At 37.8% G+C, this 109,668-nt stretch overlaps 4 protein-coding genes across 9 annotated transcripts; 2 read left to right on the top strand and 2 right to left on the bottom strand.

Annotated features, from left to right (window-relative positions):
* The first annotated feature begins 8,834 nt into the window (after nucleotides 1–8,834).
* On the top strand, nucleotides 8,835–25,520 carry LOC132155106 (elongation of very long chain fatty acids protein 1-like). Of its 2 annotated transcripts, none has more exons than XM_059563902.1 (8): nucleotides 8,835–9,150; nucleotides 16,534–16,625; nucleotides 16,847–17,037; nucleotides 20,535–20,615; nucleotides 22,396–22,452; nucleotides 23,483–23,588; nucleotides 23,803–23,942; nucleotides 24,808–25,520. In XM_059563902.1, the coding sequence occupies exons 2-8, from the start codon at nucleotides 16,565–16,567 to the stop codon at nucleotides 25,117–25,119; spliced, it is 948 nt and encodes a 315-aa protein (XP_059419885.1). In that variant the 5' UTR covers nucleotides 8,835–9,150; nucleotides 16,534–16,564; the 3' UTR covers nucleotides 25,120–25,520. The 2 variants fall into 2 exon arrangements, with proteins under 2 accessions (XP_059419885.1, XP_059419886.1); XM_059563903.1 differs by lacking the exon at nucleotides 8,835–9,150 and adding an exon at nucleotides 14,662–14,924.
* Nucleotides 25,521–26,322: 802 nt separating this feature from the next.
* LOC132155105 (cell division cycle protein 20 homolog) lies at nucleotides 26,323–32,472 on the bottom strand. Its single transcript, XM_059563901.1, has 11 exons — nucleotides 32,313–32,472; nucleotides 31,790–32,001; nucleotides 31,566–31,711; nucleotides 31,246–31,342; nucleotides 28,213–28,338; nucleotides 27,938–28,134; nucleotides 27,607–27,701; nucleotides 27,309–27,534; nucleotides 27,067–27,192; nucleotides 26,866–26,983; nucleotides 26,323–26,732 (listed from the first exon to the last, which is right to left on the bottom strand). Exons 2-11 carry the CDS (start codon nucleotides 31,977–31,979, stop codon nucleotides 26,572–26,574), a joined length of 1,482 nt encoding a protein of 493 aa, XP_059419884.1. The 5' UTR covers nucleotides 31,980–32,001; nucleotides 32,313–32,472; the 3' UTR covers nucleotides 26,323–26,571.
* Nucleotides 32,473–32,732: 260 nt separating this feature from the next.
* On the top strand, nucleotides 32,733–53,649 carry LOC132155103 (coiled-coil and C2 domain-containing protein 1B-like). 4 transcript variants are annotated; one of them, XM_059563899.1, is made up of 27 exons: nucleotides 32,733–32,775; nucleotides 33,611–33,747; nucleotides 33,930–34,020; nucleotides 34,272–34,413; nucleotides 35,153–35,253; nucleotides 35,352–35,465; nucleotides 37,474–37,611; nucleotides 37,710–38,013; nucleotides 39,749–39,879; nucleotides 40,530–40,608; nucleotides 40,732–40,788; nucleotides 40,941–41,083; nucleotides 41,295–41,367; nucleotides 42,439–42,578; nucleotides 43,081–43,210; nucleotides 43,312–43,484; nucleotides 43,552–43,677; nucleotides 46,844–46,902; nucleotides 46,995–47,111; nucleotides 47,246–47,319; nucleotides 47,466–47,524; nucleotides 47,611–47,662; nucleotides 48,597–48,696; nucleotides 49,968–50,058; nucleotides 52,236–52,358; nucleotides 52,826–52,864; nucleotides 52,950–53,649. In XM_059563899.1, exons 3-26 carry the CDS (start codon nucleotides 33,955–33,957, stop codon nucleotides 52,835–52,837), a joined length of 2,604 nt encoding a protein of 867 aa, XP_059419882.1. In that variant the 5' UTR covers nucleotides 32,733–32,775; nucleotides 33,611–33,747; nucleotides 33,930–33,954; the 3' UTR covers nucleotides 52,838–52,864; nucleotides 52,950–53,649. The 4 variants fall into 4 exon arrangements, with proteins under 4 accessions (XP_059419882.1, XP_059419881.1, XP_059419880.1 ...); XM_059563898.1 differs by lacking the exon at nucleotides 32,733–32,775 and adding an exon at nucleotides 33,306–33,415; XM_059563897.1 differs by lacking the exon at nucleotides 32,733–32,775 and adding an exon at nucleotides 33,419–33,542.
* A 3,350-nt stretch (nucleotides 53,650–56,999) lies between these two features.
* LOC132155111 (zinc finger FYVE domain-containing protein 9-like) lies at nucleotides 57,000–98,005 on the bottom strand. 2 transcript variants are annotated; one of them, XM_059563910.1, is made up of 19 exons: nucleotides 97,640–98,005; nucleotides 83,715–83,814; nucleotides 76,882–76,989; nucleotides 74,548–75,974; nucleotides 71,763–71,862; nucleotides 71,387–71,563; nucleotides 67,074–67,237; nucleotides 66,809–66,917; nucleotides 66,420–66,542; nucleotides 65,266–65,421; nucleotides 64,177–64,401; nucleotides 62,079–62,161; nucleotides 61,874–61,978; nucleotides 61,310–61,460; nucleotides 59,885–59,965; nucleotides 59,509–59,671; nucleotides 58,645–58,750; nucleotides 58,244–58,420; nucleotides 57,000–57,708 (listed from the first exon to the last, which is right to left on the bottom strand). In XM_059563910.1, exons 3-19 carry the CDS (start codon nucleotides 76,949–76,951, stop codon nucleotides 57,547–57,549), a joined length of 3,579 nt encoding a protein of 1,192 aa, XP_059419893.1. In that variant the 5' UTR covers nucleotides 76,952–76,989; nucleotides 83,715–83,814; nucleotides 97,640–98,005; the 3' UTR covers nucleotides 57,000–57,546. The 2 variants fall into 2 exon arrangements, with proteins under 2 accessions (XP_059419893.1, XP_059419892.1); XM_059563909.1 differs by having other exon boundaries at nucleotides 66,788–66,917; nucleotides 97,640–98,004.
* Between the last annotated feature and the right edge of the window lie 11,663 nt (nucleotides 98,006–109,668).

The raw sequence follows: 109,668 nt of genomic DNA, 5'->3' as shown, positions 1-109,668 counted from the left end.
CAACGATCTTCATGAGCAAAGTCAAGTCACCAACGATCTTCATGAGCAAAGTCAAGTCACCAACGATCTTCATGAGCAAAGTCAAGTCACCAACGATCTTCATGAGCAAAGTCAAGTCACCAACGATCTTCATGAGCAAAGTCAAGTCACCAACGATCTTCATGAGCAAAGTCAAGTCACCAACGATCTTCATGAGCAAAGTCAAGTCACCAACGATCTTCATGAGCAAAGTCAAGTCACCAACGATCTTCATGAGCAAAGTCAAGTCACCAACGATCTTCATGAGCAAAGTCAAGTCACAGTTGATCCTCAGGAACCAAGTCAAGTCACCAACGATCTTCATGGGCACAGTCAAGTCACAGCTGATCTTCATGAACCCAATCAAATCACCACAGATCTACCAGAGCCTCGTCACATCTCAGCCGAACTCCCAGAGCCTCGTCACATCTCAGAGCTCTCGTCCTATCCTGTCATGGCCACGGAGGTCCTCCATGAACTAACCGCCTGCCCTGTAATGGCCAAGGAGGCCAGCTACCATCTCATCACGGCCACTGAGACCGCTATTAACCTGTCAATGTTCTCTGTTTCAGTCCCACCTGAGCAGACTTGCGGTCCGGTGCCATTGACTCCACTGTGGTGGTCCTCTGCTTCGCCCTGGTGGGCTTCTGTCCCGTCTGCTCGGCTGTGGTGGTCCTCTGCTCCGCCCTGGTGGGCTTCTGTCCTGTCTGCTCTGCTGTGGTGGTCCTCTGCTCCGCCCTGGTGGGCTTCTGTCCCGTCTGCTCGGCTGTGGTGGTCCTCTGCACCGCCCTGGTGGGCTTCTGTCCCGTCTGCTCTGCTGTGGTGGTCCTCTGCACCGCCCTGGTGGGCTTCTGTCCCGCCTTCTCAGCTCTGATGGTCCTCTACTCCTCCCTGGTGGGCTCCAGCTCCACCTGCTCCACTCTGGTGGGCTGCCACGCCACCTGCTCTGCCTTGGTGGACCCTTGTTCCAGATTTAGGCCCAAGGCGGGCTCCCGTTCCCGAGTTAAGCCCATGGCGGGCCCCTGTTTCCTATGCCAGGCCCAGGAGGGGCTCCTGTTTTCCTGAGTTAGGCCCAGGAAGGGCTCCAGTTCCACCTGCTTTGCCCCATTCCACTGCACTTCCTCATGGACCTGGCCCTCCATCCCTCCCCCTGTTCCGCCTCCGCTCCACCGCCCTCCTAGATTGTTTTGAGCGTCTGGAAGCCGCTCCTTTGGGGGTGGGCTATGTCACGATTATTAGATGGAGTGCCCATGAACTTCATTAGAGGGCACTCCACTCAGGACCATTCCACCCATCAACCACCAGATGTCACTTGGACACTAGCACCTCTCATACTGTTGCACCACACCCGAACTACATTACCCATGAGTCACTGCATCACAATCACCCTGCCACACCTGCACCTCATTCATCAGCCAATTTCCTTGCCACACCTGCACCTCATTTACACACACACATAAAAGCAGCACATTCACTCTCACTCACGGCGAAGTCTTGTTTAGCCAGTCTGACATTTCCGAGCGTTTTCCCTGTGTTTATTATTCCTGTGTTTTGACCTTTGGACTGTTTATTCCGACTCTGATTCTCCGCTGCCTGTCTCGATCCCTGCTTGTTTCTGATTACGATTCTGGTTATCCCTGACACACCTGACGCCATTCCTGATCTCTGCCTGTATGACCATTCTGTTTAATAAATGCTGCATATGGATCCGAACGCCTCTGACTCCTTGTTACAATAGCAATGCTATTTATTTATATTTCTTCTAGCTTCTATAACCTGTATGTGAACTGGATTGTTTGTATTCTGTTCAGATGTGGAGTTGTGCCCTCCTGCTCTACCACAGACATCTTTATCCTCTCCAGCAATCCCATCATATCATCATTCTTGTCAGTCAGTCCACCATCACTGACTGAACTATCAGGATTTTTTTCTTTTTTGCACAAATAGTCAGACTCCTCCACAGAAACATGTTCTGCAGCCTGACTCATGCCAAGGAAGTAATCTGCTTTAAAGAGATCCATCTTCAACTGCTTTCTTACATTTCTTGTAAGGTCACACACTCTGAATTGCTTAATTGCCTTATCAAAAAAACATCAGTTTTGTAAATGCCATACCAAGCAGACTTTGTATGATCATGTTTCTATCTATATATTTTTTCATTGTTACAAAGAAACCTTTAGAGCAGCCCAACAGCTTTCAACACTGATATTCACTGCTCAAAAAATGAAGGGAACACTTAAATCACACATTGGACCTCGATGAACAAATTCTAAGTTTCAATACAAGTTGAAAGTCTTTACTGATAAAAATTGTGTAATTTGTTGAAAATAAAATGGTAAGATGGCCAATGTAAGCCAAAATCATCAATCTGTTGATGGCTGGATTCAAATTCACACTGAAAATCTAAATATATCACAGGCTGATCCAACTTCGTAATAGCAACTAATAATGGAAGCCAGTATAGTGTGCATGTTCCCCAAGTGTCTGTATGGACTCTTGACAACATCTGTGCATGCTCTTGATGAGATGATGGACGGTGTCCTGTGGCAATGAGTCCAGCAGCTCATCACTGAGCTGCTTGACAGTCTGTGGTGGTACTTGGTGGCTTTGGACGCTCTGATACATAACCTCCCAGAGGTTCTCAATTGGGATTCATGTCAGGAGAACATGAGGGCCAGTCAATGGCATCAATGCCTTTGTCATCCAGAAGCTGCTATATACTCTTGCCACATGAGGCCAGGTATTGTCATGCACCAGGACAAACCCAGGGCCCACTGCACCAACAAAAGATGTTTTATGCCGATATCTACAGTAATAGCAGTAAGTATACTATTGGCAAGCACATGGAGGTCTGTGCGACCCTCAAAGGATATTCCTTCCCCATCACTGATCCACTGCCAAAACGGTCATGTTGGATGATGTTGCAGGTAGCTTAACGTTTCCTACTGCCTCTCTAGACATCTGTCACATGCTCAGTGTGAACCTTTTCTAATTCGTGATGAGAGCTTGGCACCAATGGTGGACCTGCCAAATCTGAAAGTGAAAGTTGTGACATTTGCCAAGTGTGGTAACCCATTTAACCCATCCAAGTGCACACACACAGCAGTGAGAAGTGAACACACCGTGAACACACACCCGGAGCAGTGGGCAGCTATTCATCCAGTGCTCGAGGGCACTTCAGCCATGGGTACTGAGGGTGGAAGAGAGCACTGTTTATTCACCCCCCACAACTCCTGCCGGCACCAAGACTCGAACCGGCGACCTTCTGGTAACTAGTCCAAGTATCTAACCATTAGGCCACAGCTGTTGTTCTCTGGCAAATTCCAGTCGAGCTGTACAGTGTGGGGCTGTGAGCGCAGGACCCACTACAGGCCGTTCAGCCCTCTTGCCTCTCTCAGGGAGACTTTTGCACACATGCACACCAATAGCCTTCTGGAGGTCATTTTGTAGGGCTCTGGCAGTGCTCCTACAGTTCCTCCTTGCAGAAAGGAGCAGATACTGGTCATGCTGCTGGGTCTTCTACGGACCTGTCTAGCTCTCCTCGTGTAACGGCCCATCTCTTGGTATCTCTTCCATGCTCCTCTGGCAGCATGTATGGATGTGCCATCTTGGAGCAGCTGGACTACTTGTGCAAGTAGTGAGAAAGACTCTACCACAACACACAACTACAGACAAATCAGTCAGGAAGGATAAAGAAAGAGCAACTCCAGTGCACCTGTTGTCACTTCCATTTGTACCAGAGCAGGTGAAACTGATTTATAACAATCACTTGCTTGATATATTGATATACCTGAAGTATAATTGACTTGGTATTATACTGTGATGATTAAGTGTTCTCTTAATTTTTTTTGTGAGCATTGTATTTATTTATTTATTTATTTTTTGCATTTCAGTCACCGATGAAACGAGCACTGAAAGCTCTCAATGAGAATGTATAGGAGATAATGCTCTGCATTAAATGAATGTCTGTGCCTCTTTAGACACTCTGCTATCTGAGGAGGATGCAGCGGGATAAATGAACAGTGTGGGCTGCCATCACTAAAGAGCTTACAGCCCCCGACATTAATTAGCCCACTGGACCTAAGGCACGTAATTGCAACATCTATTTAAGTCTGTGCTATTGATGAGCCACTCTGACCTGCTGGGGAAGAGGATGGCCTTTGTTCCCTCCTGGGTGAGAAGACTGCTGAGGCAAAGCTACCAGCTGTGAACTCAATTACCAGAGAGGTGAGCCACCTGCTCTATATCCATATCACAGGTCTGCAAGGCTGCTTCTCTGAGATTGAGACAATGAGATTGTGTGCAACAATGCTTTAGAACAGGTTTGAGTACTCAGCGTTATTAACAAAATGAGGCCCTAAGTCTGACACATTTACAACTTTGGAACTTATGTTTATTGTCATGGACCAAAAAACTAAATAAATAAAAATAAGATTCCAAAACAGTAAACAAATTAAAACAATAGATTAACACACCATAATAAGACGGTAATAATAAGGGCCAACTATATAATTAAAGCAGAATTTAACTAAAATGTTAATCTGTGTTCAAAAGACAAGGTATGTATTATTTAATAATATTAACCTTAACTATGACTACACTACTGCTAAAAAATGTAAGGTTATGAAAAATGAAGAAAGTGATAGTAAAGGCATTTATAATCTTACAAAAGATAATAAATGCTATTATTTTTGACTCAAGAAATAAAAAAAAGCTAAAAACTCAGCTTTTTCATCACAGGAATAAATTAGATTTTAACCCTTTCATGCATGAATTATGATAACCTCAGTCAGGATTTTTTTCCTATGTGTTTTTATTGCTCTTAGGGCATAAAAAAAAAGAATTGATTTTTATTTTACTTTTTTACAAATTTTTCAAAGAGATCTTCAGATGTCCACTTGAGTGGACAGCATGCGGTTATGGTTTAAACTGAAGATATACTATATTAAATATAAGACAATAATCAAACAGATAAAGTATGTGAATTTAACAAACTAATCAATACAATTATATAAAATCATGTGAAAACTATAAAATATATACAAAAAATATATATGTGAAATATTTCAAAGGCTTCATACAACTTCATACAAGATGCACTTCGCGTATCTTTGATATTAGAACACGAGGACATGATTCCATCAGAATTTTCTACAGCCTGTCAAGGTACAACTGTGGAAACCACTCAGATGCTCCCTCCAGTGCACCAGAGTATGGAGATTTACCCTTATTAGCTGATAATTCTGATTATGTTCAAGATGGACATGCACATTTCTAACATAGCCCTTCTCTGAGAAAACCTAGCGATACGTTTTTTTAATCTCATCTGAAATGATCAGTGTTGGGGGTAATGCATTACAAGTAACATGCATAACGCATTCAGATTACTTTTTTGATGTTACAAGTAATGTGTTACAAGTAACATGCATTACCTAATCAGATTACTTTTTGATCTAACAATTAATTAACTACAAGTAATGTGCATTACCTAATCAGATTACTTTTCGATCTAACAAGTAATTAACTACAAGTAATGTGCATTCCCTAATCAGATTACTTTTTGATGTAACTAGTAAAGAAACACATTACAAGTAACATGCATTACGTAATCAGATTACTTTTTGATGTTATGAGTAAAGAAACACATTACAATAATGCACATTACATAATCAGATTACTTTTTGATGTAACGAGTAAAGAAACACATTACAAGTAACATGCATTACGTAATCAGATTACTTTTTGATGTTATGAGTAAAGAAATACATTACAATAACGCACATTACATAATCAGATTACTTTTTGATGTTATGAGTAAAGAAACACATTACAATAACGCACATTACATAATCAGATTACTTTTTGATGAGTAAGGAAACACATTACAAGTAACATGCATTACGTAAACAGATTACTTTTTGATGTTATGAGTAAAGAAACGCATTACAAGTGACACGCATTACGTAATCAGATTACTTTTTGATGTTATGAGTAAAGAAACACATTACAAGTAACATGCATTACGTAATCAGATTACTTTTTGATGTTATGAGTAAAGAAACACATTACAAGTAACATGCATTACGTAATCAGATTACTTTTTGATGTTATGAGTAAAGAAACACATTACAATAACGCACATTACATAATCAGATTACTTTTGATGAGTAAGGAAACACATTTCAAGTAACATGCATTACGTAATCAGATTACTTTTTGATGTTATGAGTAAAGAAACACATTACAAGTAACATGCATTACGTAATCAGATTACTTTTTGATGTTATGAGTAAAGAAACACATTACAAGTAACATGCATTACGTAATCAGATTACTTTTTGATGTTATGAGTAAAGAAACACATTACAATAACGCACATTACATAATCAGATTACTTTTGATGAGTAAGGAAACACATTTCAAGTAACATGCATTACGTAATCAGATTACTTTTTGATGTTATGAGTAAAGAAACACATTACAAGTAACATGCATTACATAATCAGATAACTTTTTGATGTTATGAGTAAAGAAACACATTACAATAACGCACATTACATAATCAGATTACTTTTGATGAGTAAGGAAACACATTTCAAGTAACATGCATTACGTAATCAGATTACTTTTTGATGTTATGAGTAAAGAAACACATTACAAGTAACATGCATTACGTAATCAGATTACTTTTTGATGTTATGAGTAAAAAAATGCATTACAATAACGTGCATTACGAAATCAGATTACTTTTTGATCTAACAAGTAATGCATAACAAGTGTCATACATTATGTAATCACATGACTTTTTTTCGATGTCAATGAAAATTACATTTATTTATTTACAGTAAAAAAAAGTCACTGCAGATTCAGTTTTTAAGTTTTATGTTTCAAAAACAATATTCACGTTACAATTATGAATTGTAGCTGAAATATAGCAATTGATGCATGATGTCCACTACAGTGGACATGTGATAAATCAGAGTTTTCTCTCAATCTAAATTCAAAACTTGGAAAATATTACTGTGATATGACTCATTAGATATTGCTTGATGCTGCAATATTTTTTTTACCTACAAGAGTCTCCTAGGATAGAAGGAATGGGTGGATATTCCGGAGCAACTTGGCATGTCTGACTGACCCTTGGCCATCTTGGTTTGGAGGGGGAAAAAATCTAAACACAACAGCTTGCCACTTGGTTGCAATTTATAGGATGATGCACCAGGGGCCAATGAAAGTGAAAGTGACGTGACATTCAGCCAAGTATGGTGACCCATACTCAGAATTTGTGCTCTGCATTTAACCCATCCGAAATGCACACACACAGAGCAGTGAACACACACACACACACACACTGTGAGCACACACCCGGAGCAGTGGGCAGCCATTTATGCTGCGGCGCCCGGGGAGCAGTTGGGGGTTCGATGCCTTGCTCAAGGGCACCTAAGTCGTGGTATTGAAGGCTGATGTCCAACTTTGCCATAAAAACCTGTGCAAATTCAAGAAAATGCTTTTTAATTGCTGTCCACTGTAGTGACCACTATGTGTGAAATAGAAAACATGTATTTTATAATATATAATATTTCACAAATAAATTGTTGAGCATAAGAGAAAATTCAGAAAATAACATTTCTGTTCAGAAGTTTGATAATAAATACGTTACCCTAGTCAGGTTTTTAATTCTATACATTTTTGCTACTTAAGTTATGTTTATATGTACATTTTTCCTCAATATAATATTTTTTTGTTTGTTTGTTGGATTGTTTATACCTCATAGAGCTCTGATACAAAGCAGAATGACCTCATGTAGTGTAGTACAACGCCGCCTACTGGTGGTCAATTTCTACACCATGCAGGAGTAACCAATTCGGAGTAACAGGCAGCACAGCACACGGATCCCAGTAAATTCATCAGTCATATGCAGGGCCCCTGTTCTAGACATTAGGAGACCACCGGCAAAATTCATGTTGGAGCCCTCCCCACCCCCCCATCCCCCCCCCCCCAAAAAAAGCACTTGATCCCTAACCTTCTTGTTCATATAATTTTTAATTTGGCATATTTGTAATCATACAGCACAAACGTTTAGACACATGACTATTTTTAATGTTTTAATAAAGTATCTTATGCTCATCAAGCCTGGATTTATTTAATAAAAAATAAATTAATAATAATAATAATGATAATAAATAAATTAATCAGCCATTACTCCAGTATTCAGTTTCACATGATCCAACATAATACATTTTAATATGCCAATTTATTATCCATGTTAGAAACAGTGCTTAATGTTTATTTTCAGGATACACACACACACATAAATCAAGTGGAAGAGAAAGACTTCTAAGCAGGAAAAAAAAAGTTATTTTCTAGTTAGTTGAAACAGAAATTATAAGTGTTATGTTAGAGCAGAATTTAGAAGATACACACATCTGAGATCTTTTATTTGAAACATTAAATACATTTTCTTTTGTGTTTGCTTTTTTAACTTTGAATGCAAACTTAATTTTGTAGCAATTTTGATAGTCAGCTCCCGACGCGCTTTCGTAATACAGCGGTGAATGATCTTTCCAGAAATGACGTTTATACGTTTATATTTAGAATACATTGTATTCAATCTAAAATAGATGACGACACTTACACACGTGCTTAGTTCGCAGCACCGGATCCGGATGGATGCGCTAGTTAGGCAGACATTCACAAGGCGGGACCCGCTTTGAAACTGCAACATTAATTGGTGTAATTGCAGATGAGTGACAATTCAACTATATCCAATGAACAAATGAGGCTAGAATTTGCTGCCCGTCTTGACTGGTGGATTAGTCTATATGGGGATGCTAGGGTTATGGAGGCCCCAGTCAATCGCCTGACGCCCGCTCTGCATAGCTAGCGCCGGTGTGGCCCTGGTCATATGAGACGTACGTTGCTTTCAATACGTTGCTTTCAATAACGCTACTTAAAATCGTAGAAATCATGTTGTGTGGCTCTCAGTTAAAATTTCTCTATATAGATGTCGTGATGCAAACTAAGTGACATAAGAAATTAAAAGAAACGTCTCAAAACATAATAGATACACAAAAAAGGCAGACCTTCCGGATGTCCCGAGCGTTTCCTGCGTCATGACGCACGATTGATCAGGTGGGAATTTATTCTTTTCTAAACGTATTCGTGATTTATACTATACGATAATATTTGTGGCTTTACAGCACTGTATCAGCAAAGCAGTACATTATTTAATGGGTTGAATGGGTTTTGCCGTGGAAGATGGCTAACTGTGGTTAATGTAGCCTACATATCTGTAACCCACGTTGCACTTTAGACCTATTTTTTTTTCTTTGTCTGTCAATTAAAAACTTTAGTTTAATTTTTTCCATGTTCCTGTTATCCCTCTCTAAGTTCAGAATAGTATTCTTGTAACAACAACAACAAAAAGCTATTAATTATGTAGTATTTTGTAGTTTATTGTATAACTTTGGATATTGTGGCATTGCTAATGGATTTGAATTGGTTTTTAAGTCACTAAAGAGCTGACAGGTGTAAAATTGAAGACCTGCGTTTTTAAATCATTAAGTGTTCAGTCTCTAGGAGACGCACAAAATGTTAGTACAGTCTTTTGCAGTGGAGAAAAATGTATGAAGAAATTTTCTGTTGAAATTCACTGGTATGATTAAATGTTGTCCCTTCTGGAAAATCCAGCGTAGGTTGGTGTCCGTGTTCTGGAACATGGCGGCTGGTTTCTAGCTGGTCTAAGCAGCGACCCATGTTCCACAAACAGGCTTGACCACTTAAATATAGTCTACCAGCTTTCATTATAGGTGTTTGTCAGCACATGTCTGTTTACAATGGCTTGAACTTTTAAACAGCACATTGCTAAAAGTTTGGACTGTGGTAGCTAAGTGAAAATATTTCACTTAGCTACCACTGTCCAAACTTTTAGCCTTCTCTAATATTAAGTTATTTGAATTGACAACATCTGGACTGGAAAATAAACCTGTTGGTTCTAGTGACAGAACTACCCTTTAGTTTGATAATGATGAGAAATCATAATAATGCTTTAATTAGTTGTTCTTAGAAGCAGAAAGATGTTCCCTGTGTACTAATCGCATATCGGGCCTCCCTAAATAGCCTCCGTGATGGAGTAGGTGACATAATCTTTTTGGGATCCACAGAATGACGTTGTATAAATGAGTTCGGTGCGGCTCGAGATCTGTCTGCTCTCTGCGGCTGTAGTTGTCAGACATCCTTTTTGCTCTCCTGACTAAATTCACTATTCATTCATGGTGTTGTATTACTGAAATTTCAATTGGTGATATTTTTTGTTTTGGTTGTGCTTTCATTAATTGAACGCTGACACTTCAGTCTGTGTTGTGTCATTCTTATCCAACAACATCAGTGCCAAAAAAATTATAAGTTTTTAGATAAATTGAAGTGTAGGAATATTGAGGCTGTGCAGTTGGATCTATGAATTTCATAAGGGTTCTTTAGACAACACTAATTTATTAGGCATATTTGAATGGTTTCTGAAGGATCATGTATCGGAGAAGAATTACGTTTTACAATCTATTTAAAATATAAAACGGTTATTTTAAATTGTAATAATTCATTTCAGTTTTTTTTATCAAATAGATGCAGCCTTGATGAACATGAGACTACTTTAAAAAACAAGCAGAAAGGAAACATCTCAACTTTTAAATGGTATATTTGGAGTATAAAATAAATAATAAACAAATAAAAATAATAAGATAAAAAAAAATTATAAAATATCTTATTTATCAGTTTTTAACAAATTTAAAGGTGCATCTAACCTGTTTGTAAGATGCCCTGTTTTTTATTATTAGTATTTGAGAGATGTTTACTGAGCTCCTTAAATTTGAATGAACTGCAAAAGTCTATGTATGAAATTACTTCAAAATAATCAAATGATTTAACGCTGGTGTGTGACCATGAATAACCTAAAACCACCAATCGAAAGAGACAGACCAGTTTCACTACTTTTAGATTGTGGCTGTTCCCTTTCAACAGAATGTCCGCTAAAACAATTTAAAGGACTCTTCTGTCTTTTTCTTCTTTCTTTTTACCAGACTGACACTAAATGGAATCCAGCATCATTTCTTTTCAGAATCTGCTGATGTGTCTGTATTAGCATATGAATGAATGCAGACCCTCCGCAGATCAGCACTGTTTCTGAAAGCCCTACTAGCAATTCAGAACAGTTATGGGTAGTATCCATTCAGGTCTAGTCATCATTTTGAGTTCCAATAATGCATCCATTTAAGCAAAATTCGAAATTACTTTAATTCATTTTTTGGTCACAAGAGCAGGGACGAGAAGCAAAGGTTTATTGAATGGAGTAATGAGAGAAATGGGAAACAGCTGATTGTTTAAATTGAATCATGCATGACCAATTGTGCTCTCATACTCTCCCAGGTCACTAGCTGTTCAGCTTGACCTACAATTTGAAAATTGCCTTCGGCTACGTTTACACGGCAGCGGTGTAGTTAAACATGGAAAAGTTTTTCCCTTGCGTTTTTAAGTTTCACGTGTACACAATGTTTTCAAAACAAATCGCGTTAACAAATATCTGCAAAAATAGCCAGAAACGCTGTATTTCGTATGCCGGGCCAGTAGTTGGCGCTACCACCTTGTTAGTAATTTTTATGTTGTATATGATGCGTCTCCACTGTTGCTTGTAATATTGGTGAAGTAAATCCACACTTTGCTGAAGAATTGTTAGGAAACTCTTGAACAGCAACAATATTACCATATATGCCACCATTGTTGTTTATGTTTGTCCGCACTTGCTTTTAAAATCGTCACGTACCGCACATGTCTACATGCGTACTATGCATGTGCATGAAGTCACCGTTTTCAAAGATTCATGTTTTGGGTGTTTACATGGAAATGAAAATGGTGGCGTTTTCAAAAATGTGTGTTTTCAGTCCCCAAAACACCATTGTCGTGTAAACGAACAGGCAAAGTGCATAAGGTTTCCCGTTTTCTGGCTAAAAACCATTGTCATGTAAACAGCCCCTTAGTTTGATGTGTTGTTGTCCTTTGTATTAGGCGTGTTGAGGACTGTTCTTCTAACACACATGCTTGGCCAAAAGCTCCAAATTAAAAATGGACCTTCTATTGGGCGGTATTAATTTATCAACACATCTACTACAAAATTATGTAAACATTTGGTGTCTACCTGAGTCAAAGGTATAGCCATATCTGCTGTGACTGGTCTTCTGATGTGATGTGGTCCAAAGAGGTTGGGTTATTGTAGCTGAAACATAAATAGAACTGGGAATTGAAGTAAGGTATGGGAAAGGGTAGTTAAGCTCAGAGGTCACCACATGATGGCAAAACGTCATAGTCACATTTATCTCGGTCAGTCAGGTGTTAAGTTAAAGTGCAGTGAAGGTTTACATATGATCCTCAGGTGTGAGGTGTGAAGAATAGAGTGATGATAACAGTAAGGAATGTAACACGAGGGAGTGTGACTAATCAACAAAAAAAATCACACCTGGGCAGGCCTGTAACTTATACATGTATTTTAAGTAATTAATAGTTTTTTTTCAGCAAGGATGCATTAAATTGATCAAAAGTGTGAGTTAACACATTTATAATGTTACAAAAGTTTTTTTTTTATTCCAAATAAATGCTGTTCTTCAGAATATCCTGAAAAAAAAAAAAGTTCAATCACCAGATCACGTGACACTTAAGAGGAGTATGTAACTGTAACTGGAGTAATGATACCGAAAATAATGTTTGCCATCACAAGAATAAATTACATTTTATAATAATAATAACTAATAAGTTTTATTATTATTATTATTATTATTATTATTATTATAAATAGTTTGGAAAAGGTCTCCGTACATCCCCAGAGAGGTGTTAAAGTATGTCACTTGATCTTTATCTGTACGGTCTTTTCTCATCTCTTGATCTGAAAATTCCCCAACCAAAGGAAGTTCCCAAAACTCTTCATTGCCATATCAGGACATCTTGGTGGAATTCGTCATATTGGAAATTACCTGCTAACCAATAGAGAGCTTTTGCTGTAGAACAGGTATTTTAGTCATAAATGATAAATTATGAGATTAACCAGGTTAAGCTGTGAACTTTTGTAGACGTGAAATGTGATTGATTAAATTTAACTTTTTAGTGGGTTGCATCAAGGCACTCAGTGTGTCAGTTCTGACAAAATGGCTCGAGCACAGAGATTCCCCACTCATTTCAGGATTTTTGTCATATTTCACCTCCTCCCAGACTGCTATAAGAGTGCGTCAGTTTAACGGATCCCCACGCCCTGTCCACAACGTCTGAGGAACAGGTCAGACCAGTGCTACAGGAATCCAGTGAAACTGACTGCTATCGTCCCTGTGTAGAACATGTTCCACATGGTAAATCAAGGTCGGAGGGCTCACTGACTTAAACATACAGACATGTTTGATATGGCTGTCATTGTTGCAGTTGTGATATAAAACATTTCATTGTTATACAGCATATCTAAGGTGGAATGGAGGCCCAGATTATCCATAAGCGTTCTACCTTGACACATGATAGTGTATCGATTTAATATATTCTAGAGATATTTTTCTTAGAAAAGAGTGACTTTAATGTAAGTTTGTTATTCACACGTAATATGTGGCAAAAAAAAAATCCCCTTTAGTGTTATTGTTTAATAATAGAAATGTTTTTTTTAGAATAGAAATAAATAAAATTATTCAATAAAAACCCAATGAAAAAAAAATAATGTTTGACTCAGCAACCGAAAGTTTCAGAAATATAAAACTAATAATAATACAAAAGCATAAAATTACTAAAATTTTAACTAAAATTTAGGTGAAAACCTAAATATATAAAAATAAAAGCTAACTCAAAATATGAATAAATACTATAATTAAGGTTGCCAAAATGTGGAAAATATCCAGTAAATTTAGGAAATGTTCCAGAAATTTTGTAAACTTTCCAGGATTTTCTGGAATATTCCAGGGATTTTTGGAAAGTTTCCAGAATTTTCTGGAAATTTTCAAACCCTTTTCAACCCTAACTATAAATAATACTGAAACAGCCCTAATCTGCTTAACATCTACGCTACACAATGATTTATTTTATTTATTTGCTTTATATCCAACTAATGATGAACCTAGGATAATTGTTAATTGTTTATATATATATATATATATATATATATATATATATATATATATATATATATATATATATATATATATATATATATATATATATATATATATATATATATATATATATATATTATACTAATATTTATTTATTTATATTTATTTGTTTTAATATTATTATTATTATATCCCCTATTTTTACATTATTTTCAATCTTTGTGTATTGGTCTTACTCTCACTGGATAGGCCCATATTTGTAACCTAAGGGAAACAAAAGACTTTTCATTGTTGAACAGTCAGAGCTCCATTCTCGCCTACTTTCAATGCATAATAAAAACCTAACCAGCATCCGAGCCAATCACCGACCAGCCTCTCTCTCAAGAGCCAGTTATTGAGTTTAGAGGGCGTTTCCTGTTCGATGAATGCAGGTTGCAATCCTGAAACCAGGCGGGTGTTGTCTCTTTATAATGAGCTGCTGCTCAGGTTTATATTGGGCAGTGAGCGTGGCCTGTCACTGCCTTGGCAAAACTCCCACTGGAATACATTCCTCCTTATTCTATCACTCAGTTTACTGGAGAAAACTGCTGTGATTGTGAGCTGCTGAAAGAAAGGAACTGTGACACTGTGAAGAACCAAAGTTTAGAGACCATTTCCTCTGTTTCCCTGGGTTTCCCAACCATTTATTTGCCCCCGTGGGGCACTATTATTTTAGTTTTTTTTTTGTTATATTTATTTATTTTTGGCTTTTGGGTGACCATATCAACAGAAAGACAACGGGTAAGCTCAAAATATACTTTTGTATTTTAATAAGCTGCTGTGTAATGAATGGGATTCCCTCTCTGTGTCCTTATGAATTATTTGTTTGGAGTAGTTTGTCTGTTTTCTCCTTATGTAAGTGACCGATTGGCAAATGTGATGAGACACTAGGTCTGTTTAGCTTAGGATTTCATTTTTTGTGTTCCTTCTGATTATGATTTTTTTTTTCTGTTTAGGATTGACTGATTTATTTTTATGATGTTGTCATTAGCAGTACCCGTCTAGTGAGTTAATCTGATTCTGTTTCTCCACCTCACCAGTTTGACTGGCTTTGCACTGTTGCACTATTAGTCATTCATTGGAGACCAGGTTGTAGAGATGACATTGATCTTCATCTTTACCACGTGTATCAGTTTAGAGTGTTTTGTTTGATTTGTCTTTTTTCAGACACCATTTCATATATATTCAGAGCTCGTACCATATTGAAGATTTTAAGAACACTTCTAAGCAAATTTAAATAATTCTATGAGCATGACCTCTCAGAGAACAGTAACAGTTGTCTCATATTTTGGAAGATTACTATTGTGTGTCTCCCTTTTCTTGTGTCTTTATGGTGGATCTGTTATCTTCTGATGACACAGGTGGCGGTGATGTATTAGATGTGTATATAGGCAAATAAGCAGTGAAGGGTCTGTTTAGTGTGCATAGTCCATAGTTTTCCTGCCGAACAGCTGTCAAGAATGAAATTAAGACTTTATAGTCCTGTTCTGTTTGCCCCGTTGGATCCCATGTGTGTTTTGAGCAGTATACACTCATAAAACTAAAGGCACATGCAGTTCCATGATATGTCTTTAACATTCATTGAACCGTTCCATTGCAAAGAAGTTTCTTTATAGAGAAAAAGGTAATTTAGATGTTTGCAATGTTCTTCACACAATGGTTCTTTTGAGAACTTATCACTGAAATCAACCACTTTATGCAACCTTGTTTTTTTAGCGTATATAGAAGCAGTCTGTTCATTCAGTCTTCTCTCAACATTGACATACAGAGAAAGAAAGGTGGTTGTGGTGAATGTTTTGGTTTTTACCAACCAGCACACTGTCTGGTTTCATATAGTTTTCCAACATTTTTGCACAGGCAAATATCACTGCATGACCATTTAAAATGAGTTTGGAACAGTTACAGGACCATGCTCTCTTATGCATCCATATCAAGAGTTAGATTATAATTTATGATTAAAAATGAAAAATGATCATCACGTGCCATCCACACACAAACTGTAGCACACTCAGAAAAAAATGGTATGAAAAAGTGTCACTGGGTCAGCATCCTTTCAAAAGATAGAATTTTGTATCTTATTTAGATCGAAAGGGTTCCAACTCCGGCTCAGTGACAGCTTTTATACCTCTTTATTTCGTAGAGTGTAATATCAGTAATTCAGCTTTGGTAACATCATGTACCACTCAGGTTCGCTTGGCCAGCTGTTTCCTGTTTGCTTTTGCTGGGCTGTCATTGTTGACTCTGACTGTCCTCCTGATAATGACTTTATTTTACTCTGACGACTAGCCACTTTTCTAGGTGGAGTGTTATCTGCTCGACTGGTTTTAACACATTTATTCATGTCCTCCAGTTTATTGGTTGTCTGAAGAAACAAAGACAAGATGTTCCAAGAGGTGCTTTCAAACATCTTGAGGTTCAATGACTACCTTCTGCAAAGAACTGGTAAGAGTTTATTGCATCATGCTTTTTAGATGAACAAAAACCACCAATATCTATGGCGCATTTAAATGATTATGCACATAAAAAACTATTAAAGCTTTAAGATTTGTCATAACTTCACTAATTTATTGTATTAAGCCCTACAGTTTGGTGATTGGTAATGCAAACTATTGTAATACAGGCTTACTTCATGTGGTTAATGAGTTGCTGTGTAATTTGCACAGATGCCAGAGTACGGGATTATCCGCTGATGCAGAGTCCTATTCAGATGACAGTCATCTTGCTGGGATACGTGATCTTCGTTTTATACGTAGGACCACGATGCATGGCCAATCGGAATCCTTTCCGCCTCAACACATCTATGATTGTCTATAATTTCTCAATGGTGGCCTTCAATGCCTACATTGTTTATGAGGTAGGATACTCTTTCATTTATTTGAATGTGTGTTTGGGAGAGTAATTTAAGGTATTGCACCTTATAACTTTACCATAACTGATGTTTTTGAGGAAAATCACTAGAGGATTAAAGATACAGTTGATTCAAAAGTGAAAATTTACTCACCCTCGTTCATTACATAACCCTTATAGTAATTCTTCTGTAGATCACAGAAAGAGATATTTTGCAGAATCTTCACACTGCTCTCTTCCATATAATGAATGTGAATGATCATGGCTTGAGTCGTAAATGCCTTTTTTTTTTAATAATAATACTTTTATGGTGCTTTACAGGTGCTGGTCATATAATTAGAATATCATCAAAAAGTTGATTTATTTTAATAATTCCATTCAAAAAGTGAAACTCGTTACTTGTATATTATATCCATTCATTACACACAGACTGATATATTTCGAATGTATATTTCTTTTAATTTTGATGATTATAACTGACAACTAAGTAAAATCCCAAATTCGGTATCTCAGAAAATTAGAATATTGTGAAAAGGTTCAATATTGAAGACACCTGGTGCCACACTCTAATCAGCTAATTAACTCAAAACACCTGCAAAGCCTTTAAATGGTCTCTCAGTCTACAACCCGAATTCCGGAAAAGTTGGGACGTTTTTTAAATTTGAATAAAATGAAAACTAAAAGACTTTCAAATCACATGAGCCAATATTTTATTCACAATAGAACATAGATAACATAGCAAATGTTTAAACTGAGAAAGTTTACAATTTTATGCACAAAATGAGCTCATTTCAATTTTGATTTCTGCTACAGGTCTCAAAATAGTTGGGACGGGGCATGTTTACCATGGTGTAGCATCTCCTTTTCTTTTCAAAACAGTTTGAAGACGTCTGGGCATTGAGGCTATGAGTTGCTGGAGTTTTGCTGTTGGAATTTGGTCCCATTCTTGCCTTATATAGATTTCCAGCTGCTGAAGAGTTCGTGGTCGTCTTTGACGTATTTTCGTTTAATGATGCGCCAAATGTTCTCTATAGGTGAAAGATCTGGACTGCAGGCAGGCCAGGTTAGCACCCGGACTCTTCTACGACGAAGCCATGCTGTTGTTATAGCTGCAGTATGTGGTTTTGCATTGTCCTGCTGAAATAAACAAGGCCTTCCCTGAAATAGACGTTGTTTGGAGGGAAGCATATGTTGCTCTAAAACCTTTATATACCTTTCAGCATTCACAGAGCCTTCCAAAACATGCAAGCTGCCCATACCATATGCACTTATGCACCCCCATACCATCAGAGATGCTGGCTTTTGAACTGAACGCTGATAACATGCTGGAAGGTCTCCCTCCTCTTTAGCCCGGAGGACACGGCGTCCGTGATTTCCAACAAGAATGTCAAATTTGGACTCATCTGACCATAAAACACTATTCCACTTTGAAATAGTCCATTTTAAATGAGCCTTGGCCCACAGGACATGACGGTGCTTCTGGACCATGTTCACATATGGCTTCCTTTTTGCATGATAGAGCTTTAGTTGGCATCTGCTGATGGCACGGCGGATTGTGTTTACCGACAGTGGTTTCTGAAAGTATTCCTGGGCCCATTTAGTAATGTCATTGACACAATCATGCCGATGAGTGATGCAGTGTCGTCTGAGAGCCCGAAGACCACGGGCATCCAATAAAGGTCTCCGGCCTTGTCCCTTACGCACAGAGATTTCTCCAGTTTCTCTGAATCTTTTGATGATGTTATGCACTGTAGATGATGAGATTTGCAAAGCCTTTGCAATTTGACGTTGAGGAACATTGTTTTTAAAGTTTTCCACAATTTTTTTACGCAGTCTTTCACAGATTGGAGAGCCTCTGCCCATCTTTACTTCTGAGAGACTCTGCTTCTCTAAGACAAAGCTTTTATAGCTAATCATGTTACAGACCTGATATCAATTAACTTAATTAACCACTAGATGTTCTCCCAGCTGAATCTTTTAAAAACTGCTTGCTTTTTTAGCCATTTGTTGCCCCCGTGCCAACTTTTTTGAGACCTGTAGCAGGCATTAAATTTTAAATGAGCTAATTAAGTGGATAAAAGTGTAAAATTTCTCAGTTTAAACATTTGCTACGTTATCTATGTTCTATTGTGAATAAAATATTGGCTCATGTGATTTGAAATTCCTTTAGTTTTCATTTTATTAAAATGTAAAAAACGTCCCAACTTTTCCGGAATTCGCGTTGTAGTTCTGTAGGCTACACAATCATGGGGAAGACTGCTGACTTGACAGTTGTCCAAAAGACGACCATTGACACCTTGCATTAGGAGGGCAAGACACAAAAGGTCATTGCAAAAGAGACTGGCTGTTCACAGAGCTCTGTGTCTAAGCACATTAATAGAGAGGCGAACGGAAGGAAAAGATGTGGTAGAAAAAAAGTGTACAAGCAATAGGGATAACCGCACCCTGGAGAGGATTGTGAAGCAAAACTCATTCAAAAATGTGGGGGAGATTCACAAAGAGTGTACTGCAGCTGGAATCAGTGCTTCAAGAACCACTATGCACAGACGTATGCAAGACATGGGTTTCAGCTGTCGCATTCCTTCTGTCAAGCCACTCTTGAACAACAGACAGCGTCAGAAGCGTCTCGCTTCAAAAAGGACTGGACTGCTGCTGAGTGGTCCAAAGTTATGTTCTCTGATGGAAGTAAATCTTGCATTTCCTCTGGATATCAGGGTCAGGGTTAATTTTCCAACAGGACTTGGCACCTGCACACAGTACCAAAGCTACCAGTACCTGGTTTAAGGACCATGGTATCCCTGTTATTAATTGGCCAGCAAACTCGCCTGACCTTATCCCCATAGAAAATCTATGGGGTATTGTGAAGATGCGATATGCCAGACCCAACAATGCAGAAGAGCTGAAGGCGACTATCAGAGCAACCTGGGATCTCATAACACCTGAGCAGTGCCACAGACTGATTGACTCCATGCCACGCAGTAATTCAGGCAAAAGGAGCCCCAACTAAGTATTGAGTGCTGTACATGCTTACATTACATCCATCACAATACATTACTTTTCATGTTCATACTTTTTAGTTGGCCAAGATTTCTAAAAATCCTTTCTTTGTATTGGTCTTAAGTAATATTCAAATTTTCTTAGATATTGAATTTAACTTAGTTGTCAGTTATAATCATAAAAATTAAAAGAAATAAACATTTGAAATATATCAATCTGTGTGTAATGAATGAATATAATATACAAGTTTCACTTTTTGAATGGAATTAGTAAAATATATCAACTTTTTGATGATATTCTAATTATATGACCAGCATCTGTATGTCAAGCTGGACAGCCTATGGGTAAGATGATCAGTGTGAACATTGACTAATCAGAAGCATCTGAAATGTCTTTTGTGTTCCACAGAAGAAAGTCGAAGGTTTGAGAGACATATCTGAATAAATAATGGCACCTTGTTGCCATATTGATGTACTTTAGTGTTATTTTTTCATCTGCCTGATGCAGTTCCTGATGTCTGGCTGGGCAACAACATACACTTGGAGATGTGACCTCTGTGACCCCTCCAGCAGTCCTCAAGCTCTCAGAGTAAGTTTATTTTATCTTCATGTGAATCTCAGAAAATATTAGTAGCAAAATGCTCAGAAAAGTAGCAAAAGTGATTTCAACATTGCTAATAATACGAAATATTTACTGAGCACCAAATCAGCATTTTATGCAAAGTTCCCACTACATGACTTTAAACTTCGGCAGATCGCTTTGCTGTGTGCTTTAACTCTTTGTGGTGTTCACACTACATGACATTATGAACATAAATGATCTGCAACAAGGGATCACACACTACATGAGCTGACTACACGGTCCCCAAAATACATTTTGTCACGAAAACACACGTGAGACGTTGAACAGGAATGCCACAAAATAACAAGTAATGAGAGGTTGTTTATTTGAAAATGTATGCTGGGAAGAAATTAGTGCTGCAAGCTGTTTGCGTGATAACTTTCGCTCCATTTCTTATCCAAACTTTTCTTAAAGCCATGTGCTGCTGCTGTTTTTCTTCCAGTGACCTTAACCCATGCCTTGCTCTCTCATTTGCTGTAGCTCGTCACGACACCTGACAACACGTGATGTCGAGTCAGCCGATGTCCAGATATTTAGCATGCAAGATGTTTGTCAGTGAGCCTTTTTGGTGCGTTGTTGAGTAGTTCACACACAAAGATCGCAGAGCACTGATCACCTGCCGATTTTCCCCCTGATCACTGCCCTACCTGTCACCGAGGTTGTTGAAAATCCTGCAGTGTGAACTTGGCTCTAGAATGATTTCTGAAGGATCATGTGACACTGAAGACTGGAGTAATAGCTGCTGAAAATTTAATTTTAAATAAATAAAAACTACTATTATAAATGGTATGGATATTTCATAGCATTACTGGATATCATTCAGATCAACAGCTATGCTGATGATACCCAGATTCTATTGACTCCCTCTGCCGATGCATTGATGAAATTAATAGTTAGATGTGCCAGAACTTTCTTCAGTTAAACAAGGGAAAAAAATGAAGTTATTGGATTAGGAAACAAAGATGAAGTTTTCAAAGTGAATGCATACCTTGACTCTAGAGGTCAAACAACTAAAAATCAAGTCAGGAATCTTGGTGTGATTCTGGAGACAGACCTTAGTTTCAGTAGACATGTCAAAGCAGTAACTAAATCAGCATACCATCATCTAAAAAACATTGCAAGAATTAGATGTTTTGTTTCCAGCCAAGACTTGTTCATGCCTTTATCACCAGCAGGGTGGACTATTGTAATGGGCTCCTCACCGGCCTTCCCAAAAAGACCATTAGACAGCTGCAGCTCATCCAGAACGCTGCTGCCAGAATTCTGACTAGAACCAGAAAATCTGAGCATATCACACCAGTCCTCAGGTCCTAACACTGGCTTCCAGTTACATTTAGGATTGATTTTAAAGTACTTTTACTCGTGTATATAAGTCACTCAATGACCTAGGACTGAAATACATTGCAGACATTTTCACTGCACACAGTTGGAATCAATTAGTCACATTTAAATCTAGACTCAAAACTCATCTGTTTAGCTGTGCATTTATTGAATGAGCACTGTGTAATGTCCGAACTGATTGCACTGTATTTTACATATTCAGTTTTTTATGTAAAATAATTTTCTATTTCTAGCTGTTTTTAAATTCATTTTAAATAAGTCTTGGCTTTATGGTATTTTTGATCAAATAAATTCTGTCTTGGAGAGCATAAGAGACATATTTCAAAAATATAAAAAAAAAATCTTACTGACCCTTTTGAACACTAGTGTATATTGTGACTAATTGTGTTTCTCTTTGTATCTTCAGATGGTTCGGGCAGCCTGGTTGTTTTATTTTTCCAAATATATTGAACTTCTAGATACGGTAAGAATAATTTGTCATCTTGCATGATTATCGTGCTTTAAATTTGTGTGGTGCAGTGCTAAAATAGAAATAGGATAATGTGCATTTTTAAAGGGGTCATATGATCCGATTTTCAAATTTTCCTTTCTCTTTGGAGTGTTACAAGCTCTTGGTGCTTAAAGAATATCTTTAAAGTTGCAAAGACTAAAGTCTCAAATCCAAAGAGATATTCTTTATCAAAGTTAAGATTCATCCACACACCCCTAAAATGGCTCATTCAAACACGCCCCCATGTCTACTTCTCTATGTGGAAATATTTGTGTAATGCTGCCCAAATGTCCACACAAAGAAAGAAGGCATGGTTTCAGTAACCGCAGTTAGTGTTGAAGCAGCCATGTCAGGGAGATGCTGTGTGTATCTAGGCGAAAGCAAAAACACTTTATTTGGCCTTCCGAAAGGAGATGCATTCAGAAATCTTTAAGATCAGAACAGCAACGCGTTTTATGGACGACTGTTTCCTGAACCTAGGAGAGGGGGTAATTCTTAACCGTCTGTGGCTTGTGTACTGCAAACACATACGAGCTTCATCACTGTGTCTGTCACGTGACTCTGTTCCCCTTTGGGGCTTGAACTGATGGTAAAATTAAAGACATTATTAATGGTCTTTACATTTATTTTGAAAGATGAAGCTCACGATTATGGAAAGGGGCGTTACATTTCCGACGAGTGCTTGCGGTGTTCAGTCAAATCACAATGCAATGGTTGAGCTGGCCAGTCAGAGCAGACTGCGCTTGTCAGAAGAGGAGGGACTTTGTTGAAATGGCGCCTTTGAGAGAGGCGGGGCATAACGGACCTACAATAATGTACAGTATTTGAAAATAATGTGTTTTTTGATTATTAAAGCATGTCAACATATTCTGATACACAAAATAATGATCTTTTAAAAAAGCATCATATGACCCCTTTAAAGCGCATAGGCACAATATACAAAGTATAACTACATGATGATTTGTTTCTTGTTTCTAGTTAAAGAACTGTGTCTGTGATCTAGGTGTTTTTTGTGTTGAGAAAGAAGCACAGTCAGGTGACATTCCTGCATATTATTCATCATTCCATCTTGCCCTGGACCTGGTGGTGGGGCATCACTCTTACTCCTGGTGAGTCCATCAATGCTGCAGTCACTGGTTTCAGTAGTTATTAAATGGTTTTGCTTCAATACCCAGATTGTATCATAAAAAAAGCCCGAGATTTTAGGAGACTGTGAAATTAGGTGACATTCATATGTTCCTATAAAAATTTTTTTAGGTGTATGTGTTTGCCAATGTTTTAATTGCTCAATTTATCATCTTATTTTCATGTTAAAATTGACAGCGGGTGGCATGGGTTCTTTTCATGCTATGGTGAACGCGTGTGTCCATGTCATCATGTACACATACTACGGTCTGGCTGCTGCAGGGCCACGTTTCCAGAAATATCTGTGGTGGAAAAAGTACATGACTGCTATCCAACTGGTTAGTGTTAACTCCTTTAAATTGTTTGATTTAAAGGACTTCTTCCCACAAAAATGAAAATTTGCTGAAAGCTCACTCAGGCCATTCAAGATGTAGAAGAGATGTTTCTTCATCGGAACAGATTGGAGAGGCTGAGCATTACCTCACTTGCTCACCAATGAAACCTCTTAAGTGAATGGGTGCCATCAGAATGTGACTTCTAACAGCAGATAAAAACATCACAATAATCCACAACACTCCTGTCCATCACTTAACATTTTGTGAGAAGCTACATGTTTGTAATAAATTCATCCAAGATTTTTTTTAACTTCATACTCTTGCTTCAGCCTAAAATACAAGTCCTCTATCCATAATATTGCTTTCTCCAGTGGATTAGTAATTTTGTCTGATTCAGGAGAGAATTAGTGCAAAAATTAAAGCAAAAATGGTCCAAAATAATTCTAAACAAATTTGTCAGTTGGTTGTTGGGACTTTTTCACTTGAGGAATCGTTATTATGGATTATAGCAAGAATCAGTTAAATTAAAATGCCTTAATTATGGATTTGTTTCTTACAAACACGCAAATGCTCAATTTCTCTAAATCCGTTCCGATGAAGAAACCAACTCTCCTACATCTTGGATGGCCTGAGAGTGACTAAATTTTCAGCAAATTTTCTTTTTTGGGTGGACTATTGTTAAAATGTAAACCACATCAGTGCTTAATCAAAATGGCACATATAAATTGAGATTGTGAAATTATAATTTATACTTTGTCTTCCAATTCAACGCAATTGTCATTTGTCTTATTTAGTCTATTCCTTTTTTCTCTGACAATGACAATTTAAAAATAATAATAACATTTCTTTTCTGTTTTATTTTCCACAGATTCAGTTTGTGCTTGTGACTGTCCATATATCTCAGTATTACTTGATGGAAAAGTGTGAATACCAAGTTCCTATCTTCATTCATCTCATCTTGTTCTACGGAACCTTTTTCTTCATCCTCTTCTCCAACTTCTGGATCCAGGCCTACATAAAGGGAAAGCGACTACCTGTTTCCACTGAGGACAAACCCAAACAGAATGGCATTACCACTGTGATTGAGCCAGTGGTAGTGGCCAATGGCAAACACTTGGAAAATGGCACTGTGCATTACACTAATGGATTTGCTCACAATGGGAAAGTGAAGGAGGTCTAAAGAGGCCAAACAGAAACATCAGAGACATTGTTGTTAAATTATTTTTGACAAATTTACATTTTTTATGATTGCATGGGAGATGAAATGGCACATTGGATCTGGCGGTGGGTCCCCTTTCTTTGTATTTATGGATGTTGGAGGCTGGGGAGCACTATGCATGAAGAGAATTCGTCCACTGAAGTTTGCTTTGTTGACGTGGCTCTGAAACCTGACAGCATTTCTGTGGTTCAATCCGCTTGACCTTGGCATTTTCCTGGCATATGAGTCTCCCAGTTGTTTGCACACTGTAGTTTTCACAGATCTAACTCACACTTGACTGTAAATAAATATCTTGTCAGTTTATTTGAAATTTGAGGTTTTTTTTTTTAGTTTTTAACTTAATAAATGCTTTTTATAATAAATTGTATTGTGTTTTGACTTTATGCTCTCTCAGTTAAGTGGATTATTTTCCAAAATTGAAACAAAAAATTGTTTATATTATCAGCACTCCTCTATATACTTTTAAACATGCTAATATCCAGAAAGTCTTAAAATAACTTAAGTTTGCATACTTCCTTAACCTGGAGGAAATCCTAAATTTAGAGCATTTAGACTCTAAGACATGTGCAGTCTAATATGTAATGAACATGGTCCATTTAAAAAAAATTTTTTAATATACCAATGTATGTAATGCTTGGATGTTTAAAGTTTATTATAATGCATTGATCCCTAGCTATTTTTTTGCTCTCATCAGTTATTTACACTAACACTTTCTAATTCATAAAGACCTTCCTGTTGTCAATTTAGAATATACCTGAAACCACAGAAATAACTGAATTTCCATGTTCAGACAAAGCACTGATCGGTCTAAATTCATATCTTTAAAAAAAAAAAAAAAAGACACCTATAGGGCTTTCTGTGGTTTTTATTCAACCATTCTACCACCATGAAAATACACAATTCCACTTAAAAAGCTTTAAAACCATACATTAAAAATAACAAGAAGAAACGAATTGAAAACCGCATTAGAGCAGCTACAGAACAAATACTTCATTACAAAACTTTATTTGAAAATTTACATTTCTGTACATTATTTAATGAACACTTTTAGGGTTAAATATGCAATAAGTTGAATAGAGAAAAAAAAATGGTTAAAGGGTTTAGCCATCAGTGGAGGTGGTCTGGGAATCCTATACTTGATCTTTTGCATTTAAAAAAAAAAAAAAAAAACCTATTGTGCCTCTGAAAACAAGAATAAGGGAATGCCTAATAAAACAGTGTAGAGTTTGTGGCAGGTGTGACTGACAGCATATAACAGCCCTTAACAGTGTTTGTCAGTGGAATTACCCAGCCATTTGAAAGCCAAACAATAAAACCAATGTTAGTTTAAAGAACATTTGGGAAAACTGCTTTCGATCTTCAAGTCTTCCAACTCCCCATTTGCTGGATGCATTAAAAATGACCATTTCATAATTATCGGATGCGTTGTTGAATGATGCTGCTGGTAGGCTTGGGTTTCTTGACGGCATCCTTTTCAAAACTCTTCCAAAGTCGAATGGTTTCATCGGCGGCAACAGAAGCCACAGTCGAACCATCTGGACTGAGTGCCAAGTTGAGGACTCGGTCTTCATGTCCTGAGACAGATGATTGGGAAAGGGGAGTCATTTTATTTCTCTATTTATTGTGGTTGTAATATTCAACTGAAGGAAGGGTGGCCACACACACACACACACACCACTTTATGAAGTACAACAATCTTAAACTTACCTTCAAGCTCTGCAACTTTTGTGAGTGTAGGGTATTTCCAAATGATAACCTTGTCATGAGCAAAACCGTGACCAGACACCAACTCTTTGTAGTTCGGTGCAAAAACAAGAGATGATACCTGAAAGGAATTGATCATTTAGTTGTCAAATTGCTGATGTCACATGTACTCATGACACACAAGCCAACAGTGAGTAAGCCCACCTGTGAACATGTATCTAGGGAACTGATACAAGAGCCGCTGTTGGCATTCCAGATGCGAATGTGACGGTCACTGGTGCCCCCTCCTGACGCAAGAATACTAGGCTGCCAAGGGCACCACGCCAAAGCCTTAAGGGTGCAAAAAAAAAAAAAAAAAAAAAAAAAAAAAGACAAAAAGGTGAACTAAAAACACAAATGCAAGACCAATGGTGGAACTGAAGACATCTTGCCAAATTCAAAATCACCTTGACTGCTCCCTGGTGTTCACTAAGAGCATGGACAGCTTGATACTCCGAGCCAGATGTCATTGGCCAAATGTACACCATGTTGTCATTACCACCACTAGCTAAATATTTTCCATCTGGGGACCATGTAAGGCCACACACTTCCTGAGTGTGTCCACCAAAGGTGAAGATGTGGTGGTCTGCTACCCGAACATCATGCTGATGAATCAAACCAGACCTGGAACCACTAAGGAGAACAAAAAGAGTGTTAAAACACTCAAATGCATATAATCTGCAGAGCACAAAGTGGTGGTCTTACCTAGACAAAACGTGATCATTCCAACTCAAGCAACCAACCCTTGCCGAATGGCCATCCATGCTGCGGAGACGCTTTTGGTACTGAACATCCCAGAGCTGCAAGAAAAATGGCATGAAATTCAGCTAGAGGGCAATTCAATTAGCTATAAAATAAAACATTGGATAGAAATGGCTATTTGTGAGTTTGAAGAGTGGAGATCTGAAACAAGCAGCTGTTTTATTACAGCATTACATTTTGGGATGCTTTAGAATATAGGCTGTCCAAGGAAAAAAAAAAAAAAAGTAAATAAAATTGGTTTTATGAGAAAAGTTGAGAAAATGTAACCACTTACCTCAACTTTACAATCACTGGTCCCAATGGCCAAGAAATTGCCATCTTTGCTCCAAGAGACAGAGCAGATGAACTCATTATCCTCCTCCATTTTCTTTAATAAAACAATGTCCCCTGCACCAGCATCCCACAAATACACATGGTCGGCAAGGCCAACTGCCAACATGTTCTGCCTTCCCCAGTCCATCAGGTTCAGATCTGAACGCAAATTGACATTAGTCTCATATAGAAATAATTAAAATCAGACCATGTGGTTTTTATGAAAAATGAGCTCACAGAAATCATTTTTGATATCAGGGGCATCTAGAATCCGCTCTGGAACCGAAGAAATGTACCGGCTCTTTCTGATAGAGTCCGGTGTGGCAACCTGACTGTAGAGGACCTTTAAATTATTCTGATAACCTGTGGAAGATATTGTTTGGTTAACTCAATAGACTGGTTTGCTGAAGGATTTTACCAGGCAAAATTAAACTTATTCAATCAAGAATCCAAAAGCAACAAGTTATTACAGTTTTTCTGAATCGCTTAATTAAACCCCAATCTCTAAACCAAATTCTTACTTGTTTAAATTTGTTGAATAAAGCCCCGTTTCTTCTAAACCTTAAACACATTCAGGCAGTTTGGCTCTCTGTCAATCTCATGACTTTTTTTTTTTTTTAAACTCCAAACACAATTCTCATTCACTTATCACATAGTGATGCAAGTGCTAAGAGGCAAAAATTCTAAAACTAAAAAGGACCGTTGTCATCGTTTACATACCCATGACTATTCAAAATTTGTTCACATTTGTATGTAATGTGATCATACCAACTGTACAAAATATAAGCCAGTTCACAGTACGGTGCACAAGTGACTAATGAGGATACGAACAATAGATGGAAACAATGAGAAGGAAGAGTACATGTAAGAAGTGGAGGAGGAAGAGGATCAGACTAAAGGGTTTTTTTCCCTCTTTGTCCATCAAAAAAAAACATTTCTTATGATGTGTACAATGTCCTCAGGCCAGGCTCAAGCACAAAGACATGATGCCGAGACAGAATGAATCTCTCATTGACCCCGATTATTTTCAACACTCGCTCCATTGAGAGTAGCAGCAGGAGTAGGTCTCCTGCTCCAAGTCTAAGTGCTGCGCATCCTGCCCCTGACAAGCATCAAAAGTCCAGTAGTCACCGGATGACAGGTTTTGACCCAGCTTGACGGTTTATCCAGAAACTTTGTTTTTAAAGGGTTAGTTCACCGAAAAGTGATTTGGTGAACTGGTTCAAGAAGAACCGGTTAAATCGAATCATTTGTTCACGAACCGGATATCACTAAACTGCAGTGTTGTGAACGTGCTCACAACAGACCCGGAAGAGAAGACAATGCTGAATAAAGTCGTAGTTTGTTATTTTAGGACAGAAATGTATTTTCGATGCTTCATTAAATTCTAATTGACCCTTTGATGTCACATGGACTACTTTGAAGATGTTTTTCTTACCTTTCCGGACATGGACAGTATACCGTACATACATTTTCAATGGAGGGACAGAAAGCTCTCGGACTGAATCTAAAATATCTTAAACGGTGTTCCGAAGATTAAAGGAGGTCTTACAGGTTTGGAACGACATGAGGGTGAGTCATTAAATGACATAATTTTCATTTTTCTGCGAACTAACCCTTTATTTGGCATTTGCATCATCTTGCATGCATTGCTAACAAGTCTTCACTAGCGTTCATGCTCGTGGTTGCCAGATGTGAAGACCTTTAAGAAGAGGTTTGTATTACCAAATGTGCCATGATCAAACTTTCACGGGGTTTCAATAATGGATCTGTTGTGTTTGAGGAATAAATGCGCTTTTCCTCCCTCTGACAATACAATGAGGAAAAATTTACATATATTGGAATTTATATTAAGAGATTCTAAAGTTTTTAAATCGGTTTTAGTGTTGAAAGTGGCATTGCAGTGTTCGTTTCAGAGTATATTAACGATCTTTGAGCAAATTGACTGTGGGATCTGAGTGGCTTTTCCCCCCCATTTGCAAACAAATAGTCAAGCCTGGTTCACACGGCAGGATAATTAGGCCGATTTTAGCCCCGATTGACACCTTCCAACAATCTTAAGGATGCTCCGATTACCGTAAAATAATCTGATCAGATATTCCTGCCGTGTGTGGTGTGTTAAGACTGCTCTCCTCTGCTCGGAAGGACGTCGGAACCGCTCCGATCTCAAATCGGGGATATCCAACATGTTGGATTTATTTGGCCCGATTTCTTCTCGTGTGTGGTGTCCCCCAAGGACAAACGATCACTGTGGCGTGTAGCCAATCAGAAAATGAGGTGACAAGGCAGCGAGGAAGTACCGGGAAACAAAATCAAAACAGCCGGCGGCATGGCGCACCAGAAAGTCCGGTGGACGCCGGAGATGGATGACTTTGTCTCCACTTCTTTGACCATCGCCTTTTCTTATTTTTCTTATGTTTTTTTTCGGTTACAAACAAAGCACAAACTATGGCCACTGCATCCTCTTTGTCCGCCATGATCGTTTACCCTGAAGTCACGTTTGATCGAGGGATTTTGCGAGATTTCCCGTCTGACCTGGGAATGCTCAGGAGTCAAATCGGTTCTTGTGTGATGTGTTGATTTTGCCTTGTGGCTGCACACCCCACACTGTACGACCAAAACTGTTAGACCAGTGATTTTTTAAATCGCAGTGTGTGGGGTCTCTCAGGTTTGGAAAATCAGCCGACAATTTTAAAATCGTCCCGTGTGAACCAGGCTTCACTTAGAAAATGTAATGGGAATACAGATGACAACACACTAATCAAAACCAAGAGTTTTGTATCATCATAGTTGGTTAAATTAAGTCAGTGTATAGTCATTGGTGGTTGGTTAAAGGACACCATAAAACTTTGCTTAGTTTGCTGGTCAAAAGTCTGGTTTTAGAGGGGTTTTGACTACTTCCTTAGCCGGTCAGGCTCGAAGACCAGTTGGAACAACCAACTAAATTTTCCGTAATGTTCTGGATGCGGTGTTCTCCATTTTTCTCTGTGGGGTCTAATGAATGCTTGGTCGTGTTTATTTTATTGATTCATGCATGTGATCTGAGAGCATGGTTTGATTTCAAGAAATGGTTTTGCAGTGATTGATTTTGATGGAAGAGTCAGGGGTTTTGTGAATTTGAGTATTTGGATTGGAGTTACAGGTTATGGAAAATGGGTGACGGTTTCAAGAAATATTTTCGCAACTTCAGAAAAACTGTAAATTTAAAAAAAAAAAAAAAAAAAAAAAAAAAAAAAAAAAAAAAAAAAAAAAAAACACACAACAACATACCCTCAGGAGCATTCAGTGGTTTTCCTCCTAAATGCAGGATCTTTGCCTCCTCAATGTCATATCCATTTAGTGTCATAGACCAAGCTTTCTGATTTGGCTGCCAGGACAATGATTTATAAAGTCAGAAAACATCTAGAAGCTGGTACATGGATTGATCATAATAATATAACAATAATAATTAAAAAGATTCATAATTGTATCATCGTCTTAAAACTCTTAATTATATTTATAAAAATGTAAGTTACTTTTATAATTTATTATAAACAAATGTATTAAAACATTACTACTACATTTTTTTTTATCGTGTAACGTTAACTTACTGCTGTAGAGGATGTGGCTTCTTCCACTGGCTCGTTCTCTTTGGAAATGAGAAAACTTGCTACATCCAACTGTTTGTTATTCCTTGTCGGGATGAATCGATCTCCTCCTGCCTTAGACGGGGTGTTCTGGGTTTTGCCGTTCTTTCCTGTTGGGAGATATCAGACGATATGGAACACTGAAGACACCGCAGTTCTACTGTGAGCAGGACCCATGGGACACTTACCTGGTGTTTTACTGGGGGTTTTGGAAAGGCTCACTGATCTGTTGACACTCTTGTTCGGTGAGAGCGAGCTCGTGTTGGTGGAGCTGGATGTGCTGGCTTTTCTCTGCCACCTCGCCATCGGGGCATTCGTGATGGGCATGTCCAGACGGAGGACGTTGTGGATGTCATTCTCAAACCCAAAATGGGACATTATTACTGCAGACGCGATCACTCTGCAGGAAAAAAGGGACAAATAACAGCAAAGTTACGGAGTCTAGATGTAGAACACGCGAAGCACGATGAAGTGTCGTTTAAAGTTTAAAAAGTACATAATACCAATTGATATATTATATATATATATATATATATATATATATATATATGTGCTTTCCATAAGCTTTAACATAAAAACGTATAACTATACGTTATATGTGAACGGTTATTAAACGCGACCAATACAATGTTGATTAAGTTAACGTTACTGCAGTTGTGTTCATAACCAAGTTGACTCAGAGAAAAAAACATATTTTAGATTTCATCTTACCACAAATTCAACAAATTCCTTTCTTCCAAGCAAAATAAAATTGTCACCAAAGATGAACCGCTCTTACTCAAACAGGTTTCGTGAATATTTCGTCTGTCCACAAGCAGAGTCAACTCTCATCTGAGAAGCTGAAGACAGTTAACGGATAAACGCCAGTTTAAATGTCTGAAACGCGTTCCGTGATTGGTGCATTCAAAAAACAGAAGTTTTCGCTGTTACCGAGGCAGCAGGGCAGAATGCTGTGCGCTGATTGGTGAATCGCATCACAGAACACCTCCTGAAAGTATTACATATTAGAAGTCCTTTGTTAGGCTCGTTTCTGTGCACGTTGTCTCGAGTTTTTAATATCTTTCACATATTTCGGGTAAAAAACGTAAATACGATAGGATAATGTTCCTGAAAGATGCATTCCGGTTGAGTTGTCAAGTAGAATCGTGTAACGTTATACAAGGAATTTGAATTGGTAAGCGTTTATGTGCTTACAGAAATACAACAAATACACACGCTAGACACCGAATTATAGGAGCAATAACATATTTACAAACTATAAAAACGTAGTTATACAAATAGCACATTTACATAGAGTTGTTATAAGCAGGAATATACAGAGGAGTAAAAAACTATAAAAAAGGTTAGTAAGATATAAAAACAATGAACTGAATATTGCACGCATATGTTTGTAAAGGAAAAATTTAAGTATTTATGTATTGCACAAGGTCTGGCCTGAAAATATCAAAGATATCAAACGATACAACCGCTTTCACTGCATTTTATTTGATTTCATTCACTAAATGTAAATTTTCTTTCAGTACAAGTGAATGGTGGCTGATAGTTTCTTGTTGTCGTTAACATATGAATAAATCGCTTTTGAAATTGTGACAATTTTCATTTTCAGTGAGGGATCCTTTTATTTTGAAACCCGTTCTGTCGTTTAGGGATGAAAAAACTTTTATTTTGAAAATGTTAAAGACCGGTGGGGTTTGCCACTGTTGGGCGTGGCCTGTCTTTGATGTTTTCTTATCACTGGTTGCAGCAGCAAAACAAAGCCAATGTTATTTGCAGCTCTGTGTCCTGAGCCGCGTTTTCATTAGAAATTCACAGAAGTAATTCCATTCATATTTATTTTAACGTCAGACGGTTATCATTTAATATGCCAGGTCTTATCTAACGAATGGGGCACTATAATGTTAAGAGTTTTTATCTTGCCATGTTGAGTTTTTATGTTGACAGGTAACTTATATACAATTTTCATTTTTCGTGAGTGTGTGTTGTTATAATGTTGTTTTGAATCCTCGCAGGGTGTTGTATCACGTAAACTGTCAGGTTTGTGAAGCTCTTCGCACGGTAGGAAGGAGGAAGTGGAGTGGGGTTTAATTTAACTGTTGGCAAGGAAAAGAAAGTAATCTGCTCCACAGTGCTCTTCAGAATCAGCGGGGTGAGTCAGCAGAGCACAAGTGTTAACAGCACTTTTGTTTAAAAACAAAACAAAAACATCCTTCCTTTAACCCTAAACTGTCACTCTGCTATCAGAAACCTTCACGCTGCTATTTCATATCTGGTTTATTTATACGTCACGTTCTGACCTTAAGCATTCAGGTGTTTGTCTGTCCGGTAAAGGGTTGAGGAGAGGGAGCAGAACGGGATGTTTGCTCGGAAAAACAAGCGAGCAGCAGCGCCGAAAGGCCAAGGAGCAGCTGCAGCCAAACAGGTCAGTGTTGAAATGTTTTGCAAATGACTGTCAGCTGTCAGTGGTGTTGATAATGTTCCCATTAAAATGAAAATTCTGTCATTGTAAGTTACTAAAATGATGACTGTTTTCATTTATGGGTGAACTATCCCTTTAAGGATTATGTCTATTGTTTGGTTCGACTTGGACAGAGTTCGAAACCATTGATGGTCTGTCCATCTCGTGACTGAGATAAGGGTGCTATTGGACCTTTTTTTTTTTTTTTTTTGTAGATGGGATTGTTTCTTGATTTCAAGCCAGCTGATGTGATGGAAATAGAGCAAGATCTGGATGATCCAGCTTTAGAAGCTGAATTTGCTGCCATTGTTGGGAAGAAACCCAATGTGGCTCCTAGGGGGAAAAAGGCTGGCAAAGGTGGGCATCATGATTAATCGTTTCTTTTTCATATAATAAATTCAGCTGTTATCTGTTTCAGCCAAACTTTAAAAGGTAGGATATGAAATACTAACACCTAATGTATTAATGTACTCATAATGCATGTTGTGGTAGTGCCAAGGTCTGTATTACTTTCAGAGAGATGTATTTTAGCATTCCCATTCATCTCTGGGGCAGCTGCTCAGTTGATGAGGAACCTTCCAGAAATACATGAGTTAAAAACCTGACATCTGTGATCATAGGCACTTTCTTATGCATATCATAAGCCTGATATAATGATTTCTGAAGGATCGTGACACTGACAACTTAAGTATTGGCTGCTAAAAATTCAGCCTTGCCATCACAGGAATAAATCATTTTTAAATATTTTATTTTAATAAAATATATTAAAATAGAAATCCAAAATCAGATACTATAATGTATTTTATACTACACTACGATGCAATGATTTGTTAATTGGGAATAAAAACTAATTATAGTATGTGGCAACTTTTGAACAACCATCAGTAGAGAAAGATACTTTTTGCAGCTAGTTAATTGTGTAATTAAAACATCTACTAGTAGGGTGTAGCTAGATTATGCTAACCAGCCTAACATTGACCAATTGGGTAGCATTTCTATTGTCTACCTTATCGGTACTCTGTCTGATATGTGGTTATGATCTTGAAAATATTTTGTGTGCATCTAAATAAATTGTACTTGAATTTTTATGTTCAAGCTCCATTACCGATGGAGGATATTGCAAAAATGGCGGAGGCCTGCATGAAAGACATTGATGACGATGAAGATGATGGTCTGGAGGATGACGAAGACCTCTTGGTAAATTTAACCTGTGATTATTGTCTGTTTCTCTTCACTGTCAGCATCTTCTGAATGTAGTGTAGTGAGTTTATAGTATTTGCTGGGATTCTCGTTAGGCTGAGCTGCAGGAAGTGGTTGATGAGGAGAAAACGGAAGATTCAGGTGCCACAAACCCCGGCTCCCCCATTAGTACAGAAACCTCTTCAGCCGAATTGACGGCAGCCACCCAGGTATGATCTAAAATTTTATTTGGGATAATCATATTGTCTTCATACAGTTGTGTTAGTTGTAATATTAAAGTTAGATTTTAATCGTTCTTTGAAGATATGTTGGCTCTGTGTGTGAGTATCATGTTTGTAGCACCACTGAATTGCTTGTATATAGATTGAGCCAAAATGTAAGTCCTTTTGATATTATAATTAAAGGGGTAGTTCACCCAAAAATGAAAATTATGTCATTAATGACTCACCCTCATGTCGTTCCAAACGAAAAATCAAAAATACATTTTGGTTCAAAAAGTCATAGTTTTTGTTATTTTTGGACCAAAATGTATTTTCGATGCTTGTGATTTTCAATGGAGGGACAGAAAGTTCTTGGACTAAATCTTAAAATATCTTAAACTGTGTTCCGAAGATAAATGGAGGTCTTACGGGTTTGGAACGACATGAGGGTGTCATTAATGACAATTTTCCTTTTTGGGAGAACTAACCCTTTAAATATAATATCAAAAGGACTTAAATTTTGGGACCTAATTGGGACATGGCTTAATTCGATGATTAAACTTCAAAACCATTTCATTCAATAATAAATATGAGCTACAAGCTTCAAAGTAGCCATTGTGAGGCAGAGGTGCTTTGTGTACCGTTATGGGGGAAACCGATATATTACTTTCTTTCCAAAAGTGCCATCTACTGGCACAGAGTAAATTAGTTTTTCAATCAGCCTGTCTGATGTTTTTGGTAAGACCAGTGCAAAAATCATCCCGTTTTTTTTTTTTTGCTGTGATGAGCATAAGAGGCTTTTCAAAAACCTAATAGAATCATACTTACTCCAAACCTTTGTAGTGATGATATAATAATACAACATTTAACAGCAATCACTTAAAGGGTACATAACATACACAGTTTCACCTAATCTCATGTTAATCTTGAGTACCTATAGAGTAGTACTGCATCCTTCATATATCCAAAAAGTCTTTAGTTTTATCATATTTGTAAAAGAAAAATACAGCTTTCCGATTCTTTCTGGAAAAAGCCGAGCTCCTGGAGGCGTAATGCAGGCGGAGCTATATAACTGATGTTTCTTGTTGTTCCCATTAACATAAATTCACTTATGTGCTGACCTCCAACAAAATACAGAAATCTGATGCAGTTGTACTTACATGAATGGGGTCTTTTATCACAGGGACGGCTCCATGTTTTAATAGCAAACGATGTGCAAATCCAGCATTGTCTTGGGCCTTGTTTATAAAACATTCGTTACTCAAATGACCAGACCACACAAAGGCCCTTGATACACTCCGTTAGTGCCCCGGAAAAACAAACTGCATCCACTGTTCATGTAAGGCTGGGTTCTTGGGGAAGCTGAACACGGTAAACTTTCCCTCACATCCAAAAACACACTTATTTGGAGGCATTCTCGAACAACTCCTATGCAGCGCTGCCGACGATTTTGAAGCGCATTGACGTGCGCGGTCTCGCGGGAGAAATGTCATATAAGGAGTTCCGTTCTCATCTACGTCATTAGATCCACGATCGAAAAAAAAAAAAGCTGAAACTTGTACCAACCCGGAAGTAAGATTTTCGGCACAAAAATTCTCAGTCATTCTTCTAAATTATTTTTAAAAACTTTGGCCTGTTTAGCATGAGAATCCATCTCTTTAACACTGTAACCAACTCATGATACACGAAACACCATTATACCCCCCCTTTAAACTTTAGCTGTACATAACCTCTTTTCAAAGTAGGTGGGTACCTCCAAACCAGCTTTTAAAGCTACAAAGAAACCGTTGCTAAAAATATTAAAGCTAATCAAATTGTTGAACATCTTGACCCATTTCTAATTATATCTTAATTGAGGTTCAGTTTTTCTCAGAATATTAGTTAAAGCTTTTATCCTGACTCCATTTGTTATGTATAGATTATTAATTTGCACATCTCAAGGAATTTAGGCTCTATTTTAAAATGGCTTCTGTGTAAGAAGTAATGTGCCACCCCCTTTTTTTTTTTCTTCTCACAGAACATTAAGATTTTTTCAGTGCCTGGTAGCATTGAGTACACTTTAGAGGAGAGAATAAACCTGTATAGAATGGCTGTTACCAATGCCAAAGCTGCAGGGGAAACCTCTAAAGCTCGAAGATATGAGAGAGGCCTCAAGGTGAGTGGATATGGTGTCAATGGTGCTCACTCAAACAAACTTTGGGTACATATTTTTTATGATAATTTACAACAACGGACACTCATATTTTTGGTTAGACACTACAGACTATGCTGGCATCAGTACGGAAAGGAGGGAAGATTGACGAAACAGAAATTCCCCCTCCAGTTGCATGTGGAGTGTCTGGTAGTCCCAGTGGACCTCCTGCCCCTGCAGCTTCACCTGATCAGCACGGGGAGTGTGACAGCGCTGTTGAGATCTCTCCCATCTCTGCAGAGGCTGTCCTTGTTGGCATGGATCCAGCGTCAAACACTAAAGACGAGTCCTCTGGTGTAGCATCTCCAGCTTCCCTTTCATCTCCAGAAGAGGAACATGCAGCAAGTGGCGCTGAATTGCACTTAGGTCAGCCTTAGGTTAGAGTGCTTTTGTGGCAACATACCACAGTTTAAAGTCCCCATGAAATCAACGTTTTTTGGCTTTTAGTATGGATACGTTAGCCTTAATTTTTACAGAGAATGCTATATTTTATATAATTTTATAAATATAAAGATTAGGAGGAGAAACTGTTGAGTCCCTTTCACACTGCGATTCTGGAAAATACACGGTTAATGTGTCCCAGCAATTGTTCCCAGGTCGCTAGATTTTGCCCCTTTCACACCGCCAGTGATTACCCGGAATCTGTGCATGCATTCACACACAACCCGTAAAGGTCCCGTAAAGACACGTGACATCAGGATGTGATGTGTAATGTACAAGTCAAAAACGCTAGGCACGTTAACTTTCACCTAAGCTGGCGAACGTGCGAAAAGTGAGGAACTAATGGATCTCTGTTTTCATTACAGTTTGCACATATTTTTTTTTGTCGTGAACGTTGATCTGCCTTCAAGACACCCGGTAAAAGAGTCGCATGATAACGTGCATCATCACTGGGACACACAGCGCTCATTCCGGGACTGAACCCGGCAATGTTACTAGGTCCCCAACCCGGGATCAATCCCGGATGTGTTTTCTTTCACACAGAAGGTGACCCGGCAATTTTCCGGGGTCCAGCGTGCAGTGTGAAAGGGGCTTTAGAGAGATGACACTTGTCTCATTCACAAATGTTACGTAGTTTTCAAACAACACATCCTCAGCATAATTATATCACTCTTTTGCTTTAGTAATAGTTTCATATTGAATCTAAAGGAGTAATGTATTAGACTGTGGATGTCATGAGCTACCAAATGCAGCTTTACTGATCCGAGCTATGATATGATGAAATGAAACTATTGGCTATCCCAAAAAAAGGGGGTGGAACTGCTCGATATGTCCTACCCTGTCTTCCTGATTCAGTTGAAATGACGTCACCACATAGAATAACACTGCATGTTTCAAGGTACTTCAGTGGACCTTTAAGGGTTAATAGTTAATGGTTGAAAGGTAAAATGTCTAGCTTGTGTCTGAATTTATGGGAAATATTTTAAACCAAGAAATAAAAATGTTTTAGGAAAAATGTAAAAATACGGAAAAGTTATATAAATGTCAGTAATCAAATGTTAGCAAATTTGTTACATGGAACTCCTTTGTACAAATCAGATTTCTTTGCTTTGGAATCTGAAGCTCATTGCAACATTATTTTAAATCGGTATAATATTTCACAATATTACATTTAATAAATCCAGCATAGATGAACGAAAAATACTTCTTTTAAAAATCTAGAAGAAATTTTATTAGTCCTTTTGGTAAATATTTTAAACTTGATCTCTATTTTCGGATTAATATTTGACTGCAGTTGTATTGATTTATGAGTGGGGTATTTATTTACATTTACATTTTACATTTAACATTTATTTGCTAAATAACTCCATGGTGTCCATCAACCCTAACGTGTTTATTTATACTGATAATATAATTTCAAAGGAATCTTTTTTGTTGTTGTTGTCCTTTTCAATAATAGTAGTAGTCATAATTCAAAATGTACATACATTTTTTTTTTATTCAATGTATCATCAACGCCAAATGTAGAAAAGCAGACTTTGTTGAAAATGAGGGCCTTTCCCTTTAAGCTGTTTCCTGACTTGCTAATTTAACTATAAATATGGCATTCTACAAAGCTGATTTTGTAAAGGGTACATTGTGGTTTCCTCTGCTCCTAAAGCACACTCACCAGCCGGACAGCCCACTAAAGACACTCTGTTGGAGAGACAGAAAGAGTACAGGATGGCAGCTCTCAAAGCTAAACAAGCAGGAGATATTGACCAAGCCAAAATGCATATGAAGGCCAGCAAGGTAAGATGTGGTTTCTAATTAAATGTATACAGCTATGTATTGCTGTTTCTGTACTGTTCATTTTCAAACAGTGGCATATTTAAGTTTTTAAAAAAGTACTCAACTTGCATTTCAGGCTCTAACAGTTATCAAATTGAGTTTATACAGAATTTTGCAAAGTTTGGATTCCCTCATTCTAATTAGTTACATATATGACTAGATTTGTAAATGTAGTTGTTTTCTCTGTTTTGTCATGTAAAGTCTTTCAGTTTGATGTTTTACTTCACTTCTGTGACTGTGTTTTCTGTGCTGTCAGTTAACAGGCATGGCTTTATTCATGAATCACACCCTCTTAATACATATTTTTCCAATTGCCTTCTGCTCTAATATGAAAGTTTTAACTTAAACCTGCCAAAGACTTTGTATCTCTAAACCTTTACTGATTTTATCCACCATTTCAGTTTGGCTTTGCATTTAATTCAAGGCATCTACCACTTCAGCTATGTTGTCATGCCAGTTTGGCTATTCCTCTTAACAAAGTGTCTTGTTCCCATAAACCATGATTACTTATAACTCACTTGTAACAAAAATGTGCAAAGTTATTTGAGCTATTCAAGAATTGTAGGAAGTAGACAAAGAATAGCACTATGCTGTTTGCTTGTTTGGCTCAGGGATTCGATGCAGCAATTGAGGCTTTGGAGAAAGTCCAGCTGGTGGACATGAGCGCCCTTCCGCCCCCTCTGTCTCAAGGTTAGACCTGAATTATTTTCTGTGGTTCGGAAAGTACTGTAGTAGCTGTGATATTTTGCATATTTGTTTACATATTTTCAAGGCTTGTAGCTTTATAGTGTAAGGCTTAATTCTTTTCTACAGCCTCTACAGTTACTCACCCTGCACCTCCAAAAGCCATTCCCTCACCTTCAGCTGCTGGTTAGTACACCAGTTCTCACGTCAGATATTTTCAGAGACTGAGCATGTGTCTCTTTTAATAGTCTAATTATGGTCTAACCTGAATTACTGTACTTCTGACCTGAATTTGAATGCTTTTTTTGTCTCCTGTCTGTTGTTTTTTGTTGTGGCAGTAGACAGCAGTTCTGGTCCAGCTCGGCCCCAGACTGTTCTTGAAGCTCTAGAACAGAGGATGGCCAAGTACAAAGAGGCCTTCACACAAGCTAAGGCCAGCGGGGATGAGCGCAAAGCCCGCATGCATGACCGCATTGCTAAAGTTAGTAAACCTGTCAAAATGACACCTAAACCTCAAATAATGGCACATTGTCACCACTGAATGTCCACAAACTTTCGGTTTCTCTTGGAGTGTTTCCTTTTTAGATTTTATCTGATTGTGGAACTCCTGTTAAGTTCATGTTACCATAATGCAGCACGTTTGCACATAGCGAGGTGTTGATTTCAGATTATGTTCTTTTTGTGACCCACAGCAATACCAGTCTGCCATCCGAGCCCATAAAGCAGGCCGACCTGTCAATTTTGATGAGCTTCCAGCCCCTCCAGGTCGGTTCTTCTGCAGTCAAAAAGAGACCTTTACATGTTTCTGTTTGTGTGTACATGTCCACTACCATTCAAAAGTTTGGTACAATTTTTAAATGTTCTTTGAATGAAGTCTCTTATGTTCACCAAGACTGCATTTGTTTGATTAAAAAAGGTTTGCAATATTGTGAAATATTTCAATTTAAAATACATTTTATTAGTAGTGGATTTTAGTTTTTTTACAGTGGATGTATTTTTTTTGTGATGTATATTATGTGAAGTTACAGTATAGTTTTCAGCAGCCATTACTCCCATCTTCAGTGTCACATGATGCTTCAGAAGTCATTTGAATATGCTCATTTTGTGCTTAACAAACATTTTTATTATCATTGAAAAAGTTGTGGTGCGTAACATTTTTGTGGAAACAAGTGCTATTTTTTTTTTCAGAATTTAATTTATAGGAATTTCAAAAGAACCATGATTATCTGAAATCGAAATATTTTGGAGAATTATAAAAAAAAAACATTTGGCGCAAGGCAGCATGACGTGGGGAGGCCACACGCAAATTAAATTACCGTAACCCACAAACATTTGTTTATTAATGTAATCCATAACTGAATTAAACAATATCAACACAAAAAGAAAGAGAAAAATAAAAAAATGTATAAAGTATGCACAATAAGGAAACAAGACCTTTTTATCAGTCAGCTCATCACCGTTAACCCACTGCACCTGCCACTTGGCTCCACCCTGCAAACACACAAGAAAAAAAGAAAATAAACACTGTCTGGTGACAGAAAGGTGCAAATGAACGAATACAGTCTAGGAAAGACCATTACAAATGCCTTTACTGTCAATTTCAATCAATTTAATGCAGTCCTTGCTAAATAAAAGTATTAATTTCTTCCAAACTAATATATATATATATATATATATATACATATACATATATATATATATATATATATATATATATATATATATATATATATAATTTTTTTTTTTTTTTCTTTTTTTTTTTTTTTTCTGTAATGAGTTGCTTGAATTCCTGCTAAGAAAATGAGGAGTTACATTAAATTGAAGTGTTTTCTATAGGCTTTCCTCCAATCCCAGGCCAGAAGGCCGCTGCTCCAGAGCAGGGATTGGCTGCAGTTCTGGAAACAGCCAATAAGCTGACATCTAATGAATATGAAGCTGGTGATGGTGAGGAGGACGATGAAAAGGGAGAGGAGAAGGTATGTTCTTAAATTGTGTAGCACAGTGATTTTCAACCTGTGTGCCACGATGGTATTGCAGGTGGGCCGCTAATTACTATTAAAATAAATAATAATATTGTCCATATATGTAAAAAAGTCTAAGTCATAACATAATTTTATATATATATATTAAATAAGAAGAAAAGAGAATAAACCGCCAATTTATCTCAAGATATTTTTGCTGCATATGCTACAGAACAACTGCAGTTGTGCCAAGCGGTGCCAGCCCAGAGTTATTGACTGTTCATTGCTAGTTCATTCAATAAAGACAGTTAACAATCTAGCTTCTGAGTACTAAGTTATTAACCCAACAATAGCGGGGTCAGTTAATTTTGGGCAGTGGGCCGCGCAAACATATGTGTTTGGTTGTGTGGGCCGCGAGTTGAAAAAGATTGGGAACCACTGGTGTAGCATTTCCTAAATATTTCCAAAGCTATCCCTTTCTTTTAAAGAAGTCACTATTTTGTCATTTGCCTTCTAGGTTAAGGCTCTGAAAGTAGGCGACCAAGTGAAGCCCACTCTTGCAGTACAGCCAACGGTACAGAAGCCCAAGAGGACCCCTTCACCTTCCCTAGACAGAACGTCCAAAAGAGGAAGTCTGCCTGACACTGGTAGAGTTGTGTTTTAGGATGGTGTATTAATTGGGATGTTTTCATGTTTCGTAACTGATTTACATAAGGAGCTCACAAAAATCTGGTTATTTTCTCCTCAGCTCAGCAGCAGCTGGAGTTTCTGGAAAGCTGCAAAAAGCAGTACATGAAAGCAGCGCTGCAGGCAAAGCAGAAGAATGACCTAGAGCAGGCCAAGACCCTCCTGCGTGCAGCAAAAAGTTTGGACCCCATGATAGAAGCCACCCGCAGTGGCAAGACAGTGGATGTTAGCAAGGTAATACTGTCAATGTTTTTTAACAAATCCATAATGAAATAAGTAATAACTCCCCCTTTATTTTCAGTTGTCTTCACCGCCTGGAGATGAGGATGAGGACTTCATCCTAGTCCATCACAGTGATGTTCAGATCTCAGAGAAGGCTGAGGAGGTCTACACTCAACTCACAAAACTACTCGAAGAGCAATACGAGGTAACAAGAAGGTGGTGAATTAATGAAGTAACTCTGAGAATGGATCTGTGCCAAAACCTCGCTGTCTTTATAGTCAGCTGACATTAAAATGGATCTGAAACTGTATGTGCACATTACATAAATAAAACTACATTTTTGATTGCAATAGTTTAATATTAGCATGTTTCTCAGCTAACAGAGTGATACTCTAGCAAAAAACATAAAAATACGTATTGGGTTGGCGATTTCTAACTAATAAAACTATTTTTAGGCAATATTTGACAAATTGTGCTTTCAAAAATGAAATGCTACATAGTTTATTTTAAATTGCGAGATGTTAGCGATCCTAAGCATAAAAATACACATTGGGTTAAACAGTATATTGATATTCCATAAAAGTGTATTTATAGTTTGTTTTTTATAAATTGTGCACATGACAAGTTCGTTACACTGCCGATTTTAACAGAGTGTGATGTTAACATGTTGCTAATAGTGTGCTATTATAATCAGCATAAACCTACATATTGGGTAAAATTGTATATCAGTATAAGTATATTTGTAGTCAGTATTTCACAAATTGTGCTTACAGGAGCACATGCTACACTTTTGATTCCAACAGAATTCGTTTTTAGCACTTTTTTTAAGCTGATAAAGCATTAAACTATACATTGGGTAAAATAGTAAATTTCTATTGACTATTAAGTGCATTTGAAATCAATATTTCACAGATCAAGCTCATGAATCAAGAATCAAATGCTTTTGAGTATAAAAATGTTATGTTTGCATGTTGCTAAGCTAACAGTGTGATACTCTAACAAGCATCAAATATATATTTGGTGAAATAGTAAATTTTTAGTCAATGACTTCTTTAACTGGGTATGTTGAGTACTAATTTTGTATATATATATTTTTCTACCTGTGACGTAACCCAACAGAGTAGTTAAACAGTATGGTGCATTAGCGTAGGACAGTGGCTCTCAATTCCAGTCATTGCACATTTTGTATGTATCTCTTATCACTTAAGGAGTTTGTTCTATCTGACTGTAAGTGCCCAGTGAAGTGAACATGGATTTAAATTGTATTTACAGAGGTTTATTTTGTCACACTTCACACTTCTTTTGTAAGTTTCATCAGTGTGTGAAGACGCTGAAGGCAGTGGTGAAGCCCAAATCCGTGAATTAATTTTCTGAAATGAAGTAAACTTAAAGGGTTAGTTTACCTAAAAATGAAAACTATTATAAATTATGTCATTAATGACTCATGACCCTCATGTCGTTCCAAACCCGTAAGACCTCCATTCATCTTCGGAAAACAGTTTAAGATATTTTAGATTTAAGGCCCGTTCACACCAAGAACGATAACTATAAATAAAGATAACGATATTGGCGTCCACACCAGCGAACAATATTGTCTGTGTATTCTAAGCGGACGCGGGTCTGCTGCTTTAAATTCTCGAGCTCATTACAGCAGGAGTGATTCTGATTGGCTGGCAATGTTTTATCGTTCATCAGGAAAAAAAAATAGTTCTGAAAGTGATTCCATTTATAGTTGTGGTGTGGACTCTGCTATTCTTTAATATTGAGAACGATTTTTAGAACTATATCTTTATCGTTATCTTTATAGTTATCGTGCTTGGTGTGAACGGGCCTTTAGTCCGAGAGCTTTCTGTCCCTTCATAAAAAATTTATTTACGGTATACTGTCCATGTCCAGAAAGGTAAGAAAAACATCATCAAAGTAGTCCATGTGACATCAGAGGGTCAGTTAGAATTTGTTGAAGCATCGAAAATACATTTTGGTCCAAAAATTACAAAAATTACGACTTTATTCAGCATTGTCTTCTCTTCCGGGTCTGTTGTGAATAAAGTTGTAATTTTTGTTTCAAACATGTTATAATACTGCATGTTTGAACTCTTGGTAGCTTCACAAGCTGTTAAAATGAACAAAATCATTTCTTTCAAATATTCCTTAAACTGATTCAAATATAGAATCTTGTGAATAGACTACAGAGAGTAAGGTAACGTGCCTCAGCTTGACCATTTCAGTGCATTTTAGAGAGATATGTCTATGCATATTGTTATAATAGAGGGAAATAAGATACAGTTTTAATTTCAATGTTATTTATTCTTCAAATATTGTCTTTAAATAAAATAAGTATCGGCTGAAAATGAATTTTATTCAAAAATTTGAAAATGGAGCCTCATCGAGACCCCCATATCTTTGGGACAGAACGATGTAGGGCCTTGAAAATGAAGATTCCAAAAGAAAAATGTATTAAAAACTAGAATCTAAAATCATATTGTAATATCTTCTTGAGTTGAGTAATACTTTGAGTTATAAGCACACAAACTTTGGAAAAAATAATATTTATGGCACAAATGCAGTTGTTTTGACAAGGAAACGAGATACATTTCAACATTATTGGTTCTTCAGACACTCCTCTTTAAAAGAAAAAAAGCATCATATTCTTGTAAAGTGAGCCACATTTGTTTTTTTACCACTGAAAATGTTTACAATTAAACTATTTACTCCTGTAGCCATATTGAAATTCCATTATCTCTGGAACAGAATTATATAGGGCCTTAAAAATTAAGATACCAAAAGGCAAGTTAGTTAAGACCCAATATCTAAAAGGGCATTAATATATCTTTAATGCCTTTTGAGTTATAGTCCTGCACGCTTTATTTTAAGTGTTTTTTCCTCATTTTTGAATGGTTGCCATTGGCACATAATGCAACATAGATCGGTAAAGTCATCAGATTTTACTAACATACCTACCAATCTCTCTGTGAAAATATCATTGTGATGCTGCCATCTTTCTTAAGTCATTTTTAACCCCCAGTAATTTGGCTCTGAATCTCAGGCGAATATTTTTCATTTTGACTCTCCTGTACAAAATAGTAAACATTTTTAAATATTTATCCATGATGTTAAATATTTTGGCTTTCATCTGGCTATATATTTTTATCTTTCTTCAGAACAAATATTATCAAAATCTAAAATTTGAGCTGGGGACCTCTGGTTGAGTTGGCACAGAATGTGATTTTTAACAACCCAGTTTATGCTTGGGCGAGGAGATAGCTTATCTTGCTCATGAAATCACGCACATGCTTAAAATGCTGTCTAAATAGGCAGATGACTAGGTTTTGAGACAGAACCTATAAACAGACGTTTCCTTTCTTCTTCAGAAATGTGTGACATACTCCAAGCAGTTCACGCACATGGGGAATGTTGCAGAAACAACCAAGTATGTATTGCATCACCAATACACCACTTCAATAAATGAAATTCAAGTGACTTCACTGGGCATTTCAGTTATTCCCATTTTCCCGCTCTTAGATTTGAGAACATGGCGCAACAATGTAAGAAAAGCCTGGAGATTCTTAAACTGGCACAGAACAGGGGCCTTCAGCCTCCTAAACATCACTTTGAGGAGAGAACATACCGCACTGTCAGGTCTGACACTCTCGCTTCACATCTTACAACACAGAAAAGCCCAATACTTCACTAGTCTTCCACACCACAGTCAAGGGAAATGTAAGAAGTCATTGAATAACATGCTTTCGTTTTCTTAACTTTTGCTCTTGTAGGTTCTTCCCAGAGCTCAGTAGCACAGACATGGTTGTGTTCATTGTTAGAGGGATGAACCTTCCTGCTCCCTCTGGTAAGCTTCAACCTGAACCAAACATTCAACATTGATCCAGTCGTTTACATAAATGCATTTGGAGTTTGAGTTACAGGAACATAAATGTGAATAAATCATATAATTTTAAATCGTTTAAACATCTCCCCCTCTGCTTTTTTTGAAAGGTGTTTCAACAAATGACTTGGATGCCTATGTCAAGTTTGATTTCCCATACCCCAGTACAGTGAGTATTAATTCTTCAGTCATCTAGGCTTCATTTTACCCAGTCATCCGTTTGATTTTAATTATTACTTTCTCTTTTCATGTTAGGATCAACCTCAGAAACACAAAACATCAGTCATCAGAAATACCAACAACCCAGGTAAAAATGTTCAGCTAATTATTTCTGTATCATCAGATACTTTAATTGTACATTACCCATCAAAAGTTTGGGTCAGTAAGATTTTTAAATGTTTTTGGAAGACCATAATATTCACCAGGGGTCCATTTATTTGACCAAAACTACAGTAATGTTGTAAAATATTATTTCATTTACATTTATGCATTAAGCAAGCACTTTTATCCAAAGCAACTTACATTGCATTTAAGGTATACATGTTATCAGTTCATGTCTTCCCTGAGAATCGAACCCATGGCCTTGGCTTTACTACTGCAGGAATTATTACAGTTTAAAATAACTGTTTTATATTTGAATAGATTTTCAAATGTAATTTAGTCATGTGATGCAAAGCCGAATTTTCTTCAATGTCACATGATCATTCAGAAATCATTCTAATATGCTGACTCGGTGCTCAAGAAACTCTTATTATTATTATTATTATTATCAGTTATTAAACCCGTATCGCTTAATATTTTGGTGAAAGCCATGATACATTTTTTCAGGATTCTTTGATGAATAAAAAGTTCAAAAGCATCTACTTGAAATAAAAATCCTTTTAACATGATAAAAGTATTTGCTGTCTCTTTTGATCAATTTAATGCATCTGTGTTAAATAAAACTATTAATCTTACTGAGCTCAGACAGGGAATTTATTAATATGTGAGATGGAGAAGTGTGTTCGTGTTAGGAGAGACATGACAATAGCAAAATTATGTAGAAAATCAGTTCGCTGGGATAAATATACAGATTAGTGCACATTAAAAAAAAAATCTCTATATATATATATATATATATATATTTGACTGCAGGACACCATGAATGACACAACTAGAATCAAGTATTTTAGAAAGCATTGGAAAAAGTTCAAAGTTAACATTTGCTTCTGAAGGAATTGACTTATTTGCTGTTTTGGCAGAGTACAACCAGAGCTTCAAACTGAACATCAACCGAAACCACCGTGGCTTCAGGAGAGTTATACAGTCTAAAGGCCTGAAGCTGGAAGTGCTACACAAAGGGTGAGTGTTGCTGTGGGACACAAGCATGATCTCCAAAATAAAATAAAAATTTAGGACTTTATTCTGTTTAATGTCTCCTAACAGTACACAGATTCTTTAAGATTCATTTTTACGGGGCAGACACACAGGTCTGGATAAATATCAACCAGTGCTTCCTAGGGCTGGGCAATAAGACCATATATATCGGATGGACAAAATTAAAAGTCTATCGTTTCATATTATGCTCTATCATTTATTTTGTGGTACACCAAAATACATTGTTTACGTCAATACGTTTTCATCATTTGAATGACGGCAGTCTTACATGCATTATGCAGGCAGAAACTTGAATAATTGCATGTGCGCTCACGTCACGTTGCTGTGCGCATGGTCACGAAAACTTAATGTTTGCATGCGTTTTTTAAGCACTGAAGTTTAAAACAACTGATTTTAGGCTGTTGAAACACAAACAACAGAGCTACATGCGAACAGAGCTCATGAGCATTTTTGCCGCTTTATTGGCTTTGAACCATTGCATAAACACTTATTTGCGTCCAGATTACCCGGCTTTGCAAGTACCCTCATAAACACACAGTCATTTATTTCCTAAGGGAATGTTAACAGTTGCGAGAGAAAACACATATGTAACAGTATATTGGATCCGGACTTCGGCCTTAAAGGGGAAGCTGTCCAATAATCGTCTTGTCTGCCATTCATGAAAATCAAACAACAGTGAAAGAAAATCTCTTACTGCTCTTGACTAAATCACTTTTGTAAGTAAAATAAGAAGAAAATAAATAAATACATAAATAATGCTAATAATTATGCCTATATATATATATATATATATATATATATATAGATGTAGCTTACACAGTGAAGACTAATTAATTTACACAATGTATTTGTTATTAATTATAGTTTATTGTTCTATTGCTTGTAATTAGTTTTGTGTTCTTATTTCATAACTGACTGATTATTTATGTCCCGTGAGCTTGTTTTTATTATTATTATCTTGTATTATTCTAATATCTACATTGGTGACAAGGATTAGGAAAATTCTATGGTACCAAAGATCTTAATATCATAAAAATCCTTATTAAAAGGAAAAATAACTATATCAAGATATATATCGTTATCGTGATATAATATTACTCATATCGTGATTTTGATCATATCGCCCACCCCTAGCACTGCTGCCCTGATTGAACTCCATGGCAGTTGTGGTGCATGCTGGGTCAATGTGAGTAGGTGATGTGAGAGGTCACACTGATGACTTTGATTTGTGACAGTGGCTTCCTGAGAAGCGACAAGCCGATAGGAACAGCCCTGCTCAAATTGGAGAAACTGGAAACTGATAGCGAAGTGAGAGAGATAGTGGAGGTGAGTGGGGCTGTTTTTCAATAGTATGTGTGTCGAGAGTTCAAACATCAGCTGAGAGTGCAAACATGTATAACTTGAGCTAAAATGAGACATTCACACCAGGGATGCAAAATATCGATTAATTCAATAATCGATTGTCATTTAAATTAACGATCAATTAATCGATGAATCGTTAACCATAATGCTGCAAAATGCATCTATTGCAGTCACCGGCATGACGGGATGTGCAAAAGCCATGCACAAACACACACACACACACACACACACACACAAAATGCTTTCTCACTTGAATTAATGGGGTTTTAGTCTGAATAAAATGCTAGTAGCAGGATTATAAAATGAATAGATGTGATTATGATCATTTGATAAAATGAAGAGAGAACGTTTGTACGGAGCCAAGCACTTGACATGCAGGAAAAAATATTATTCTAAATCGTGTGCACGATTTACTAATTTGTTCCCTCAATGTACTAAAACGTGCACACGATTACTAATGCCTTCCCTCGATTTACTATTGCGTTCACTCGATTTATAAATTGTGCGCACAATTTAGTAAATCGAGGGAATGCAATAGTAATCGTGTGCACGTTTTAGTACATTGAGGGAACGAATTAGTAAATCGTGCACACAATTTATTTACTTTTTCTTGCATGCCATGTGCGGGGCTCCGTACGTTTGAGATCAATTTACTTTGTTGACTTTACTATCCTGCACGGAGACCGCTAAACGAGCCTCTTTAAATGGTTTTGTGGTGCTCTTTGTTGTATTTTAAAACACGATTGCAATGTTTTCATCTGACATTATGGCATTTAAAATAAATGAATAAATAAATAAAATGATCCCAAACGTAACTGTGGCTCGCGTGTGACTGCGCTGCGCAGTAAGTGAACCGTATCCATCAGAGCTGCTGCAGCAAAACACTGTTGCTCACATTAATTTGATCCTGCTGGATTATGTTCTAGAAAATGTCAGATTTTGAATTTTTGCATTCCGGTAGGCCTAGCCTATTTGTTTTAAAAAATCCGACACAGTGCATTAGATCATGACAGCACGTGTGTACAGATGAGGACGAGCGAGAGGCTTTGGCTAGATTTATTTGAAGATTACTGCTCATGTCTCATTTGGCACAAATCCAAATGTTTCCATATTAACAATGAATTTGAATGTTAAACTAATATTTATAATGTAAACTATTTACACATTCACACATAGACGGAAAAGATAATAATTGGCATAACAGCAGAGTGGACCGGTATACTGGTCTTTCTAAACTGACCAGTGTAACCTTTTATATGTTTAGTTGAATGTATTTTATTTTGATAATGAACAGACTTTGAATCGCTAGAACATACGTGTGCTCCAGGCTCGGAGCGATCGAATCGAATCAGCTGAGACAGAAAAAAATAAAAATTAAAAATAAAATAAAAACTTTTTCGCAGGGTTAGGAAAATGTTAGATCGTGACCATGCCTCTGGATGCCATTTGAGATATAGACTTCATTAATGTGTTTTTGTTGTGGTTTACCAGTTTCTTTTCGTAATTCTTCTAATTTCGCAGGTTTATTTTATCATCTTTCACTTTTAATCGCATCTCTTACTGTGTGTGATAAACATGGGAAGGGAAACTAAATATTTCATGAATTAAGAATTCGTTCGATTTATAAATTTGTTCCCTTATTTCAGTTAAACCATGGGTTATTTAGGGAACAAAATTAACAAAACATGGACAATTGCCACAAATTAAGTCGTAGGAACGAATTGACTATCTGTCATGTGTCCCGCAGCCCTCAAGCGCAGTTATCGGATGAAATTACTGAGTTACTACATTTCTATTGCTTTTCATGTTGAAGAACTTTTGTATTGTTTCTATTTTAATGTACTTTTGAAGTTTAAATCACATTAAAAGCTTAATTAGTACACTGTGAATGAATGATGGTGCATTTATATATACGGTCACCGTCACTCACAGCCGCTCGCACGTGTTGAGAGCGCATGAGCCGCACGGAGCCCAATATTACATCAGTTAACTGACCATCGACAGCCTTAATCGATCAATCACTTATCGACAATTAAACGATAATCGATTAATTGTTTGCATCCCTAATCCACACCCATCACTGTGTTTACATTTGTGTATGAGATGTGCGTTTATGGCATTGGCTTCATATCTGAATGCAGTTTATGGATGGGCGGAAGGCAACAGGTGGTCGTCTGGAGGTGAGGGTGCGTCTCAGAGAGCCGCTGGGTGGGCAGGACCACCAGACTGTCACAGAACGATGGCTAGTGTTAGAGGAGCCACAGGTTAGTGCTACTGTGGCTGAATGCTCATATTTGTTCTTGTTCTGTGGATATTAAAAGCGTCACGCTTACCCAAAATGTTAACATAAGGGTAAATATTTTGGGTGATTACAGGTGCATTATGTGGTTTCATTTAATAATGCAGGTTAAGAGATAACCTTCTTAATGTATTTATATGGAAATATTAAAAGACCTGTGTGTTTAATCAGACCATCTTAAAATGATGCGTGACGTCTATATAGGACAGAAATATATTTCTATTGCATAGTAAACATTTAAAAATACATTATATTTGTTATTATTATTAACAATAATAAAAATCACAATTTCTTAATAGTAGAGGTCGACCGATAGTGGATTTTACCGATATCTAGGTTGGACCACACTGGCCGATACCGATTAAACAAACCAATAGCGTGTGCAAATGACACATTTATTTGGTTTTGACTGTCATCTGCTGTCTGTGTTAGGTGTTGCTGTAACTGACACCGTGATTTCATCTTCACATCGTAAGAAAGTTTGATCCATTTCTACTGACAGATGTATTATCACATTCATGTTACACTTTACCTTGACTTAGGATTTTTCTTGAAGGTTTATGAGAGGAGATGAAGGTATGGACGGTGAAAGCTCCACGGTGCTGCTAGCCTCGGGATGTGAACCACGTGAAGAAGATCGTGAGGAACTTGCTCAACAAGCTTTCTGTGCTTTGAGCCGTTCGCCGAGAAACATAGTCACTGACAAAGTGAGTTAGCTTTGTCTTTATCAGGGTTAAACAGGTTGGACCAGGATGTAAGTGTTGGGGTGATAATTAAAAATATAGGAGATATTAATAAGAGGAGCGGGTAAATGTGCAGACTTGTGTGAGAGGCCTTTTGAAATATATTGCCTCTTGATTTTATAATAACGCTCACCCCAACCCTTACAATAATGCATTGGAGCTAAAGCCAATGAGAGCTAACCAATATTTTTTTACTGCTCTGGGATGCACTAATGCCAAAGTAATCATTGCTTCTGCAGGAAGATGAATGACTTAATCTGTTCTCTCTAAAACTAGGAGCCTGTTCCTGCCATATCTTAAATACTAATTTACTGCTATGCAAATGAGTTTGACACGATTAGCTATGCAAAAAGGTTTGCGTTTGAATCCCAAACATTTTGTCAAACATTTCAGAACTTGTTTACATCCTGTGTGAATTCACTGCTTGATTTATTACAGACAGGCAGTGTCAAAGCACTGCTGTTGAATATTATATTCCTTATAAATACCATTAAAGCCATAAACCAACCTTTACTGTTTTGAACTAGATGTGAATTATTCAAAAAAAATTTCTGAATAGTCTATTTTTTTTATGTTTGATTCAGGAGGTAAATTAATGTGTGCCATGTTTTTGAGATGATTTGAAAATATATAATTTTTCCAGTAAATGTATGCTTAAAGTAGCTTTCCCAGCACTTAGCTGACGATCAGGACTAGAACTGGTGCTGCAAATGTCGTGAACACATTCTTTGAACAGAAATGCCAGTTTAGTTGATATTAGAAGCAAGTAAAACGAGTGGTTCTGCATTGTTTTGTGTGTGTGTATATATATATATATATATATATATATATATATATATATATACATATTAAACTTAATATATGAGAGAAATCTATTATTGCTCTTCTTGCACTTGAGGGTTGTTCTGTACTAGGGTCACTCCTAGTAAGCACTTTTACATTGTGGTCTAGTGCGCACTTAAGTCCATCTATTCGGACACATAAGATGGCTTCTTTTGATTATACTTGCTGTAGAAATGACCTCAGGAATAGTTACAAAAATGGCTGAAAATGTACTCGCCCTCAGGCAGTCTAAGATGTAGATGAGTTTGGTTCACTTTCAGAACAGATTTGGAGAAATTCAGCCTTGCATCCCTTGCTACCTGCGATCCACTCTGCAGTGAATGGGTGCCGTCGGAGTGAGGGTTCAAACAGCTGATAAAAACATCACAGTAAACATTTTAACTTCATACTCCATAGCCCATAAGAACACTTATTCCAATGAAAGCTGTTTTTATTAGCCGTTTGGGCACCCATTCACTAAGAATCCATTAGTGAGCAAATGCTAAGTTTCTCAATGTCAGTTCCAATGAGGAAACAAAGTAATCCATATCTTGGATGGTGGGAGTACGTTTTCAGCCGATTTACATTTTTGAGTGAGCTACAACTTTAACTTTGTTCAACATCTTTGTAAATTTTTTCTTAAAATACCTCTCGTTTGTCCATTAATATTTTACAGCTTCTGAAGAATTGACTTACATTTGGCTTTTAAGCATGGACAATGTACGATCTAGATTTATCAGCCTAGTTCTTACACTGTCCAGCGTCTCAGTCCATTCATTTCAGTTACAGTTGTTCCCATCTCATGTGAATTGTGTGCTTTTGCACGTTTTCTAGTCCAGGATCGAGGTTTGTCCTGGTTTCAATTGTACTGTCATTGTCAATTCTTCATTAAATGGTTAAATCCACCGCAAGGATTATCCTGAAAGACTCAGATCTCAGTTGTCTGGTCGTGTTAAATATGACATAATGTTTGAGTTTAGTCATGCTGTTCTTAATGAATCTTTCTGCTTTTTCCCTCAAGAATCAGCCATGTAATTTATTTATATTTTACACTTTCTTTTTTTTTTTGCTTAACTGAAATGTATCATTTAATTTTAATGTATAATGGAGATGATATATATATATATATATATATATATATATATATATATATATATATATATATATATATATATATAATCAGTTTCTTGTACAATGCAGAAATTTTGTATATTCAGCAGGTTTGATAAAGACTGCTTTTATTGACATTTGTAGTGTACAATAAAGAAAGGTTGTATTGTTTTCCTATTTGGCTTTTTATACATTGCAAATGGATTCCCCTTGCACCCATGTCAGGTTTTAACAGTATTTCACTGCAGATCAAATCAATAGTATTCAAAACAGGTCGTCCTCTGACTTTCAGAGAATTACATGTTCTTGTCGGTTTCAGCATGCATGCTGGTAAGCTTTGGGCTGACCAAAATAAAATAAAATTATATAGAAAAAGGCAATGGTTAACAAAATATATAAATGTCAAGATATACAACACTGCACATCTAGAAAAGCAATGACAAAGGTGAATACAGGGAGTAACAAAAGTCTGTGTTAGTAGGAAGACAATGCAGCTTTCATGTAATGCTATTTATTTTCCATGACCAGTCTGCTTCCAAAGCTGTCGGCGCTCTTCACCAAAAGCCAGAAACACTTGATTTATGTCTTGACTGTTGACCTGTTAATAAAGGGCTGTGAGGTTGACTTGCTGTGGATCTTCATCTCAGCTGCTGTCCTCATTCATCAAGCGTAGGCCATCTGATAAAACCAACCATATCGGAGTCATTATGCAAAACAGGACAATACGTTACCATCCCGCCTTTACTTTGTTATCCGACTAAAAGATTAACTACAGTTTGATTGTCATATTGTCATTGAAGTCATTTTAATAATGTCTAGTTCGTTAAAGATGACTGGTTAAAAACACTCTGTAGTCACAGTGTCTTTCTACCAGTGATTAACAATCCGGTTGCCCTTTGGAATATGTCTTGATGATTAACGTATCGGCTTATGAATTTTTTAGGCAAATGTCCTTTTCTCTTGAAACTTGATCCAGAGTGACATCCTAAATTACAAGAACTCCTTATATTTCAAATATTTGCATTTGCAACTATTTCAGAAGCAGTCTGAAGCCCTGCTAAAGCATATTGATCATGATTTCATATCTATAAAAGGACATAAATACACAAATATGAAAAGGTGCAGTCACATTTATAGTTCAACACATTTTCTAAGGCAAAATCCAGTCATATAAATTGCAATCCACACTATCGTGAATTTTGCATGCAGCATTATTTCCCAACAGAACCCTATTTGAACATGTTGACCAACATAAAGTTGCTTGGTTTCATTGAGTTTTACACATCGTACACTACTTACAACAGAAAATGAACTTTTTTGCTAGCAAAATTCCCCTAATGTAACTGCACCTTAACACTATGAGAAATGAATGCCATTAAGGACCCCAAACTGATAGCTGAATTAAGAGCTTTGGAGCGACATCCCAAAACCCAAACTTTCCTCATATATGAATATAGTGTTCATCTTTGAATAACATTTCAGTATTAGTAATTCCATTCTTCTTTACTCCCTCCTTCCATTTCCTAATGATGGCTTAAAATCCCTTGCACTGCATTGCTATTCCTTACACAATCGTTTATATGATAACATGTTAAAAACACGGACAGAACATTATAGAAACAAGGGCCACTAAAAAGGTTGAAAGAAGAGATGGGACAGGGATGGGATGCTTAATGCAATGGCCCAGAGAGACTAACATTTCATCCTCTGTCCCGGTCCAAACCGATCCACTATAAAAGCTTTATTAGACTGAGACCTTCAGTCATCCCAAAACCTTCCATTACGTGGAACTGAAGTTGTAGTTGAATTTCTGAAGGCCGCTTGAAATTATTGTTGGATCTTATTGTCTTAGTAAGTCTATAACAGAGGTCCGTTCATGAAATTTGTAACAGTAACTCAATCGTCAACGGTCCTAATACTGTTCCACAATCTTTCCGCCTCTGAGGAAGCTACATCATAGTAGCTTTGCAGCAGTTTTACCTAACCCAAAAAAATAATAATGAGGTCCTTATTCGTGAAATAAAGCATCTGGTGATTCATAAAGCTTAGAGGCGAGACTGAAGCTCATTTTTTGTTTCTAATTGAGGCCCAGGCACTGTGTACCAGAATCCACTTCATGGTGCAAACCTTCCCTTCTGTCAGTCTCATCACCATCTGGAAGTCTCCTTTAGGACTGGGCGTGTAGAGCGCCCTCTTGTGTTTGAGCAGCTTAGTGTTGCTACAACAGTTCTTTGAATTCACCCCTTTTGGCCTATGGTTTCCACAGTGGAGTTGAGAGGTGTGGAGAAACAAAAGAGAGCTCCGCATTCAGCGGGGCTGACAGAGGAGATCCCCGTGGAGATGGTGCATAGGTGGTATGGAGGACTTGTTCCTGCACAGCTTTCAGGCTCTTTGAAGTGCAAATGAGAGAGAGAGAGAGCGAAGAGGGACTCGAGCTGCTGGGAGCCATGAGTCTGAGACTGGACGGATTCCCTCAATTTAGGAGATGATCTCCAGGATGTAGAAGATGAGCTCCATCACCACAGGCCCTTCACTTAGCTGGCAGGCTCCGCTGTGGATAACTGGGATGAGGGCGCTGTCTAGATCGCTCAGGTACTGGGGGAGCAGCGGCTGACCGTTACTTCCTGCTAGGTAGCCCACCTGTAAGACATTTCAGAGTAAAGATCTGTTCATATCAAGAATGATAACTATAACGACTACATCAGCAGCACCCACATCAACGCAAAATAACATTGTTTATTATGAGCACACGCTGCAGTTTTAAGCCTGCTGGATTCTGATCTTAAAGGGACACTTCACCCAAAAATTTAAACAGTACTTGATGTGGGCATAGTTCTCTCCTAAATCAGATGAGACCACTTTTCCACTGGAAAAAGCAATATTATGGAAAAAGGACTTGTATTTTAGCCGAAACAATGGTTTGAAGTTATAAAGGTTTTAATGAGAGATTTGTTTTTAATAAAACATGCAGATTTCCTCTTCACAAGATGTTTATTGATGGACTGGAGTTGTGTGAATTACTTGTGGATTATTGTGATTAGGGATGGGAATGGAGATTTGATTCACAAGCTTGCGATTCAATGTTGATCTTGAATTCTTTTAGATTCAATATCAATTTGGAAATATAGACGTTTAAATGGAGATACAATATTTAGATGGAGCTTGTTCTTGTCACCTGATCGGAGTCCAACGTGACCCGCAGGCCCAGTTTGGCCATGCCGTCCTCTTTGAGAAGTTTGACGTGAGGGCACAGGGCCACGAAGAAAGCCCTTGCCACATTCTCAGTGAGCCGGCTGTGGTCCGCAGGATCGCTCAGGCCATTGGTCTGGTCCTCGCTCCGCAGGAAGAACACCTGAGAAAACACAACAACATTTAATACACAGGGTTAAAAGTAGAATTGTGAGACTACAAAAAAATGATATGCTTTAGTTAATATTATAAAAGCCACTGAAGTCCAAAACAGGATTACTGTATCCCACTGAATTTCATTTTATTCACAAAAAAGCACCAAGGCATTTTTTCAAAACAGAGTTCAGAACTTTTGATGAAGATGAATAATGAATCAAGGCTAAAAACCTCTGTCCAACGGATGACTTTCCCATTGGCTTTATATTCCGAGCCATGGAAGATCTTAACGCTGGTGACAGACTCCAAGGATTTCCCATCAATCGGGCTGATCACTCTATAAATAGGAAAAGTGCACAGGTGAGAGGGGTAGTATTATGTTTGTTCAAGTCAACAGCATTTAACAAAAAATTATAGATGATTCAGCTGAAATTAAAACCCCAGAAATTCGTTAAAGCAGCAGCATGAGAGTTTCAACCAGTCAGGACTTCGAGACACCTGAATGTTGAATGAGGTCAGAAGCATTTACCACAGAACCCGAAAAAAGCTCCAGAACCTGGGACTGAATATTTCCATTGTAAACAAATCGTTTTTTAAAGGGATATCCACAAAATCGGCTGATATAATAAACATCAATCTCTTAGGCCTCATAAAACCAGCTCTGACCACACTCTGAAACCATTATCTCAGAGTTTGTAATTATTTAAAAACATGCTGCTTTATTACTGATCCGTAGGACATGATACCAATACAGAAATAAATAAACAATACTGATACAAAGGCTGTTTCTCAAATCCAAGATGTACAGCATTCAAAAGTATAAATAATAGTTTGGTAAAGAATTACATTTTGGTAAATGGAAAAAATACATATTTGTATGTGTGAAAAATATCATTAAAACTGCATGAATCTTTGGAGTTTGCAGCCTGCATTTAGTGCTAAAAGTTAAATACATGATGTGTGTTTGATTAAGATCTCAGCAGCACTCTATTAAACCTGCATCATTATATGATGTGAATGCTCTTAAATTATATTTTAGGAAATGGTGTTAGTGAACTTGTAAAACAAAAGAGTCTATTTTATAGTTCTAAATACCCCTTGTTGACGTTGTGGTCATCATCAACCCACTGGATATGGACGTGCTCCTGGTTCTCCTCCTGATCAGCTTTCCCACAGGCAATACTGAAATCTTTCATCTCTCTCAGGGCTTGACGTAAGGCCTCCATCATTTCAGTTGTAATCTGCACCATCACGCCATCTGAGGCACAAGAATTCAGCATGACAGAAGTACACAAATCTGTACAATACTTTACAAATTAGAATCACTTGGTACAAAAAGTACAATTCTTCCAGAATTTTGACTTTGGGCAGAAACATTAAAAGGGAGATTATGTCCAGTTTAGTCATAGTTCCAGAGGGATCAAATGTCCTACATTTAGAGAAAGAGGAAATCAAATGTCTTCTGCCGTACCTTCCACAATACTGGTTTTAGCCAAGTAGCCCGATGAAGCCTTTAAAGCCCCGCTGAACACAAAGAACGAGGCCCCAGTCACTAAAAGAGGGATAAAAGGAAAAAATAATACATCAAACACATACTTTCCTCATTCAAAATTACTTGTTCACTTTTGGATAAGTGTCATTCAGTACCCTCAATAGCATTTTACAGAAAGTTTCAAAAACATCTTTAGAGTGCAATAGAATAATTCTGTGGTCCCAAGATCAATTTTGTCAAAGTTCTTTAAAGGGATAGTCTATCCAAATATATATTTATTTATTTAAATGCAAATATATATATATCAAAAATTCTGAGTTTCAAACCGTTTCTATGGAAGCCTGTTTCTGCCACTGAATAAAAAATAAAACGGGGTAAATGTGACTCAGAATTGCGATTTCATATCGTGCAAATCTGACTTCATAACACGTAATTGTGAGTTATAAAGTAAAAAATTGTGAGTTATAAAGTCAGAATTGAGAGACATATACTCTAATCCCACATTTCACATAAAGTCGCAATTTTGATATTTTTTTTTCGTGATTGTGAGTTTATATCTCACAATTCTGACTTTCATTTTTTCACAATTGCAAATCAGAATTCCGAGTTATAAAGTCAGAATTGCAGGATATAAGCTCAATTCTGAGAAAAAAAGTCAGAATTGCGATATGTAAACTGACTTTAAACTTTTTTTTACTTTTAATTTTAGAATTCGCAATTTTTACTTTATAACTCGCTATTCTGAGAAAAGTCAGAATTGTTAGATAAAAAGTTGCAATTACCTTGTTTTATTTTTCCTTTAGTGACGGAAACAGGCTTCCATAAGTTTCAGTTCCTACTGACTTCCACTGTATGGATAAAAAGTACAATGCAAGTCAGTGGGAATGGAAACTGTCTGGTTTCACAGAAGAAAGAAAATCATACCAGGTTTAGAATGACATGAGGGTAAGAAAATGACAATATCATTTTTCATGTATGGGTGAACTATCCCTATTGAGTTAATCAACGTGATTAACTTAATTTACTGACGCTTTTCATACATTACCATTCAAAAGTTTGGGGTTGGTGATTTTTTTTATGTTTCTGAAAGACATCTCTTCTGCTCAACATTTATTTGATCATAAAGACAATAAAAACAATATGATTATGAAATATTATTACAATTAAAAATAACTGTCATTGATTTTAATATATTTTAAAACTGTAATTTATTCCTGTGATGGCAAAACTGGATTTTAAGAAGGCATTACTCCAGTCTTCACGTGATCCTTCAGAAATCATTCTAATATGCTGATTTAGTGCTAAAAAAAAACTTTCTGATTAACAATGTTGAAACAACCATGTGTGAAATCTTTGGGTGTGGCTTCAAGGTTTCATTTGCAAATGCAAGTAACCATGGTGCACCTTTGCGAGGCTGGTGATGAATACTGATGGCCTGCGTCTGGTAGTTCCCATCATCGTTCTGAACACAGACAAGATGGGAATCCGCCCGCTCGTTGAAGCATGCCCCCATTGCCAGCACATGCTCGTTGGACTTATTCATTGCCTTCATGAGCTGAGAAAGGAGAAAGCCGAAAGAAAAGCTTGTCATGACTTTCCAAAGTTATGCATAATCTTAATACTTGATTATGTTCTTAAGAGTTTATAAGTCCTAATAAGTCTAATGACTGAGTAAGGCTTTAAATAATCCCTGCTATGTCAAAGGTTTGCCACTGCTAATTCTGCTCTGTCAAACGCTTTTCAAACACAAGCTAAATACCGAAACTCTTCAACGACTCCAGAAAAGGACACGGAGACAAGCTGTTGTCAATGCTTCACTTGTTCCATGGGACATTTGGCATCAATCTGCTATGCTCGCTGTTCCACAGAGATCTCAAACACTTTGTGGGCATTCTATTTTTAAACATGTAGCCACAAATGCAACAGAAATTCAAATAGCGTCTCTAGCATGTGCTAGTCTTCATGAACCTCATTGTAACGGTTGCTCGGTATCTTGATGCAAGTCTTCCTCACTTCCATGTCCACCACCAGCCCCTTCACCACCGGCAACGTGTACTGGTAATTACGGAAATCCTGTAGACATGAGAAAAGTCAAAAGACATGGGTTCATATTGACGTAAGGCAAATGCAAATGCAGCCAAATGCGAAGAATAAGTGAAATAAGGATACTCACTGCCAGTAAGTTCATAATGGTATGACCAGTCTCTCCAAAGAGGGGTTTTCTGAAGCGGACGCTAAATAGTGGGCAGGGGTAGACTACAACACAAGTGCATAAGAACAACTAAGCCATCAAAACAAGTCATGCTATTCAAATCAAAATAAAAATCGGGGGCCTATGTGTCTGATCAGTCTTCATGCACCAAGATGAACATGAGACTAGAACCGTACATGGTGTTTCCAAGTGTAAGTGAGCAGACTTGCATGTCATGGGTTGAGAAGCTCAGCAGGAAATACAATGTTAATATATTCTATCTCCACAGGAGGACTTGCCTCAGGGGCATAGAAAAATATATTTTCTGCATTTTCTCTTAAACAGCTCTACTACAGGCATCAAAAAGGGGCCTTGCATTCACTATATCAAGTAAACTCACACCTCACCAGAGGTGGGTAGAGTACCCAAAAACTGTACTCAAGTAAAAGTAAAAGTACTTCTAGAAATATTTACTCAAGTAAAAGTAAAAGTACTAGTCTTGAATAGTTACTTGAGTAAGAGTAAAAGAGTATCGGATAAAAAATCTACTCAAGTAGTTAGTTACTAGTTACTTTGGGTCATATATACTGAGCCTATTTTTATTTAGATATATAGATAAAATGTATGTAATGTATGTGTGCGTGTATAAATGTATATATTTCATCAGCCTTTACTCCAATTTATGTAATTTATTATAAAACCCTGTCTGTTTACTTAAGTAACAGACATAGGTGTCATGCCATAACATATTTTTAATACGACTGACTTTATATTAAATGTGAATTTAACATTGAAAGTTAATGTGATATAAATATTACTACTAATCTTTCATTGTTCAGAAAGAGAGCAAATAACATTTACATTATTAAAGATAATTTTCACTGACAGTCTAGATTTCAATCACTCTCAGAAACTCCCATTAAAATCACTGAAACTGTTAACACTGTGAAATCAATAACTTAATTAAAGATTCGTACACACATCTGCACTTTGTTGTTTCTGACGAGAGAATTCGCCAGAAAGAGGTATTCAGTCAGTGAGCGAGTGAAGGAAGCACCGGCATTTTAGCGATGACTCATCTGAACGCCTCTGATTGGCCAATGCTTTAATAAGCTCAAAAGAATCATGTGTGATTTGTTATAATGCGCAGCGCTGTATAAACGCATCTATCTCTGGCTCAGCGCCAGCAAGCAATCACAGATCTGAATTTAGCAGCTGATAATATGACTCGCTGAACGTACTTGCACCAGTGTGATTGTATTAAAATTAATAAAATCTTAATCGGCTATTTTTTGTCTTTTGGAAGCTGCATTCAACTTGACTCCCCTCTGTTATAAGCCACACACGTACAACAAACTAATGTCAGAGTGGTATCGTGTACTGTAATCGAATGTAGCCCAAGTTATTACCTGTTAAACAGTAGACAGCACACGCGGTGTTCATCTAATAAGGATCTCCATCGCTAGCAAATAATAACCTTTGCAGATTTCAATTCAGTGCAGTTCCAGCCACGTTTTCAACGCTCTTTCTGTTCTTAAACGTTACAACTCCGAGTGAACCACTTCAGACGCTCAGCGCGTGCGGCAGGGAACTGAACGACTCATTCAAACTGATTTATGAACCAATTCACTCGTTTGCCAATTGGTTTGATCAAGCCTTTGAACAGAATTGACTCAAAAGAAGGAATCATTCGCGAATGGGCATCGTTCATTGCCCAGAGAAAAGTAGACGGCGCGTTTGGAATAAACTGAAGCATTATAACATTTATTGCATTAAGATAAAGTAACGAGAGGAGCGTCGCCCACAGTAACGAAGTACAGATTTTTCCCCAAAAATTTACTCAAGTAAGAGTATAAAGTACCCATCTTTAAATATACTCCGAAAAGTATTAGTTACCCCAAAAAATTACTCAAGTAAATGTAACGAAGTAAATGTAACTCGTTACTACCCACCTCTGCGCCTCACTATGTAAAGAGGTCAAATATAGGATAAAACTACAGGAACAATCAAAATATGTCCTCGTTTGACAGCTAAACCATTACACAGGCCTCAAATGTAGACATCAACACCAAAATCTCACATCGGTATTCCGCCCCCAGTCGGAGCATGAGTCTGATGGGAAAGACCTTGGCCCAGGGGGTCTCCCACTTCTGCACCAGGATGCCAAAGAGGTAGGGGGGGTTAGGCAACGGTAGCTCCTGCAGGGTCTGGAAGGTGGGGCTGATATAAAGGAAGCCGCCGTGCTCCTTGCTGCCCAGGAAGCTCTGATTGAAGAAGGAGTGGCCCAGGTGACTTAACACATTTCCTGAAAAGAAGAAAATGTGGGATTAGATCAAGCTCCACCACTGTGCTTTCATGCTCAAGTTATTTCCAATTAGATAGAAAAATAATAATTATTTGCAACTATTTAAAGGGCTAAACAACTCTGCTGGAATATAACCGCCACAATAATAATGAAGTTGTGAGCTTTGCAAAATTTTGCTAGATTATTTTGGTAATTTAGTTCTACCTTCTATGACTTCTATGAAATTTCTTGATGGCAAAAAAGGTCTATTGTCAATAGTGTAGGTCTATGCGGCAAATTCATGCGACCAACTTGAATCCAATGAAAATCTTAATTTTTACATTTCCAAATTCCCATTTGAGTAGATTCTTCTGAACCACGGAAATTCTCCAAACACCGTTAAATGCGACCGCTGCTTTATGTTTAGTTCAGTTTAATTTAAGATACTGACTGTTTACGGATGATTAGATAGTAGAACTAAAATGCTCATAAAAAACACCTCATAATGCTCCAACAGAACAAAAAAGTTGAAATGAAAAAGAATGAGAGCTCCTCAGCATTAGCCCCTATGTACATCATGTCCCACTGAACTTGGCCAGACAAATAGCAATCTTTTACTGAACACATCTGAATTGGCACACATGCTACATTAGGCTCACAGGGAATGTTGACCAGAAGCAGAACTGGGTGACAAGAGGACGATTGTGTCTCGAAAACAGTTTCTGCTGAAGTGGATCCTCAATGCCACCAGGGCCAGCAGCCTCATTTGACCTTTACGAGCCTCCTGGCAGAATGGTCTAATTTTATCTATGTAGGTAGTCCTTGCTCTCATTTGGTCTGGATCAGTTTATCAGAACGGGCCTGGTGGAGGCGTTATCAGTTTACCTGTGAGAGCCTCCCGGTACAGCTGGACGAAGTGGCCGAAGATGTCCTTGGGAATGGTTTTCTCGTCAGGGAGGCACTGTAGAAGCACTACAACCTCTGCCTGGCCCACGGCGTGCATACCCTTTGTCATCATATACCAGCACTTCCTATTTACATCTTCACACAAGATGACACAAAAGACTGTTATGACTCAAGGGAATTTCCTTGGCATATTGAAGGAAAGCCTCATGTTGCCAATTTTCTGCAATTCCACAAAAGAATGACGATAGCCAAGACATACAGCTACCACTTAAGTTCAACTAAATAACTACCGTATTTTTCGGACTATAAGTCGCACCTGAGTATAAGTCGCATCAGTCCAAAAATACGTCATGATTAGGAAAAAACATATATAAGTCGCACTGGACTATAAGTCGTATTTATTTAGAACCAAGAGAAAACATTACCGTCTACAGCCACGAGAGGGCGCTCTATGTCTTCAGTGTAGGCTACAGGAGAACTGAGCAGCATAGAGCGCCCTCTCGCGGCTGTAGACGGTAATGTTTTCTATTGGTTCATTTCTCTTGGTTCATTTCTCTCGGTTCATGTCAGTTTGCCCACTGCCATATTCATATAATTTTATCTGTGTGCTGTATGTAAAATTAATGTTACCCTGGCTTAATTTGAAAAATATGATTCCCAATGCACACAATCGGCTTTATATCGGCTATCGACCACCCTGCTTTCCAAAATATTGGCATCGGCTGTCCAAAAAAGCAATATCGGTGACCACTAATGTGTAGAAATAAAATAATGTGTAAAGAAAAATTAAGGTGAATATCACGTGAGAGCAAAACATTTTTTGTGTTTTGTCATCATGCTTTACACTTGTTATGCAAAAACTGAAAATGAATTAATTAATATTGCAAACTGTTTTTGAAAAAGTGAAGATTAATTTTTATATGATAAATTAACCAGTAAGTTAAGAATTAATGTATCATGTATGAAAATTGTGTTTTAAGATAATTTATTTTTCTACATAAGCCCTAAGGGCCAAACATGCCCATAGTTAAAGAAATGCCCAGGAACAACAAATATTTCACAAATTCACTCCATTAGCACATACACTTCAAATGAAACCCTAGAGAACATCTAGCAAGGAGTGGCTCACTCACAATTGACCAGTTTGACCATGGCCAGCAGGTTGGCATTAAGAACGAACACCAGGGGATCAGAGCCGCCTTCCTCAAGCTGCTGCATCAGCATAATTTCAGAAGGTCTTTCCTCCACAGCATAGTCTGCAGACAAGACACATAACATCAATACTGTACCTATCAACAAACTGCTCCATGACTCTATTCAGTCTCCTCTCATGGTACAACCCAGATGAGGAACCAACCCAATGAAAGTCCTCCCTTAGCATGAGCAGTGGAGACGTAAGCAGAAACACAGATACATGCACACACATACACTTGCACAAACAATCACCAATACTCATATTTTCAGGAATGGAGGCAGTTGAATGGTGAGGATGGGCAAGCACCTGTGATGTGGCCTCCCGTACCTCCTTTGATGCCTGTAGAGATGAGGATGGGAGGAAGTCCTTCCTCTGGGATCAGACTGAGAGAGCTGCCCACAGGGCTGGTGGTCGGGGCTCCAGTGGCATGGGCCGCCTATGGCATTGGAAGAGACACAAACTTATACCACGACATAGCATGGTCTCAGGGTAAGAATCACTATCTGAAATAAGCCTATGCCTGTAAAAACTCCATATTACAGATGATAAGAAACTCTTTATTGAGTTTGAACATGATAAAGCAAATCTTCACCTCAGAAGCATTGGCTCCTGAGGATTTGTTTGAATTTTGGGATGCTGTCACAGGCTCTGTGGGGTTGGGGTTTGCTGCCGGCCCTTTAGAAGAGTCTGTAGCATCCCCATTGGGTAAAATGCCATCAGCAAACCAAACCCTTCTTTGCTCTCGAGGAAGAGAACCTGAAAATACACATACAAACACACACACACACAAACACAGGGAGGGTTATGAATAGCTAACTTTAAACAATACACAGCATGAAAATCAGTGTTCAAATTCAGAGTATAGGGACCTGTCACATATAAAAGCAAACCAGTCTCAGGCTCAGACGTCATGCCCACGGACTGTTGGTTAAATGTCTGATGCATATGGGACACAAAAGTGGAAACACTTCAGGAGTGTCAAAGTCATCATCGGATTGGTTGAATTCTACAAGACGTGTGTGTCGCGTTTTTTAACGTTCTGCCTGGAAACATAGATATGGTGGTGCCAAACCCCCTCACAAAAGAAGAGCGCCACCACATTTACAACTGTGGCAATGAGGGCTTATCAAGTTCAACTAAACACTGGATTTTCAAAAGTATGTGAAATATTTAAAGTTCGTGGCATAGAATCTTTCAAATAAGTCAGATTTACACACCCGTCTGTTATTGTGGCAACATTTCTATGCCTCAAAACGTGACGATGAACAAAACGAACTGTGACTGGTTGTTTGACATGTCGGTCAAACGACCTCATGGGTGGGCCTTGGCCAATGAAAGCTGCCATGAGTTCCAGACGTTCAGTCTGAAGGTTTGGCTACACAAGACTAAGAGCAAACCAATAAATGGTCAAACTACTGCTCTGACTTTTTTATTTTATTTATTAATCCAACATCATCAGTGATCAATTCTGTCATCTGTATTACTTTCTTTATTCTGTAGAACAAGAAAAAATATATTTTAAAGATTGCTGGTAGTTTGGGTGTCACAATATGCCGGCATCGACAATAACTAATATTTTTTTAAATAAATATTTATATCTTGTAGTGTTGTCAAAATTAGCACGTTAACGCATGCAAAACTCTTAAAAAAATATTTAACGCAATCAACACGGGTGGAGCTAGGTTTAGCCAACCCACTCCCAACCGCTGCCTGCGTCTCTTTTTTCTTGGTAAGAACTTCATTTATTTAGACGAAGAACATCTTTTGTGACTTTTCAGATGTGCACTTAAACTTTGTCTCAGTGCCAGGCAATGGTCAAACAAGTGCAGAAAAGGTACAGGTTCAGGAGGGAGCTTCACTAGAACAGTGAACTGCGGTCCGATGTAGGGATGCATCGATCCGATACTCGGGATCGGTATCGGCTCCGATCCAGGCATTTTCTGTGGATCATGTATCATTCAGACGAGACCGATCCAAATCCGATTCTCTGCATACTATTCTGTGTTATTGTTGAACTCCATGAAAGGCACAAAAACATTATAAAGAACAAAAAGGTTTTCATGGACATATTTCAAGTGTTCCTTAGCTGTTCCATAGTTCAATGTGAGGTACAAATATTGAAGTCATTAAATTCAGTTCACATAAACTCTTCTCTACGCTGCGGCTGTCGGTCATCCTCTAATCAGTGTTCAGACAGCGTGTCGTTCAGTTACTACAGTCAGAACGATGAAACTCTCTTCAAGAGCGCACAGTAACTGAGGTTTATAACTGTCCTTAGACTTAATAGACTACGTATCAATATCTCTCTTGCCTTTGTACAAGTGATGTCTGGCTCGCGAACAAATCGTTTGATTTAACCGGTTCTTCTTAGTGAACTGATTGAACCAGTTCACCAAATAGGACTGAATCGCATGAAACGGTTCGCGTCTCCAGTAATAATAGTATTAATCCACAATTTATTTACTTTTTTAAGGTGGCCAACACTCCCTCTGAGTCTAAATAAACCAATATCACTGGGTAATTCATTTACTCAAACAGTACACTGACTGAACTGTTGTGAAGAGGGAACTGAAGAGGAATGCGAGCCGAGCTCATAAGCGCTCTGTATTGGCGCCTTCAGTATTATAATATTTTCTGCGAAATCAAAGATTATTAATAGTCTTTCTTTTTCTGTCCTATGATATGTTGCTGCCTTTATTACTGTGCTATAGATTTAAAAGAAACGTTTTTAGATTTCTATATAAATGTATATACTTGTTTTTTCAATAATGTATTTTACAACAATACAAAGAGCAATGTGTAACATTTTACCAGATTTTAGACTTATTCACTTTTATTTATAAATAAAATAGTTAAATAGATTTTATCAAATTATTGTGCACCCGTGATTTTTCTAGAATCTAGAGTATCTTTTGTTGCTGAATTATCTACCAACCTAGTTTAAAATTATATTTTTGTAATCATTTATGATTATATATTTTTCATTAAAATTAAGTTGTGTATATGCAGTAGATTGTGATTAACACAAAAGAACGATGATCAGGTCAACACAGAGAGGTACAGAAATTCTATATTGAAAACAAACAAAAACAAATATCGGTATCGTTGCATCCCTAGTCCGCTGAGAGGTTGTCAGGCCATATGTCATTAAAAAATGTATTTTCCTGTCCTGTCAGCCATTATATTGTGCTTGTAGCACAAGTTCTTCAATCCCACACAAAAATGCAGTGGCACGTGCTCTATATAATTGTATTTTAAAGTGCAAATTAAACCACAAGCATGCAATCTCGTAGTTATGTCATCAGTTAAGTCATGAAGTTACCAAAAAGGTGATCAAAGCTGCCTTAAGTCTGTTCATCAAAGAACAGAAAAAAAGAGTTAATCAATAACTTTTGCAGCTTAAAGTATTGATCTAGATTTAATTTAGAATTTAGTGTTTAATAACTTTAATTTCTGTATATTTCTTACTTGCTGAAGGGCAAAGGTAGCTAAATAGGACGTTCATGGGTTTATGTGAACATTGTTTTCAGTTAACAAATTAAAAGTAGTTATTTTTTAAGTCAAATAAATGTTAAAATTGATAGCTCTCAATTATACTGTAATGTTGAATGCCTATAGTCAATGTTTAAATATTAGGGGGTAGAAAAAAAAATTTTCCTTGAGACCTCAGTAGTATTGGCATCAGTAGGGCCCTATTTCCCCGAAACAAAAAACAGGAATCGCAGAATCCAGTCATAAAAACAGAATTTACAATTTAACACAGAATGTCACTGAATTTTTCACATTTTGAATGAATTAATCAAAAGTAAGTCATTGCACTTAACATGTAACTTTTGTAAAACTTTTAATAAACTGATGTGAAAATGTATAAGTTTTATCATTTTAATAAATTGGACATGCTTTGTGATTAATACAATTTAACTTAACTATTAAAAAAAGAGTTGAGAAAAATGTAAACAAAAAAACGGAATCCAGGAAAAATTTAAACGGAAAAAACTGAATTTTGAAAAAAATAAAACAGAATTTGGGAAAAAATAAAATGGATTTCATAGGGCCCTATATCAGTGATAATCGTGTTCAATCATAAGATGCAATCAAGCAAATATAAAAAATATACTATGTTGTTTCTACATTCATTTTCAAGATTGAATGTGAAATTATCGCAATATAAATGCATAATAAAAAAAAGCTTAATGTTAGGTGGGATTAATCGCAATTAATTTTTGAAAAAAATGTGATTAGTTCATTTTTTTTAAACGATTGACAGCAATAATATCTTGTTAATATTAAACAATATTGTAAATAAGCCAGCATCTTCAATATATCAGGTGGTGTTTGTGTATCATAAAAACCCAAAAATATGAACACAATATGTACTACAGATGCACAAAATCAGGTCAGACGAGACGACAGGTGATGTTTAAGTTACAAACTCTCTCTCCGCCTTCCTACATTTGTATTTGCAGTGTGATTAACTGAACAAAAATACAAAATAAACAAATTAAATAAAATACTGACTCCTATAATCTTTAGTGAAAATCTGATATTGTGACAGCCCTGTTGGTAACCAGATAGCTTTGGTAACCATTGACGTCCTATGTATGGACAACGAGATGCTGAGACATTTCTGAAATTATCATCTTTTGTGTTCCACAGAATAAAGTCATAAAGGTTTGGAATGATAAGAGGGCGAGTAAATGATGACTGAGTTTTAAGGAATGACAACAGTAGTTGTTAGTGCATGATAAGGTTACAGTAAGTGAAGCTCCCACTAAACAGACCTATAATGAAGTTTACCGGTTGTGGACTCACAAAGTGTCCTAATACAATTTGAACACTGCTGAAAAGTCGAAATAAGCAATCTACAAATAAACAAGGCTTTTGGCAATATTCTACAGAATGTACCTTCAGACCCTAGCTGTTTGAGGACACCAACAGGCACCATGACGGTTGGGGGTGGGGAGCTGAGTGCTCCTGATGCCTGGGCTTGCTGCAGAGGAGGAAGAGTGGAGCAGTACTCGGATGGGTTGTTGGGATTTGGGCTCTGGTTGCAACCACCTCCCATGTTCTCCCATGATTGAGCTAATGAGACAAAGAGTTGATCTGGTTATTCACACGTAAAACTAATCTCAGTTGTTAACTGGTAAATTTCTGTATAAAAAAAAAGACATGCAACTATAACTCCTGTTAAGTGATTCAATTTGGGAAATTTTGAGGTACAAATCTCCCAGCCTATAGAGGGAAATTTATAACCATTTCCTATGTGCTTCATATCACTCACCATTCATAAGTGCACGGTGGCAGGTAACACACACCCTTGCTTCTTTCCTGTCCATGTACATCAACCTGCTTTTCAGACTACAACAAGCAGCACAGAACACCTGGCCAAACATAATAACAAATGATGCATAATTGCAAACTATTGGAAAGTGACTATATGGATCAGTCATGAAGCAGTTCTCAGAACAGAAAAAGTCTAGAGTAGGGATGCAGCAATTAAACGATTTCCCTATTAACCATGCTTTAAAACATCATGTTAATGGACTATACAGACAGAGCATGCTTAAGAACTTCCGCGTTTAGATAAGTCAGCTCGTAAACTTCCAGTGAAATGTCTTAAAGATTAATTTTTTATTCATGAAGATGACATGAAAAAATGTGCCGAAAATGTATCTCTTGGCCAACAGACTAGCTGCTGCTTACACTGAATTTATTCAAAATCCCTTAATGCACAGGTTTATTATTGACATCGGCTTGCCAGATCCGTTCCATCCAGAGCTACAGTTCACATCACTGTCAAACATAGCAATGACTTAGCAAGAGACAGCATCTACACACTATACTAACTATGATAGAAGCTTTACTTACACTAAAGAAATGCCTGAAGAATGACTAGAGCATCATTGAAATATTGCCGTAAAAAAAGTTGCTAAAGGAACGAATACGTAAGGGATAATGAATAGCTAAACAATTTTAATGCACGAAGGGAAGGCAAGAACTTTAAAATGCAAAGCTATGGATCATTAGCTCTAGTATTCTGCCCGTTTCAAATCAGACGGAGATTAAATAGCGCTGTATGATCACATTTATTTGAATTAGTTAATTAAAACTTTTACTTGAATTAATTATTCGATCGAGAGAGAAAGAGAGAGAGAGAGAGAGAGTTGACAGTTGTGTGAGTTATCTGCATCTGTGCGCCTTTCTCTACAAACAATGAAACTTTGATTTTAGTTACTTCAAACAGCGATGTTTTCCTTCGTTGCTGACGAGTGATTAAAAAAATGTAGAGATCCAGTAGCTATTTTATTAATAAAATTTGTGGGGCAGCGTTGACAATGTTCTGTACTGAATGTTTCTGTGTGTGCGCAGCTCGATCTCAAAAACCAAAAGAATAGACATGATTTTCTCAGGCTATATGTAAAAAAGTCAAAACCCAACAAGATTTTTTTTTTCACCATGTTTCCAAGTTCTCAGGTCCAAAAGAAATGTAGAAACAATGCACTAACTGAAAACAAAATAATTTTGTTATATATTTGCATTTGTTATTTTCAAAAAGGGAAATACTGACATAAAGTAGTGTTGTGAAATTAACGAATGCATAATAAAGGTGATAATCTTGAAACTAGGGAAGGGACGGATCGTTAAAAAAAATTGAACCATTCGGTTCTCCACACGCTGGGATCGCAGTTCAACTTAAACCTTATTAAGCATCTGTAATATGGTTAGCTATAAATAACATGTAAAAAAAACAGTGTTCAGCTAATACGTTTCTGTTGATGGATCATGCACATTCTGGCTTCCCAGACATTACAACAACAACAAACAAAATAAATAAATGTGGACAAACCATTCACTCTTGTTCAATGCGAATGCTGTATGCTGGAATATCAGCAGTCATTTGTTCATTCATTACCCGGGTGCAGATAGCCCGCGCACACAGTTGAGACCTGAACAGCTTATGTTGATATCTGTGTTTAATCTAAACTCATTTAAGCTTTGCCAGTTTAAACATTTAAGAGCCAAAGGACGTGAGCTCGCGCAGGCAGTGAGAAGATTTGTGCATGCGTTCATCTGAAACGCGCAAACCCACGCCTCAGAATGCAAGCAAATATTAAGCTCTCTCTGAAGTATTGTGTCTAAATGGACAAATTCACACAAAAATTATGTCAAAATGCCTGTCTTGGTAAGTATCCTACAGCAGACATAGCCGGCTTAACATAGGCCTACTGTATCAGTGCACTGGATCAGCTGCTCTTGATTGAAAAACTTTTGTAATTTAAATAAAGAACAATCTTAAATTTATACAATCCAATATGCAATGCTGTTTTACATTTGATTACTTTTTTGATTTCTGTACCTAAAAACTAATGCTAGACCTCCCTAAAAAAAACTGAAAATCCCTGTTTATTTTATTTGTATCCTTACTCTATTGTATTAATTTGTGCTGTTGCTTGTAAAACGTACCGAACCATGACTCAACAACGGTGAAATAAAACGAGCCATGAAAAAGTTGAACCGCTCCACCCCTACTTGGAACCATGATTATTCTTCAGACTATAATTGTACCAAAAAAATCTATAATCGTTATTTCTGTCAGATTAAACCATTTTGCAACACAGCTACATTTCATTTACACTGTTTTTTCCACTTGTTCTTTCCTGCCCATATCTGTGGAAATGTCATCAACGCTGCAGCAGTTAAGGCATTATTCCAGCAGTCTTGCAGTTATATTTAAGTGCTAAATTGACAAGCATTTCTCCCTGAATGATTTTGACAATTTCACAGATTGGGAGCTACCCAACGATTTCTCAAAAGCAGCGTGATTTTGGTCAGGGATGTAACACTTATTGACTACTCTTTCTGAAATTTGGGTGATCAGATAAAACACCCATGCATGTTACTCTAGAATAGTAAGATCACATAATTTCTTAAATAGGCTGTGCAAATTAAGATATCATGTCCATGGCACAAACAAGTTACAGCTTGTAAGTTAAATACTTGGATAGGGGATTTGAATAAACTTAAAAAGTCTTAAAAACACCACAATAATGAACAATAGGCTTTACCTTGCCACAAGCCCGACAATGATGCCTTCTTTTAGTGAATGTGAACTTGACCTCGCACTTCATGCAAATGGGTGCTTGAGAGTCAGGAACCCAAACAGGAGCCACTTCCCCCAAAGAGCTGAAGGGTTTCTTCAATTGCTGTCCTGCCTGAAGGTCATTATCTGGACTGTCTGAAGGGATGAATAACCCTGAAGGGCTATCTCCATGCTCTCCATTCATTCGAACGACCCCAGACTCCGATGCTCCACAAGGCTCCTCAAGCCCTCTTGTTCCACACTGTGGGTCCAGGTTCTTGTTCTTGCCAGTGGAGCCAAATTCATTATGGACTTGGTTAGAGAAAGGCTTGGGAATCTGCAGCTTAAGACTGACAGGCTGTTTCAGACGGGCACCACCATAAGGAATGCTGACAGGCTGCAGCCGGTTGTTGTTGAGTTTGCCCTTTCTGCCAGATTCCATTCCTCGAATTGGATCACAAAACTCTTGTTTGCTTTCCTCCATTTCTTTTTCCTCCGTCACAAAGTCCTCCTTTGAAGGGACCGCTGGCTGGCTTTGTGCATCTCCACTATGATCCACAGTCAGACCATTGGATGATTCAAACTCTCTGTACACTCCCTCGTGGTCACTCTCTATCGTTTTCTCTTTCTCTTCCTGATTTGATGCCCTAGTGTCTTTCCCTGAACTTTCATTCTCAACCAGTCCTCCATTTTGAAAGGCACCCTCATGATTCTCCCACTCACGATCCAGTTCTCTGCCACCATTCACTGATTTTTGCAAAACAGCTTCCCCTTTCTGGGGATTACCTCCTTCTGGAAATACCAGATTACAGTCCCTCATTCCGAGCTCATGGACAGGTGAACAACTGCCAGTCTTGCTTGCTTCCATCTTAACACCATTATTCAAAACTGGTGGCCCATTTCCACATTCTTTGTAGAGAACAGTAAAATCTTGAAGACCACTACCACTTCCCTTGTCAGTACCATTTTGCTCCATCTTAAACTCACTGGGACCAGTGTCATCTGTAACAGTTTGACTTGTCTCATCATCGCCACTAAGATCAGGACTAGATGGACAGCCTTTTTCAAGCACCACTCTGTTCGAGGACGGCAACTCTGCCAACTGCCGATCAGTGCTCACCAGCTTGCCAATGTTGGGCTGGGGCAGAGGAGGACTGTGCACATCTGCTGGCCGTTCTTCACTCCTGCCCTCTGGCTGGTGTCCCACCCCCTGTTTCCCCTCTAACCTGGTGACCTCAGCCAAAGACGGACCGTCTGACGTCTGGGCATCTAGAAGCGGCTTGAAGCTGATAGGGCTGTCCCTTGGGCTTAGGTCGGAGTGGGTCAGTGCCGGATTCAGTGAAAGAAAGTGCGATGGCGGGGCGAGAATCTGGGTCCACTTGGCATCCGATAGAGTCGGTGTGTCTGTTTCATCTGAAAGGATGAGGAGAGAGCTCATTAGCTTCCTTTTTGAGAAGATTGAAACAAACAGAAGATAAATTGAGAAATGAGGTCAGACTAGATTGGAAAATGTTAAGGAAGTGGGCCAATCTGTTCATCGCCTTGGGATCCATCTGTCAAACTGACACATGAATACTTTGGAATGTGGGCAGAGATTCCCTTTCTCATACATACATCCAAGCGTGATCAAGCACACACATACACACACTGCTCTCCCTGCTTATTCGCCTTTCTTCTCGGACTGTTTAATAGTTTTGAGTCTCTTTTCACCCCCATTAATCTGTCAAGATTAGTGTCAGAGAGGAAATATACATTCATTCCCACACTAAGCGACACTAAGAGGGTGGCTGTGTGTGAGGCAAGTCTGTGTGGCTTTTAATGGTCTTTGTGGCATACAGGACAAAGCTTAACCAAGAATGGGGACAAAATAATACTAATTGCAATATCCTGCTATAACTCAAATGCTCATGCAACCTTAACCTTGTAAATTACATGTGCTTGACTATGTGACACCAATTAAACAGTGTTCAGGAAAATCAGGGAGAGGCAGTAGTCCTGAGGGGAAATGCTAATTCAATAGACCCCATTTACACTATAGACTGCTGCCACCAGCACAGCTACCTGCTTGTGCTAGCCATGTTGTGTGAAGTTCAACACAAGCGGCAATGTCAAACATTTGTTCTACTTCCCTCGGCACCTGTGTTACTCTGCGTTTAGTTCATTATGCTCTAATTCACCTGACTGTGTGGGTTATCTGAAGATATGTAAATGTGCTGAGACAGAGTATCTTTTGTTCTGTCTAACATTACAGAAGTATGCCCTCAGAACGTTCCTGAATGTCAGAGCTTTATTCTGTAGAGGTTTTGCAAGCATTTCTTACCTTCGTTCTGTTCAAACTCGTCCAGCACCTTGTCCAGGTTAAAGGCCTCAGCCTGGAAGTAATTCTCCATGGGTCAAGAAACTCCACCCTGCCAAGTGCCGTGTGAACCTGAAAGGGAAGTTGCCTTTTTCATGAGCACATAAATACAATATTTTCCACATGCACCAGGAATACAGAGTGCTAACAAGTTAAAACCTTATAAAAGTGCAATGAACTGTAAAAGTCTTCCAGAGTCTGGAAGTATAGCTGATTATACAAAAAGTGATATTTTGTGATGCTCAATAAATATGCCATTTACTGGCTGATATTAAATATTTATTTACATTTTAAATTAAATCTTCAACTATTCACATTATCTGTGAATACTAACTTCTTATACTAATTAAAAGTAATAGTGACAGACTATGGCAAAAAATGTACTCTCTAAAGAGATTTGCAATTTATAATTACATTTTTATCCAACATTTAATAGACTTACAATTGAGTAATACAACAAGTGATTCATCATAAGTGATGTATCACAGAGCCTTTTCCCCTTTAAGTGTACATGTCGAATAGTTTATAGTACGGCTGGGCAAAATAAATCAAATACATCAGCAATTTTGAACGCGATTTTGAGCAACTTGTCAGTGAAGAGTGAACTTGTCCTGTAGCGGCATTTACATTTACTGGGAGCGGAGCGAATATTAAATGCTCAGAGTGCGGAGGGGAAATTGTTGCCGCTCCACCCCGCAAACATACTCTGATCTGAACACACTTGCAGGAGATTACCTACTTATCAAAGAAGGCTTTACTGATGAGATGCGAATGAAAATCGTATTTGATTTTTTGCCCAGCCCTAGTTTATAGTTACAAAACTATCAACACTAAGAATGTGACAATTCTCTCAACTCAATATGATGCAATACAATTCACAATAATAGATTCACGATACAATTTTCTCACAATTTTTTTTAACAAAATAAGATTAAATTAAATTGAATTATAAATTAAAATATTTTTTCTCTGACAAAATGCTGCACAATTCTTTGAGAAATTAAAAACAAATACCAAATCAAATAAATGATACAAATAATAATAATAAAAAATCTCTTCATATAAACAAACTAATGCTTTGCCTGTGCTAGTGTGCTCTTTCCATTTAAAATTAGAGGCAACCATTAAGATTAGGGCTGAACGTTAAATTGCATTTGTGATAATATCGCGTTTTGAAAAAACATGATTTTTCAATCACAGAGGCTGCGATTACACTTGGACGCGTGGCACGCAAGTCTAAGCAATCTTCAGAAGAAGCATCAAGTAGGCACACAGTGTTGCTAAGTCTGTGGTATGGTGAATCCCTCAATAAAACATGTATTTTACCCCCTTAAATACCAGTGTACACCCCTCAAAATGTGATTGGGCTAGTTTTGAGTAGCAATTTGGTGGGTTTTGTTGTAACAACTTGGCAACCCTGGCACAGAAATGTTTGAAAGCGTATATAATATGAACGTATTTCAAAATGGCACATTGAAATTACTCAAGCAGTAACAGTATTATGGTGCATTTTATTACTGAAGACTCTAAACCTTAAAATGATATATTTAATAAGGTAATGTATGTGTGTGTGTATATTAGGGCTGTCAAAATTGCTCAAAATTGACGTTCGAATATTCCCTCTAAAAAATACACGAATATTCGAACTATTCGAACATCTGGTTGCACATGTTGTCAATGACGCGCATTACGTCAATAACAGGCAAAAATAATACAAAGAGACATAACTACTTGTATAAATAGTCTATTTAAGTTTAAACATATATGACAACGTATTACCTACACAAAAACAAGGAAATCAACTAATGGCCAAGACTGCAGACCTCACGCTCTCTCACCCTCACGTTCTCTGCGCATAATGGTTTAAATGAACAAATACATTTTTGTGCAAGCAATTTAAGGTCGCGACTGTTGTCCCAAATATAGCAGGCTTCATTCAGTGATTGAAACAAATATTATTAATATTAATTGAAGTTTTACAGCATATAGAACTGACATTGAATGCTCCGAGTGAGCTGTGCTGTGGTAAACATGGAACTTTTCCTTGACATGAAACGATTAATAATCAAACCTCGGATGCATTTCTTGACAGAACTCCCCGAAGCGTGCCCCATCCGCGATACTGATCGGTCTCATGTCCTTAAAAATGAACGAAATTATTTTATCCGTTATGGCCTCTTGTCATGTTGCAGACAAAGCGCTTGCGGCGGGCGATGCAAAGTAACGTTAAGTGTCAAGACGTGACTGTTTAGCTGGAGTTCCACACATTATGCCATGCTCATTTGGGTGCACATTTTTGAGATGTGACCTCATGTTGCTAGTTGTCGAATGGTATGCTAACTGTATCTTAAATAGCTTGCATACAACAATCTCGCGGGTCAACAATTTTACCTCATTTTCTCTGTCGAGTTGGGCTCTGCACTTGCTGGCATCTTCCATGAAGACGCGTCAACTTTCAGCAGTGATGCTGTGCCAGACAGTGCGACTCCTGTGAGGCTGGGACCTGTTCCTGAACCCTCAGGCGCGCTAGCGCGCCCACTCGCAAAGCAGACAACCACGCCTCTACTACTGCGGGCCTTTTTTTCCACATTTTTTTTTATTCGAATATTAATTTTCACCTTCGAAATTCGTTTTTTTAAAACTATTCGAATACATATTAGAATTTAGAATATTCGTTGACAGCCCTAGTGTATATATATATATATATATATATATATATATATATATATATATATATATATATATATATATATATATATATATATATATTAGTGGTGGGCATAGATTAATTTTTTTAATCTAGATTAATCTCACTTTAATCTTGGAATTAATCAAGATTAATCTAGATTAAAATGGCTCATTTGAATTATTCCGAAGGCATTCAGAATGTGTGTGCTACCAAAATAAAATAATGACTAAAAGTAACGTTAAGTCTTTGAGAACGGGTTTCTCAAGACAGGTGGTGCATTAGACCAGGGGCTCATCTCCTGTTTCCAAAATGCATCACAAACTGCTTGAGAAAGCTTTAAACTAATTCCACATTGCACAAGGTGCAAACAACCTTACGCCTGTTTCACACAATCTATCTGCAGTGCATATGCGTTCCATATTTTTTTACGCACCCTTCTTAACGGATTCCAGTGTTCACGCGGTTGCGATCCGTCAGTGCAGTCCAGAAGCGGTGCATCTGCAGCAGTGCAGCGATGGTTCACTTACCGAGTATCGGACTGCAAACGCGTCCTGTGTGAAAGCACAATGAGTTTGAGTCGGTGCTGCTTCTGCACCACATACAAAACGCACACGGACTGCATACGCACTGCAGACATAGTATGTGTGAAACAGGCATGCGTCTTGTCGAAGTTCCCATTGGGAAGCTTCTTTAAAAAAAATAAAAAAAAATTCCCTGAAGCAAACCCGGTGGCATCTTAGCTGCATCCATGTTAGCACGTCATGTTTGATGTGGTAATTTCACAGTAGGCATACACACAGGTTTAAAGACTCGTTCTTGCCCCCTACAGATTCGGCTAGGTATACATCCGTGCTAAATATTAAGGTAAAAGTCACCATAGCTCGCGTAGTATAGGCCCAGCTGTCAACCCAACTTTCAGAATAGATTAACGGCGATAATCTTTTTTTTTCGCCCGATAAGAGTCTCACGTTAACGCCGATAACGGCCCACCACTAATATATATATATATATATATATATATATATATATATATATTGTAAAGGAAACAGGTCAATTTAGCTCAAAGGGAATCATTTAAGATTTTAAAGGGAATTTGAACAGAATCACTGTTTCACGGCTGATCACTGAGACGCCCTGCGAATCACTGAACGAGCCGTTTAACATCAAATCTGCGCTGGATATTAATATCCAAAGTATAGTAAAAACACTATCAATTAGCACAGTAACAAGATCGGCAGTTTAAGACATTAACTTGTAAGCACAAAACACAAGATACTTCTCTTTTCAATATGAATAAGGCTTTATTATATACATCTAAGACATATAAACTAATCTAACACATAAACACACGCACGCACACATTCACACAAGTTGCAGGAAGATCGAAAGTTAGAGAAAGATGAGTTTAAGAGAATGGAAATGTGGAATCCCAAGTTTACAGCAATATGTTAAATTGCATAGACATGAACAGCCATCAATCACTTAAATCAACCCTCGCATTGAGTTCCTCAATGAGGTTAAAATTATATTAGATACACCAGTAAAGGTCACAGTCTGGAGGTTACTTGCGTCTCCTGTGAAAAGGGAGTCCCCTCTGTTGTCGTTGAAAGGGGATTTTCCAGATGTCGCTGATTGGCTGGAAGTTCAGTAGTCGTTGAAGTGACGTCTTGGGAAACCCTGGTTGGGCGTTGGCTGAAGATGGAGTTGTGTGGCTGGTTGAAGTTGAACGGGCACCCGAGGTCAGGCGTCGGAGACTCGACGTTACAAACTTAACTCAGAACACGAAACTCTCAAACGGAAAAGAAAAGAAGTAAAGTTTGGCGAGACTATAGGTGGTGTTCCTTCTCATCGTGGCTAAGCAGCAACCAGCGAGCAGGCTGAAGCCTGGCTGGAACCGCGCTCAAGGAACAGTGATGACTAACAGCATGGCTAAAAGCTAAAGCTAAGAAGCCAAGCTAAAAGCTAAAAGCAGACATGACTAATAGCAGAAGCATAGCTACAGACTAAAAGCCTAGCTAGCTAGAGACTAAAAAGCCAGATTTTATGGTGTCCTGGATATTTAAACTGGCCTGTTGGCCACACCTCAAATGTTGTCTTGACCAATCAGATATTGTCTTGGCTCGGGGGCATCATAAATCATATGTTTATCTTACCAAGCATGTGGTCCGAATTTTCCCGCTCTTGTAGGGTATAATTTTGGACATGATTCTTATAACACGAATATGATACATTTGATAAATATTTGATTGTCAGGCCTATTTAAAGCAAGCAGTTTCAATTACGTAGATACTAGACATGACTATGTATCCTTAAGCTATCCCATAGTTATTAAAAAAAAACATACACAATACGTGAATATAAGATGATAGTCAAATGTGTGGGTTACATATAAATGAATATGGAGTTAAGCGATGGACTGATTCATTTATAAGTCCTTTTGAGTTCATTCTGGTCCATATATATGTACAAAAGACAGTTTATTTGCCATTCTCTTCACAAAGACTTCTGTGGAGAGACCGGAGGTTCAAAGCCCCTTCCCCCTTAGGAATTTCAGTCTGGTTTTGTTAGGTGGGGGAAGTCCATGGAAGTGTTTACCTCTCATGGGTTTACATGTGATGTCCAGCGTTGCATTTCAATTACGAACAACAAATTTGACAAATCTCTTCTCCGAATTGAAATTGTCAATAATTGTTCTAGTGGTGTTAATGTTGAAAGCTGTTCTGTGAAAGCTTTGGTTGGTTGGTTATCTTGCTTGGGACTTGTGGCACAGAATGTTTTATGACTCCTGAGGAATTCGGCTCGTGTTTCAAACACAGCCCTGATCGACTCTTTAATTTGTCTGGTTCGAGTCATTTCGGCTACAATATATATATTCTTATTTAAGTCTTTCTAAAGCAGTGGTTCTCAAAGTGTGGGGTGCATGAGTATTGCAGGGGGCACGTGGGCCATCAGCAGAAAAGGAAAAGAAATAGAACCGTAAACAGCCAAAGGACATAACTTAGAATTGAAGATGGATCAGTTTTTGAAAGGGAAGAGAAGAGCCATAAAGATGTAGCACAGACCCAGGCAGGTGCTGGTCATTCAAAAGCTAAATGTAGAAAATATGACGGCTTCACTCACCGTGTCTATACTGGATATTACAGTTGTCACGTTGCGCAGCAACAGCACTACTGTACACTGGACGCAACAAAGCGACCATTGAAAATTATTTTAACTTTGTGTCAGTACGTCGTACGTTAAAGTTGTTAAATAAAAATGTTATTCATATCAATTCATACATCTCCTAATTTTATTGTAACAGGCCTAAAATAAAGAAAATAAAGTTTCAGTTTAATACTAATATTGTGTTGGTCATACTATACAATGATTTTTAGCTTGTCTTTGTTAAATAATACAGAAAATAAAGAGCTTAAAAATATTTCATTTTAAAAATCACAATTGCAATACTGTAAAAAAACAAAAAAATAATAATAATAAAAAAACGCAATTAGATTATTTTCCAAAATCGTTCAGCCCTAATTAAGATTTTGGATAATTTCAAAATCTGAAGTATAACCAGAATGGTCTGACTGTGAAACTATAGGCTATTACATTGAAGACAAAAATTAATCAGACGTGGGGAGTGAGACAAATTTCCTCTCTGACAGCAGGTGGCACTTATGGAACAGCAGCACTACAGTGTTTCCTTGGTTATCGCTGTAAATAAAGCAGCTGAGCTTATAAATACTACATTAATGTGCCTTACACTGAGCCAAGATGAAAAGAAAATACCATCTAAACTTTTCTTTAGACATTCATGTAAACCCCTACACCAATTGTATCACAATTTGTTAAACATCTCAACCAACTTGAATCAAACATATTTGTATCGATTTTCAACTGATAGACGTGCAATGTCACATTCCTAATCAACAAAGAATCCCAATACTCCCAATTAGTATAATACAATTGTCTCAGTCATAACGTAAAATAATCAGCTGGCCATATCGAAAATAATTACAATATCAAAGCATCTCAAAAGGTGTGACATGTCCAAATTAATTGTACATCTAATTGGTAATTAAGCTAATTCAGTTGAAAAGAAACATGCACAAATTATTATTCTCACCTGCTCAGAGGTCCGCTTCAGTAACTGCAGGTATATCTGCACAAAGGCTCCTGAAGAGCTCCTTGTCTCATCCAGTTTCACACACATTGGACAGCCACATCTGAAACAGACCATGATGATAATACCTCACTAATGAATAGGGCTGTGCAATATTGAAGAAAAATGTGATATGGGATACCTTGTTAAAAATGCTATATTCGATATGCAATATGATATTGTTTAAAGTGTGTAAAATAAATTGCAGTTATATTTAAAAATGAACATGAAAATGATATAACCAATTTGTTTCACATTCTTTCTTGGAAAAGAAATAATCACTATAACTTTGTAAAGTATACTGCTAAGTGTTTTAGCATTACATAAAAAGTAATGTCACAAATCAGAAAATGTCATTTTAACATCAGTGTGATTTTTTTTATTTTTTATTGAAAGACATTTTATATCGTTGTTATTTTGCTTTCCATACACTTGAAGTACTTCTTCATATACCACAGCATAAACTACAGTCTAAGAAAGTTCAAACATGATTAAAGACAAGTAAGAAAAAAGGAAAAAAATAAAAATAAAACACAATTTACAAGCACAGATAAAATAAAAGTAATATTCAGTTACAGAAATTTAATAATTAAGAACAAAACACAGCATTGTGTTCACTGGATGAACTAAATTTAGATTAATCTTTGTTATTGCAGTTTAGTTGTTTGATTTACATTAGTGAGATAATAAGCAGCACTTATTTATAGGCTGCTGTCCCTTTAAATCTGACTGCACAGATCCAACATAATCATACACATCCAATATCTTTCTCAGCTGTTTACATTCATTTAAAACTTAACCGACTGCATTCACAAGAATGATCGTCGAGACGGGTACTATTGACATAATTCTGTGTGTATGTGTCTGTTCAAACATGAGGAGATACGAAAAGCTGAATTAACTCACTGTTCGCAAGCTGTCTGAAATGTGTTTCTGTTTCTATGCTGTTTGTATTCAGGTGTGAGTAGGACTGCAAGACGAGATGGCACAGAGTTGTTTTCTGCAACTTATTGCACTTAACTTTTTAACATCAAGCAATTATCTGCTATATGCGTCGAACTAAAACTCTGATCTTTTGGAACATTTTGATTTAAGTAGCCTATTATTAAAATGATTCTGATATCGTACGCCCTTGCGATATGCATATTGCGATATTTACATGTGCAATACTTTTGATATATCATGCAGCCTAATGACATACAAACTCTACTGGTTTCAATTCCTGTCCTGCCAGATTAACCCTAATGCTAAATAGAAGGCTCATGTTAATACCTTTAAGGTCCAAAATCTTCCAGCTAACTTGTTATTCTTAAAAATTAGAGAATTTCCGATACTTTGCTGAGCTCTGAGGTTGGGCAATATCGGGTGCACAAAGTTGTGGCTGACTGTTACATTGTAATGTATCGGCTGTCACTGACAAAGTGAGACACCCTTCGCTGCAGAGTGTAGCGCGGTGACGTCACGTACGTACGTCATGTATGTACGTCACGTATGTGTTTACCCCGCATGCGCTTGTAATTTGCATTGTGTGATGACGTTAGTTGTTTTCGCGTCGTACGTGCATTAAAACGATGCGCATACTTAAAAGAAAACTCTAATAAAATGTTAAAGTATTAAAGAACATTAAGGTGTAAAAAAGACGGGGAAAACAACCGTGTTTAACCTTGTTTCATTTGAGGTAAAATTATACGGAATTAAAGTTTATTCTGTAATATCGGTGTAGTATCTTACTTACAATTTATTAACATTCTGTTGCACTTTACTTCACTGTGTATATAGTAATATTACACTTCAATGGCACCTTATATTTCTTATTGAGCTAGTCAAAATTACAACAGATAAAGTACAGTCGTCGGCTCTAATAGTGCAGATGGTAAAACGTGTGTTGTTCACAATTTGATGCAATCGATCCGGTCCGAATCTGCCTTTTTTTTTCGAATCTTGCCTATATTTTTATAAGAAAATATAATTGTATATACAAAATATAGATTAAGACTATAGACATGACACAAGAAAAAAATATCTGAAATTCACCTCCATCACTGATAAAACAATAAGTCAAGCAGTAGCCCTCAAATTCTTTGAATTGATAAAACCCACACAGGACTCTCCTCCTGCTACTCCTCACACAGCCAGGTGGACAGTCTTTAAATATCTCACTGCACCGGAGGCACTGGGTCAGAGAACATGACGCCCAGAACTCAGGTTGTATTGTTCAGACAATGCACTCCAGTTCACGACACCTAATTTACATAAAATAACAAACAATACTAAAGCAATATTAAATCATTTTGAAGAAAGGCAGAAGAGCCATACAAGGAAAATATTTTAAATGTATTTTTAAATATATTATAGCATGGTGTTAGAAAAAGTGTTATTTGCTTTGTCTGTAAACTACCTAAGAGATTTAATTTACCAGCATTAACATCAACTAAATTAATAAATTTTGTCAAGTCAAAATTTAGGTTGGCTTGGCTTGAGAAAGCATGGCCTGAAAGTTTGAAGTTTTTTTTCAATTAGAAAATTTTACAGTTGAGGGCTATACAGTCTGTCAGAGAAAGAAAAACAGATAATTACAGTACTCTAGCCACATGAAGTGGGTCTCTTCTCTGAATTTCTTCTCACTGACAATGTCACCAAAAAGTCATATTAAGATATATGAAGGTCAATTAAAGAGGTAACACTTTACAATAAGGTGTCATTGGTAAACACTAGTTAATGTATTAATTAACATGAACTAACAATGAACAATACATGCGTTACACTATCTATTAATCTTTGATAATGTTAATGAAAAAGATCACAAATATGATATTTTTTGCAATGCATGCAAGCATCAATGGCATTACTTACATTAATAAAGTATTTCTGCTCTATTTTAATACATCTTTAATGGTTCATTTTAGGCGAAATAAGACTTTGAAAGACCAGCATTCGAATTCGAATACTATATTATAAAACATGTCATGAGTGTTTGAAATCGCACACATTTGCAATGGCACTCTCTATGATTATGACCAAAGCATTATTACAATTAAAAGCAATTTTAAACGCAAATTTTTAAGAAAACAAAAGTAATATCTCATATCCACCATACCTTACGAACATCTTGAAGTGAATGAACCTGGATATGCGCATTAGGCCATCCTTAAAAATATTTTGGTTTGCAGTAACAGTAATTTTTTAAAAAAAAAAGGGTCGGTAGGTCGGTCTATATTTTTTTTTCAAGTTTCAATGTAAAAAAAAAAAATACATTTTTGTGATGGTGATGACATCGGTATGAATTTAAACAAATTAGCATATCGTGACGTCACTGACTGGGTCTTCAACCCGTGCCTTCGGGCGTATCATTGCAAACCTCATTTTGATGCAGGCTATATAGACCACAAACAAATTTAAATCTTTGTCAAAAACATGTTTATTGCATGAATTTCAGGTGAGAAAAAAAACGAGGTACTGTTTTACTTGCATCCACCACTACGTATCAATGCAACCTACAAATGAGAGAACGTTTACTTTGCTTTCTTGGGTTGTCACTTTTGTGAAAAAAATCCTGTTTGATTTGAGTGACGAGTGTTCATTGAATCGATTGTAAAATCGATTTTGCATGTCTAAAGTTTTATACGGCAAATAACACCAAATATAGGTAAATCCACGGACAACAGGCATGAGGAATGTAAAGATTCAATATATTGGTAAAGACCAATATTTCTGATGATTTATTGGCGTGAAGTTACGTGCAAAATGACAAACAGGAGTGCAACATTTTCGAAAAACAATAAGCAGAGTGGACTGCCATAATGCAAAACATTTACTTCAGGCTTCAACATTTACATTTACTGCAGGCTTCAACATGGCTGTGTTTATGATTAAATTTCAACAACAACAAAAAAAAATCGCATAGGCGATTTTCTTAGGCTATCAAAAAAATATTTTTCGAATATTCGTCGAATTTAAAATAAAAATCCACATTCGAATGAGCATATGAATTTTAGGTGTGCATTAAGGAAGCTGCCTTATGAGCCCCGGTACGTGTTCCATTCCATCTGGCTGCGCGCACAGCTGTGTCTACACAACTTTCAAAGGCGGACGAGCTCGACACGCAGTATCTGCTTTCTCATCTTTCACCTCGTGTACGCGCACCAGATGCGATGACAATATATGTGTCATTGCATTATAAGGTTATGTTAGCCTATCCAGTTGAAGCCACTTAAAAAAAAAAAAATCAATGTGGAGAAGATCTTGTTTACATCAAAACTGAAACCAAGCCGTTCACACAGAACGCATATTTCGCGCATCTCATGTTTTTAAACGAAAAAATGTATCCTGTGGGTCCGTGTATATTTTGGTCATTTGATTGGTTTATTAATCCGCAGGATTAATAAACTCTGCTGTCTGCCGCTTCTCTCCTGGTGAAAATGAACTGAGCTTGCGGTTGCCTCTTGTCGGTGCAGTACAGAAGGGATGAAAGAAGCGTTTCAGCGCCGCCCACACATTCAAACAAATATTAAAGCATAATCTAATTTTTTACCCAAACAAAAATACGAAAAATCCAGCTACATTTTCGTTTTGCGTTTCTTAAACAAAACGAAAAAACGAAAATCAAACCGTTTCTCATTTATCTTTATTTATTTTTAAATAGAAAATCAAATGACCAAAATATACACGGACCCCTGTGTGACTGGTTTTCCGCCCTTTTTATTTATTTAACAATGCATGCATACATGATGCTGTTTTGTTTATAGTTCTTTAAGCAACTTAATTAATAATAATTGGTTCATAAACATTATTTTAAATATTATGTTTTTTTCACAGTCATGTATTCTAATGCTTTGAATAAACATGCAGTAATATTTTGCTCGATGCGCTATCTTGAGCCTCAGAAGATAAGCAAAAAGCTTTTCTTCTCCCTAACTGAAATTATGCATTTAAAATTCGAATACAATTCGAATTTTGATCATATTTAAGTAAAAAATTTGAATTTAGTTTTTTTCAGCTATTTTGACAGCCCTAGGCGATTCAAGCCCGAAACTGTATGAGACTGAATACCGGCTGAATTCACATTTCTGTTGTAAAAAGAGAAACATTGTGCAGAAGTATTATTTGCTGTTATGAGTGTTTGTCCGAAGCTTCAGTTGCTGTGTGACGCCTGTTCAAAAAAAAAAAAAAAAAAACCTGGACGCGCTCCGAGAAAAGGTCGTTAAAATCATTTTCTTATTTTCGTTTTCGAAACTTGTGCTTGATTCGTGCAATAGATTTTCGAACATAAAGTGACAGTCGACACGGTCATGGTTTTAGACTAGAGAGGAGAAGGGATGGGAAAAGATCTGGGCACAGTTTTTCCAGAACTTCGTGCCAAGTTAAAGCGGTGTCGAGCTGTTTTAATGAATTTTTTTAGATGTATTATGGTGCCCGAACCCGTATGACTTTGAACAGTGACCGCGAACATTTAGTTTACTGCAGCCGCAGCCATCATTACCAAGCGCGAACCGTTGACTCTGACAGTGAGTGAGAGTCTGAGACGAAGCGAACGCACAGGCCACAGTGTGACATCCGTGTAAACACAGATGACGTCAAGGGTTTTTTTTTTTAATTAAAGAAGATAGCCTTAATTTGTATGTAGGCCAAGACAATTTATATATTTACAATACTTACTTAAATATAATTAATAGTATTTTATTGCGTTTGTATTAGTTTTTTGAAGAGTAAAAAAATAATTGGTCGGTCTTAACGCAAATTTACAATCGGCAAGTCGGTCGGACTAAAAGCAAAAAAAAAAATAAATTGAGTCGGTGCTAAATTGACAGGGTCGGTCGGGTTACGGCAAACAAGAATATTTTTAAGGATGGCCTTAATGACAGTCAGTACGGCGCACAATCGTATTTACGGTAAATACATATACGTTACTGCGCATGCGCTGTAAATACACGTCACGTATATACGTGACGTCGCCGCGCTACAGTCTGCAGCGAGGAGTACTTGGACAAAGTGGGTAACGGTGAAGGCCGGTCACAGAGGAACGAGGATTATGACAGAGACAAGACATTCCACCAAGCAGAGGATTCTGAAAGTAGCAGACTAGACACATTTTATGCTTAGTTATAGATGCATGCTTTGCCACACTGTCAGCACAATGCTAAGAAGACACGGGAGGAGGGGAATAAGAAACACAGTCGTGCTTAAGTGAGGTGAATAGGACCCCTGAATTTACATTTACTCATTACTCATTAAGTGAGGGGAGTAGGACCCCTGAATTTACATTTACTCTTTTTTCTGCTATGTTAAAAAATAACATCTGATATAACTTTTGACCAGAAAACATAATTTAAGAAAACAGTAATAAAGTGGGAAGTAAAAGAAAATAAATCTATTTTACAACAATTGGTTTTACTTATAGCTTACTTCTAACTTACTGGGTTACTAAATTCCATTAGCTGCTGAAGTCACCATTCCATATTTGAAAACACAAATAACAGCCTATTCTGGCTGGCACTGCTAAATTATGCAAGAAAAAGGCAGGTTACGATTTAGTTTATGCGCATCTGTGGATTGGAAACAGAAAACAGTATCTTATTGTCAAATTGCACCAACAAACCATTACACTTAAATAGTATTAGGAGTCTTGAGTTGAGCAAAACAAGCATATAAATGTGGCTGGGAGGGCCAAATACCACTGTGCATATTTCTGCAAGGTACTTCTACTAAGATTAGTTTAGGTCCTTGAATTTGAGGGCCCTATCATACACCTGGCGCAATGCGACGCAAGGAGCAGCGCAAGTGTGTTTGCTAGTTTCAGTCCGGCGGTGTTCTCATTTTCCCATTCAGCACCACGTTATTTAATTAGCAAATGCATTTGTGCCCATTTGTGCGCCCATGGGCGTTTTGGTCAAAAAAAGAGGTGTGTTCAGGTGCATTGCTGGCGCATTGCTTTTTTAAGGAGCTGAAAATAGACTGTAGAGCCCGACCGATATATCGGCCGGCCGATATTATCGGCCGATATAAGCTAATTGCATTTAAATCGGCATCGGCATTTATAACGGCCGATGAAACATGAGAAACAGAGTCTCATGCTTCACTCATGTTATGAGTGTTGCATAGTGTGCCCACCAGAGGGAGCTCTGCAGCTCCAGAGTTAACAACAGCGCCAGAAGTCCACTACAGAAGAAAGCTATCAGCCAAGGAGATGAAGGAGATGTAACTTACTGTTTTGACGGTGAGTCTGTCGTTCGTCATGTGAAATGATTGTAGATTTAGTTCATACCCTGTATATAAAAACTGTGTGGTAGTTCTAGCTAACGGTCCTATCATTATCACTTCTAAATATTCTGTAACATCACTTACAGCCGCTAATGCATTGCTATATTAGATTAGCCACAAAGCTAATACCATGTTTATCAGTGGAAGAGCGCGAACGTTAATAGGAGGTCAAACTATAACGTTAGCGTTTAACTTATTCTTATTCTATTGCGGTGTTTCCCACATAATGACCGCATAATTGGGCCTTTCACACAGGACGCGGTATTCACGGCGCTTGCCGCTGGGTTCAGCGTTGCCCTTCAGATACAACGCGATTTGCGCTGCGCTATGGCGTAGGCGGAGTTTTAAAAACGTTTAGCGGGAGCTCTTTCATAGTCTGTTGTTCCTCCTTTTGGTCAGAAGCAGACATGTATCTGTCCCGTTGTAAGAAGCGAGCGATAGCGCTAGTCCTGCTGATGAGAATTAAGAGAGAAGCAAGGAAGAAGAGGCTACCCTCAGGTCCAGAGAACAATTTGGTGAATTCAGGCTGGTTACGTTACTCTAACGCTAATAGCTTCCTTTTTAGCAGGCCCCTTAAATGTTTGCTATTAACTTGTTTGAAGGTGGTTCTTCTCAAAATTGACAGCGGTGTGTTCATGACACTAACGTTAACCATTCAACTTCGAATTGATTCCGTAATCTTCCGGAAATAGTAGGCAAGACAATGTTCTGTGAGAGCAAATATAGTGTAGTTACAGTAACTACAGTAGGTGCGTCAGAAATGATTAAACCAGAGGGGACATGTAAATAAATGTGAGCTGAACTAGCGCTTTTTTTTTTTTTTTTACATATTGTTTCAAAGCAGCTTTACAGACATAACAGGAAAATGTTGAAATAATATTGTTAAATATAAGTAGGTAATACCTATTGCTTGACAAATAAAAAAATATATACATTTCTCATTTTTGCCTATGTAGGAGATCCCAGTTTATTATTATTATAATTCTAATGATGACATGAGTAATGATACATGGTGATATTATTAATACACATGCTTATTCTTTCTCTGTCTCTCTTTCTGCCTACAGATGGCTGAAAAGGTGAATGCTGTAGCAGCAAAGTGTGGGACTACTTCTGCAAATACTTTAACTTTAGTATTATAATTTATTTACAGTACACACACAGACTGTTAAAACCAGCTTCAACTGGAAGAAAGTAAAAGTGTTAAATGTTTAAAACCAGACTGTTTTTTGATCATTAAAAAATATATACTTTTGATGTGCAATTGTTTAGTCATTGAGACTGTAATCTAAGGCTTTTTTTTAACATAGTCCATTCTGGAAAATGGTTTATACAGCCCACATACATAGAACAGGCAGATATTTTGCTATTGAATGTTGTGTAAGTGCAGTTTATAGGAAATGGGTCTAATATCCAGATTATTTTTAAAATCAAAATATCGGCTTATAAATCGGCTCTTTTCGAGTTAATATCGGCATCGGCCCCCAAAAATCCATATCGGTCGGGCTCTAATAGACTGCGCCATAGACCAACTCAAATCTGGTCTAAAGTCTAAAGTCAATGCGCAATATTTTTTTGTTATTTAAAGAGTGCATTGGTAGAAAATGAGCCTCTGGGCAAGTCCACAGTGTGCATTGACTTTGCTTATTACACATATGGATGCGCATCACAAAAACATGCCAAATATTAAAAACAAAAGGATTACAGTGTAAAATAATATTATTGTGTAGGCTTCATAAATATAAAAATGTATAATTCCTTCCTTAAATTTATATAGCGCTTTTCTAGGCACTCAAAGCACTTTACATAGTCAAGGGATATCTCCTCATCCTCCAGCAGTGTGCAGCATCCACCTTGATGATGTGACGGCAGCCATATTGTGCCAGAACGCCTACCACACACCAGCTTACTGGTGGAGAGGAGACAGAGTGATGAAGCCAATCAGCAGATATGGGGATTGTTAGGAGGCCATGATGGTCAGAGAACAATGGGCGAATTTGATGGATGATTGATAGTCAATGCGTGTATTAGAACTAGGCTACCTATTTGCAATTCAGCCTATTACTACTTATAATGATGAAATTGCCAATTGGCTAATTATTTGAACAATCGTGTCAAAACACACACATATATATTAACTGATTCAATGCACAGAGCTTTGGTGGATTTCTGCTTGTCCCGTTGTTGATCTGCTCGCACACTTTAACTTCGCGCATGAGCAGATTGGTTTCTTCGCTTGAGAAGCATTCAGCTTTTCCGCCAACAAATTCCACCATGTAATTAGCGATCTGTCATGGCGCGAGCACATCTTGCTCTTAAAGGCAATGGGAGATGACACTCCCAACCAACACTTGTTGGTTTATTGAACATCACGCCAATTACTTATTAAGAGAATAGAGACAACCCATTCCAAAAATGCGACCCGGCACACGGACTGTTCTTCCGTCGTTAAAATAGCAAAAGTGGATTTGGACACGCCCTGAGTGCACCTGTGCCGAGTGCTTTACACTTTGCGTTTAGATCGTTAAATGTTGTAGTTACATGTTGTCATGTTGTAGTTACATTTTCAAGTTGACTAGTTAAAAATCGACATTTTATTTTTTTGCCATATCGCCCAGCCCTATGTTCCAATATTTAGAACAACAGCATTCTTGCTCAAATTATATTGCTTAATTATGGCCAAAAAGGTCAGAATGATAGCAGAACAACTGGAGTTTCTGATCATAAAGGACAACATTTAACAAAGATCTAACATTACAAATTTAGAATTAAGGAGTCCATAGCTAAATCTATAAATAAAACATTTTAACTACTTTTCTTACATTATCACAAACATTCTAATTTAAAATTTATCATTGAGGGAAACAGTCAGCTATACTGCCTTTTAATTTGCATTTAATCTTTATTACAAGCAATCATGCAGTTCATAAAGAACTTTGTTTTCCTACCTCCACGATTGCCATCTATTATTGCCTTTTGTTGACTGTGTATTAAAGCCATATGTGTTGACTGTGAAACACAGTATACTTTTATGCATTTATGGTGTAATTACTACATTTTCGTATCAATCCATGTTCTTATTTACCACAAACGATGCGCTGTCAATTTAATTCATCGCTTGCTGTGGAAACGATATCTTCACTGCTGCGGACGCACTGCTCCTGGACCACAACCGTGTGCAGTGTGAATGATTTATCTGTTAATACGAGCAAGGAAAGAATACGTACCACATATGCACTGCAAACGGAGTATAATAATTTGAACCATGATGTGAGACGATGCACCAGTCTCAATTGTGCAAATGACAATTCCTGTGTCAACTGTGTAGATCTCTTGCAGACACTATTAGATTTTAAGCCATTAACGCATTTTGAGAGGGAAATAGAGAGAGCGTGGTGATTCACTTCACTCACAGTGTTCATGCACAATGTAAGATCATGCTTCATAAGACAATTCGTAAGATTTATACTAGGCTTTTGCTCAAAACTCACTTTAAACCACCATCGAGTGATTGTAATAACTCCCGATTGCGATCTAATGAGGGTATTGATGAGGCACATATAATTTTGCTGAAATATGCTTTTTGTAGCCTTTTATATCAAGCTAATCACTACACCTGCTCAAAGGGACACTCCACCCCAAAATTTTAATTTTGTATTACCTGTAATCACTAACCCTTATATCATTCCAAACCCTTAAAAGCTTTGTTCATCTTTGAAACACAATTTAAGATATTTTGGATGAAAACCGGGAGTCTTGTGACTTGCCTATAGACTGCCAAGTAAAATACACTGTCAAGGTCCAGAAAAACATGAAAGACATCTTCAGAATACTCCATCTGTCATCAGTGGTTCAACCGAAATGCTATGAAGCAACGAGAATACTTTTTGTATGCGACGAAAACAAAAATAACTTATTCAACAATTCATCTCCTCTGTATCTCTCCGCATCACCGCAGCACCATTTTGGAGAATATCCGCTGAACGCAAGCAGCTTAGTGCATGTTTATCATCAGTAAATCAGTGGAAAATTTATATAAATTATGATTCTGTCTAAGCTATGTATTTTGAAACGAACACACACTAGTGTAAATGTAGCCTAATATATACTATTTGCACTAATTTACTGTGTTATTACATTTTGTTCCTTTGTACTTTTTTATTCCATTGCACAGTGGCTCAGGAGATGAGTCTTTAAAAACATAAACTGAAAAAAGAAAACTACTTTTTTTTTTGAGGTAATGTTATCTTGTTAAAACAGATTGCATGAAATTGTTATTGAAAAAAAGTATTGTTCAGGAACTGGTATCGAAGTCAAGGTATCGGTATCGACATTTTTTTGATAACATTTGATTTTTTGATTAACATTATTAACATTAGAGTATTTTAAAACTAATAAATAAATAAAACTACAAAACATTATTTATTATATTCAAATTATTTAATTAATTCAGAAAATTGCCAGCCCTAGTTTACATAAATGTTTTGTATCATTCTTATACATCAAGCTTGTATGGTTCATACAGTATGTCACAGTGATAATATCGAGCTCACACTTATATATCGAATAATATCGAAAAAACACCTCAAATTAAGTTTCAATTTTGGGGACAAATGCAATACAATGATGATTAAGAGATGTCCAAATAAGCATTCCTCAAAAGCCTGTTCCATCCTGTTTAATACATAAGAAATTATATATGGACAATCAGGGAAACCAAAGTTGCTTCAGTCCAGTAAATGTTCATCTTAAAATAGTAATATTAAAGTAGCAATATTAAAGACATGCTTAAATGTACTTTATAAAATCATTAAAGATTTCACAGTAAGTGTACCACAACCTGAAGATGAATGTTTTTAGAATTATACTAAAAATGGCCTTTTACTTCCTAGTACTAGTAGTAGTACTGTTAATCAGAATACAAAAGGCATGACAAATATTGCTTTCAACCAGTTTTTCAGTAAAGTTTTGATCTCGCTGACAATTTGGAGGTCTTAGAAAATCCCATTTCAAATATAACTCTATAAAGCTTCTAAGGGTTAAACATATATTTCCACATTCCTAGTATGACGGTTTCTGATGATCATTATCGGCACTCCCTGAATTCCCAGAAAAACTATTCTCACCCATCTACTTTTAATTAATGTCATGTGTCTAGATAAGTTTGAACTTGATAACTTTTCTTGGTTCTGCAATGTTGAGATGTTTTACTGTAGTTTCATTTTTAATCGAGTACAGTCGTACTGTTGTTGTTCATTTTGCAAAGCATCTTTCTGCAGCACACTGAGCGGTTAAGACTGTTGACGGGAAGCTCAGCTTGATTGCTTCTGCACTTCAGGTGTCACTCGCTGTCACTTTCTTGCTACCGCCTGGATCCTGGATAAACAAGGCCAACAATGGCATTTCACCCAACCTTAAAAGTAACCCAGAATACCACTGCATAAATTAAAGAAAAACATAACGATGCTCCAAATTTCATATGAACACTAGAACTCACATCTACCATACTTTCACAAATTGCACATCATAGCAAACATCTCTATTCCATGATTTTACTTTCATCTACTCCTAAAGAAAGAGAATAAAAATAGCATCAGAGGAACTAGCTCTTGTTCCTGTGCCAGTGTCATATTTACAAGAGAAAACATTAGAAGTAGCTCAGATGTCTTAGACTGCAGGGCTATCTGTTGCTGATGGAAATGGGAATCTTTCAGCCTGTCACAGGGTTCACTGGATTTCAAAAGCTTCCACTTCATAATATCCTCTAAAGTCAACTCAAACAAGCGTGATCAGTAACACATAAGAAACTGAACAAGTAACTTTGACTTCTTCATTGCAAGTGTTGATTCACTCTGACAAAACAAGTACCAAACCCTTGATGACTGCACTCCCAATGACCATACTAAACAAAGTTTAGTATGATCACACGTTTTCTTGATTGGTCTTTGCAAACCATATACCTAATTGCGTTATAACACATTGACAAGCATTATATGTAACCTGTGTTTGATTGAAAAAAAACTTTCCAACGTTTTTGCATTTTAAAGGTATTGTAAATTACATATACATTCATATATATTCGTATTTGCCTACAAACTTCTTAGGTGTTAAGCAGTAACGTTATATGGTTGTAATGATTTGTTAATGTTGGTTAAGTGTTTGTTACCTCATCAATAATTACTCGAAAGAGTCTAATTATAATTCTGTAATATAATATTAACCAGACCAAACTGTAATAGGAGCCCATTTAAAAATCACGTTTAACAGCTGACTGAGGTTTATTCTGCAGTAAAGACTGTTACCGTTAGCTTACATATAACATTAGCCTGTCAAAAAGACGCTCAAGTCATGAACTTTGTGCTTCACTGCATGTGTTTACTAACCTGATTACCCACCAGCTATTTTAACACGCTTCACAAAACAGAAGACATAAAATTCAAACGCGAGGCTCAATTAATCTCGAGCAAGAAATACACATTAAATAGTCTTAGTTTGCAGCTCGCAAATGATTCAATTTCAATCGACTCGACTGTATTAAGTATTATAAAAGGCAGCATTCATTAGGATTCTATAGTAAACACATCATACATGTGATAAGGGAATAACAGTTTGTGGATTAATCGTTTACTCACCGGTGGAATTCCCATCATAATATTCTTCTTCATCATCTTCACGCACGATTCAGCCATGAAACTCTCCGGGTAAAATCCAACATACTTAATGTCTAATGTCAGCGACAACGTCTTTGACTTCTGTAGGTTATCTCCATGCACAGCTAGGCCAATTTCCAGTATCCACAGAAGTGAAGGAAGAAGTAGTTTGTGCGACAGCTCTCGTATATCCCTCCCCCAAAGGTTTAGTGGAGAAGGTTACTACGAACTGCAGCAAGGGTGGGACATTTTGGCTCAAGCAACACTGGGGTGGCGTGAGATTCCCATGCTGGCGACTCTCAGTTGAGCCAAGATGGCGTCTGTTTCGTAACCTTCTGTGGTAATCGTTTCACAGCGGGTGACACCATCGTACCTCTGGATCCTGAGGAAACGCGGGGCGGGGCGGCACTCGTGTCCGCGTGACGTCATTACAAAGCAACAGGGTCTCATCTCGAGAGATCTGATTCACATTGACATTTGGCAATACAGTTCCCTTTCATAGGTCACTTCGATGCTGCTGTGACGTCACCGTATGGGAACACCTCTCGGCCTGACGAATGTCTGAAGCCCTATACTATCCCGCCAATCCTATTGGCCAAATAGCGCTTGGCACCGCCCCACGCATGTGTACGCATCGCATACCTGGGTGCCGCGCGCTATTTCGCTCAGATTTCATTTCCTTCAGGAAAGCGAATCACCTGTGCCCTAGGAATCATCTCTCGTTCTCAGCGGGTTTTCTGCAATGTTGCCATGTCACTTCTGCGGCTGCCGAGGCACCGCACGAGGCGATGGCTTGGGGAGACATGTGCAACATGGATTATGAGGACAGCGCTGCGCTGGAGTTTTCTCCAAGTCGCTTGCTCTCCCCTACCCTAGCGCAGGAAGCGAGCTTTGTTGAACCATTCATTTTCTCTAATGAGGATTTACAGCCCACCCCGGAGGCATATGATGCTATCTCCTTCGGTTGTGGACGATATGACAATGACATCTTATTCACCGCGGCCTCGGGGTCTGAGGACTTCGCGGCTGACACTAGCCCTCTCCCTCCTAGTGAACAGGAGAAGCGTGTTTCCCCCTCCTACAGCGAGCTGTTGGACGTGGTTTCTCGCGCGGTGGGTAAACTGGGACTGGATTGGGAGGTTGAGAAGGCCGAGGCCCAACCTTCATCTAAGCTGGACGACCGTTTTCTAACTAGTCGTACACCTGCGCAGCCCCGAAGGCCCTTGCCTTTTTTCCCGGACCAGGAGGTTTCAAGGTCCTGGAAACAGCCGTACTCAGCGCGCATTACTAACGCTGCGGCTGCGGATTTCGCCACCATTTCTGACATGGCGAACCATGGCTATGTAGCGATGCCTCCGGTGGAAGAGACTCTTGCCGAACATCTCGCGGCTAATTCGGCCACGGCATGGAAGTCTCGCACCCTTCTTCCTTCTAAGGCGTGTCGAGTCACGTCCAGCCTCGTTGGGAAATCCTACATGGCGCAGGCCAGGCGGCCGCATCGCTCCACTCTATGGCGGTCCTTCAGGCCTACCAAGCGGAGCTCTTAAAGGAACTCGACAAAGGGGAGGGTATCACACCCAAGGCTGTGAAAGAGCAGCGGCGAGCAACGGATTTGGCGCCTTCCGCCGGCTGATTCCTCGCAGGCCCAGGGAGATTGAACGGCGGCAGGTGCGCCTTCACCTATGGCGCCCCCTCGTAAGGATTGGGGTCCTAAGGCTTTTCCACCGGCTCCGTGAGCCTTTCGTGCACGGACATTTTAACGCGTATGAAAACGTTGCAGAAGGCGGAAATCTTGAAACCTCTAATGTTATTTCGGGCCGCGTGGGAATGCTTACCCGGCATTTCACAATGGGTGTTATGCACAATTCGTAACGGAAACACCATTCAGTTTTGAAAAGGCCCGCCTCCTTTCTGCGGAATTCTTCCCATGGTTGTGAAGCCGAAGGAAATAGCGGTGCTGCGACAGGAGATGTCAGCTCTGCTGAGCAAAGGGGTTATAGAGGAAGTACACCCCTCTTAGATGGAGTCAGGTTCTTACAGCCGCTATTTTGTTGTTCCAAAAAAAGATGGCGGGTTGCGACCCATTTTGGATTTACGCCGTTTGAATCTTGCACTCAGGACGAGCAAATTCAAGATGTTAACGGTAAAGTCTATTTTGTCTCAGAGAAAATATTCTTCTTTGGTCTCAGAACAGATTTATGTCAATCCGAGCGGTTCATGTCCCCGGACGTTTGAACTTCGGAGCGGATTTGCTATCCAGACAGACTCTGGAGCAGGGGGGAATGGAGGTTGCACCCCCAAGGGGTGAGCCTCTTATGGCAAATATTTGGAGAAGCAAGAGTGGACTTATTCGCATCGAGCATGACTATGCATTGCCCGCTGTGGTTCTCCCTATGCCCTCCATCGCCCCTAGGCTTGGATGCGTTAGCTCACAATTGGCCCAGAACCAGCTTGTATGCTTTCCCCCGATTCCCCTTTACTATCGCAAGCACAGGGAATGATTTGGCATCCAAGGCCAGATCTATGGAAGCTGTTGGCGTGGCCTCTGAGCGGAGTGGGTTAATATGTCCCGGTCTTTCTGTCGAAACCACCGAGAATATAATGAATTCTAGGGCAGCTTCTACGAGACGCTTATATGCTTTAAACAGGGAAACTGTTTACGGCCTGGTGTGGAATTCGTAATATGGATCCAGTTTACTGCCCAGTGGCTTCAGTACTGGAGTTCCTTCAAGACCGTTTCTCTGATGGAGTAACGCCAGCCACTCTGAAGGTTTACGTGGCAGCCATTTCAGCTAACCACGTATATATAGATGGTGCTTCAGTGGGCCGTCATCCGCTGGTCTCTCATTTCATACAGGGTGTGCGACAGCTGAGGCCTTTCTGCCCTGTGCGAGTTCCTTCATGGGATTTATCCATTGTGTTGCAAGGTTTATCAGGTCATCCGTTTGACCCCTTGGAAACTATACCGGATAAATTCCTGACTTTAAAGACAGTTCTTCTTGTGGCTTTGTCCTCCCTCAAGAGAGTTGGGGATTTACAGGCTCTTTCTGTTTCGCCCTCGTGCATGGATTTTGCACCAGGCTCTGAGAAAGTATTGCTGCGACCGAGGCCTAATTATGTCCCTAAGGTCACTTCGAACCCCTTTCACTTTCAGCAAGTGGTCTTGGAGGCTTTAACCCCTGCAGAGGCGGGGTCAGGAGATCTGAGTCTTTGCCCTGTCAGAGCGCTGAAGACTTATGTTGATCGAACAGCCCCATGGCGTGAGTCTGACCAGCTGTTTGTCTGTTTCGGACACAAGAATAGAGGCCATGCTGTCACAAAGCAACGCATGTCCCATTGGCTGGTGGAGGCAATATCTTTAGCCTATGAGGCGTGCGGACTCGCTTCACCCTTAGGAGTTAGAGCTCATTCCACGAGAGCAGTGGCTTCTTCACAAGCTTTTCTCAGTGGATCTTCTATGGATGATATCTGTGCTGCGGCAGGATGGTCCTCACCGAGCACTTTTATCAAGTTTTACAGTCTGGATGTGAGGACGGCTCCTGGCTCCCGGGTGCTCTCCACTTGAGCAGATGCTTCCTTGGATCCCAGCTATTAGGTACATCAGGCGTTATGGTATAGGGTTCCCATACGGTGACGTCACCGCAGCATCGAAGTGACCTATGAAAGGAAACATCTTGGTTACCTATGTAACCACGGTTCCCTGAATAGGGAACGAGATGCTCGGGTCCCGGCAGTTCCATACCTTGATAGCGTTCTTCTTCAGTTCATGAAATCTGAGCGAAATAACGCGCGGCAACCAGGTATACGATGCGTACGCATGCGTGGGGCGGTGCCAAGAGCTATTTGGCCAATAGGATTCGCGGATTGGTATAGGACTTCAGACATTCGTCACACCGAGAGGTGTTCCCATACGGTGACGTCACCGCAGCATCTCGTTCCCTATTCAGGGAACCGTGGTTACATACCTAACCGAAATGTTATAAGAAATAAACAGATCTTGTTACAGATCTTGAGCAACTGGACAGAGCGAGTATTCAAGGGCCCATTTATTTGATTCGAGATTTCAGTTTCGTACATTTTTATCATACATTTAGGAAGTGGTTGCTGCAAATAACGTTATGTAAAAGTGTCTTTGTAGTTATAATTCTGAATTAATTTCCGAATGTTGCACTGTTGTTGTATGTTTTAACTTTCCACTGTGCTTTATATTATATTAAACTCAAAGTCATCGACTTTCAAATTCCTGAATGCTTTTGAAAAATTATAGAGGAACTGCACCACCGATTACTTATTCAACAGCATTCCTGCTTATCAGTATGTAGGCTCAAATAATTAGTTCTAAAATGGATGTTAATATAAATCTGAATATAAATATTTTAAAGATGTCTCAAACCTAATGAGTAAATAAATACTAAAAACAAATAATGTTAAGAGAAAAAGATTGTAGCTATCTCGCCATCTCTTTGGTACAGAAAGCCGTAGCTCTCACCTGCTGTGCTGTGGAAAGCCTTGACTCATGGATATTAATTAGATTAAGCAATTGGACGCTCCAGGACGGTTACTATGCAACGTAAACATAAAACGATTACTATTCATGAGCTATTAACATTCGTTTTGTTTCCACAGCCTCACTCTGTTTAAAGTGCGATGCCAAGTGTTCATTCAGATAAACTGCGTTCTGCATTATTTTTTTTGTCAGGCACACAAGCGTTACCAGGGACATTTCAGTGGTCAAAATATCAAGTTCACACTTTATTTTTTTATTGAGTTCTCACTTTATTCTTTTTTTTATCATTATTTTATCACACTTTATTATCCAAAAAAACTGGTATCCACATATTAAAAAAGGGGGACAATATATTTATGTTTTTTTTTTTTGTTGGTGTTTTCATATATGAATTTCATAATTAATAATTACAATGATGTTTGAGGGTCAAGCTTACCATAATTTATTAATAGGCCTACAATTTAATTAAAACTTTAATTTTAACAAACATTTTCTGACTGTATTTAACTTTTTCAAAATCTGTGAGTATACAGTTATTAGTACAACAATTTTTTCCAAGTTATTTTATTTATGGCAAATGGATATTTACTACCCTAATCAGGTGTATTGTTTTGCATTTTAGGCTCATTTTGACGACAAATTATGTGCTTTCTGCAAATGTAATTGTGCAAGTGTAATTGTTTAGTTTCTTATTTTTTTTAAATTCATATTGGAGTGACATACAGGCAAAGATACTTGTGGTATCCAGGAAGTTGGCATAGAGATGCATAGAGGATGGGTCGTATAATTAACACCAGAAATAACAAATTGGATGCCAGATGTGAATCAACTGAGGTTCACAAGGCATTCAATATCAAACTATTAAAACAATTCTGGCGTGCAAAGGCAAAATACCGTAACTTAGATTTTTGTCGAAAATTTGTTATTGATATTTCTGGGACATTCAAGACATCCTTTATCATGTTTATAAGTATCTTGAGTCAATTTAGTTGTTTTTCTGAGAAAATAATGGGTCGTCTCAACCGTAACTTCGGAAAGCCCCGGAAAAACCAAGGCAGAACACCGTATAACACCAGTTACTGCTCTTTCACTTTGTTTGGAATGCTCAAACTGAGTTACAGCATTCTGACTTTGTTTAGCCGCGCGTCAATTTGAAGTTAAGTTCCCTTTCAGTCGGTCACTCTCGACGCCACGTCGGTGACCGACGAAAATGGGATATCGCTTCGATAGACCAATCTACTTTGAGTGTAAACTAAACGAGCCAATGCACATTGGCATGCAATTATTGCATCCAGCTGCCGCTGATCACTGCGTGAGTATAAGAGAGCAGCAGGTGCAATGCATACCAGCTTTTCGCTTCGAAGCCGAGCGACAGTGTCGTTCTGCTTACCTTGAACTGTGTCTACGGTGAACTGCGAGTTCAGCACGCTCTGGGAAGCTTTCTGTGTTGGCGGGACGTCGCTACAGCGGCGGTCGTTCCAGTATCGAGTGGGTTGCACACTTCAGGCTGCACTATCCCTGTCGTGTGGCAAGCGGCCACCTCCCATGTGCGCCTCAGCACTGAAAAGAGCAATTTCCTAAAAGAGCAAATTTTCTCTAAAAGAGCTTCACGGGTGCGTCTTTTTAAAGACGACGGGTCGTCCTTTTAAGGATGCCGTTTCACCCGTGCGTTTCTGGGTGCGGTCGTTTGCTTGCACTGGCCTCCATCAAGAGGGTAGGGGACCTGCATGCATTTTCGGTCGACGATTCGTGCCTACAGTTCGGGCCGGCTGACTCCCAGGTAATCCTGAGGCCCCGGCCGGGCTACGTGCCCAAGGTTCCCACTACACCCTTCAAAGACCAAGTGGTGAACCTGCAAGCGCTGCCCCTGGAGGAGGCAGACCCAGCCCTGGCTTTGCTTTGTCCCGTCCGAGCATTAAGGTGCTATGTAGACCGGACACAAAGCTTCAGGACCTCAGACCAGCTCTTTGTCTGTTACGGAGGCCGGCAGAAGGGGAGTGCCGTCTCTAAGCAGAGGATGGCCCACTGGATTGTGGATGCCATAACCCTGGCTTATCAGGCTCAGGGTGTGCCCTGCCCGTTCAGGTTGCGAGCTCACTCAACTAGAAGTGTTGCATCCTCCTGGGCGCTGGCTCGTGGCGCCTCGCTGACAGATATTTGTAGAGCTGCGGGCTGGGCGACCCCTAACACGTTCGCTAGGTTCTATAGCCTTCGTGTAGAGCCGGTATCCTCCTGTGTTCTCACCTCAAACGGGTAGTGGCACTGAGAGGCCCCGGTTAGTGTCGGCTTGCTTAAACCGCTCCAGAGTGTCCGTATTGTAGACCCTGTTGAGATCCTCCATCAACCTAAGCAGCTGGACGCAGCGGAACGTCCGGCGCCAGACCTTCATGATGAATCTGTGAGAACCATGGAAGGGTGGGTTCCATATTGAGACCTAAGCGGTACTCATATGTGTATAGTCCACGGTATAGCCTTAGAGCCCGTGTTCCCCCGGCAGACTTCTGCCTTCCCAAGAGGGTTCTAATCACCTCAAATTTCTCCGTATACTCCTAAACGGATGCTATATGTGTATTTGCCTCCGAGACCTCCTTCAGGAAGGATGGGGCTTCCGCAGCGTCCCGGCTCCAAGCGGGCCAGGTACGTTTTCCCAGTGTTATCCAATCTCACCCAGTGAGGTAGTGCTTTGACAACGGGGAGTGGAGCTACTTGTTCAGAGCCCCGGCCTACACCTAATAGGGGCGCAGGCGGCTCGCACAGGGCACTGGAAGGGGCAGCACCCATGGCGCTTTGATAGGGATCCCATATTCGTCGGTCACCGACGTGGCGTCGAGAGTGACCGACTGAAAGGGAACGTCTCGGTTACGTATGGTAACCCTCGTTCCCTGAAGGAGGGAACGGAGACGCCACGTCCCGTCGCCATGGTTGCTGTACCGCCGCTGAGCTGCCGGGTCCCCGGCTCGGCTCCTCAACGAAAAACTGGTATGCATTGCACCTGCTGCTCTCTTATACTCACGCAGTGATCAGCGGCAGCTGGATGCAATAATTGCATGCCAATGTGCATTGGCTCGTTTAGTTTACACTCAAAGTAGATTGGTCTATCGAAGCGATATCCCATATTCGTCGGTCACCGACGTGGCGTCTCCGTTCCCTCCTTCAGGGAACGAGGGTTACCATACGTAACCGAGACGTTTTGAGTTATATAGTGTTCTGCCTTTGTTTTACTGTCCATTAAAGTCTGCTGCAGTTAAATTACGGTGTAGACAAACAAATTAGATAGATCGCGATCTACAAAACAGCTCCATATAACAAAATCAGTAGCTTATAACAGTTCGCAGTTAAATCCATATCCTACCTTTTCTTGTAACCCGATAAAATCAATCAATGGCGATGAACGTTAGATGTTTATTCCACAAGCATTCTGAGCATTATTCCCACTTGTTGGCATTCAAATCAATCCACAAGTCGTTCTTTTAGGTTAGGCTATTTCATACAAGTCAATATAAAAGCAATAATGCTATGTCTAGCATTCTTTTACGTTATTGAGCATAGTAAATAAACTGTTATCCACAGTGCTCACTCATGTTTAACTTTTAGTAGCCTAAGCTTGCTACGGTCAAAAAATAATAATAACCTTTAAGCAGTCACATTAGCTACTATATGCAATAGTCTATATGAGATAGCCCATGATCTCTAGATTTTATACAGGTGTTACTAAAACGATTTTGTAAATGGTGATATGGATGTTACTGCCTTTTGACTTGGTGTGACTTCTCACGTTTGCAAGACCATGCAAATGCAGAGTACATTAACTTCAAAATAGGGTTAAAAATCAAGTTTGAGATCACAATTTTTTTATGTAGATCATTTTCATTACTAAAACATCTAATTGTTAAATTTCCATTGTCCTACTTCTCATTAATTTGGTTGGACAAAAAACTTAAAAGCAATTTTTCTCAGTTTCACAATCTAGCGAGTTATGGTCTCATAGTGGAGAATTTGATAGCTGAATGTCTACATTAGAATATCCCAAAATGACAACAGAAATTAAAATGCTATTAAACTGCATGTTATATTAGCTCCCTTTCAGCTAATAAAAATGAATGCAAGAAAACAAAGTTTGGTTTCATATAAGCAGGCTTTCAAGAGTTATGGTTGACACTCTCATTAAACTGTTGGAGGAAAATGCCTATATATATTCTGTGAAAAAAGCTTTAGAGATGTAGCCCCAGCTGTTAGTGGGACAGGAGAAGAGGACGAGCATAAGGAAAAGCAGCATGAACACAACACTGTCAGATGCAGGGATGGTATTAATCAGAAACGTCATTACAATAATATGTGCAGCACATAGATGTACAGGGTAATGTTACATGGACCTAATTTTGCTGGCCCTATGAGGACAGATAAAACCTTCAAAATATTTGTAATATGTATACAGTCATATTGTAACCTACTACATTACACAAATGAGGAAATTAATTCAGACTACTTCTGATTACTTTTGTAACTCGTTTATCACATACAGCAGATTTGATTGTTGTTTAATGTAACATATAAAATATATTTCATTACTTGTTGTCAATATCATGAAGTTCACTAACAGTACATTGAAGTTTCCTAAACTAGGGGCAATAAAAGAGCTGCCGGGGGTCCCAAGTTTAAAATAATAGTAATAATAATAAAATAAATAAATACATTTTATTCTAAAACATTTTACCTTCATATCACTGTGAGCATTAACCGAACATGCCAATGTGTTGTTATCATAATTGGACATCATTCAAAATCTCAGGGGGACTTTAAGTGAATTTTATAGTATAAAGTTCAAAAATCAAAAAAGTTCCCTTTGTATCTATTAGGTTGTAATATGTCCACTTTAAGGTGAGACACTGCAGGCAAAAACACTGTTTTTTCAAGCACCTGTCAATTTTGAGATTTTGGGCTTTTTGGTTTTTCATAAAGTGCTTTTTCAAACTAGTGGAAGGAAAACATCCAAAAGACACTGTTAAGTGTTTCTTTTATAGCACTTTATCTGTTTGTGTCAATAGATTTCAATTACAATACATATTTTTAAAGGCCGTTTTCTCAAAATGAGTTTTTTCTTCAACACTGAGCCATAAATCTCCACTTCAGTAGCACTTACACACACCAAACGTGACATTTTTATTCCTGTCTATATTCTGAAGGTTTTTACAGAGGGATTTGTTCATATATATTTTCCTTGATTATATACAACATTTTATATATGTTGTATATAAAATATCATTTGCATATTTAAACATAACATTTTTGAAAACTTATAATACAAAAAATGTTTGCAATAATCAATGTAATCAATCAACTGGGTAAGTAAGGTGATAACTATTAGTTTTTTTTTTTTGCCCTATTCACCTGCAGTGTCTCGCCTTAAGTACTAATATGTACCTTTAAGTTACCAAAATAGACCCTTTAGGTACAAATATGTACCTTTCTAAAAGGTACCCCAGTGCCAGCTGTTAGGCCTTTATTTCTGAGAGTGTAGATATTTGTCAGCCACTGAACTTGATCCCAATACTATCATAAACAAAGGCAAAAAAATCAAACAATGCTGATATTTGTTTTTCTTCTCTTTAGTTGTGGCCTGCCGCTTTCCAGATGATGAGATTTTCCTCCAAGACTCTCTGCTTCATGGCTTCTTGTGAAGTTGGTGTTTTTTGGTTGTTTTTTATATATATATATATATATATATATATATATATATATATATATATATATATATATATATATATATATCAAACATACAGTAAAAACAGTAATATTGACATATTGTTACAATTTAAAATAAATATGTTCTATTTAATATATTTTCAAATTTAATTTGTTCCTGTGATTTTCAGCAGCTGTTATTCCAGTCTTCAGTGTCACTTCTAATATGCTGATATGCTGAAAATAGTTGCTTGAAAATGTGATGCTTTTTTTTCTTATATATTATAAATGTCTCTACTGCCACTTTTGATCAATTTAATGTGACCTTAAACTAACCTAAAAGTATTTATTTATATGTCTGACCACAGACCTTTGAACAGTAGAGTATGTCTTCCATAATTACATCCACTACAGTAAAATTGGCTGAACAGTGCATTTGTTAAGGACATACAAATTTCAAAGTAGAAGTAAAGTTGATTTTTTTATTTTTTGGTCAGATGAAAACACTATAATCCAAACAACAAATTAACCTTAACTGTCACTCACATTTTTGAACATAGACTTTATAGTGCATGATTCAAACTGAAATGTGTATAATTCATGAATGAAAACATTTTGTAACATGATATTGATGTACCATTTACATGGTACTGCAATGTCTGATTTTAAAATGGGTTTTAAAAGATGAATTTTGAGATTTTAAGTTTTCAGTTGATATATAATTTCTGATTATTTCTAAAACGTGATAGAGAAAAAGGCAATGAAGAAGTCTTTTTTTTTAAACAAAGGTCAAAACTCCTGTTATAATTTAGATTTTTGAGGGTGCACTCTTATCAAAAATTAATCTATTACTTTTCCTACATAAATTTGAACAGAAAACGTTGGTAAAATATATATTTGGGAGTCTTAGACCTTTCCAACTATATATAGTTTGTCAAAATTAGATTAGATTTAATTGTAGTGAAGTAAATGTAGGTGTCCTGTATAAGGGGCACGGTGACAGTTAAAGGATTAAAATTAAAATATATTAAAATATTTAGATAAATGCATTTAAACTCTTAGAAATTATACATTTTACAAAATAACGTAGGACAAGGCATATTAAAAAGAGAATATATTTAAATATTTTCTTAAATATTTTCACTTTGTGTCACTGATGCATTGACACTGTTTTGATAAAAAAAAATATTTCACACAATATTGTAAATACTATTTTTATACAGAATATATGTATAAAATATATACAAATATATTATGGAATATATACACAAATATTCCATTATTATAATTATAAAGTGACCTGTGTGTACACTGCACAACCTCCGCACTGTCACACATTCTATCACAGTTATTTTCCATGTGCTATAACACCATGTTGAGTCAATTCAACCAACCTTCAGGCTGGCTATAAAATAAATAAATATAAACTGTGATGTAAAATAAGGCAAGGCAAGGCAAGGCAAGTTTATTTATATAGCACATTTCGTACACAATGGTAATTCAAAGTGCTTTACATAAAAGAAAGTAAAATAGTAATGGAGAAAAATAATAACAAGAATAAAACAAGCAATTTTAAAACTTTTAAAAATAACATTAAGCCCTCATCAGAAATCTTTTCAGCTCAGAACAGTTTGTCTGTTTTAAAAGTTCAGTAGGTGTAACTCAGCAGGTGAGTCAGTTCAGCTAGGATCCAGTAGATGGCACAGAGTTGTCGTTTTTGCATCATGTACTTTCTCCTATGTAAGTCTCGGATTGCCGGCATAGTGCATGGCCCTCTATTGTCTTGAAGGTGAACCACTGTTAAAATTGATTGGGCCTGTCT

Source organism: Carassius carassius, chromosome 12, assembly GCF_963082965.1.
Source record: "Carassius carassius chromosome 12, fCarCar2.1, whole genome shotgun sequence".
Taxonomy (NCBI): Eukaryota; Metazoa; Chordata; class Actinopteri; order Cypriniformes; family Cyprinidae; genus Carassius; species Carassius carassius.
Note: the sequence above shows the minus strand (reverse complement) of the source record. Positions and strands in the feature narration are given on the sequence as shown.

Coding starts and splice junctions, on each gene's coding strand:
- LOC132155103 (XM_059563899.1), top strand. CDS start 33,955: ATGTTTGCTCGGAAAAACAAGCGAGCAGCAGCGCCGAAAGGCCAAGGA. Junction 42,579..43,080: donor ATGAAAAGGGAGAGGAGAAG/GTATGTTCTTAA, acceptor TTTGCCTTCTAG/GTTAAGGCTCTGAAAGTAGG. Junction 50,059..52,235: donor AAGTGAGAGAGATAGTGGAG/GTGAGTGGGGCT, acceptor ATCTGAATGCAG/TTTATGGATGGGCGGAAGGC.
- LOC132155106 (XM_059563902.1), top strand. CDS start 16,565: ATGTTCCAAGAGGTGCTTTCAAACATCTTGAGGTTCAATGACTACCTT. Junction 16,626..16,846: donor CTACCTTCTGCAAAGAACTG/GTAAGAGTTTAT, acceptor TAATTTGCACAG/ATGCCAGAGTACGGGATTAT. Junction 23,589..23,802: donor GGGCATCACTCTTACTCCTG/GTGAGTCCATCA, acceptor TAAAATTGACAG/CGGGTGGCATGGGTTCTTTT.
- LOC132155111 (XM_059563909.1), bottom strand. CDS start 76,951: ATGGAGAATTACTTCCAGGCTGAGGCCTTTAACCTGGACAAGGTGCTG. Junction 66,543..66,787: donor TACGGGAGGCCACATCACAG/GTGCTTGCCCAT, acceptor TCTTGTCTGCAG/ACTATGCTGTGGAGGAAAGA. Junction 58,751..59,508: donor GACCACAACGTCAACAAGGG/GTATTTAGAACT, acceptor TCCTATTTATAG/AGTGATCAGCCCGATTGATG.
- LOC132155105 (XM_059563901.1), bottom strand. CDS start 31,979: ATGTCCCATTTTGGGTTTGAGAATGACATCCACAACGTCCTCCGTCTG. Junction 27,535..27,606: donor AATGATCACGTTTTGTCTAG/GTAAGACCACCA, acceptor TGTTCTCCTTAG/TGGTTCCAGGTCTGGTTTGA. Junction 27,193..27,308: donor AACACCAGGGAGCAGTCAAG/GTGATTTTGAAT, acceptor TGCACCCTTAAG/GCTTTGGCGTGGTGCCCTTG.